The 130,827-nt window shown below is 46.7% G+C and overlaps 1 protein-coding gene and 38 non-coding genes across 39 annotated transcripts in view; 38 read left to right on the top strand and 1 right to left on the bottom strand.

Moving 5' to 3' along the window:
* The first annotated feature begins 350 nt into the window (after positions 1-350).
* On the top strand, positions 351-422 carry trnam-cau (transfer RNA methionine (anticodon CAU)). The gene has a single exon. It is a non-coding gene; the product is annotated as a tRNA-Met (tRNA).
* A 6,657-nt stretch (positions 423-7,079) lies between these two features.
* On the top strand, positions 7,080-7,151 carry trnam-cau (transfer RNA methionine (anticodon CAU)). The gene has a single exon. It is a non-coding gene; the product is annotated as a tRNA-Met (tRNA).
* Positions 7,152-11,581: 4,430 nt separating this feature from the next.
* trnam-cau (transfer RNA methionine (anticodon CAU)) lies at positions 11,582-11,653 on the top strand. The gene has a single exon. It is a non-coding gene; the product is annotated as a tRNA-Met (tRNA).
* Positions 11,654-13,820: 2,167 nt separating this feature from the next.
* On the top strand, positions 13,821-13,892 carry trnam-cau (transfer RNA methionine (anticodon CAU)). Its single transcript has one exon. It is a non-coding gene; the product is annotated as a tRNA-Met (tRNA).
* A 2,157-nt stretch (positions 13,893-16,049) lies between these two features.
* Positions 16,050-16,121, top strand: trnam-cau (transfer RNA methionine (anticodon CAU)). Its single transcript has one exon. It is a non-coding gene; the product is annotated as a tRNA-Met (tRNA).
* A 2,179-nt stretch (positions 16,122-18,300) lies between these two features.
* trnam-cau (transfer RNA methionine (anticodon CAU)) lies at positions 18,301-18,372 on the top strand. Its single transcript has one exon. It is a non-coding gene; the product is annotated as a tRNA-Met (tRNA).
* Positions 18,373-20,551: 2,179 nt separating this feature from the next.
* On the top strand, positions 20,552-20,623 carry trnam-cau (transfer RNA methionine (anticodon CAU)). Its single transcript has one exon. It is a non-coding gene; the product is annotated as a tRNA-Met (tRNA).
* A 2,179-nt stretch (positions 20,624-22,802) lies between these two features.
* Positions 22,803-22,874, top strand: trnam-cau (transfer RNA methionine (anticodon CAU)). The gene has a single exon. It is a non-coding gene; the product is annotated as a tRNA-Met (tRNA).
* Positions 22,875-25,053: 2,179 nt separating this feature from the next.
* Positions 25,054-25,125, top strand: trnam-cau (transfer RNA methionine (anticodon CAU)). Its single transcript has one exon. It is a non-coding gene; the product is annotated as a tRNA-Met (tRNA).
* Positions 25,126-27,304: 2,179 nt separating this feature from the next.
* On the top strand, positions 27,305-27,376 carry trnam-cau (transfer RNA methionine (anticodon CAU)). The gene has a single exon. It is a non-coding gene; the product is annotated as a tRNA-Met (tRNA).
* A 2,179-nt stretch (positions 27,377-29,555) lies between these two features.
* On the top strand, positions 29,556-29,627 carry trnam-cau (transfer RNA methionine (anticodon CAU)). The gene has a single exon. It is a non-coding gene; the product is annotated as a tRNA-Met (tRNA).
* Positions 29,628-31,806: 2,179 nt separating this feature from the next.
* Positions 31,807-31,878, top strand: trnam-cau (transfer RNA methionine (anticodon CAU)). The gene has a single exon. It is a non-coding gene; the product is annotated as a tRNA-Met (tRNA).
* Positions 31,879-36,296: 4,418 nt separating this feature from the next.
* Positions 36,297-36,368, top strand: trnam-cau (transfer RNA methionine (anticodon CAU)). The gene has a single exon. It is a non-coding gene; the product is annotated as a tRNA-Met (tRNA).
* A 2,179-nt stretch (positions 36,369-38,547) lies between these two features.
* Positions 38,548-38,619, top strand: trnam-cau (transfer RNA methionine (anticodon CAU)). The gene has a single exon. It is a non-coding gene; the product is annotated as a tRNA-Met (tRNA).
* A 4,430-nt stretch (positions 38,620-43,049) lies between these two features.
* Positions 43,050-43,121, top strand: trnam-cau (transfer RNA methionine (anticodon CAU)). Its single transcript has one exon. It is a non-coding gene; the product is annotated as a tRNA-Met (tRNA).
* Positions 43,122-45,288: 2,167 nt separating this feature from the next.
* Positions 45,289-45,360, top strand: trnam-cau (transfer RNA methionine (anticodon CAU)). The gene has a single exon. It is a non-coding gene; the product is annotated as a tRNA-Met (tRNA).
* Positions 45,361-47,517: 2,157 nt separating this feature from the next.
* On the top strand, positions 47,518-47,589 carry trnam-cau (transfer RNA methionine (anticodon CAU)). The gene has a single exon. It is a non-coding gene; the product is annotated as a tRNA-Met (tRNA).
* Positions 47,590-49,756: 2,167 nt separating this feature from the next.
* trnam-cau (transfer RNA methionine (anticodon CAU)) lies at positions 49,757-49,828 on the top strand. Its single transcript has one exon. It is a non-coding gene; the product is annotated as a tRNA-Met (tRNA).
* Positions 49,829-54,258: 4,430 nt separating this feature from the next.
* On the top strand, positions 54,259-54,330 carry trnam-cau (transfer RNA methionine (anticodon CAU)). The gene has a single exon. It is a non-coding gene; the product is annotated as a tRNA-Met (tRNA).
* A 2,167-nt stretch (positions 54,331-56,497) lies between these two features.
* trnam-cau (transfer RNA methionine (anticodon CAU)) lies at positions 56,498-56,569 on the top strand. The gene has a single exon. It is a non-coding gene; the product is annotated as a tRNA-Met (tRNA).
* Positions 56,570-58,726: 2,157 nt separating this feature from the next.
* Positions 58,727-58,798, top strand: trnam-cau (transfer RNA methionine (anticodon CAU)). Its single transcript has one exon. It is a non-coding gene; the product is annotated as a tRNA-Met (tRNA).
* A 2,179-nt stretch (positions 58,799-60,977) lies between these two features.
* trnam-cau (transfer RNA methionine (anticodon CAU)) lies at positions 60,978-61,049 on the top strand. Its single transcript has one exon. It is a non-coding gene; the product is annotated as a tRNA-Met (tRNA).
* Positions 61,050-65,479: 4,430 nt separating this feature from the next.
* On the top strand, positions 65,480-65,551 carry trnam-cau (transfer RNA methionine (anticodon CAU)). Its single transcript has one exon. It is a non-coding gene; the product is annotated as a tRNA-Met (tRNA).
* A 2,179-nt stretch (positions 65,552-67,730) lies between these two features.
* On the top strand, positions 67,731-67,802 carry trnam-cau (transfer RNA methionine (anticodon CAU)). The gene has a single exon. It is a non-coding gene; the product is annotated as a tRNA-Met (tRNA).
* A 4,418-nt stretch (positions 67,803-72,220) lies between these two features.
* On the top strand, positions 72,221-72,292 carry trnam-cau (transfer RNA methionine (anticodon CAU)). The gene has a single exon. It is a non-coding gene; the product is annotated as a tRNA-Met (tRNA).
* A 2,179-nt stretch (positions 72,293-74,471) lies between these two features.
* On the top strand, positions 74,472-74,543 carry trnam-cau (transfer RNA methionine (anticodon CAU)). The gene has a single exon. It is a non-coding gene; the product is annotated as a tRNA-Met (tRNA).
* A 2,179-nt stretch (positions 74,544-76,722) lies between these two features.
* trnat-cgu (transfer RNA threonine (anticodon CGU)) lies at positions 76,723-76,794 on the top strand. The gene has a single exon. It is a non-coding gene; the product is annotated as a tRNA-Thr (tRNA).
* A 2,179-nt stretch (positions 76,795-78,973) lies between these two features.
* trnam-cau (transfer RNA methionine (anticodon CAU)) lies at positions 78,974-79,045 on the top strand. The gene has a single exon. It is a non-coding gene; the product is annotated as a tRNA-Met (tRNA).
* Positions 79,046-83,475: 4,430 nt separating this feature from the next.
* Positions 83,476-83,547, top strand: trnam-cau (transfer RNA methionine (anticodon CAU)). Its single transcript has one exon. It is a non-coding gene; the product is annotated as a tRNA-Met (tRNA).
* Positions 83,548-85,726: 2,179 nt separating this feature from the next.
* Positions 85,727-85,798, top strand: trnam-cau (transfer RNA methionine (anticodon CAU)). Its single transcript has one exon. It is a non-coding gene; the product is annotated as a tRNA-Met (tRNA).
* Positions 85,799-90,228: 4,430 nt separating this feature from the next.
* Positions 90,229-90,300, top strand: trnam-cau (transfer RNA methionine (anticodon CAU)). Its single transcript has one exon. It is a non-coding gene; the product is annotated as a tRNA-Met (tRNA).
* A 6,681-nt stretch (positions 90,301-96,981) lies between these two features.
* Positions 96,982-97,053, top strand: trnat-agu (transfer RNA threonine (anticodon AGU)). Its single transcript has one exon. It is a non-coding gene; the product is annotated as a tRNA-Thr (tRNA).
* A 2,179-nt stretch (positions 97,054-99,232) lies between these two features.
* trnam-cau (transfer RNA methionine (anticodon CAU)) lies at positions 99,233-99,304 on the top strand. Its single transcript has one exon. It is a non-coding gene; the product is annotated as a tRNA-Met (tRNA).
* A 6,681-nt stretch (positions 99,305-105,985) lies between these two features.
* On the top strand, positions 105,986-106,057 carry trnat-cgu (transfer RNA threonine (anticodon CGU)). The gene has a single exon. It is a non-coding gene; the product is annotated as a tRNA-Met (tRNA).
* Positions 106,058-108,236: 2,179 nt separating this feature from the next.
* Positions 108,237-108,308, top strand: trnat-cgu (transfer RNA threonine (anticodon CGU)). The gene has a single exon. It is a non-coding gene; the product is annotated as a tRNA-Thr (tRNA).
* Positions 108,309-110,487: 2,179 nt separating this feature from the next.
* Positions 110,488-110,559, top strand: trnam-cau (transfer RNA methionine (anticodon CAU)). The gene has a single exon. It is a non-coding gene; the product is annotated as a tRNA-Met (tRNA).
* A 4,430-nt stretch (positions 110,560-114,989) lies between these two features.
* trnat-cgu (transfer RNA threonine (anticodon CGU)) lies at positions 114,990-115,061 on the top strand. The gene has a single exon. It is a non-coding gene; the product is annotated as a tRNA-Thr (tRNA).
* Positions 115,062-119,493: 4,432 nt separating this feature from the next.
* Positions 119,494-119,565, top strand: trnam-cau (transfer RNA methionine (anticodon CAU)). Its single transcript has one exon. It is a non-coding gene; the product is annotated as a tRNA-Met (tRNA).
* Positions 119,566-128,568: 9,003 nt separating this feature from the next.
* Positions 128,569-130,827, bottom strand: part of LOC113587085 (PDZ domain-containing protein 4) — a 25,076-nt gene continuing 22,817 nt past the window's right edge. The window contains exon 7 of the mRNA XM_035522667.2: positions 128,569-130,827. This exon is cut by the window's right edge and continues 301 nt beyond it. Coding sequence (XP_035378560.2) covers positions 129,530-130,827 — 1,298 coding nt within the window. The 3' untranslated portion in view covers positions 128,569-129,529.

Below are 130,827 nucleotides of genomic sequence, written 5' to 3' on the forward strand. Positions count from 1 at the left end.
CCACCACCATGTGACTGTAAATTTGTCAATTGGAATTGTACATCGTGTATATACACTGTAGATTGTGTATATATAACTATTACACATACATTGTTATATACTCTTTGTATATATATATATTTCCTTATCCACCCTTGTTTCTTTCCTCAGTTTGGACAGAGCACTCACAAAAACATTTCACTGCGAGTTATACCGTGTATGATAATGTACTTGACAAATAAACCGAACTTGAACTTGAACTTGAAGCCTAACTCTTACAGATTGGTCAACGTTATCCAGAATTGAATTTAGGACACAATAGTGCACCATATGCGATATCCTAAGGGATAGAGCAGATGCAAGATTCGTGTAGCAGAGTGGCGCAGCGGAAGCGTGCTGGGCCCATAACCCAGAGGTCGATGGATCGAAACCATTCTCTGCTAAAGGACCTTGTCTTATAATGTGCTGTATCACCTTAAAACATTTGCTGAGTGCAGTTGTCGGTACTTTTACTGTTTTTAAAGAAAATGTTTCCACAGATGTAGGGGTTCTTGCTTCAGTGAAGCAAAACCCAACATCAGCTAAACATCCACACAAAGCTTTGTTTCTCCAAAAAACCCCAAAAAATAAAACAATGTCCAGCGAATAAGTACTCCAAAAAGAATAGATGTGACCAAAATGCAAACACGTAGCTTTTGAAACATCACGGCATCTTTGGCAGGTTATGCTGAATGTTTATGTGTGGCCATGCCTTCTTGTACAGGAGGTCTGCTCCGTGCTTACAGTGATTCAGCCGTTTTGCCGACTTCTGTTTTGACTTAACTCTTACCTTGGTCTAGCACGGTTTCCTTTTGTTCTGCCATCGCATCTTGACTGCAGCCAATGACTGCTCGCATATTAGATTTCTAAGTTCTTGAACCTTTGGTGCTTAAGTAAGGTGTTTTCCATCAGCATGGGTGCAGGTCAGAATCTCTGGATCGACTGTTTCAAGCAAGAAGCATTCCCAGGCTAAACTCCTGGAGTGTGTGGGAGTAGGATCTTTTCCCATCGTTGCATTTATCTTTGCATTTATTTTCCATCTTCCACTAGATTTTGGGACTGTCAAGACACTGAACATGCTAGCAGCGCTAATGCTAACAGCGCTAGCGCTAACAACGCTAATGGTGCTGTCGGTGCAGGCAACGGCGCATGCGCAGAGCCCACCATAGAACAGTGCCCTCTCATCATCACGGAGAGTGACGCGACGAGAGAGTTTAAAAGAGTGAATAGCAGGAAGGCGGCGGGATCAGACGGTATCTGCGGGAAAGTCCTCAAAGACTGCGCAGACCAGCTTGCCCCAGTATTCTCCGACAGCTTCAATTTCTCCCTGACGCTCGGTATCGTCCCATCCAGCATTAAGCGATCCACCATCGGCGCCGTCCCAAAGAAACCTCCACCCTCCGGCCTCGATGACTACCGCCCTGTTGCCCTCACATCAGTCGTGATGAAGTGCTTTGATAAGCTAGTCAGAGACTTCATCACCTCTTCATTGCCGGCCTCCATGGACCCACTGCAGTTTGCATACCGCCACAAACGCTCCACTGATGACGCAATTGCGCATCTGCTCCACACCACACTGACCCACCCGGACAAAAGGAGGGGTAATTATGTTAAAACGTTGTTTGTCGATTACAGTTCAGCATTTAACACTATCATCCCCTCCAAACTCACTACTAAGTTGGAGGATCTAGGACTGCATACATCCCTGTGCGACTGGCTTTCCATCTTCCTAACAGACAGACCACAAGCAGTACGGGTGGGCAACTGTGTCTCATCCATCCTCACCCTCAGCATTGCAGCTCCTCAGGGTTGTGTCCTAAGCCCCCTGCTCTACTCACTGTAAACCTACGACTGCGCAACCACTTCCAGCTGCACCACCATTGTCAAGTTTGCTCACGATACCGTCGTCATGGGCCTAATCTTGGAAAACGATGAGAGGGCCTACCTGGAGGAGATTAAACACCGGGAAAACTGGTGCCAGGGAAACAATCTCCTCCTAAATGTCAGCAAGACAAAGCAGCTGATTGTGGACTGCAGCAAGAAGCAGGAGCGGCACTACCAACCTGTGAGGATCAATGGAACTACGGTGGAGAGAGTAGACAGGTCTTCTCTCTGTTGAAGTCAGGGAAGCGCTTTCGCTCCCTGAAGACCAATACAGAGAGACTGACGAGGGGCTTCTTCCCACAGGCCATTCGGGCCGTGAATCAGGGCAACTGATAATCTGTGGGGACCACCACCACCATGTGACTGTAAATTTGTCAATTGGAATTGTACATCGTGTATATACACTGTAGATTGTGTATATATAACTATTACACATACATTGTTATATACTCTTTGTATATATATATATTTCCTTATCCACCCTTGTTTCTTTCCTCAGTTTGGACAGAGCACTCACAAAAACATTTCACTGCGAGTTATACCGTGTATGATAATGTACTTGACAAATAAACCGAACTTGAACTTGAACTTGAAGCCTAACTCTTACAGATTGGTCAACGTTATCCAGAATTGAATTTAGGACACAATAGTGCACCATATGCGATATCCTAAGGGATAGAGCAGATGCAAGATTCGTGTAGCAGAGTGGCGCAGCGGAAGGGTGCTGGGCCCATAACCCAGAGGTCGATGGATCGAAACCATTCTCTGCTAAAGGACCTTGTCTTATAATGTGCTGTATCACCTTAAAACATTTGCTGAGTGCAGTTGTCGGTACTTTTACTGTTTTTAAAGAAAATGTTTCCACAGATGTAGGGGTTCTTGCTTCAGTGAAGCAAAACCCAACATCAGCTAAACATCCACACAAAGCTTTGTTTCTCCAAAAAACCCCAAAAAATAAAACAATGTCCAGCGAATAAGTACTCCAAAAAGAATAGATGTGACCAAAATGCAAACACGTAGCTTTTGAAACATCACGGCATCTTTGGCAGGTTATGCTGAATGTTTATGTGTGGCCATGCCTTCTTGTACAGGAGGTCTGCTCCGTGCTTACAGTGATTCAGCCGTTTTGCCGACTTCTGTTTTGACTTAACTCTTACCTTGGTCTAGCACGGTTTCCTTTTGTTCTGCCATCGCATCTTGACTGCAGCCAATGACTGCTCGCATATTAGATTTCTAAGTTCTTGAACCTTTGGTGCTTAAGTAAGGTGTTTTCCATCAGCATGGGTGCAGGTCAGAATCTCTGGATCGACTGTTTCAAGCAAGAAGCATTCCCAGGCTAAACTCCTGGAGTGTGTGGGAGTAGGATCTTTTCCCATCTTTGCATTTATTTTCCATCTTCCACTAGATTTTGGGACTGTCAAGACACTGAACATGCTAGCAGCGCTAATGCTAACAGCGCTAGCGCTAACAACGCTAATGGTGCTGTCGGTGCAGGCAACGGCGCATGCGCAGAGCCCACCATAGAACAGTGCCCTCTCATCATCACGGAGAGTGACGCGACGAGAGAGTTTAAAAGAGTGAATAGCAGGAAGGCGGCGGGATCAGACGGTATCTGCGGGAAAGTCCTCAAAGACTGCGCAGACCAGCTTGCCCCAGTATTCTCCGACAGCTTCAATTTCTCCCTGACGCTCGGTATCGTCCCATCCAGCATTAAGCGATCCACCATCGGCGCCGTCCCAAAGAAACCTCCACCCTCCGGCCTCGATGACTACCGCCCTGTTGCCCTCACATCAGTCGTGATGAAGTGCTTTGATAAGCTAGTCAGAGACTTCATCACCTCTTCATTGCCGGCCTCCATGGACCCACTGCAGTTTGCATACCGCCACAAACGCTCCACTGATGACGCAATTGCGCATCTGCTCCACACCACACTGACCCACCCGGACAAAAGGAGGGGTAATTATGTTAAAACGTTGTTTGTCGATTACAGTTCAGCATTTAACACTATCATCCCCTCCAAACTCACTACTAAGTTGGAGGATCTAGGACTGCATACATCCCTGTGCGACTGGCTTTCCATCTTCCTAACAGACAGACCACAATCAGTACGGGTGGGCAACTGTGTCTCATCCATCCTCACCCTCAGCATTGCAGCTCCTCAGGGTTGTGTCCTAAGCCCCCTGCTCTACTCACTGTAAACCTACGACTGCGCAACCACTTCCAGCTGCACCACCATTGTCAAGTTTGCTCACGATACCGTCGTCATGGGCCTAATCTTGGAAAACGATGAGAGGGCCTACCTGGAGGAGATTAAACACCGGGAAAACTGGTGCCAGGGAAACAATCTCCTCCTAAATGTCAGCAAGACAAAGCAGCTGATTGTGGACTGCAGCAAGAAGCAGGAGCGGCACTACCAACCTGTGAGGATCAATGGAACTACGGTGGAGAGAGTAGACAGGTCTTCTCTCTGTTGAAGTCAGGGAAGCGCTTTCGCTCCCTGAAGACCAATACAGAGAGACTGACGAGGGGCTTCTTCCCACAGGCCATTCGGGCCGTGAATCAGGGCAACTGATAATCTGTGGGGACCACCACCACCATGTGACTGTAAATTTGTCAATTGGAATTGTACATCGTGTATATACACTGTAGATTGTGTATATATACCTATTACACATACATTGTTATATACTCTTTGTATATATATATATTTCCTTATCCACCCTTGTTTCTTTCCTCAGTTTGGACAGAGCACTCACAAAAACATTTCACTGCGAGTTATACCGTGTATGATAATGTACTTGACAAATAAACCGAACTTGAACTTGAACTTGAAGCCTAACTCTTACAGATTGGTCAACGTTATCCAGAATTGAATTTAGGACACAATAGTGCACCATATGCGATATCCTAAGGGATAGAGCAGATGCAAGATTCGTGTAGCAGAGTGGAGCAGCGGAAGTGTGCTGGGCCCATAACCCAGAGGTCGATGGATCGAAACCATTCTCTGCTAAAGGACCTTGTCTTATAATGTGCTGTATCACCTTAAAACATTTGCTGAGTGCAGTTGTCGGTAGTTTTACTGTTTTTAAAGAAAATGTTTGCACAGATGTAGGGGTTCTTGCTTCAGTGAAGCAAAACCCAACATCAGCTAAACATCCACACAAAGCTTTGTTTCTCCAAAAAACCCCAAAAAATAAAACAATGTCCAGTGAATAAGTACTCCAAAAAGAATAGATGTGACCAAAATGCAAACACGTAGCTTTTGAAAGATCACGGCATCTTTGGCAGGTTATGCTGAATGTTTATGTGTGGCCATGCCTTCTTGTACAGGAGGTCTGCTCCGTGCTTACAGTGATTCAGCCGTTTTGCCGACTTCTGTTTTGACTTAACTCTTACCTTGGTCTAGCACGGTTTCCTTTTGTTCTGCCATCGCATCTTGACTGCAGCCAATGACTGCTCGCATATTAGATTTCTAAGTTCTTGAACCTTTGGTGCTTAAGTAAGGTGTTTTCCATCAGCATGGGTGCAGGTCAGAATCTCTGGATCGACTGTTTCAAGCAAGAAGCATTCCCAGGCTAAACTCCTGGAGTGTGTGGGAGTAGGATCTTTTCCCATCTTTGCATTTATTTTCCATCTTCCACTAGATTTTGGGACTGTCAAGACACTGAACATGCTAGCAGCGCTAATGCTAACAGCGCTAGCGCTAACAACGCTAATGGTGCTGTCGGTGCAGGCAACGGCGCATGCGCAGAGCCCACCATAGAACAATGCCCTCTCATCATCACGGAGAGTGACGCGACGAGAGAGTTTAAAAGAGTGAATAGCAGGAAGGCGGCGGGATCAGACGGTATCTGCGGGAAAGTCCTCAAAGACTGCGCAGACCAGCTTGCCCCAGTATTCTCCGACAGCTTCAATTTCTCCCTGACGCTCGGTATCGTCCCATCCAGCATTAAGCGATCCACCATCGGCGCCGTCCCAAAGAAACCTCCACCCTCCGGCCTCGATGACTACCGCCCTGTTGCCCTCACATCAGTCGTGATGAAGTGCTTTGATAAGCTAGTCAGAGACTTCATCACCTCTTCATTGCCGGCCTCCATGGACCCACTGCAGTTTGCATACCGCCACAAACGCTCCACTGATGACGCAATTGCGCATCTGCTCCACACCACACTGACCCACCCGGACAAAAGGAGGGGTAATTATGTTAAAACGTTGTTTGTCGATTACAGTTCAGCATTTAACACTATCATCCCCTCCAAACTCACTACTAAGTTGGAGGATCTAGGACTGCATACATCCCTGTGCGACTGGCTTTCCATCTTCCTAACAGACAGACCACAATCAGTACGGGTGGGCAACTGTGTCTCATCCATCCTCACCCTCAGCATTGCAGCTCCTCAGGGTTGTGTCCTAAGCCCCCTGCTCTACTCACTGTAAACCTACGACTGCGCAACCACTTCCAGCTGCACCACCATTGTCAAGTTTGCTCACGATACCGTCGTCATGGGCCTAATCTTGGAAAACGATGAGAGGGCCTACCTGGAGGAGATTAAACACCGGGAAAACTGGTGCCAGGGAAACAATCTCCTCCTAAATGTCAGCAAGACAAAGCAGCTGATTGTGGACTGCAGCAAGAAGCAGGAGCGGCACTACCAACCTGTGAGGATCAATGGAACTACGGTGGAGAGAGTAGACAGGTCTTCTCTCTGTTGAAGTCAGGGAAGCGCTTTCGCTCCCTGAAGACCAATACAGAGAGACTGACGAGGGGCTTCTTCCCACAGGCCATTCGGGCCGTGAATCAGGGCAACTGATAATCTGTGGGGACCACCACCACCATGTGACTGTAAATTTGTCAATTGGAATTGTACATCGTGTATATACACTGTAGATTGTGTATATATACCTATTACACATACATTGTTATATACTCTTTGTATATATATATATTTCCTTATCCACCCTTGTTTCTTTCCTCAGTTTGGACAGAGCACTCACAAAAACATTTCACTGCGAGTTATACCGTGTATGATAATGTACTTGACAAATAAACCGAACTTGAACTTGAACTTGAAGCCTAACTCTTACAGATTGGTCAACGTTATCCAGAATTGAATTTAGGACACAATAGTGCACCATATGCGATATCCTAAGGGATAGAGCAGATGCAAGATTCGTGTAGCAGAGTGGCGCAGCGGAAGCGTGCTGGGCCCATAACCCAGAGGTCGATGGATCGAAACCATTCTCTGCTAAAGGACCTTGTCTTATAATGTGCTGTATCACCTTAAAACATTTGCTGAGTGCAGTTGTCGGTACTTTTACTGTTTTTAAAGAAAATGTTTCCACAGATGTAGGGGTTCTTGCTTCAGTGAAGCAAAACCCAACATCAGCTAAACATCCACACAAAGCTTTGTTTCTCCAAAAAACCCCAAAAAATAAAACAATGTCCAGCGAATAAGTACTCCAAAAAGAATAGATGTGACCAAAATGCAAACACGTAGCTTTTGAAACATCACGGCATCTTTGGCAGGTTATGCTGAATGTTTATGTGTGGCCATGCCTTCTTGTACAGGAGGTCTGCTCCGTGCTTACAGTGATTCAGCCGTTTTGCCGACTTCTGTTTTGACTTAACTCTTACCTTGGTCTAGCACGGTTTCCTTTTGTTCTGCCATCGCATCTTGACTGCAGCCAATGACTGCTCGCATATTAGATTTCTAAGTTCTTGAACCTTTGGTGCTTAAGTAAGGTGTTTTCCATCAGCATGGGTGCAGGTCAGAATCTCTGGATCGACTGTTTCAAGCAAGAAGCATTCCCAGGCTAAACTCCTGGAGTGTGTGGGAGTAGGATCTTTTCCCATCGTTGCATTTATCTTTGCATTTATTTTCCATCTTCCACTAGATTTTGGGACTGTCAAGACACTGAACATGCTAGCAGCGCTAATGCTAACAGCGCTAGCGCTAACAACGCTAATGGTGCTGTCGGTGCAGGCAACGGCGCATGCGCAGAGCCCACCATAGAACAGTGCCCTCTCATCATCACGGAGAGTGACGCGACGAGAGAGTTTAAAAGAGTGAATAGCAGGAAGGCGGCGGGATCAGACGGTATCTGCGGGAAAGTCCTCAAAGACTGCGCAGACCAGCTTGCCCCAGTATTCTCCGAAAGCTTCAATTTCTCCCTGACGCTCGGTATCGTCCCATCCAGCATTAAGCGATCCACCATCGGCGCCGTCCCAAAGAAACCTCCACCCTCCGGCCTCGATGACTACCGCCCTGTTGCCCTCACATCAGTCGTGATGAAGTGCTTTGATAAGCTAGTCAGAGACTTCATCACCTCTTCATTGCCGGCCTCCATGGACCCACTGCAGTTTGCATACCGCCACAAACGCTCCACTGATGACGCAATTGCGCATCTGCTCCATACCACACTGACCCACCCGGACAAAAGGAGGGGTAATTATGTTAAAACGTTGTTTGTCGATTACAGTTCAGCATTTAACACTATCATCCCCTCCAAACTCACTACTAAGTTGGAGGATCTAGGACTGCATACATCCCTGTGCGACTGGCTTTCCATCTTCCTAACAGACAGACCACAATCAGTACGGGTGGGCAACTGTGTCTCATCCATCCTCACCCTCAGCATTGCAGCTCCTCAGGGTTGTGTCCTAAGCCCCCTGCTCTACTCACTGTAAACCTACGACTGCGCAACCACTTCCAGCTGCACCACCATTGTCAAGTTTGATCACGATACCGTCGTCATGGGCCTAATCTTGGAAAACGATGAGAGGGCCTACCTGGAGGAGATTAAACACCGGGAAAACTGGTGCCAGGGAAACAATCTCCTCCTAAATGTCAGCAAGACAAAGCAGCTGATTGTGGACTGCAGCAAGAAGCAGGAGCGGCACTACCAACCTGTGAGGATCAATGGAACTACGGTGGAGAGAGTAGACAGGTCTTCTCTCTGTTGAAGTCAGGGAAGCGCTTTCGCTCCCTGAAGACCAATACAGAGAGACTGACGAGGGGCTTCTTCCCACAGGCCATTCGGGCCGTGACTCAGGGCAACTGATAATCTGTGGGGACCACCACCACCATGTGACTGTAAATTTGTCAATTGGAATTGTACATCGTGTATATACACTGTAGATTGTGTATATATAACTATTACACATACATTGTTATATACTCTTTGTATATATATATATTTCCTTATCCACCCTTGTTTCTTTCCTCAGTTTGGACAGAGCACTCACAAAAACATTTCACTGCGAGTTATATCGTGTATGATAATGTACTTGACAAATAAACCGAACTTGAACTTGAACTTGAAGCCTAACTCTTACAGATTGGTCAACGTTATCCAGAATTGAATTTAGGACACAATAGTGCACCATATGCGATATCCTAAGGGATAGAGCAGATGCAAGATTCATGTAGCAGAGTGGCGCAGCGGAAGCGTGCTGGGCCCATAACCCAGAGGTCGATGGATCGAAACCATTCTATGCTAAAGGACCTTGTCTTATAATGTGCTGTATCACCTTAAAACATTTGCTGAGTGCAGTTGTCGGTACTTTTACTGTTTTTAAAGAAAATGTTTCCACAGATGTAGGGGTTCTTGCTTCAGTGAAGCAAAACCCAACATCAGCTAAACATCCACACAAAGCTTTGTTTCTCCAAAAAACCCCAAAAAATAAAACAATGTCCAGCGAATAAGTACTCCAAAAAGAATAGATGTGACCAAAATGCAAACACGTAGCTTTTGAAACATCACGGCTTCTTTGGCAGGTTATGCTGAATGTTTATGTGTGGCCATCCCTTCTTGTACAGGAGGTCTGCTCCGTGCTTACAGTGATTCAGCCGTTTTGCCGACTTCTGTTTTGACTTAACTCTTACCTTGGTCTAGCACGGTTTCCTTTTGTTCTGCCATCGCATCTTGACTGCAGCCAATGACTGCTCGCATATTAGATTTCTAAGTTCTTGAACCTTTGGTGCTTAAGTAAGGTGTTTTCCATCAGCATGGGTGCAGGTCAGAATCTCTGGATCGACTGTTTCAAGCAAGAAGCATTCCCAGGCTAAACTCCTGGAGTGTGTGGGAGTAGGATCTTTTCCCATCGTTGCATTTATCTTTGCATTTATTTTCCATCTTCCACTAGATTTTGGGACTGTCAAGACACTGAACATGCTAGCAGCGCTAATGCTAACAGCGCTAGCGCTAACAACGCTAATGGTGCTGTCGGTGCAGGCAACGGCGCATGCGCAGAGCCCACCATAGAACAGTGCCCTCTCATCATCACGGAGAGTGACGCGACGAGAGAGTTTAAAAGAGTGAATAGCAGGAAGGCGGCGGGATCAGACGGTATCTGCGGGAAAGTCCTCAAAGACTGCGCAGACCAGCTTGCCCCAGTATTCTCCGACAGCTTCAATTTCTCCCTGACGCTCGGTATCGTCCCATCCAGCATTAAGCGATCCACCATCGGCGCCGTCCCAAAGAAACCTCCACCCTCCGGCCTCGATGACTACCGCCCTGTTGCCCTCACATCAGTCGTGATGAAGTGCTTTGATAAGCTAGTCAGAGACTTCATCACCTCTTCATTGCCGGCCTCCATGGACCCACTGCAGTTTGCATACCGCCACAAACGCTCCACTGATGACGCAATTGCGCATCTGCTCCACACCACACTGACCCACCCGGACAAAAGGAGGGGTAATTATGTTAAAACGTTGTTTGTCGATTACAGTTCAGCATTTAACACTATCATCCCCTCCAAACTCACTACTAAGTTGGAGGATCTAGGACTGCATACATGCCTGTGCGACTGGCTTTCCATCTTCCTAACAGACAGACCACAATCAGTACGGGTGGGCAACTGTGTCTCATCCATCCTCACCCTCAGCATTGCAGCTCCTCAGGGTTGTGTCCTAAGCCCCCTGCTCTACTCACTGTAAACCTACGACTGCGCAACCACTTCCAGCTGCACCACCATTGTCAAGTTTGCTCACGATACCGTCGTCATGGGCCTAATCTTGGAAAACGATGAGAGGGCCTACCTGGAGGAGATTAAACACCGGGAAAACTGGTGCCAGGGAAACAATCTCCTCCTAAATGTCAGCAAGACAAAGCAGCTGATTGTGGACTGCAGCAAGAAGCAGGAGCGGCACTACCAACCTGTGAGGATCAATGGAACTACGGTGGAGAGAGTAGACAGGTCTTCTCTCTGTTGAAGTCAGGGAAGCGCTTTCGCTCCCTGAAGACCAATACAGAGAGACTGACGAGGGGCTTCTTCCCACAGGCCATTCGGGCCGTGAATCAGGGCAACTGATAATCTGTGGGGACCACCACCACCATGTGACTGTAAATTTGTCAATTGGAATTGTACATCGTGTATATACACTGTAGATTGTGTATATATACCTATTACACATACATTGTTATATACTCTTTGTATATATATATATTTCCTTATCCACCCTTGTTTCTTTCCTCAGTTTGGACAGAGCACTCACAAAAACATTTCACTGCGAGTTATACCGTGTATGATAATGTACTTGACAAATAAACCGAACTTGAACTTGAACTTGAAGCCTAACTCTTACAGATTGGTCAACGTTATCCAGAATTGAATTTAGGACACAATAGTGCACCATATGCGATATCCTAAGGGATAGAGCAGATGCAAGATTCGTGTAGCAGAGTGGCGCAGCGGAAGCGTGCTGGGCCCATAACCCAGAGGTCGATGGATCGATACCATTCTCTGCTAAAGGACCTTGTCTTATAATGTGCTGTATCACCTTAAAACATTTGCTGAGTGCAGTTGTCGGTACTTTTACTGTTTTTAAAGAAAATGTTTCCACAGATGTAGGGGTTCTTGCTTCAGTGAAGCAAAACCCAACATCAGCTAAACATCCACACAAAGCTTTGTTTCTCCAAAAAACCCCAAAAAATAAAACAATGTCCAGCGAATAAGTACTCCAAAAAGAATAGATGTGACCAAAATGCAAACACGTAGCTTTTGAAACATCACGGCATCTTTGGCAGGTTATGCTGAATGTTTATGTGTGGCCATGCCTTCTTGTACAGGAGGTCTGCTCCGTGCTTACAGTGATTCAGCCGTTTTGCCGACTTCTGTTTTGACTTAACTCTTACCTTGGTCTAGCACGGTTTCCTTTTGTTCTGCCATCGCATCTTGACTGCAGCCAATGACTGCTCGCATATTAGATTTCTAAGTTCTTGAACCTTTGGTGCTTAAGTAAGGTGTTTTCCATCAGCATGGGTGCAGGTCAGAATCTCTGGATCGACTGTTTCAAGCAAGAAGCATTCCCAGGCTAAACTCCTGGAGTGTGTGGGAGTAGGATCTTTTCCCATCTTTGCATTTATTTTCCATCTTCCACTAGATTTTGGGACTGTCAAGACACTGAACATGCTAGCAGCGCTAATGCTAACAGCGCTAACGCTAACAACGCTAATGGTGCTGTCGGTGCAGGCAACGGCGCATGCGCAGAGCCCACCATAGAACAGTGCCCTCTCATCATCACGGAGAGTGACGCGACGAGAGAGTTTAAAAGAGTGAATAGCAGGAAGGCGGCGGGATCAGACGGTATCTGCGGGAAAGTCCTCAAAGACTGCGCAGACCAGCTTGCCCCAGTATTCTCCGACAGCTTCAATTTCTCCCTGACGCTCGGTATCGTCCCATCCAGCATTAAGCGATCCACCATCGGCGCCGTCCCAAAGAAACCTCCACCCTCCGGCCTCGATGACTACCGCCCTGTTGCCCTCACATCAGTCGTGATGAAGTGCTTTGATAAGCTAGTCAGAGACTTCATCACCTCTTCATTGCCGGCCTCCATGGACCCACTGCAGTTTGCATACCGCCACAAACGCTCCACTGATGACGCAATTGCGCATCTGCTCCACACCACACTGACCCACCCGGACAAAAGGAGGGGTAATTATGTTAAAACGTTGTTTGTCGATTACAGTTCAGCATTTAACACTATCATCCCCTCCAAACTCACTACTAAGTTGGAGGATCTAGGACTGCATACATCCCTGTGCGACTGGCTTTCCATCTTCCTAACAGACAGACCACAATCAGTACGGGTGGGCAACTGTGTCTCATCCATCCTCACCCTCAGCATTGCAGCTCCTCAGGGTTGTGTCCTAAGCCCCCTGCTCTACTCACTGTAAACCTACGACTGCGCAACCACTTCCAGCTGCACCACCATTGTCAAGTTTGCTCACGATACCGTCGTCATGGGCCTAATCTTGGAAAACGATGAGAGGGCCTACCTGGAGGAGATTAAACACCGGGAAAACTGGTGCCAGGGAAACAATCTCCTCCTAAATGTCAGCAAGACAAAGCAGCTGATTGTGGACTGCAGCAAGAAGCAGGAGCGGCACTACCAACCTGTGAGGATCAATGGAACTACGGTGGAGAGAGTAGACAGGTCTTCTCTCTGTTGAAGTCAGGGAAGCGCTTTCGCTCCCTGAAGACCAATACAGAGAGACTGACGAGGGGCTTCTTCCCACAGGCCATTCGGGCCGTGAATCAGGGCAACTGATAATCTGTGGGGACCACCACCACCATGTGACTGTAAATTTGTCAATTGGAATTGTACATCGTGTATATACACTGTAGATTGTGTATATATACCTATTACACATACATTGTTATATACTCTTTGTATATATATATATTTCCTTATCCACCCTTGTTTCTTTCCTCAGTTTGGACAGAGCACTCACAAAAACATTTCACTGCGAGTTATACCGTGTATGATAATGTACTTGACAAATAAACCGAACTTGAACTTGAACTTGAAGCCTAACTCTTACAGATTGGTCAACGTTATCCAGAATTGAATTTAGGACACAATAGTGCACCATATGCGATATCCTAAGGGATAGAGCAGATGCAAGATTCGTGTAGCAGAGTGGCGCAGCGGAAGCGTGCTGGGCCCATAACCCAGAGGTCGATGGATCGAAACCATTCTCTGCTAAAGGACCTTCTCTTATAATGTGCTGTATCACCTTAAAACATTTGCTGAGTGCAGTTGTCGGTACTTTTACTGTTTTTAAAGAAAATGTTTCCACAGATGTAGGGGTTCTTGCTTCAGTGAAGCAAAACCCAACATCAGCTAAACATCCACACAAAGCTTTGTTTCTCCAAAAAACCCCAAAAAATAAAACAATGTCCAGCGAATAAGTACTCCAAAAAGAATAGATGTGACCAAAATGCAAACACGTAGCTTTTGAAACATCACGGCATCTTTGGCAGGTTATGCTGAATGTTTATGTGTGGCCATGCCTTCTTGTACAGGAGGTCTGCTCCGTGCTTACAGTGATTCAGCCGTTTTGCCGACTTCTGGTTTGACTTAACTCTTACCTTGGTCTAGCACGGTTTCCTTTTGTTCTGCCATCGCATCTTGACTGCAGCCAATGACTGCTCGCATATTAGATTTCTAAGTTCTTGAACCTTTGGTGCTTAAGTAAGGTGTTTTCCATCAGCATGGGTGCAGGTCAGAATCTCTGGATCGACTGTTTCAAGCAAGAAGCATTCCCAGGCTAAACTCCTGGAGTGTGTGGGAGTAGGATCTTTTCCCATCTTTGCATTTATTTTCCATCTTCCACTAGATTTTGGGACTGTCAAGACACTGAACATGCTAGCAGCGCTAATGCTAACAGCGCTAGCGCTAACAACGCTAATGGTGCTGTCGGTGCAGGCAACGGCGCATGCGCAGAGCCCACCATAGAACAGTGCCCTCTCATCATCACGGAGAGTGACGCGACGAGAGAGTTTAAAAGAGTGAATAGCAGGAAGGCGGCGGGATCAGAGGGAAAGTCCTCAAAGACTGCGCAGACCAGCTTGCCCCAGTATTCTCCGACAGCTTCAATTTCTCCCTGACGCTCGGTATCGTCCCATCCAGCATTAAGCGATCCACCATCGGCGCCGTCCCAAAGAAACCTCCACCCTCCGGCCTCGATGACTACCGCCCTGTTGCCCTCACATCAGTCGTGATGAAGTGCTTTGATAAGCTAGTCAGAGACTTCATCACCTCTTCATTGCCGGCCTCCATGGACCCACTGCAGTTTGCATACCGCCACAAACGCTCCACTGATGATGCAATTGCGCATCTGCTCCACACCACACTGACCCACCCGGACAAAAGGAGGGGTAATTATGTTAAAACGTTGTTTGTCGATTACAGTTCAGCATTTAACACTATCATCCCCTCCAAACTCACTACTAAGTTGGAGGATCTAGGACTGCATACATCCCTGTGCGACTGGCTTTCCATCTTCCTAACAGACAGACCACAATCAGTACGGGTGGGCAACTGTGTCTCATCCATCCTCACCCTCAGCATTGCAGCTCCTCAGGGTTGTGTCCTAAGCCCCCTGCTCTACTCACTGTAAACCTACGACTGCGCAACCACTTCCAGCTGCACCACCATTGTCAAGTTTGCTCACGATACCGTTGTCATGGGCCTAATCTTGGAAAACGATGAGAGGGCCTACCTGGAGGAGATTAAACACTGGGAAAACTGGTGCCAGGGAAACAATCTCCTCCTAAATGTCAGCAAGACAAAGCAGCTGATTGTGGACTGCAGCAAGAAGCAGGAGCGGCACTACCAACCTGTGAGGATCAATGGAACTACGGTGGAGAGAGTAGACAGGTCTTCTCTCTGTTGAAGTCAGGGAAGCGCTTTCGCTCCCTGAAGACCAATACAGAGAGACTGACGAGGGGCTTCTTCCCACAGGCCATTCGGGCCGTGACTCAGGGCAACTGATAATCTGTGGGGACCACCACCACCATGTGACTGTAAATTTGTCAATTGGAATTGTACATCGTGTATATACACTGTAGATTGTGTATATATAACTATTACACATACATTGTTATATACTCTTTGTATATATATATATTTCCTTATCCACCCTTGTTTCTTTCCTCAGTTTGGACAGAGCACTCACAAAAACATTTCACTGCGAGTTATACCGTGTATGATAATGTACTTGACAAATAAACCGAACTTGAACTTGAACTTGAAGCCTAACTCTTACAGATTGGTCAACGTTATCCAGAATTGAATTTAGGACACAATAGTGCACCATATGCGATATCCTAAGGGATAGAGCAGATGCAAGATTCGTGTAGCAGAGTGGCGCAGCGGAAGCGTGCTGGGCCCATAACCCAGAGGTCGATGGATCGAAACCATTCTCTGCTAAAGGACCTTGTCTTATAATGTGCTGTATCACCTTAAAACATTTGCTGAGTGCAGTTGTCGGTACTTTTACTGTTTTTAAAGAAAATGTTTCCACAGATGTAGGGGTTCTTGCTTCAGTGAAGCAAAACCCAACATCAGCTAAACATCCACACAAAGCTTTGTTTCTCCAAAAAACCCCAAAAAATAAAACAATGTCCAGCGAATAAGTACTCCAAAAAGAATAGATGTGACCAAAATGCAAACACGTAGCTTTTGAAACATCACGGCATCTTTGGCAGGTTATGCTGAATGTTTATGTGTGGCCATGCCTTCTTGTACAGGAGGTCTGCTCCGTGCTTACAGTGATTCAGCCGTTTTGCCGACTTCTGTTTTGACTTAACTCTTACCTTGGTCTAGCACGGTTTCCTTTTGTTCTGCCATCGCATCTGGACTGCAGCCAATGACTGCTCGCATATTAGATTTCTAAGTTCTTGAACCTTTGGTGCTTAAGTAAGGTGTTTTCCATCAGCATGGGTGCAGGTCAGAATCTCTGGATCGACTGTTTCAAGCAAGAAGCATTCCCAGGCTAAACTCCTGGAGTGTGTGGGAGTAGGATCTTTTCCCATCGTTGCATTTATCTTTGCATTTATTTTCCATCTTCCACTAGATTTTGGGACTGTCAAGACACTGAACATGCTAGCAGCGCTAATGCTAACAGCGCTAGCGCTAACAACGCTAATGGTGCTGTCGGTGCAGGCAACGGCGCATGCGCAGAGCCCACCATAGAACAGTGCCCTCTCATCATCACGGAGAGTGACGCGACGAGAGAGTTTAAAAGAGTGAATAGCAGGAAGGCGGCGGGATCAGACGGTATCTGCGGGAAAGTCCTCAAAGACTGCGCAGACCAGCTTGCCCCAGTATTCTCCGACAGCTTCAATTTCTCCCTGACGCTCGGTATCGTCCCATCCAGCATTAAGCGATCCACCTTCGGCGCCGTCCCAAAGAAACCTCCACCCTCCGGCCTCGATGACTACCGCCCTGTTGCCCTCACATCAGTCGTGATGAAGTGCTTTGATAAGCTAGTCAGAGACTTCATCACCTCTTCATTGCCGGCCTCCATGGACCCACTGCAGTTTGCATACCGCCACAAACGCTCCACTGATGACGCAATTGCGCATCTGCTCCACACCACACTGACCCACCCGGACAAAAGGAGGGGTAATTATGTTAAAACGTTGTTTGTCGATTACAGTTCAGCATTTAACACTATCATCCCCTCCAAACTCACTACTAAGTTGGAGGATCTAGGACTGCATACATCCCTGTGCGACTGGCTTTCCATCTTCCTAACAGACAGACCACAATCAGTACGGGTGGGCAACTGTGTCTCATCCATCCTCACCCTCAGCATTGCAGCTCCTCAGGGTTGTGTCCTAAGCCCCCTGCTCTACTCACTGTAAACCTACGACTGCGCAACCACTTCCAGCTGCACCACCATTGTCAAGTTTGCTCACGATACCGTCGTCATGGGCCTAATCTTGGAAAACGATGAGAGGGCCTACCTGGAGGAGATTAAACACCGGGAAAACTGGTGCCAGGGAAACAATCTCCTCCTAAATGTCAGCAAGACAAAGCAGCTGATTGTGGACTGCAGCAAGAAGCAGGAGCGGCACTACCAACCTGTGAGGATCAATGGAACTACGGTGGAGAGAGTAGACAGGTCTTCTCTCTGTTGAAGTCAGGGAAGCGCTTTCGCTCCCTGAAGACCAATACAGAGAGACTGACGAGGGGCTTCTTCCCACAGGCCATTCGGGCCGTGAATCAGGGCAACTGATAATCTGTGGGGACCACCACCACCATGTGACTGTAAATTTGTCAATTGGAATTGTACATCGTGTATATACACTGTAGATTGTGTATATATAACTATTACACATACATTGTTATATACTCTTTGTATATATATATATTTCCTTATCCACCCTTGTTTCTTTCCTCAGTTTGGACAGAGCACTCACAAAAACATTTCACTGCGAGTTATACCGTGTATGATAATGTACTTGACAAATAAACCGAACTTGAACTTGAACTTGAAGCCTAACTCTTACAGATTGGTCAACGTTATCCAGAATTGAATTTAGGACACAATAGTGCACCATATGCGATATCCTAAGGGATAGAGCAGATGCAAGATTCGTGTAGCAGAGTGGCGCAGCGGAAGCGTGCTGGGCCCATAACCCAGAGGTCGATGGATCGAAACCATTCTCTGCTAAAGGACCTTGTCTTATAATGTGCTGTATCACCTTAAAACATTTGCTGAGTGCAGTTGTCGGTACTTTTACTGTTTTTAAAGAAAATGTTTCCACAGATGTAGGGGTTCTTGCTTCAGTGAAGCAAAACCCAACATCAGCTAAACATCCACACAAAGCTTTGTTTCTCCAAAAAACCCCAAAAAATAAAACAATGTCCAGCGAATAAGTACTCCAAAAAGAATAGATGTGACCAAAATGCAAACACGTAGCTTTTGAAACATCACGGCATCTTTGGCAGGTTATGCTGAATGTTTATGTGTGGCCATGCCTTCTTGTACAGGAGGTCTGCTCCGTGCTTACAGTGATTCAGCCGTTTTGCCGACTTCTGTTTTGACTTAACTCTTACCTTGGTCTAGCACGGTTTCCTTTTGTTCTGCCATCGCATCTTGACTGCAGCCAATGACTGCTCGCATATTAGATTTCTAAGTTCTTGAACCTTTGGTGCTTAAGTAAGGTGTTTTCCATCAGCATGGGTGCAGGTCAGAATCTCTGGATCGACTGTTTCAAGCAAGAAGCATTCCCAGGCTAAACTCCTGGAGTGTGTGGGAGTAGGATCTTTTCCCATCGTTGCATTTATCTTTGCATTTATTTTCCATCTTCCACTAGATTTTGGGACTGTCAAGACACTGAACATGCTAGCAGCGCTAATGCTAACAGCGCTAGCGCTAACAACGCTAATGGTGCTGTCGGTGCAGGCAACGGCGCATGCGCAGAGCCCACCATAGAACAGTGCCCTCTCATCATCACGGAGAGTGACGCGACGAGAGAGTTTAAAAGAGTGAATAGCAGGAAGGCGGCGGGATCAGACGGTATCTGCGGGAAAGTCCTCAAAGACTGCGCAGACCAGCTTGCCCCAGTATTCTCCGACAGCTTCAATTTCTCCCTGACGCTCGGTATCGTCCCATCCAGCATTAAGCGATCCACCATCGGCGCCGTCCCAAAGAAACCTCCACCCTCCGGCCTTGATGACTACCGCCCTGTTGCCCTCACATCAGTCGTGATGAAGTGCTTTGATAAGCTAGTCAGAGACTTCATCACCTCTTCATTGCCGGCCTCCATGGACCCACTGCAGTTTGCATACCGCCACAAACGCTCCACTGATGACGCAATTGCGCATCTGCTCCACACCACACTGACCCACCCGGACAAAAGGAGGGGTAATTATGTTAAAACGTTGTTTGTCGATTACAGTTCAGCATTTAACACTATCATCCCCTCCAAACTCACTACTAAGTTGGAGGATCTAGGACTGCATACATCCCTGTGCGACTGGCTTTCCATCTTCCTAACAGACAGACCACAATCAGTACGGGTGGGCAACTGTGTCTCATCCATCCTCACCCTCAGCATTGCAGCTCCTCAGGGTTGTGTCCTAAGCCCCCTGCTCTACTCACTGTAAACCTACGACTGCGCAACCACTTCCAGCTGCACCACCATTGTCAAGTTTGCTCACGATACCGTCGTCATGGGCCTAATCTTGGAAAACGATGAGAGGGCCTACCTGGAGGAGATTAAACACCGGGAAAACTGGTGCCAGGGAAACAATCTCCTCCTAAATGTCAGCAAGACAAAGCAGCTGATTGTGGACTGCAGCAAGAAGCAGGAGCGGCACTACCAACCTGTGAGGATCAATGGAACTACGGTGGAGAGAGTAGACAGGTCTTCTCTCTGTTGAAGTCAGGGAAGCGCTTTCGCTCCCTGAAGACCAATACAGAGAGACTGACGAGGGGCTTCTTCCCACAGGCCATTCGGGCCGTGAATCAGGGCAACTGATAATCTGTGGGGACCACCACCACCATGTGACTGTAAATTTGTCAATTGGAATTGTACATCGTGTATATACACTGTAGATTGTGTATATATAACTATTACACATACATTGTTATATACTCTTTGTATATATATATATTTCCTTATCCACCCTTGTTTCTTTCCTCAGTTTGGACAGAGCACTCACAAAAACATTTCACTGCGAGTTATACCGTGTATGATAATGTACTTTGCAAATAAACCGAACTTGAACTTGAACTTGAAGCCTAACTCTTACAGATTGGTCAACGTTATCCAGAATTGAATTTAGGACACAATAGTGCACCATATGCGATATCCTAAGGGATAGAGCAGATGCAAGATTCGTGTAGCAGAGTGGCGCAGCGGAAGCGTGCTGGGCCCATAACCCAGAGGTCGATGGATCGAAACCATTCTCTGCTAAAGGACCTTGTCTTATAATGTGCTGTATCACCTTAAAACATTTGCTGAGTGCAGTTGTCGGTACTTTTACTGTTTTTAAAGAAAATGTTTCCACAGATGTAGGGGTTCTTGCTTCAGTGAAGCAAAACCCAACATCAGCTAAACATCCACACAAAGCTTTGTTTCTCCAAAAAACCCCAAAAAATAAAACAATGTCCAGCGAATAAGTACTCCAAAAAGAATAGATGTGACCAAAATGCAAACACGTAGCTTTTGAAACATCACGGCATCTTTGGCAGGTTATGCTGAATGTTTATGTGTGGCCATGCCTTCTTGTACAGGAGGTCTGCTCCGTGCTTACAGTGATTCAGCCGTTTTGCCGACTTCTGTTTTGACTTAACTCTTACCTTGGTCTAGCACGGTTTCCTTTTGTTCTGCCATCGCATCTTGACTGCAGCCAATGACTGCTCGCATATTAGATTTCTAAGTTCTTGAACCTTTGGTGCTTAAGTAAGGTGTTTTCCATCAGCATGGGTGCAGGTCAGAATCTCTGGATCGACTGTTTCAAGCAAGAAGCATTCCCAGGCTAAACTCCTGGAGTGTGTGGGAGTAGGATCTTTTCCCATCGTTGCATTTATCTTTGCATTTATTTTCCATCTTCCACTAGATTTTGGGACTGTCAAGACACTGAACATGCTAGCAGCGCTAATGCTAACAGCGCTAGCGCTAACAACGCTAATGGTGCTGTCGGTGCAGGCAACGGCGCATGCGCAGAGCCCACCATAGAACAGTGCCCTCTCATCATCACGGAGAGTGACGCGACGAGAGAGTTTAAAAGAGTGAATAGCAGGAAGGCGGCGGGATCAGACGGTATCTGCGGGAAAGTCCTCAAAGACTGCGCAGACCAGCTTGCCCCAGTATTCTCCGACAGCTTCAATTTCTCCCTGACGCTCGGTATCGTCCCATCCAGCATTAAGCGATCCACCATCGGCGCCGTCCCAAAGAAACCTCCACCCTCCGGCCTCGATGACTACCGCCCTGTTGCCCTCACATCAGTCGTGATGAAGTGCTTTGATAAGCTAGTCAGAGACTTCATCACCTCTTCATTGCCGGCCTCCATGGACCCACTGCAGTTTGCATACCGCCACAAACGCTCCACTGATGACGCAATTGCGCATCTGCTCCACACCACACTGACCCACCCGGACAAAAGGAGGGGTAATTATGTTAAAACGTTGTTTGTCGATTACAGTTCAGCATTTAACACTATCATCCCCTCCAAACTCACTACTAAGTTGGAGGATCTAGGACTGCATACATCCCTGTGCGACTGGCTTTCCATCTTCCTAACAGACAGACCACAATCAGTACGGGTGGGCAACTGTGTCTCATCCATCCTCACCCTCAGCATTGCAGCTCCTCAGGGTTGTGTCCTAAGCCCCCTGCTCTACTCACTGTAAACCTACGACTGCGCAACCACTTCCAGCTGCACCACCATTGTCAAGTTTGCTCACGATACCGTCGTCATGGGCCTAATCTTGGAAAACGATGAGAGGGCCTACCTGGAGGAGATTAAACACCGGGAAAACTGGTGCCAGGGAAACAATCTCCTCCTAAATGTCAGCAAGACAAAGCAGCTGATTGTGGACTGCAGCAAGAAGCAGGAGCGGCACTACCAACCTGTGAGGATCAATGGAACTACGGTGGAGAGAGTAGACAGGTCTTCTCTCTGTTGAAGTCAGGGAAGCGCTTTCGCTCCCTGAAGACCAATACAGAGAGACTGACGAGGGGCTTCTTCCCACAGGCCATTCGGGCCGTGAATCAGGGCAACTGATAATCTGTGGGGACCACCACCACCATGTGACTGTAAATTTGTCAATTGGAATTGTACATCGTGTATATACACTGTAGATTGTGTATATATAACTATTACACATACATTGTTATATACTCTTTGTATATATATATATTTCCTTATCCACCCTTGTTTCTTTCCTCAGTTTGGACAGAGCACTCACAAAAACATTTCACTGCGAGTTATACCGTGTATGATAATGTACTTTGCAAATAAACCGAACTTGAACTTGAACTTGAAGCCTAACTCTTACAGATTGGTCAACGTTATCCAGAATTGAATTTAGGACACAATAGTGCACCATATGCGATATCCTAAGGGATAGAGCAGATGCAAGATTCGTGTAGCAGAGTGGCGCAGCGGAAGCGTGCTGGGCCCATAACCCAGAGGTCGATGGATCGAAACCATTCTCTGCTAAAGGACCTTGTCTTATAATGTGCTGTATCACCTTAAAACATTTGCTGAGTGCAGTTGTCGGTACTTTTACTGTTTTTAAAGAAAATGTTTCCACAGATGTAGGGGTTCTTGCTTCAGTGAAGCAAAACCCAACATCAGCTAAACATCCACACAAAGCTTTGTTTCTCCAAAAAACCCCAAAAAATAAAACAATGTCCAGCGAATAAGTACTCCAAAAAGAATAGATGTGACCAAAATGCAAACACGTAGCTTTTGAAACATCACGGCATCTTTGGCAGGTTATGCTGAATGTTTATGTGTGGCCATGCCTTCTTGTACAGGAGGTCTGCTCCGTGCTTACAGTGATTCAGCCGTTTTGCCGACTTCTGTTTTGACTTAACTCTTACCTTGGTCTAGCACGGTTTCCTTTTGTTCTGCCATCGCATCTTGACTGCAGCCAATGACTGCTCGCATATTAGATTTCTAAGTTCTTGAACCTTTGGTGCTTAAGTAAGGTGTTTTCCATCAGCATGGGTGCAGGTCAGAATCTCTGGATCGACTGTTTCAAGCAAGAAGCATTCCCAGGCTAAACTCCTGGAGTGTGTGGGAGTAGGATCTTTTCCCATCGTTGCATTTATCTTTGCATTTATTTTCCATCTTCCACTAGATTTTGGGACTGTCAAGACACTGAACATGCTAGCAGCGCTAATGCTAACAGCGCTAGCGCTAACAACGCTAATGGTGCTGTCGGTGCAGGCAACGGCGCATGCGCAGAGCCCACCATAGAACAGTGCCCTCTCATCATCACGGAGAGTGACGCGACGAGAGAGTTTAAAAGAGTGAATAGCAGGAAGGCGGCGGGATCAGACGGTATCTGCGGGAAAGTCCTCAAAGACTGCGCAGACCAGCTTGCCCCAGTATTCTCCGACAGCTTCAATTTCTCCCTGACGCTCGGTATCGTCCCATCCAGCATTAAGCGATCCACCATCGGCGCCGTCCCAAAGAAACCTCCACCCTCCGGCCTCGATGACTACCGCCCTGTTGCCCTCACATCAGTCGTGATGAAGTGCTTTGATAAGCTAGTCAGAGACTTCATCACCTCTTCATTGCCGGCCTCCATGGACCCACTGCAGTTTGCATACCGCCACAAACGCTCCACTGATGACGCAATTGCGCATCTGCTCCACACCACACTGACCCACCCGGACAAAAGGAGGGGTAATTATGTTAAAACGTTGTTTGTCGATTACAGTTCAGCATTTAACACTATCATCCCCTCCAAACTCACTACTAAGTTGGAGGATCTAAGACTGCATACATCCCTGTGCGACTGGCTTTCCATCTTCCTAACAGACAGACCACAATCAGTACGGGTGGGCAACTGTGTCTCATCCATCCTCACCCTCAGCATTGCAGCTCCTCAGGGTTGTGTCCTAAGCCCCCTGCTCTACTCACTGTAAACCTACGACTGCGCAACCACTTCCAGCTGCACCACCATTGTCAAGTTTGCTCACGATACCGTCGTCATGGGCCTAATCTTGGAAAACGATGAGAGGGCCTACCTGGAGGAGATTAAACACCGGGAAAACTGGTGCCAGGGAAACAATCTCCTCCTAAATGTCAGCAAGACAAAGCAGCTGATTGTGGACTGCAGCAAGAAGCAGGAGCGGCACTACCAACCTGTGAGGATCAATGGAACTACGGTGGAGAGAGTAGACAGGTCTTCTCTCTGTTGAAGTCAGGGAAGCGCTTTCGCTCCCTGAAGACCAATACAGAGAGACTGACGAGGGGCTTCTTCCCACAGGCCATTCGGGCCGTGAATCAGGGCAACTGATAATCTGTGGGGACCACCACCACCATGTGACTGTAAATTTGTCAATTGGAATTGTACATCGTGTATATACACTGTAGATTGTGTATATATAACTATTACACATACATTGTTATATACTCTTTGTATATATATATATTTCCTTATCCACCCTTGTTTCTTTCCTCAGTTTGGACAGAGCACTCACAAAAACATTTCACTGCGAGTTATACCGTGTATGATAATGTACTTTGCAAATAAACCGAACTTGAACTTGAACTTGAAGCCTAACTCTTACAGATTGGTCAACGTTATCCAGAATTGAATTTAGGACACAATAGTGCACCATATGCGATATCCTAAGGGATAGAGCAGATGCAAGATTCGTGTAGCAGAGTGGCGCAGCGGAAGCGTGCTGGGCCCATAACCCAGAGGTCGATGGATCGAAACCATTCTCTGCTAAAGGACCTTGTCTTATAATGTGCTGTATCACCTTAAAACATTTGCTGAGTGCAGTTGTCGGTACTTTTACTGTTTTTAAAGAAAATGTTTCCACAGATGTAGGGGTTCTTGCTTCAGTGAAGCAAAACCCAACATCAGCTAAACATCCACACAAAGCTTTGTTTCTCCAAAAAACCCCAAAAAATAAAACAATGTCCAGCGAATAAGTACTCCAAAAAGAATAGATGTGACCAAAATGCAAACACGTAGCTTTTGAAACATCACGGCATCTTTGGCAGGTTATGCTGAATGTTTATGTGTGGCCATGCCTTCTTGTACAGGAGGTCTGCTCCGTGCTTACAGTGATTCAGCCGTTTTGCCGACTTCTGTTTTGACTTAACTCTTACCTTGGTCTAGCACGGTTTCCTTTTGTTCTGCCATCGCATCTTGACTGCAGCCAATGACTGCTCGCATATTAGATTTCTAAGTTCTTGAACCTTTGGTGCTTAAGTAAGGTGTTTTCCATCAGCATGGGTGCAGGTCAGAATCTCTGGATCGACTGTTTCAAGCAAGAAGCATTCCCAGGCTAAACTCCTGGAGTGTGTGGGAGTAGGATCTTTTCCCATCGTTGCATTTATCTTTGCATTTATTTTCCATCTTCCACTAGATTTTGGGACTGTCAAGACACTGAACATGCTAGCAGCGCTAATGCTAACAGCGCTAGCGCTAACAACGCTAATGGTGCTGTCGGTGCAGGCAACGGCGCATGCGCAGAGCCCACCATAGAACAGTGCCCTCTCATCATCACGGAGAGTGACGCGACGAGAGAGTTTAAAAGAGTGAATAGCAGGAAGGCGGCGGGATCAGACGGTATCTGCGGGAAAGTCCTCAAAGACTGCGCAGACCAGCTTGCCCCAGTATTCTCCGACAGCTTCAATTTCTCCCTGACGCTCGGTATCGTCCCATCCAGCATTAAGCGATCCACCATCGGCGCCGTCCCAAAGAAACCTCCACCCTCCGGCCTTGATGACTACCGCCCTGTTGCCCTCACATCAGTCGTGATGAAGTGCTTTGATAAGCTAGTCAGAGACTTCATCACCTCTTCATTGCCGGCCTCCATGGACCCACTGCAGTTTGCATACCGCCACAAACGCTCCACTGATGACGCAATTGCGCATCTGCTCCACACCACACTGACCCACCCGGACAAAAGGAGGGGTAATTATGTTAAAACGTTGTTTGTCGATTACAGTTCAGCATTTAACACTATCATCCCCTCCAAACTCACTACTAAGTTGGAGGATCTAGGACTGCATACATCCCTGTGCGACTGGCTTTCCATCTTCCTAACAGACAGACCACAATCAGTACGGGTGGGCAACTGTGTCTCATCCATCCTCACCCTCAGCATTGCAGCTCCTCAGGGTTGTGTCCTAAGCCCCCTGCTCTACTCACTGTAAACCTACGACTGCGCAACCACTTCCAGCTGCACCACCATTGTCAAGTTTGCTCACGATACCGTCGTCATGGGCCTAATCTTGGAAAACGATGAGAGGGCCTACCTGGAGGAGATTAAACACCGGGAAAACTGGTGCCAGGGAAACAATCTCCTCCTAAATGTCAGCAAGACAAAGCAGCTGATTGTGGACTGCAGCAAGAAGCAGGAGCGGCACTACCAACCTGTGAGGATCAATGGAACTACGGTGGAGAGAGTAGACAGGTCTTCTCTCTGTTGAAGTCAGGGAAGCGCTTTCGCTCCCTGAAGACCAATACAGAGAGACTGACGAGGGGCTTCTTCCCACAGGCCATTCGGGCCGTGAATCAGGGCAACTGATAATCTGTGGGGACCACCACCACCATGTGACTGTAAATTTGTCAATTGGAATTGTACATCGTGTATATACACTGTAGATTGTGTATATATAACTATTACACATACATTGTTATATACTCTTTGTATATATATATATTTCCTTATCCACCCTTGTTTCTTTCCTCAGTTTGGACAGAGCACTCACAAAAACATTTCACTGCGAGTTATACCGTGTATGATAATGTACTTTGCAAATAAACCGAACTTGAACTTGAACTTGAAGCCTAACTCTTACAGATTGGTCAACGTTATCCAGAATTGAATTTAGGACACAATAGTGCACCATATGCGATATCCTAAGGGATAGAGCAGATGCAAGATTCGTGTAGCAGAGTGGCGCAGCGGAAGCGTGCTGGGCCCATAACCCAGAGGTCGATGGATCGAAACCATTCTCTGCTAAAGGACCTTGTCTTATAATGTGCTGTATCACCTTAAAACATTTGCTGAGTGCAGTTGTCGGTACTTTTACTGTTTTTAAAGAAAATGTTTCCACAGATGTAGGGGTTCTTGCTTCAGTGAAGCAAAACCCAACATCAGCTAAACATCCACACAAAGCTTTGTTTCTCCAAAAAACCCCAAAAAATAAAACAATGTCCAGCGAATAAGTACTCCAAAAAGAATAGATGTGACCAAAATGCAAACACGTAGCTTTTGAAACATCACGGCATCTTTGGCAGGTTATGCTGAATGTTTATGTGTGGCCATGCCTTCTTGTACAGGAGGTCTGCTCCGTGCTTACAGTGATTCAGCCGTTTTGCCGACTTCTGTTTTGACTTAACTCTTACCTTGGTCTAGCACGGTTTCCTTTTGTTCTGCCATCGCATCTTGACTGCAGCCAATGACTGCTCGCATATTAGATTTCTAAGTTCTTGAACCTTTGGTGCTTAAGTAAGGTGTTTTCCATCAGCATGGGTGCAGGTCAGAATCTCTGGATCGACTGTTTCAAGCAAGAAGCATTCCCAGGCTAAACTCCTGGAGTGTGTGGGAGTAGGATCTTTTCCCATCGTTGCATTTATCTTTGCATTTATTTTCCATCTTCCACTAGATTTTGGGACTGTCAAGACACTGAACATGCTAGCAGCGCTAATGCTAACAGCGCTAGCGCTAACAACGCTAATGGTGCTGTCGGTGCAGGCAACGGCGCATGCGCAGAGCCCACCATAGAACAGTGCCCTCTCATCATCACGGAGAGTGACGCGACGAGAGAGTTTAAAAGAGTGAATAGCAGGAAGGCGGCGGGATCAGACGGTATCTGCGGGAAAGTCCTCAAAGACTGCGCAGACCAGCTTGCCCCAGTATTCTCCGACAGCTTCAATTTCTCCCTGACGCTCGGTATCGTCCCATCCAGCATTAAGCGATCCACCATCGGCGCCGTCCCAAAGAAACCTCCACCCTCCGGCCTTGATGACTACCGCCCTGTTGCCCTCACATCAGTCGTGATGAAGTGCTTTGATAAGCTAGTCAGAGACTTCATCACCTCTTCATTGCCGGCCTCCATGGACCCACTGCAGTTTGCATACCGCCACAAACGCTCCACTGATGACGCAATTGCGCATCTGCTCCACACCACACTGACCCACCCGGACAAAAGGAGGGGTAATTATGTTAAAACGTTGTTTGTCGATTACAGTTCAGCATTTAACACTATCATCCCCTCCAAACTCACTACTAAGTTGGAGGATCTAGGACTGCATACATCCCTGTGCGACTGGCTTTCCATCTTCCTAACAGACAGACCACAATCAGTACGGGTGGGCAACTGTGTCTCATCCATCCTCACCCTCAGCATTGCAGCTCCTCAGGGTTGTGTCCTAAGCCCCCTGCTCTACTCACTGTAAACCTACGACTGCGCAACCACTTCCAGCTGCACCACCATTGTCAAGTTTGCTCACGATACCGTCGTCATGGGCCTAATCTTGGAAAACGATGAGAGGGCCTACCTGGAGGAGATTAAACACCGGGAAAACTGGTGCCAGGGAAACAATCTCCTCCTAAATGTCAGCAAGACAAAGCAGCTGATTGTGGACTGCAGCAAGAAGCAGGAGCGGCACTACCAACCTGTGAGGATCAATGGAACTACGGTGGAGAGAGTAGACAGGTCTTCTCTCTGTTGAAGTCAGGGAAGCGCTTTCGCTCCCTGAAGACCAATACAGAGAGACTGACGAGGGGCTTCTTCCCACAGGCCATTCGGGCCGTGAATCAGGGCAACTGATAATCTGTGGGGACCACCACCACCATGTGACTGTAAATTTGTCAATTGGAATTGTACATCGTGTATATACACTGTAGATTGTGTATATATAACTATTACACATACATTGTTATATACTCTTTGTATATATATATATTTCCTTATCCACCCTTGTTTCTTTCCTCAGTTTGGACAGAGCACTCACAAAAACATTTCACTGCGAGTTATACCGTGTATGATAATGTACTTTGCAAATAAACCGAACTTGAACTTGAACTTGAAGCCTAACTCTTACAGATTGGTCAACGTTATCCAGAATTGAATTTAGGACACAATAGTGCACCATATGCGATATCCTAAGGGATAGAGCAGATGCAAGATTCGTGTAGCAGAGTGGCGCAGCGGAAGCGTGCTGGGCCCATAACCCAGAGGTCGATGGATCGAAACCATTCTCTGCTAAAGGACCTTGTCTTATAATGTGCTGTATCACCTTAAAACATTTGCTGAGTGCAGTTGTCGGTACTTTTACTGTTTTTAAAGAAAATGTTTCCACAGATGTAGGGGTTCTTGCTTCAGTGAAGCAAAACCCAACATCAGCTAAACATCCACACAAAGCTTTGTTTCTCCAAAAAACCCCAAAAAATAAAACAATGTCCAGCGAATAAGTACTCCAAAAAGAATAGATGTGACCAAAATGCAAACACGTAGCTTTTGAAACATCACGGCATCTTTGGCAGGTTATGCTGAATGTTTATGTGTGGCCATGCCTTCTTGTACAGGAGGTCTGCTCCGTGCTTACAGTGATTCAGCCGTTTTGCCGACTTCTGTTTTGACTTAACTCTTACCTTGGTCTAGCACGGTTTCCTTTTGTTCTGCCATCGCATCTTGACTGCAGCCAATGACTGCTCGCATATTAGATTTCTAAGTTCTTGAACCTTTGGTGCTTAAGTAAGGTGTTTTCCATCAGCATGGGTGCAGGTCAGAATCTCTGGATCGACTGTTTCAAGCAAGAAGCATTCCCAGGCTAAACTCCTGGAGTGTGTGGGAGTAGGATCTTTTCCCATCGTTGCATTTATCTTTGCATTTATTTTCCATCTTCCACTAGATTTTGGGACTGTCAAGACACTGAACATGCTAGCAGCGCTAATGCTAACAGCGCTAGCGCTAACAACGCTAATGGTGCTGTCGGTGCAGGCAACGGCGCATGCGCAGAGCCCACCATAGAACAGTGCCCTCTCATCATCACGGAGAGTGACGCGACGAGAGAGTTTAAAAGAGTGAATAGCAGGAAGGCGGCGGGATCAGACGGTATCTGCGGGAAAGTCCTCAAAGACTGCGCAGACCAGCTTGCCCCAGTATTCTCCGACAGCTTCAATTTCTCCCTGACGCTCGGTATCGTCCCATCCAGCATTAAGCGATCCACCATCGGCGCCGTCCCAAAGAAACCTCCACCCTCCGGCCTCGATGACTACCGCCCTGTTGCCCTCACATCAGTCGTGATGAAGTGCTTTGATAAGCTAGTCAGAGACTTCATCACCTCTTCATTGCCGGCCTCCATGGACCCACTGCAGTTTGCATACCGCCACAAACGCTCCACTGATGACGCAATTGCGCATCTGCTCCACACCACACTGACCCACCCGGACAAAAGGAGGGGTAATTATGTTAAAACGTTGTTTGTCGATTACAGTTCAGCATTTAACACTATCATCCCCTCCAAACTCACTACTAAGTTGGAGGATCTAAGACTGCATACATCCCTGTGCGACTGGCTTTCCATCTTCCTAACAGACAGACCACAATCAGTACGGGTGGGCAACTGTGTCTCATCCATCCTCACCCTCAGCATTGCAGCTCCTCAGGGTTGTGTCCTAAGCCCCCTGCTCTACTCACTGTAAACCTACGACTGCGCAACCACTTCCAGCTGCACCACCATTGTCAAGTTTGCTCACGATACCGTCGTCATGGGCCTAATCTTGGAAAACGATGAGAGGGCCTACCTGGAGGAGATTAAACACCGGGAAAACTGGTGCCAGGGAAACAATCTCCTCCTAAATGTCAGCAAGACAAAGCAGCTGATTGTGGACTGCAGCAAGAAGCAGGAGCGGCACTACCAACCTGTGAGGATCAATGGAACTACGGTGGAGAGAGTAGACAGGTCTTCTCTCTGTTGAAGTCAGGGAAGCGCTTTCGCTCCCTGAAGACCAATACAGAGAGACTGACGAGGGGCTTCTTCCCACAGGCCATTCGGGCCGTGAATCAGGGCAACTGATAATCTGTGGGGACCACCACCACCATGTGACTGTAAATTTGTCAATTGGAATTGTACATCGTGTATATACACTGTAGATTGTGTATATATAACTATTACACATACATTGTTATATACTCTTTGTATATATATATATTTCCTTATCCACCCTTGTTTCTTTCCTCAGTTTGGACAGAGCACTCACAAAAACATTTCACTGCGAGTTATACCGTGTATGATAATGTACTTTGCAAATAAACCGAACTTGAACTTGAACTTGAAGCCTAACTCTTACAGATTGGTCAACGTTATCCAGAATTGAATTTAGGACACAATAGTGCACCATATGCGATATCCTAAGGGATAGAGCAGATGCAAGATTCGTGTAGCAGAGTGGCGCAGCGGAAGCGTGCTGGGCCCATAACCCAGAGGTCGATGGATCGAAACCATTCTCTGCTAAAGGACCTTGTCTTATAATGTGCTGTATCACCTTAAAACATTTGCTGAGTGCAGTTGTCGGTACTTTTACTGTTTTTAAAGAAAATGTTTCCACAGATGTAGGGGTTCTTGCTTCAGTGAAGCAAAACCCAACATCAGCTAAACATCCACACAAAGCTTTGTTTCTCCAAAAAACCCCAAAAAATAAAACAATGTCCAGCGAATAAGTACTCCAAAAAGAATAGATGTGACCAAAATGCAAACACGTAGCTTTTGAAACATCACGGCATCTTTGGCAGGTTATGCTGAATGTTTATGTGTGGCCATGCCTTCTTGTACAGGAGGTCTGCTCCGTGCTTACAGTGATTCAGCCGTTTTGCCGACTTCTGTTTTGACTTAACTCTTACCTTGGTCTAGCACGGTTTCCTTTTGTTCTGCCATCGCATCTTGACTGCAGCCAATGACTGCTCGCATATTAGATTTCTAAGTTCTTGAACCTTTGGTGCTTAAGTAAGGTGTTTTCCATCAGCATGGGTGCAGGTCAGAATCTCTGGATCGACTGTTTCAAGCAAGAAGCATTCCCAGGCTAAACTCCTGGAGTGTGTGGGAGTAGGATCTTTTCCCATCGTTGCATTTATCTTTGCATTTATTTTCCATCTTCCACTAGATTTTGGGACTGTCAAGACACTGAACATGCTAGCAGCGCTAATGCTAACAGCGCTAGCGCTAACAACGCTAATGGTGCTGTCGGTGCAGGCAACGGCGCATGCGCAGAGCCCACCATAGAACAATGCCCTCTCATCATCACGGAGAGTGACGCGACGAGAGAGTTTAAAAGAGTGAATAGCAGGAAGGCGGCGGGATCAGACGGTATCTGCGGGAAAGTCCTCAAAGACTGCGCAGACCAGCTTGCCCCAGTATTCTCCGACAGCTTCAATTTCTCCCTGACGCTCGGTATCGTCCCATCCAGCATTAAGCGATCCACCATCGGCGCCGTCCCAAAGAAACCTCCACCCTCCGGCCTCGATGACTACCGCCCTGTTGCCCTCACATCAGTCGTGATGAAGTGCTTTGATAAGCTAGTCAGAGACTTCATCACCTCTTCATTGCCGGCCTCCATGGACCCACTGCAGTTTGCATACCGCCACAAACGCTCCACTGATGACGCAATTGCGCATCTGCTCCACACCACACTGACCCACCCGGACAAAAGGAGGGGTAATTATGTTAAAACGTTGTTTGTCGATTACAGTTCAGCATTTAACACTATCATCCCCTCCAAACTCACTACTAAGTTGGAGGATCTAGGACTGCATACATCCCTGTGCGACTGGCTTTCCATCTTCCTAACAGACAGACCACAATCAGTACGGGTGGGCAACTGTGTCTCATCCATCCTCACCCTCAGCATTGCAGCTCCTCAGGGTTGTGTCCTAAGCCCCCTGCTCTACTCACTGTAAACCTACGACTGCGCAACCACTTCCAGCTGCACCACCATTGTCAAGTTTGCTCACGATACCGTCGTCATGGGCCTAATCTTGGAAAACGATGAGAGGGCCTACCTGGAGGAGATTAAACACCGGGAAAACTGGTGCCAGGGAAACAATCTCCTCCTAAATGTCAGCAAGACAAAGCAGCTGATTGTGGACTGCAGCAAGAAGCAGGAGCGGCACTACCAACCTGTGAGGATCAATGGAACTACGGTGGAGAGAGTAGACAGGTCTTCTCTCTGTTGAAGTCAGGGAAGCGCTTTCGCTCCCTGAAGACCAATACAGAGAGACTGACGAGGGGCTTCTTCCCACAGGCCATTCGGGCCGTGAATCAGGGCAACTGATAATCTGTGGGGACCACCACCACCATGTGACTGTAAATTTGTCAATTGGAATTGTACATCGTGTATATACACTGTAGATTGTGTATATATACCTATTACACATACATTGTTATATACTCTTTGTATATATATATATTTCCTTATCCACCCTTGTTTCTTTCCTCAGTTTGGACAGAGCACTCACAAAAACATTTCACTGCGAGTTATACCGTGTATGATAATGTACTTGACAAATAAACCGAACTTGAACTTGAACTTGAAGCCTAACTCTTACAGATTGGTCAACGTTATCCAGAATTGAATTTAGGACACAATAGTGCACCATATGCGATATCCTAAGGGATAGAGCAGATGCAAGATTCGTGTAGCAGAGTGGAGCAGCGGAAGTGTGCTGGGCCCATAACCCAGAGGTCGATGGATCGAAACCATTCTCTGCTAAAGGACCTTGTCTTATAATGTGCTGTATCACCTTAAAACATTTGCTGAGTGCAGTTGTCGGTAGTTTTACTGTTTTTAAAGAAAATGTTTCCACAGATGTAGGGGTTCTTGCTTCAGTGAAGCAAAACCCAACATCAGCTAAACATCCACACAAAGCTTTGTTTCTCCAAAAAACCCCAAAAAATAAAACAATGTCCAGTGAATAAGTACTCCAAAAAGAATAGATGTGACCAAAATGCAAACACGTAGCTTTTGAAAGATCACGGCATCTTTGGCAGGTTATGCTGAATGTTTATGTGTGGCCATGCCTTCTTGTACAGGAGGTCTGCTCCGTGCTTACAGTGATTCAGCCGTTTTGCCGACTTCTGTTTTGACTTAACTCTTACCTTGGTCTAGCACGGTTTCCTTTTGTTCTGCCATCGCATCTTGACTGCAGCCAATGACTGCTCGCATATTAGATTTCTAAGTTCTTGAACCTTTGGTGCTTAAGTAAGGTGTTTTCCATCAGCATGGGTGCAGGTCAGAATCTCTGGATCGACTGTTTCAAGCAAGAAGCATTCCCAGGCTAAACTCCTGGAGTGTGTGGGAGTAGGATCTTTTCCCATCTTTGCATTTATTTTCCATCTTCCACTAGATTTTGGGACTGTCAAGACACTGAACATGCTAGCAGCGCTAATGCTAACAGCGCTAGCGCTAACAACGCTAATGGTGCTGTCGGTGCAGGCAACGGCGCATGCGCAGAGCCCACCATAGAACAATGCCCTCTCATCATCACGGAGAGTGACGCGACGAGAGAGTTTAAAAGAGTGAATAGCAGGAAGGCGGCGGGATCAGACGGTATCTGCGGGAAAGTCCTCAAAGACTGCGCAGACCAGCTTGCCCCAGTATTCTCCGACAGCTTCAATTTCTCCCTGACGCTCGGTATCGTCCCATCCAGCATTAAGCGATCCACCATCGGCGCCGTCCCAAAGAAACCTCCACCCTCCGGCCTCGATGACTACCGCCCTGTTGCCCTCACATCAGTCGTGATGAAGTGCTTTGATAAGCTAGTCAGAGACTTCATCACCTCTTCATTGCCGGCCTCCATGGACCCACTGCAGTTTGCATACCGCCACAAACGCTCCACTGATGACGCAATTGCGCATCTGCTCCACACCACACTGACCCACCCGGACAAAAGGAGGGGTAATTATGTTAAAACGTTGTTTGTCGATTACAGTTCAGCATTTAACACTATCATCCCCTCCAAACTCACTACTAAGTTGGAGGATCTAGGACTGCATACATCCCTGTGCGACTGGCTTTCCATCTTCCTAACAGACAGACCACAATCAGTACGGGTGGGCAACTGTGTCTCATCCATCCTCACCCTCAGCATTGCAGCTCCTCAGGGTTGTGTCCTAAGCCCCCTGCTCTACTCACTGTAAACCTACGACTGCGCAACCACTTCCAGCTGCACCACCATTGTCAAGTTTGCTCACGATACCGTCGTCATGGGCCTAATCTTGGAAAACGATGAGAGGGCCTACCTGGAGGAGATTAAACACCGGGAAAACTGGTGCCAGGGAAACAATCTCCTCCTAAATGTCAGCAAGACAAAGCAGCTGATTGTGGACTGCAGCAAGAAGCAGGAGCGGCACTACCAACCTGTGAGGATCAATGGAACTACGGTGGAGAGAGTAGACAGGTCTTCTCTCTGTTGAAGTCAGGGAAGCGCTTTCGCTCCCTGAAGACCAATACAGAGAGACTGACGAGGGGCTTCTTCCCACAGGCCATTCGGGCCGTGAATCAGGGCAACTGATAATCTGTGGGGACCACCACCACCATGTGACTGTAAATTTGTCAATTGGAATTGTACATCGTGTATATACACTGTAGATTGTGTATATATACCTATTACACATACATTGTTATATACTCTTTGTATATATATATATTTCCTTATCCACCCTTGTTTCTTTCCTCAGTTTGGACAGAGCACTCACAAAAACATTTCACTGCGAGTTATACCGTGTATGATAATGTACTTGACAAATAAACCGAACTTGAACTTGAACTTGAAGCCTAACTCTTACAGATTGGTCAACGTTATCCAGAATTGAATTTAGGACACAATAGTGCACCATATGCGATATCCTAAGGGATAGAGCAGATGCAAGATTCGTGTAGCAGAGTGGCGCAGCGGAAGCGTGCTGGGCCCATAACCCAGAGGTCGATGGATCGAAACCATTCTCTGCTAAAGGACCTTGTCTTATAATGTGCTGTATCACCTTAAAACATTTGCTGAGTGCAGTTGTCGGTACTTTTACTGTTTTTAAAGAAAATGTTTCCACAGATGTAGGGGTTCTTGCTTCAGTGAAGCAAAACCCAACATCAGCTAAACATCCACACAAAGCTTTGTTTCTCCAAAAAACCCCAAAAAATAAAACAATGTCCAGCGAATAAGTACTCCAAAAAGAATAGATGTGACCAAAATGCAAACACGTAGCTTTTGAAACATCACGGCATCTTTGGCAGGTTATGCTGAATGTTTATGTGTGGCCATGCCTTCTTGTACAGGAGGTCTGCTCCGTGCTTACAGTGATTCAGCCGTTTTGCCGACTTCTGTTTTGACTTAACTCTTACCTTGGTCTAGCACGGTTTCCTTTTGTTCTGCCATCGCATCTTGACTGCAGCCAATGACTGCTCGCATATTAGATTTCTAAGTTCTTGAACCTTTGGTGCTTAAGTAAGGTGTTTTCCATCAGCATGGGTGCAGGTCAGAATCTCTGGATCGACTGTTTCAAGCAAGAAGCATTCCCAGGCTAAACTCCTGGAGTGTGTGGGAGTAGGATCTTTTCCCATCGTTGCATTTATCTTTGCATTTATTTTCCATCTTCCACTAGATTTTGGGACTGTCAAGACACTGAACATGCTAGCAGCGCTAATGCTAACAGCGCTAGCGCTAACAACGCTAATGGTGCTGTCGGTGCAGGCAACGGCGCATGCGCAGAGCCCACCATAGAACAATGCCCTCTCATCATCACGGAGAGTGACGCGACGAGAGAGTTTAAAAGAGTGAATAGCAGGAAGGCGGCGGGATCAGACGGTATCTGCGGGAAAGTCCTCAAAGACTGCGCAGACCAGCTTGCCCCAGTATTCTCCGACAGCTTCAATTTCTCCCTGACGCTCGGTATCGTCCCATCCAGCATTAAGCGATCCACCATCGGCGCCGTCCCAAAGAAACCTCCACCCTCCGGCCTCGATGACTACCGCCCTGTTGCCCTCACATCAGTCGTGATGAAGTGCTTTGATAAGCTAGTCAGAGACTTCATCACCTCTTCATTGCCGGCCTCCATGGACCCACTGCAGTTTGCATACCGCCACAAACGCTCCACTGATGACGCAATTGCGCATCTGCTCCACACCACACTGACCCACCCGGACAAAAGGAGGGGTAATTATGTTAAAACGTTGTTTGTCGATTACAGTTCAGCATTTAACACTATCATCCCCTCCAAACTCACTACTAAGTTGGAGGATCTAGGACTGCATACATCCCTGTGCGACTGGCTTTCCATCTTCCTAACAGACAGACCACAATCAGTACGGGTGGGCAACTGTGTCTCATCCATCCTCACCCTCAGCATTGCAGCTCCTCAGGGTTGTGTCCTAAGCCCCCTGCTCTACTCACTGTAAACCTACGACTGCGCAACCACTTCCAGCTGCACCACCATTGTCAAGTTTGCTCACGATACCGTCGTCATGGGCCTAATCTTGGAAAACGATGAGAGGGCCTACCTGGAGGAGATTAAACACCGGGAAAACTGGTGCCAGGGAAACAATCTCCTCCTAAATGTCAGCAAGACAAAGCAGCTGATTGTGGACTGCAGCAAGAAGCAGGAGCGGCACTACCAACCTGTGAGGATCAATGGAACTACGGTGGAGAGAGTAGACAGGTCTTCTCTCTGTTGAAGTCAGGGAAGCGCTTTCGCTCCCTGAAGACCAATACAGAGAGACTGACGAGGGGCTTCTTCCCACAGGCCATTCGGGCCGTGAATCAGGGCAACTGATAATCTGTGGGGACCACCACCACCATGTGACTGTAAATTTGTCAATTGGAATTGTACATCGTGTATATACACTGTAGATTGTGTATATATACCTATTACACATACATTGTTATATACTCTTTGTATATATATATATTTCCTTATCCACCCTTGTTTCTTTCCTCAGTTTGGACAGAGCACTCACAAAAACATTTCACTGCGAGTTATACCGTGTATGATAATGTACTTGACAAATAAACCGAACTTGAACTTGAACTTGAAGCCTAACTCTTACAGATTGGTCAACGTTATCCAGAATTGAATTTAGGACACAATAGTGCACCATATGCGATATCCTAAGGGATAGAGCAGATGCAAGATTCGTGTAGCAGAGTGGCGCAGCGGAAGCGTGCTGGGCCCATAACCCAGAGGTCGATGGATCGAAACCATTCTCTGCTAAAGGACCTTGTCTTATAATGTGCTGTATCACCTTAAAACATTTGCTGAGTGCAGTTGTCGGTACTTTTACTGTTTTTAAAGAAAATGTTTCCACAGATGTAGGGGTTCTTGCTTCAGTGAAGCAAAACCCAACATCAGCTAAACATCCACACAAAGCTTTGTTTCTCCAAAAAACCCCAAAAAATAAAACAATGTCCAGCGAATAAGTACTCCAAAAAGAATAGATGTGACCAAAATGCAAACACGTAGCTTTTGAAACATCACGGCATCTTTGGCAGGTTATGCTGAATGTTTATGTGTGGCCATGCCTTCTTGTACAGGAGGTCTGCTCCGTGCTTACAGTGATTCAGCCGTTTTGCCGACTTCTGTTTTGACTTAACTCTTACCTTGGTCTAGCACGGTTTCCTTTTGTTCTGCCATCGCATCTTGACTGCAGCCAATGACTGCTCGCATATTAGATTTCTAAGTTCTTGAACCTTTGGTGCTTAAGTAAGGTGTTTTCCATCAGCATGGGTGCAGGTCAGAATCTCTGGATCGACTGTTTCAAGCAAGAAGCATTCCCAGGCTAAACTCCTGGAGTGTGTGGGAGTAGGATCTTTTCCCATCGTTGCATTTATCTTTGCATTTATTTTCCATCTTCCACTAGATTTTGGGACTGTCAAGACACTGAACATGCTAGCAGCGCTAATGCTAACAGCGCTAGCGCTAACAACGCTAATGGTGCTGTCGGTGCAGGCAACGGCGCATGCGCAGAGCCCACCATAGAACAGTGCCCTCTCATCATCACGGAGAGTGACGCGACGAGAGAGTTTAAAAGAGTGAATAGCAGGAAGGCGGCGGGATCAGACGGTATCTGCGGGAAAGTCCTCAAAGACTGCGCAGACCAGCTTGCCCCAGTATTCTCCGAAAGCTTCAATTTCTCCCTGACGCTCGGTATCGTCCCATCCAGCATTAAGCGATCCACCATCGGCGCCGTCCCAAAGAAACCTCCACCCTCCGGCCTCGATGACTACCGCCCTGTTGCCCTCACATCAGTCGTGATGAAGTGCTTTGATAAGCTAGTCAGAGACTTCATCACCTCTTCATTGCCGGCCTCCATGGACCCACTGCAGTTTGCATACCGCCACAAACGCTCCACTGATGACGCAATTGCGCATCTGCTCCATACCACACTGACCCACCCGGACAAAAGGAGGGGTAATTATGTTAAAACGTTGTTTGTCGATTACAGTTCAGCATTTAACACTATCATCCCCTCCAAACTCACTACTAAGTTGGAGGATCTAGGACTGCATACATCCCTGTGCGACTGGCTTTCCATCTTCCTAACAGACAGACCACAATCAGTACGGGTGGGCAACTGTGTCTCATCCATCCTCACCCTCAGCATTGCAGCTCCTCAGGGTTGTGTCCTAAGCCCCCTGCTCTACTCACTGTAAACCTACGACTGCGCAACCACTTCCAGCTGCACCACCATTGTCAAGTTTGCTCACGATACCGTCGTCATGGGCCTAATCTTGGAAAACGATGAGAGGGCCTACCTGGAGGAGATTAAACACCGGGAAAACTGGTGCCAGGGAAACAATCTCCTCCTAAATGTCAGCAAGACAAAGCAGCTGATTGTGGACTGCAGCAAGAAGCAGGAGCGGCACTACCAACCTGTGAGGATCAATGGAACTACGGTGGAGAGAGTAGACAGGTCTTCTCTCTGTTGAAGTCAGGGAAGCGCTTTCGCTCCCTGAAGACCAATACAGAGAGACTGACGAGGGGCTTCTTCCCACAGGCCATTCGGGCCGTGACTCAGGGCAACTGATAATCTGTGGGGACCACCACCACCATGTGACTGTAAATTTGTCAATTGGAATTGTACATCGTGTATATACACTGTAGATTGTGTATATATAACTATTACACATACATTGTTATATACTCTTTGTATATATATATATTTCCTTATCCACCCTTGTTTCTTTCCTCAGTTTGGACAGAGCACTCACAAAAACATTTCACTGCGAGTTATATCGTGTATGATAATGTACTTGACAAATAAACCGAACTTGAACTTGAACTTGAAGCCTAACTCTTACAGATTGGTCAACGTTATCCAGAATTGAATTTAGGACACAATAGTGCACCATATGCGATATCCTAAGGGATAGAGCAGATGCAAGATTCATGTAGCAGAGTGGCGCAGCGGAAGCGTGCTGGGCCCATAACCCAGAGGTCGATGGATCGAAACCATTCTATGCTAAAGGACCTTGTCTTATAATGTGCTGTATCACCTTAAAACATTTGCTGAGTGCAGTTGTCGGTACTTTTACTGTTTTTAAAGAAAATGTTTCCACAGATGTAGGGGTTCTTGCTTCAGTGAAGCAAAACCCAACATCAGCTAAACATCCACACAAAGCTTTGTTTCTCCAAAAAACCCCAAAAAATAAAACAATGTCCAGCGAATAAGTACTCCAAAAAGAATAGATGTGACCAAAATGCAAACACGTAGCTTTTGAAACATCACGGCTTCTTTGGCAGGTTATGCTGAATGTTTATGTGTGGCCATCCCTTCTTGTACAGGAGGTCTGCTCCGTGCTTACAGTGATTCAGCCGTTTTGCGGACTTCTGTTTTGACTTAACTCTTACCTTGGTCTAGCACGGTTTCCTTTTGTTCTGCCATCGCATCTTGACTGCAGCCAATGACTGCTCGCATATTAGATTTCTAAGTTCTTGAACCTTTGGTGCTTAAGTAAGGTGTTTTCCATCAGCATGGGTGCAGGTCAGAATCTCTGGATCGACTGTTTCAAGCAAGAAGCATTCCCAGGCTAAACTCCTGGAGTGTGTGGGAGTAGGATCTTTTCCCATCGTTGCATTTATCTTTGCATTTATTTTCCATCTTCCACTAGATTTTGGGACTGTCAAGACACTGAACATGCTAGCAGCGCTAATGCTAACAGCGCTAGCGCTAACAACGCTAATGGTGCTGTCGGTGCAGGCAACGGCGCATGCGCAGAGCCCACCATAGAACAGTGCCCTCTCATCATCACGGAGAGTGACGCGACGAGAGAGTTTAAAAGAGTGAATAGCAGGAAGGCGGCGGGATCAGACGGTATCTGCGGGAAAGTCCTCAAAGACTGCGCAGACCAGCTTGCCCCAGTATTCTCCGACAGCTTCAATTTCTCCCTGACGCTCGGTATCGTCCCATCCAGCATTAAGCGATCCACCATCGGCGCCGTCCCAAAGAAACCTCCACCCTCCGGCCTCGATGACTACCGCCCTGTTGCCCTCACATCAGTCGTGATGAAGTGCTTTGATAAGCTAGTCAGAGACTTCATCACCTCTTCATTGCCGGCCTCCATGGACCCACTGCAGTTTGCATACCGCCACAAACGCTCCACTGATGACGCAATTGCGCATCTGCTCCACACCACACTGACCCACCCGGACAAAAGGAGGGGTAATTATGTTAAAACGTTGTTTGTCGATTACAGTTCAGCATTTAACACTATCATCCCCTCCAAACTCACTACTAAGTTGGAGGATCTAGGACTGCATACATGCCTGTGCGACTGGCTTTCCATCTTCCTAACAGACAGACCACAATCAGTACGGGTGGGCAACTGTGTCTCATCCATCCTCACCCTCAGCATTGCAGCTCCTCAGGGTTGTGTCCTAAGCCCCCTGCTCTACTCACTGTAAACCTACGACTGCGCAACCACTTCCAGCTGCACCACCATTGTCAAGTTTGCTCACGATACCGTCGTCATGGGCCTAATCTTGGAAAACGATGAGAGGGCCTACCTGGAGGAGATTAAACACCGGGAAAACTGGTGCCAGGGAAACAATCTCCTCCTAAATGTCAGCAAGACAAAGCAGCTGATTGTGGACTGCAGCAAGAAGCAGGAGCGGCACTACCAACCTGTGAGGATCAATGGAACTACGGTGGAGAGAGTAGACAGGTCTTCTCTCTGTTGAAGTCAGGGAAGCGCTTTCGCTCCCTGAAGACCAATACAGAGAGACTGACGAGGGGCTTCTTCCCACAGGCCATTCGGGCCGTGAATCAGGGCAACTGATAATCTGTGGGGACCACCACCACCATGTGACTGTAAATTTGTCAATTGGAATTGTACATCGTGTATATACACTGTAGATTGTGTATATATACCTATTACACATACATTGTTATATACTCTTTGTATATATATATATTTCCTTATCCACCCTTGTTTCTTTCCTCAGTTTGGACAGAGCACTCACAAAAACATTTCACTGCGAGTTATACCGTGTATGATAATGTACTTGACAAATAAACCGAACTTGAACTTGAACTTGAAGCCTAACTCTTACAGATTGGTCAACGTTATCCAGAATTGAATTTAGGACACAATAGTGCACCATATGCGATATCCTAAGGGATAGAGCAGATGCAAGATTCGTGTAGCAGAGTGGCGCAGCGGAAGCGTGCTGGGCCCATAACCCAGAGGTCGATGGATCGATACCATTCTCTGCTAAAGGACCTTGTCTTATAATGTGCTGTATCACCTTAAAACATTTGCTGAGTGCAGTTGTCGGTACTTTTACTGTTTTTAAAGAAAATGTTTCCACAGATGTAGGGGTTCTTGCTTCAGTGAAGCAAAACCCAACATCAGCTAAACATCCACACAAAGCTTTGTTTCTCCAAAAAACCCCAAAAAATAAAACAATGTCCAGCGAATAAGTACTCCAAAAAGAATAGATGTGACCAAAATGCAAACACGTAGCTTTTGAAACATCACGGCATCTTTGGCAGGTTATGCTGAATGTTTATGTGTGGCCATGCCTTCTTGTACAGGAGGTCTGCTCCGTGCTTACAGTGATTCAGCCGTTTTGCCGACTTCTGTTTTGACTTAACTCTTACCTTGGTCTAGCACGGTTTCCTTTTGTTCTGCCATCGCATCTTGACTGCAGCCAATGACTGCTCGCATATTAGATTTCTAAGTTCTTGAACCTTTGGTGCTTAAGTAAGGTGTTTTCCATCAGCATGGGTGCAGGTCAGAATCTCTGGATCGACTGTTTCAAGCAAGAAGCATTCCCAGGCTAAACTCCTGGAGTGTGTGGGAGTAGGATCTTTTCCCATCTTTGCATTTATTTTCCATCTTCCACTAGATTTTGGGACTGTCAAGACACTGAACATGCTAGCAGCGCTAATGCTAACAGCGCTAGCGCTAACAACGCTAATGGTGCTGTCGGTGCAGGCAACGGCGCATGCGCAGAGCCCACCATAGAACAGTGCCCTCTCATCATCACGGAGAGTGACGCGACGAGAGAGTTTAAAAGAGTGAATAGCAGGAAGGCGGCGGGATCAGACGGTATCTGCGGGAAAGTCCTCAAAGACTGCGCAGACCAGCTTGCCCCAGTATTCTCCGACAGCTTCAATTTCTCCCTGACGCTCGGTATCGTCCCATCCAGCATTAAGCGATCCACCATCGGCGCCGTCCCAAAGAAACCTCCACCCTCCGGCCTCGATGACTACCGCCCTGTTGCCCTCACATCAGTCGTGATGAAGTGCTTTGATAAGCTAGTCAGAGACTTCATCACCTCTTCATTGCCGGCCTCCATGGACCCACTGCAGTTTGCATACCGCCACAAACGCTCCACTGATGACGCAATTGCGCATCTGCTCCACACCACACTGACCCACCCGGACAAAAGGAGGGGTAATTATGTTAAAACGTTGTTTGTCGATTACAGTTCAGCATTTAACACTATCATCCCCTCCAAACTCACTACTAAGTTGGAGGATCTAGGACTGCATACATCCCTGTGCGACTGGCTTTCCATCTTCCTAACAGACAGACCACAATCAGTACGGGTGGGCAACTGTGTCTCATCCATCCTCACCCTCAGCATTGCAGCTCCTCAGGGTTGTGTCCTAAGCCCCCTGCTCTACTCACTGTAAACCTACGACTGCGCAACCACTTCCAGCTGCACCACCATTGTCAAGTTTGCTCACGATACCGTCGTCATGGGCCTAATCTTGGAAAACGATGAGAGGGCCTACCTGGAGGAGATTAAACACCGGGAAAACTGGTGCCAGGGAAACAATCTCCTCCTAAATGTCAGCAAGACAAAGCAGCTGATTGTGGACTGCAGCAAGAAGCAGGAGCGGCACTACCAACCTGTGAGGATCAATGGAACTACGGTGGAGAGAGTAGACAGGTCTTCTCTCTGTTGAAGTCAGGGAAGCGCTTTCGCTCCCTGAAGACCAATACAGAGAGACTGACGAGGGGCTTCTTCCCACAGGCCATTCGGGCCGTGAATCAGGGCAACTGATAATCTGTGGGGACCACCACCACCATGTGACTGTAAATTTGTCAATTGGAATTGTACATCGTGTATATACACTGTAGATTGTGTATATATACCTATTACACATACATTGTTATATACTCTTTGTATATATATATATTTCCTTATCCACCCTTGTTTCTTTCCTCAGTTTGGACAGAGCACTCACAAAAACATTTCACTGCGAGTTATACCGTGTATGATAATGTACTTGACAAATAAACCGAACTTGAACTTGAACTTGAAGCCTAACTCTTACAGATTGGTCAACGTTATCCAGAATTGAATTTAGGACACAATAGTGCACCATATGCGATATCCTAAGGGATAGAGCAGATGCAAGATTCGTGTAGCAGAGTGGCGCAGCGGAAGCGTGCTGGGCCCATAACCCAGAGGTCGATGGATCGAAACCATTCTCTGCTAAAGGACCTTGTCTTATAATGTGCTGTATCACCTTAAAACATTTGCTGAGTGCAGTTGTCGGTACTTTTACTGTTTTTAAAGAAAATGTTTCCACAGATGTAGGGGTTCTTGCTTCAGTGAAGCAAAACCCAACATCAGCTAAACATCCACACAAAGCTTTGTTTCTCCAAAAAACCCCAAAAAATAAAACAATGTCCAGCGAATAAGTACTCCAAAAAGAATAGATGTGACCAAAATGCAAACACGTAGCTTTTGAAACATCACGGCATCTTTGGCAGGTTATGCTGAATGTTTATGTGTGGCCATGCCTTCTTGTACAGGAGGTCTGCTCCGTGCTTACAGTGATTCAGCCGTTTTGCCGACTTCTGGTTTGACTTAACTCTTACCTTGGTCTAGCACGGTTTCCTTTTGTTCTGCCATCGCATCTTGACTGCAGCCAATGACTGCTCGCATATTAGATTTCTAAGTTCTTGAACCTTTGGTGCTTAAGTAAGGTGTTTTCCATCAGCATGGGTGCAGGTCAGAATCTCTGGATCGACTGTTTCAAGCAAGAAGCATTCCCAGGCTAAACTCCTGGAGTGTGTGGGAGTAGGATCTTTTCCCATCTTTGCATTTATTTTCCATCTTCCACTAGATTTTGGGACTGTCAAGACACTGAACATGCTAGCAGCGCTAATGCTAACAGCGCTAGCGCTAACAACGCTAATGGTGCTGTCGGTGCAGGCAACGGCGCATGCGCAGAGCCCACCATAGAACAGTGCCCTCTCATCATCACGGAGAGTGACGCGACGAGAGAGTTTAAAAGAGTGAATAGCAGGAAGGCGGCGGGATCAGAGGGAAAGTCCTCAAAGACTGCGCAGACCAGCTTGCCCCAGTATTCTCCGACAGCTTCAATTTCTCCCTGACGCTCGGTATCGTCCCATCCAGCATTAAGCGATCCACCATCGGCGCCGTCCCAAAGAAACCTCCACCCTCCGGCCTCGATGACTACCGCCCTGTTGCCCTCACATCAGTCGTGATGAAGTGCTTTGATAAGCTAGTCAGAGACTTCATCACCTCTTCATTGCCGGCCTCCATGGACCCACTGCAGTTTGCATACCGCCACAAACGCTCCACTGATGATGCAATTGCGCATCTGCTCCACACCACACTGACCCACCCGGACAAAAGGAGGGGTAATTATGTTAAAACGTTGTTTGTCGATTACAGTTCAGCATTTAACACTATCATCCCCTCCAAACTCACTACTAAGTTGGAGGATCTAGGACTGCATACATCCCTGTGCGACTGGCTTTCCATCTTCCTAACAGACAGACCACAATCAGTACGGGTGGGCAACTGTGTCTCATCCATCCTCACCCTCAGCATTGCAGCTCCTCAGGGTTGTGTCCTAAGCCCCCTGCTCTACTCACTGTAAACCTACGACTGCGCAACCACTTCCAGCTGCACCACCATTGTCAAGTTTGCTCACGATACCGTCGTCATGGGCCTAATCTTGGAAAACGATGAGAGGGCCTACCTGGAGGAGATTAAACACTGGGAAAACTGGTGCCAGGGAAACAATCTCCTCCTAAATGTCAGCAAGACAAAGCAGCTGATTGTGGACTGCAGCAAGAAGCAGGAGCGGCACTACCAACCTGTGAGGATCAATGGAACTACGGTGGAGAGAGTAGACAGGTCTTCTCTCTGTTGAAGTCAGGGAAGCGCTTTCGCTCCCTGAAGACCAATACAGAGAGACTGACGAGGGGCTTCTTCCCACAGGCCATTCGGGCCGTGACTCAGGGCAACTGATAATCTGTGGGGACCACCACCACCATGTGACTGTAAATTTGTCAATTGGAATTGTACATCGTGTATATACACTGTAGATTGTGTATATATAACTATTACACATACATTGTTATATACTCTTTGTATATATATATATTTCCTTATCCACCCTTGTTTCTTTCCTCAGTTTGGACAGAGCACTCACAAAAACATTTCACTGCGAGTTATACCGTGTATGATAATGTACTTGACAAATAAACCGAACTTGAACTTGAACTTGAAGCCTAACTCTTACAGATTGGTCAACGTTATCCAGAATTGAATTTAGGACACAATAGTGCACCATATGCGATATCCTAAGGGATAGAGCAGATGCAAGATTCGTGTAGCAGAGTGGCGCAGCGGAAGCGTGCTGGGCCCATAACCCAGAGGTCGATGGATCGAAACCATTCTCTGCTAAAGGACCTTGTCTTATAATGTGCTGTATCACCTTAAAACATTTGCTGAGTGCAGTTGTCGGTAGTTTTACTGTTTTTAAAGAAAATGTTTCCACAGATGTAGGGGTTCTTGCTTCAGTGAAGCAAAACCCAACATCAGCTAAACATCCACACAAAGCTTTGTTTCTCCAAAAAACCCCAAAAAATAAAACAATGTCCAGTGAATAAGTACTCCAAAAAGAATAGATGTGACCAAAATGCAAACACGTAGCTTTTGAAAGATCACGGCATCTTTGGCAGGTTATGCTGAATGTTTATGTGTGGCCATGCCTTCTTGTACAGGAGGTCTGCTCCGTGCTTACAGTGATTCAGCCGTTTTGCCGACTTCTGTTTTGACTTAACTCTTACCTTGGTCTAGCACGGTTTCCTTTTGTTCTGCCATCGCATCTTGACTGCAGCCAATGACTGCTCGCATATTAGATTTCTAAGTTCTTGAACCTTTGGTGCTTAAGTAAGGTGTTTTCCATCAGCATGGGTGCAGGTCAGAATCTCTGGATCGACTGTTTCAAGCAAGAAGCATTCCCAGGCTAAACTCCTGGAGTGTGTGGGAGTAGGATCTTTTCCCATCTTTGCATTTATTTTCCATCTTCCACTAGATTTTGGGACTGTCAAGACACTGAACATGCTAGCAGCGCTAATGCTAACAGCGCTAGCGCTAACAACGCTAATGGTGCTGTCGGTGCAGGCAACGGCGCATGCGCAGAGCCCACCATAGAACAATGCCCTCTCATCATCACGGAGAGTGACGCGACGAGAGAGTTTAAAAGAGTGAATAGCAGGAAGGCGGCGGGATCAGACGGTATCTGCGGGAAAGTCCTCAAAGACTGCGCAGACCAGCTTGCCCCAGTATTCTCCGACAGCTTCAATTTCTCCCTGACGCTCGGTATCGTCCCATCCAGCATTAAGCGATCCACCATCGGCGCCGTCCCAAAGAAACCTCCACCCTCCGGCCTCGATGACTACCGCCCTGTTGCCCTCACATCAGTCGTGATGAAGTGCTTTGATAAGCTAGTCAGAGACTTCATCACCTCTTCATTGCCGGCCTCCATGGACCCACTGCAGTTTGCATACCGCCACAAACGCTCCACTGATGACGCAATTGCGCATCTGCTCCACACCACACTGACCCACCCGGACAAAAGGAGGGGTAATTATGTTAAAACGTTGTTTGTCGATTACAGTTCAGCATTTAACACTATCATCCCCTCCAAACTCACTACTAAGTTGGAGGATCTAGGACTGCATACATCCCTGTGCGACTGGCTTTCCATCTTCCTAACAGACAGACCACAATCAGTACGGGTGGGCAACTGTGTCTCATCCATCCTCACCCTCAGCATTGCAGCTCCTCAGGGTTGTGTCCTAAGCCCCCTGCTCTACTCACTGTAAACCTACGACTGCGCAACCACTTCCAGCTGCACCACCATTGTCAAGTTTGCTCACGATACCGTCGTCATGGGCCTAATCTTGGAAAACGATGAGAGGGCCTACCTGGAGGAGATTAAACACCGGGAAAACTGGTGCCAGGGAAACAATCTCCTCCTAAATGTCAGCAAGACAAAGCAGCTGATTGTGGACTGCAGCAAGAAGCAGGAGCGGCACTACCAACCTGTGAGGATCAATGGAACTACGGTGGAGAGAGTAGACAGGTCTTCTCTCTGTTGAAGTCAGGGAAGCGCTTTCGCTCCCTGAAGACCAATACAGAGAGACTGACGAGGGGCTTCTTCCCACAGGCCATTCGGGCCGTGAATCAGGGCAACTGATAATCTGTGGGGACCACCACCACCATGTGACTGTAAATTTGTCAATTGGAATTGTACATCGTGTATATACACTGTAGATTGTGTATATATACCTATTACACATACATTGTTATATACTCTTTGTATATATATATATTTCCTTATCCACCCTTGTTTCTTTCCTCAGTTTGGACAGAGCACTCACAAAAACATTTCACTGCGAGTTATACCGTGTATGATAATGTACTTGACAAATAAACCGAACTTGAACTTGAACTTGAAGCCTAACTCTTACAGATTGGTCAACGTTATCCAGAATTGAATTTAGGACACAATAGTGCACCATATGCGATATCCTAAGGGATAGAGCAGATGCAAGATTCGTGTAGCAGAGTGGCGCAGCGGAAGCGTGCTGGGCCCATAACCCAGAGGTCGATGGATCGAAACCATTCTCTGCTAAAGGACCTTGTCTTATAATGTGCTGTATCACCTTAAAACATTTGCTGAGTGCAGTTGTCGGTACTTTTACTGTTTTTAAAGAAAATGTTTCCACAGATGTAGGGGTTCTTGCTTCAGTGAAGCAAAACCCAACATCAGCTAAACATCCACACAAAGCTTTGTTTCTCCAAAAAACCCCAAAAAATAAAACAATGTCCAGCGAATAAGTACTCCAAAAAGAATAGATGTGACCAAAATGCAAACACGTAGCTTTTGAAACATCACGGCATCTTTGGCAGGTTATGCTGAATGTTTATGTGTGGCCATGCCTTCTTGTACAGGAGGTCTGCTCCGTGCTTACAGTGATTCAGCCGTTTTGCCGACTTCTGTTTTGACTTAACTCTTACCTTGGTCTAGCACGGTTTCCTTTTGTTCTGCCATCGCATCTTGACTGCAGCCAATGACTGCTCGCATATTAGATTTCTAAGTTCTTGAACCTTTGGTGCTTAAGTAAGGTGTTTTCCATCAGCATGGGTGCAGGTCAGAATCTCTGGATCGACTGTTTCAAGCAAGAAGCATTCCCAGGCTAAACTCCTGGAGTGTGTGGGAGTAGGATCTTTTCCCATCGTTGCATTTATCTTTGCATTTATTTTCCATCTTCCACTAGATTTTGGGACTGTCAAGACACTGAACATGCTAGCAGCGCTAATGCTAACAGCGCTAGCGCTAACAACGCTAATGGTGCTGTCGGTGCAGGCAACGGCGCATGCGCAGAGCCCACCATAGAACAGTGCCCTCTCATCATCACGGAGAGTGACGCGACGAGAGAGTTTAAAAGAGTGAATAGCAGGAAGGCGGCGGGATCAGACGGTATCTGCGGGAAAGTCCTCAAAGACTGCGCAGACCAGCTTGCCCCAGTATTCTCCGAAAGCTTCAATTTCTCCCTGACGCTCGGTATCGTCCCATCCAGCATTAAGCGATCCACCATCGGCGCCGTCCCAAAGAAACCTCCACCCTCCGGCCTCGATGACTACCGCCCTGTTGCCCTCACATCAGTCGTGATGAAGTGCTTTGATAAGCTAGTCAGAGACTTCATCACCTCTTCATTGCCGGCCTCCATGGACCCACTGCAGTTTGCATACCGCCACAAACGCTCCACTGATGACGCAATTGCGCATCTGCTCCATACCACACTGACCCACCCGGACAAAAGGAGGGGTAATTATGTTAAAACGTTGTTTGTCGATTACAGTTCAGCATTTAACACTATCATCCCCTCCAAACTCACTACTAAGTTGGAGGATCTAGGACTGCATACATCCCTGTGCGACTGGCTTTCCATCTTCCTAACAGACAGACCACAATCAGTACGGGTGGGCAACTGTGTCTCATCCATCCTCACCCTCAGCATTGCAGCTCCTCAGGGTTGTGTCCTAAGCCCCCTGCTCTACTCACTGTAAACCTACGACTGCGCAACCACTTCCAGCTGCACCACCATTGTCAAGTTTGCTCACGATACCGTCGTCATGGGCCTAATCTTGGAAAACGATGAGAGGGCCTACCTGGAGGAGATTAAACACCGGGAAAACTGGTGCCAGGGAAACAATCTCCTCCTAAATGTCAGCAAGACAAAGCAGCTGATTGTGGACTGCAGCAAGAAGCAGGAGCGGCACTACCAACCTGTGAGGATCAATGGAACTACGGTGGAGAGAGTAGACAGGTCTTCTCTCTGTTGAAGTCAGGGAAGCGCTTTCGCTCCCTGAAGACCAATACAGAGAGACTGACGAGGGGCTTCTTCCCACAGGCCATTCGGGCCGTGACTCAGGGCAACTGATAATCTGTGGGGACCACCACCACCATGTGACTGTAAATTTGTCAATTGGAATTGTACATCGTGTATATACACTGTAGATTGTGTATATATAACTATTACACATACATTGTTATATACTCTTTGTATATATATATATTTCCTTATCCACCCTTGTTTCTTTCCTCAGTTTGGACAGAGCACTCACAAAAACATTTCACTGCGAGTTATATCGTGTATGATAATGTACTTGACAAATAAACCGAACTTGAACTTGAACTTGAAGCCTAACTCTTACAGATTGGTCAACGTTATCCAGAATTGAATTTAGGACACAATAGTGCACCATATGCGATATCCTAAGGGATAGAGCAGATGCAAGATTCATGTAGCAGAGTGGCGCAGCGGAAGCGTGCTGGGCCCATAACCCAGAGGTCGATGGATCGAAACCATTCTATGCTAAAGGACCTTGTCTTATAATGTGCTGTATCACCTTAAAACATTTGCTGAGTGCAGTTGTCGGTACTTTTACTGTTTTTAAAGAAAATGTTTCCACAGATGTAGGGGTTCTTGCTTCAGTGAAGCAAAACCCAACATCAGCTAAACATCCACACAAAGCTTTGTTTCTCCAAAAAACCCCAAAAAATAAAACAATGTCCAGCGAATAAGTACTCCAAAAAGAATAGATGTGACCAAAATGCAAACACGTAGCTTTTGAAACATCACGGCTTCTTTGGCAGGTTATGCTGAATGTTTATGTGTGGCCATCCCTTCTTGTACAGGAGGTCTGCTCCGTGCTTACAGTGATTCAGCCGTTTTGCGGACTTCTGTTTTGACTTAACTCTTACCTTGGTCTAGCACGGTTTCCTTTTGTTCTGCCATCGCATCTTGACTGCAGCCAATGACTGCTCGCATATTAGATTTCTAAGTTCTTGAACCTTTGGTGCTTAAGTAAGGTGTTTTCCATCAGCATGGGTGCAGGTCAGAATCTCTGGATCGACTGTTTCAAGCAAGAAGCATTCCCAGGCTAAACTCCTGGAGTGTGTGGGAGTAGGATCTTTTCCCATCGTTGCATTTATCTTTGCATTTATTTTCCATCTTCCACTAGATTTTGGGACTGTCAAGACACTGAACATGCTAGCAGCGCTAATGCTAACAGCGCTAGCGCTAACAACGCTAATGGTGCTGTCGGTGCAGGCAACGGCGCATGCGCAGAGCCCACCATAGAACAGTGCCCTCTCATCATCACGGAGAGTGACGCGACGAGAGAGTTTAAAAGAGTGAATAGCAGGAAGGCGGCGGGATCAGACGGTATCTGCGGGAAAGTCCTCAAAGACTGCGCAGACCAGCTTGCCCCAGTATTCTCCGACAGCTTCAATTTCTCCCTGACGCTCGGTATCGTCCCATCCAGCATTAAGCGATCCACCATCGGCGCCGTCCCAAAGAAACCTCCACCCTCCGGCCTCGATGACTACCGCCCTGTTGCCCTCACATCAGTCGTGATGAAGTGCTTTGATAAGCTAGTCAGAGACTTCATCACCTCTTCATTGCCGGCCTCCATGGACCCACTGCAGTTTGCATACCGCCACAAACGCTCCACTGATGACGCAATTGCGCATCTGCTCCACACCACACTGACCCACCCGGACAAAAGGAGGGGTAATTATGTTAAAACGTTGTTTGTCGATTACAGTTCAGCATTTAACACTATCATCCCCTCCAAACTCACTACTAAGTTGGAGGATCTAGGACTGCATACATGCCTGTGCGACTGGCTTTCCATCTTCCTAACAGACAGACCACAATCAGTACGGGTGGGCAACTGTGTCTCATCCATCCTCACCCTCAGCATTGCAGCTCCTCAGGGTTGTGTCCTAAGCCCCCTGCTCTACTCACTGTAAACCTACGACTGCGCAACCACTTCCAGCTGCACCACCATTGTCAAGTTTGCTCACGATACCGTCGTCATGGGCCTAATCTTGGAAAACGATGAGAGGGCCTACCTGGAGGAGATTAAACACCGGGAAAACTGGTGCCAGGGAAACAATCTCCTCCTAAATGTCAGCAAGACAAAGCAGCTGATTGTGGACTGCAGCAAGAAGCAGGAGCGGCACTACCAACCTGTGAGGATCAATGGAACTACGGTGGAGAGAGTAGACAGGTCTTCTCTCTGTTGAAGTCAGGGAAGCGCTTTCGCTCCCTGAAGACCAATACAGAGAGACTGACGAGGGGCTTCTTCCCACAGGCCATTCGGGCCGTGAATCAGGGCAACTGATAATCTGTGGGGACCACCACCACCATGTGACTGTAAATTTGTCAATTGGAATTGTACATCGTGTATATACACTGTAGATTGTGTATATATACCTATTACACATACATTGTTATATACTCTTTGTATATATATATATTTCCTTATCCACCCTTGTTTCTTTCCTCAGTTTGGACAGAGCACTCACAAAAACATTTCACTGCGAGTTATACCGTGTATGATAATGTACTTGACAAATAAACCGAACTTGAACTTGAACTTGAAGCCTAACTCTTACAGATTGGTCAACGTTATCCAGAATTGAATTTAGGACACAATAGTGCACCATATGCGATATCCTAAGGGATAGAGCAGATGCAAGATTCGTGTAGCAGAGTGGCGCAGCGGAAGCGTGCTGGGCCCATAACCCAGAGGTCGATGGATCGATACCATTCTCTGCTAAAGGACCTTGTCTTATAATGTGCTGTATCACCTTAAAACATTTGCTGAGTGCAGTTGTCGGTACTTTTACTGTTTTTAAAGAAAATGTTTCCACAGATGTAGGGGTTCTTGCTTCAGTGAAGCAAAACCCAACATCAGCTAAACATCCACACAAAGCTTTGTTTCTCCAAAAAACCCCAAAAAATAAAACAATGTCCAGCGAATAAGTACTCCAAAAAGAATAGATGTGACCAAAATGCAAACACGTAGCTTTTGAAACATCACGGCATCTTTGGCAGGTTATGCTGAATGTTTATGTGTGGCCATGCCTTCTTGTACAGGAGGTCTGCTCCGTGCTTACAGTGATTCAGCCGTTTTGCCGACTTCTGTTTTGACTTAACTCTTACCTTGGTCTAGCACGGTTTCCTTTTGTTCTGCCATCGCATCTTGACTGCAGCCAATGACTGCTCGCATATTAGATTTCTAAGTTCTTGAACCTTTGGTGCTTAAGTAAGGTGTTTTCCATCAGCATGGGTGCAGGTCAGAATCTCTGGATCGACTGTTTCAAGCAAGAAGCATTCCCAGGCTAAACTCCTGGAGTGTGTGGGAGTAGGATCTTTTCCCATCTTTGCATTTATTTTCCATCTTCCACTAGATTTTGGGACTGTCAAGACACTGAACATGCTAGCAGCGCTAATGCTAACAGCGCTAGCGCTAACAACGCTAATGGTGCTGTCGGTGCAGGCAACGGCGCATGCGCAGAGCCCACCATAGAACAGTGCCCTCTCATCATCACGGAGAGTGACGCGACGAGAGAGTTTAAAAGAGTGAATAGCAGGAAGGCGGCGGGATCAGACGGTATCTGCGGGAAAGTCCTCAAAGACTGCGCAGACCAGCTTGCCCCAGTATTCTCCGACAGCTTCAATTTCTCCCTGACGCTCGGTATCGTCCCATCCAGCATTAAGCGATCCACCATCGGCGCCGTCCCAAAGAAACCTCCACCCTCCGGCCTCGATGACTACCGCCCTGTTGCCCTCACATCAGTCGTGATGAAGTGCTTTGATAAGCTAGTCAGAGACTTCATCACCTCTTCATTGCCGGCCTCCATGGACCCACTGCAGTTTGCATACCGCCACAAACGCTCCACTGATGACGCAATTGCGCATCTGCTCCACACCACACTGACCCACCCGGACAAAAGGAGGGGTAATTATGTTAAAACGTTGTTTGTCGATTACAGTTCAGCATTTAACACTATCATCCCCTCCAAACTCACTACTAAGTTGGAGGATCTAGGACTGCATACATCCCTGTGCGACTGGCTTTCCATCTTCCTAACAGACAGACCACAATCAGTACGGGTGGGCAACTGTGTCTCATCCATCCTCACCCTCAGCATTGCAGCTCCTCAGGGTTGTGTCCTAAGCCCCCTGCTCTACTCACTGTAAACCTACGACTGCGCAACCACTTCCAGCTGCACCACCATTGTCAAGTTTGCTCACGATACCGTCGTCATGGGCCTAATCTTGGAAAACGATGAGAGGGCCTACCTGGAGGAGATTAAACACCGGGAAAACTGGTGCCAGGGAAACAATCTCCTCCTAAATGTCAGCAAGACAAAGCAGCTGATTGTGGACTGCAGCAAGAAGCAGGAGCGGCACTACCAACCTGTGAGGATCAATGGAACTACGGTGGAGAGAGTAGACAGGTCTTCTCTCTGTTGAAGTCAGGGAAGCGCTTTCGCTCCCTGAAGACCAATACAGAGAGACTGACGAGGGGCTTCTTCCCACAGGCCATTCGGGCCGTGAATCAGGGCAACTGATAATCTGTGGGGACCACCACCACCATGTGACTGTAAATTTGTCAATTGGAATTGTACATCGTGTATATACACTGTAGATTGTGTATATATACCTATTACACATACATTGTTATATACTCTTTGTATATATATATATTTCCTTATCCACCCTTGTTTCTTTCCTCAGTTTGGACAGAGCACTCACAAAAACATTTCACTGCGAGTTATACCGTGTATGATAATGTACTTGACAAATAAACCGAACTTGAACTTGAACTTGAAGCCTAACTCTTACAGATTGGTCAACGTTATCCAGAATTGAATTTAGGACACAATAGTGCACCATATGCGATATCCTAAGGGATAGAGCAGATGCAAGATTCGTGTAGCAGAGTGGCGCAGCGGAAGCGTGCTGGGCCCATAACCCAGAGGTCGATGGATCGAAACCATTCTCTGCTAAAGGACCTTGTCTTATAATGTGCTGTATCACCTTAAAACATTTGCTGAGTGCAGTTGTCGGTACTTTTACTGTTTTTAAAGAAAATGTTTCCACAGATGTAGGGGTTCTTGCTTCAGTGAAGCAAAACCCAACATCAGCTAAACATCCACACAAAGCTTTGTTTCTCCAAAAAACCCCAAAAAATAAAACAATGTCCAGCGAATAAGTACTCCAAAAAGAATAGATGTGACCAAAATGCAAACACGTAGCTTTTGAAACATCACGGCATCTTTGGCAGGTTATGCTGAATGTTTATGTGTGGCCATGCCTTCTTGTACAGGAGGTCTGCTCCGTGCTTACAGTGATTCAGCCGTTTTGCCGACTTCTGGTTTGACTTAACTCTTACCTTGGTCTAGCACGGTTTCCTTTTGTTCTGCCATCGCATCTTGACTGCAGCCAATGACTGCTCGCATATTAGATTTCTAAGTTCTTGAACCTTTGGTGCTTAAGTAAGGTGTTTTCCATCAGCATGGGTGCAGGTCAGAATCTCTGGATCGACTGTTTCAAGCAAGAAGCATTCCCAGGCTAAACTCCTGGAGTGTGTGGGAGTAGGATCTTTTCCCATCTTTGCATTTATTTTCCATCTTCCACTAGATTTTGGGACTGTCAAGACACTGAACATGCTAGCAGCGCTAATGCTAACAGCGCTAGCGCTAACAACGCTAATGGTGCTGTCGGTGCAGGCAACGGCGCATGCGCAGAGCCCACCATAGAACAGTGCCCTCTCATCATCACGGAGAGTGACGCGACGAGAGAGTTTAAAAGAGTGAATAGCAGGAAGGCGGCGGGATCAGAGGGAAAGTCCTCAAAGACTGCGCAGACCAGCTTGCCCCAGTATTCTCCGACAGCTTCAATTTCTCCCTGACGCTCGGTATCGTCCCATCCAGCATTAAGCGATCCACCATCGGCGCCGTCCCAAAGAAACCTCCACCCTCCGGCCTCGATGACTACCGCCCTGTTGCCCTCACATCAGTCGTGATGAAGTGCTTTGATAAGCTAGTCAGAGACTTCATCACCTCTTCATTGCCGGCCTCCATGGACCCACTGCAGTTTGCATACCGCCACAAACGCTCCACTGATGATGCAATTGCGCATCTGCTCCACACCACACTGACCCACCCGGACAAAAGGAGGGGTAATTATGTTAAAACGTTGTTTGTCGATTACAGTTCAGCATTTAACACTATCATCCCCTCCAAACTCACTACTAAGTTGGAGGATCTAGGACTGCATACATCCCTGTGCGACTGGCTTTCCATCTTCCTAACAGACAGACCACAATCAGTACGGGTGGGCAACTGTGTCTCATCCATCCTCACCCTCAGCATTGCAGCTCCTCAGGGTTGTGTCCTAAGCCCCCTGCTCTACTCACTGTAAACCTACGACTGCGCAACCACTTCCAGCTGCACCACCATTGTCAAGTTTGCTCACGATACCGTTGTCATGGGCCTAATCTTGGAAAACGATGAGAGGGCCTACCTGGAGGAGATTAAACACTGGGAAAACTGGTGCCAGGGAAACAATCTCCTCCTAAATGTCAGCAAGACAAAGCAGCTGATTGTGGACTGCAGCAAGAAGCAGGAGCGGCACTACCAACCTGTGAGGATCAATGGAACTACGGTGGAGAGAGTAGACAGGTCTTCTCTCTGTTGAAGTCAGGGAAGCGCTTTCGCTCCCTGAAGACCAATACAGAGAGACTGACGAGGGGCTTCTTCCCACAGGCCATTCGGGCCGTGACTCAGGGCAACTGATAATCTGTGGGGACCACCACCACCATGTGACTGTAAATTTGTCAATTGGAATTGTACATCGTGTATATACACTGTAGATTGTGTATATATAACTATTACACATACATTGTTATATACTCTTTGTATATATATATATTTCCTTATCCACCCTTGTTTCTTTCCTCAGTTTGGACAGAGCACTCACAAAAACATTTCACTGCGAGTTATACCGTGTATGATAATGTACTTGACAAATAAACCGAACTTGAACTTGAACTTGAAGCCTAACTCTTACAGATTGGTCAACGTTATCCAGAATTGAATTTAGGACACAATAGTGCACCATATGCGATATCCTAAGGGATAGAGCAGATGCAAGATTCGTGTAGCAGAGTGGCGCAGCGGAAGCGTGCTGGGCCCATAACCCAGAGGTCGATGGATCGAAACCATTCTCTGCTAAAGGACCTTGTCTTATAATGTGCTGTATCACCTTAAAACATTTGCTGAGTGCAGTTGTCGGTACTTTTACTGTTTTTAAAGAAAATGTTTCCACAGATGTAGGGGTTCTTGCTTCAGTGAAGCAAAACCCAACATCAGCTAAACATCCACACAAAGCTTTGTTTCTCCAAAAAACCCCAAAAAATAAAACAATGTCCAGCGAATAAGTACTCCAAAAAGAATAGATGTGACCAAAATGCAAACACGTAGCTTTTGAAACATCACGGCATCTTTGGCAGGTTATGCTGAATGTTTATGTGTGGCCATGCCTTCTTGTACAGGAGGTCTGCTCCGTGCTTACAGTGATTCAGCCGTTTTGCCGACTTCTGTTTTGACTTAACTCTTACCTTGGTCTAGCACGGTTTCCTTTTGTTCTGCCATCGCATCTTGACTGCAGCCAATGACTGCTCGCATATTAGATTTCTAAGTTCTTGAACCTTTGGTGCTTAAGTAAGGTGTTTTCCATCAGCATGGGTGCAGGTCAGAATCTCTGGATCGACTGTTTCAAGCAAGAAGCATTCCCAGGCTAAACTCCTGGAGTGTGTGGGAGTAGGATCTTTTCCCATCGTTGCATTTATCTTTGCATTTATTTTCCATCTTCCACTAGATTTTGGGACTGTCAAGACACTGAACATGCTAGCAGCGCTAATGCTAACAGCGCTAGCGCTAACAACGCTAATGGTGCTGTCGGTGCAGGCAACGGCGCATGCGCAGAGCCCACCATAGAACAGTGCCCTCTCATCATCACGGAGAGTGACGCGACGAGAGAGTTTAAAAGAGTGAATAGCAGGAAGGCGGCGGGATCAGACGGTATCTGCGGGAAAGTCCTCAAAGACTGCGCAGACCAGCTTGCCCCAGTATTCTCCGACAGCTTCAATTTCTCCCTGACGCTCGGTATCGTCCCATCCAGCATTAAGCGATCCACCTTCGGCGCCGTCCCAAAGAAACCTCCACCCTCCGGCCTCGATGACTACCGCCCTGTTGCCCTCACATCAGTCGTGATGAAGTGCTTTGATAAGCTAGTCAGAGACTTCATCACCTCTTCATTGCCGGCCTCCATGGACCCACTGCAGTTTGCATACCGCCACAAACGCTCCACTGATGACGCAATTGCGCATCTGCTCCACACCACACTGACCCACCCGGACAAAAGGAGGGGTAATTATGTTAAAACGTTGTTTGTCGATTACAGTTCAGCATTTAACACTATCATCCCCTCCAAACTCACTACTAAGTTGGAGGATCTAGGACTGCATACATCCCTGTGCGACTGGCTTTCCATCTTCCTAACAGACAGACCACAATCAGTACGGGTGGGCAACTGTGTCTCATCCATCCTCACCCTCAGCATTGCAGCTCCTCAGGGTTGTGTCCTAAGCCCCCTGCTCTACTCACTGTAAACCTACGACTGCGCAACCACTTCCAGCTGCACCACCATTGTCAAGTTTGCTCACGATACCGTCGTCATGGGCCTAATCTTGGAAAACGATGAGAGGGCCTACCTGGAGGAGATTAAACACCGGGAAAACTGGTGCCAGGGAAACAATCTCCTCCTAAATGTCAGCAAGACAAAGCAGCTGATTGTGGACTGCAGCAAGAAGCAGGAGCGGCACTACCAACCTGTGAGGATCAATGGAACTACGGTGGAGAGAGTAGACAGGTCTTCTCTCTGTTGAAGTCAGGGAAGCGCTTTCGCTCCCTGAAGACCAATACAGAGAGACTGACGAGGGGCTTCTTCCCACAGGCCATTCGGGCCGTGAATCAGGGCAACTGATAATCTGTGGGGACCACCACCACCATGTGACTGTAAATTTGTCAATTGGAATTGTACATCGTGTATATACACTGTAGATTGTGTATATATAACTATTACACATACATTGTTATATACTCTTTGTATATATATATATTTCCTTATCCACCCTTGTTTCTTTCCTCAGTTTGGACAGAGCACTCACAAAAACATTTCACTGCGAGTTATACCGTGTATGATAATGTACTTTGCAAATAAACCGAACTTGAACTTGAACTTGAAGCCTAACTCTTACAGATTGGTCAACGTTATCCAGAATTGAATTTAGGACACAATAGTGCACCATATGCGATATCCTAAGGGATAGAGCAGATGCAAGATTCGTGTAGCAGAGTGGCGCAGCGGAAGCGTGCTGGGCCCATAACCCAGAGGTCGATGGATCGAAACCATTCTCTGCTAAAGGACCTTGTCTTATAATGTGCTGTATCACCTTAAAACATTTGCTGAGTGCAGTTGTCGGTACTTTTACTGTTTTTAAAGAAAATGTTTCCACAGATGTAGGGGTTCTTGCTTCAGTGAAGCAAAACCCAACATCAGCTAAACATCCACACAAAGCTTTGTTTCTCCAAAAAAACCCAAAAAATAAAACAATGTCCAGCGAATAAGTACTCCAAAAAGAATAGATGTGACCAAAATGCAAACACGTAGCTTTTGAAACATCACGGCATCTTTGGCAGGTTATGCTGAATGTTTATGTGTGGCCATGCCTTCTTGTACAGGAGGTCTGCTCCGTGCTTACAGTGATTCAGCCGTTTTGCCGACTTCTGTTTTGACTTAACTCTTACCTTGGTCTAGCACGGTTTCCTTTTGTTCTGCCATCGCATCTTGACTGCAGCCAATGACTGCTCGCATATTAGATTTCTAAGTTCTTGAACCTTTGGTGCTTAAGTAAGGTGTTTTCCATCAGCATGGGTGCAGGTCAGAATCTCTGGATCGACTGTTTCAAGCAAGAAGCATTCCCAGGCTAAACTCCTGGAGTGTGTGGGAGTAGGATCTTTTCCCATCGTTGCATTTATCTTTGCATTTATTTTCCATCTTCCACTAGATTTTGGGACTGTCAAGACACTGAACATGCTAGCAGCGCTAATGCTAACAGCGCTAGCGCTAACAACGCTAATGGTGCTGTCGGTGCAGGCAACGGCGCATGCGCAGAGCCCACCATAGAACAGTGCCCTCTCATCATCACGGAGAGTGACGCGACGAGAGAGTTTAAAAGAGTGAATAGCAGGAAGGCGGCGGGATCAGACGGTATCTGCGGGAAAGTCCTCAAAGACTGCGCAGACCAGCTTGCCCCAGTATTCTCCGACAGCTTCAATTTCTCCCTGACGCTCGGTATCGTCCCATCCAGCATTAAGCGATCCACCATCGGCGCCGTCCCAAAGAAACCTCCACCCTCCGGCCTTGATGACTACCGCCCTGTTGCCCTCACATCAGTCGTGATGAAGTGCTTTGATAAGCTAGTCAGAGACTTCATCACCTCTTCATTGCCGGCCTCCATGGACCCACTGCAGTTTGCATACCGCCACAAACGCTCCACTGATGACGCAATTGCGCATCTGCTCCACACCACACTGACCCACCCGGACAAAAGGAGGGGTAATTATGTTAAAACGTTGTTTGTCGATTACAGTTCAGCATTTAACACTATCATCCCCTCCAAACTCACTACTAAGTTGGAGGATCTAGGACTGCATACATCCCTGTGCGACTGGCTTTCCATCTTCCTAACAGACAGACCACAATCAGTACGGGTGGGCAACTGTGTCTCATCCATCCTCACCCTCAGCATTGCAGCTCCTCAGGGTTGTGTCCTAAGCCCCCTGCTCTACTCACTGTAAACCTACGACTGCGCAACCACTTCCAGCTGCACCACCATTGTCAAGTTTGCTCACGATACCGTCGTCATGGGCCTAATCTTGGAAAACGATGAGAGGGCCTACCTGGAGGAGATTAAACACCGGGAAAACTGGTGCCAGGGAAACAATCTCCTCCTAAATGTCAGCAAGACAAAGCAGCTGATTGTGGACTGCAGCAAGAAGCAGGAGCGGCACTACCAACCTGTGAGGATCAATGGAACTACGGTGGAGAGAGTAGACAGGTCTTCTCTCTGTTGAAGTCAGGGAAGCGCTTTCGCTCCCTGAAGACCAATACAGAGAGACTGACGAGGGGCTTCTTCCCACAGGCCATTCGGGCCGTGAATCAGGGCAACTGATAATCTGTGGGGACCACCACCACCATGTGACTGTAAATTTGTCAATTGGAATTGTACATCGTGTATATACACTGTAGATTGTGTATATATAACTATTACACATACATTGTTATATACTCTTTGTATATATATATATTTCCTTATCCACCCTTGTTTCTTTCCTCAGTTTGGACAGAGCACTCACAAAAACATTTCACTGCGAGTTATACCGTGTATGATAATGTACTTTGCAAATAAACCGAACTTGAACTTGAACTTGAAGCCTAACTCTTACAGATTGGTCAACGTTATCCAGAATTGAATTTAGGACACAATAGTGCACCATATGCGATATCCTAAGGGATAGAGCAGATGCAAGATTCGTGTAGCAGAGTGGTGCAGCGGAAGCGTGCTGGGCCCATAACCCAGAGGTCGATGGATCGAAACCATTCTCTGCTAAAGGACCTTGTCTTATAATGTGCTGTATCACCTTAAAACATTTGCTGAGTGCAGTTGTCGGTACTTTTACTGTTTTTAAAGAAAATGTTTCCACAGATGTAGGGGTTCTTGCTTCAGTGAAGCAAAACCCAACATCAGCTAAACATCCACACAAAGCTTTGTTTCTCCAAAAAACCCCAAAAAATAAAACAATGTCCAGCGAATAAGTACTCCAAAAAGAATAGATGTGACCAAAATGCAAACACGTAGCTTTTGAAACATCACGGCATCTTTGGCAGGTTATGCTGAATGTTTATGTGTGGCCATGCCTTCTTGTACAGGAGGTCTGCTCCGTGCTTACAGTGATTCAGCCGTTTTGCCGACTTCTGTTTTGACTTAACTCTTACCTTGGTCTAGCACGGTTTCCTTTTGTTCTGCCATCGCATCTTGACTGCAGCCAATGACTGCTCGCATATTAGATTTCTAAGTTCTTGAACCTTTGGTGCTTAAGTAAGGTGTTTTCCATCAGCATGGGTGCAGGTCAGAATCTCTGGATCGACTGTTTCAAGCAAGAAGCATTCCCAGGCTAAACTCCTGGAGTGTGTGGGAGTAGGATCTTTTCCCATCGTTGCATTTATCTTTGCATTTATTTTCCATCTTCCACTAGATTTTGGGACTGTCAAGACACTGAACATGCTAGCAGCGCTAATGCTAACAGCGCTAGCGCTAACAACGCTAATGGTGCTGTCGGTGCAGGCAACGGCGCATGCGCAGAGCCCACCATAGAACAGTGCCCTCTCATCATCACGGAGAGTGACGCGACGAGAGAGTTTAAAAGAGTGAATAGCAGGAAGGCGGCGGGATCAGACGGTATCTGCGGGAAAGTCCTCAAAGACTGCGCAGACCAGCTTGCCCCAGTATTCTCCGACAGCTTCAATTTCTCCCTGACGCTCGGTATCGTCCCATCCAGCATTAAGCGATCCACCATCGGCGCCGTCCCAAAGAAACCTCCACCCTCCGGCCTCGATGACTACCGCCCTGTTGCCCTCACATCAGTCGTGATGAAGTGCTTTGATAAGCTAGTCAGAGACTTCATCACCTCTTCATTGCCGGCCTCCATGGACCCACTGCAGTTTGCATACCGCCACAAACGCTCCACTGATGACGCAATTGCGCATCTGCTCCACACCACACTGACCCACCCGGACAAAAGGAGGGGTAATTATGTTAAAACGTTGTTTGTCGATTACAGTTCAGCATTTAACACTATCATCCCCTCCAAACTCACTACTAAGTTGGAGGATCTAGGACTGCATACATCCCTGTGCGACTGGCTTTCCATCTTCCTAACAGACAGACCACAATCAGTACGGGTGGGCAACTGTGTCTCATCCATCCTCACCCTCAGCATTGCAGCTCCTCAGGGTTGTGTCCTAAGCCCCCTGCTCTACTCACTGTAAACCTACGACTGCGCAACCACTTCCAGCTGCACCACCATTGTCAAGTTTGCTCACGATACCGTCGTCATGGGCCTAATCTTGGAAAACGATGAGAGGGCCTACCTGGAGGAGATTAAACACCGGGAAAACTGGTGCCAGGGAAACAATCTCCTCCTAAATGTCAGCAAGACAAAGCAGCTGATTGTGGACTGCAGCAAGAAGCAGGAGCGGCACTACCAACCTGTGAGGATCAATGGAACTACGGTGGAGAGAGTAGACAGGTCTTCTCTCTGTTGAAGTCAGGGAAGCGCTTTCGCTCCCTGAAGACCAATACAGAGAGACTGACGAGGGGCTTCTTCCCACAGGCCATTCGGGCCGTGAATCAGGGCAACTGATAATCTGTGGGGACCACCACCACCATGTGACTGTAAATTTGTCAATTGGAATTGTACATCGTGTATATACACTGTAGATTGTGTATATATAACTATTACACATACATTGTTATATACTCTTTGTATATATATATATTTCCTTATCCACCCTTGTTTCTTTCCTCAGTTTGGACAGAGCACTCACAAAAACATTTCACTGCGAGTTATACCGTGTATGATAATGTACTTTGCAAATAAACCGAACTTGAACTTGAACTTGAAGCCTAACTCTTACAGATTGGTCAACGTTATCCAGAATTGAATTTAGGACACAATAGTGCACCATATGCGATATCCTAAGGGATAGAGCAGATGCAAGATTCGTGTAGCAGAGTGGCGCAGCGGAAGCGTGCTGGGCCCATAACCCAGAGGTCGATGGATCGAAACCATTCTCTGCTAAAGGACCTTGTCTTATAATGTGCTGTATCACCTTAAAACATTTGCTGAGTGCAGTTGTCGGTACTTTTACTGTTTTTAAAGAAAATGTTTCCACAGATGTAGGGGTTCTTGCTTCAGTGAAGCAAAACCCAACATCAGCTAAACATCCACACAAAGCTTTGTTTCTCCAAAAAACCCCAAAAAATAAAACAATGTCCAGCGAATAAGTACTCCAAAAAGAATAGATGTGACCAAAATGCAAACACGTAGCTTTTGAAACATCACGGCATCTTTGGCAGGTTATGCTGAATGTTTATGTGTGGCCATGCCTTCTTGTACAGGAGGTCTGCTCCGTGCTTACAGTGATTCAGCCGTTTTGCCGACTTCTGTTTTGACTTAACTCTTACCTTGGTCTAGCACGGTTTCCTTTTGTTCTGCCATCGCATCTTGACTGCAGCCAATGACTGCTCGCATATTAGATTTCTAAGTTCTTGAACCTTTGGTGCTTAAGTAAGGTGTTTTCCATCAGCATGGGTGCAGGTCAGAATCTCTGGATCGACTGTTTCAAGCAAGAAGCATTCCCAGGCTAAACTCCTGGAGTGTGTGGGAGTAGGATCTTTTCCCATCGTTGCATTTATCTTTGCATTTATTTTCCATCTTCCACTAGATTTTGGGACTGTCAAGACACTGAACATGCTAGCAGCGCTAATGCTAACAGCGCTAGCGCTAACAACGCTAATGGTGCTGTCGGTGCAGGCAACGGCGCATGCGCAGAGCCCACCATAGAACAATGCCCTCTCATCATCACGGAGAGTGACGCGACGAGAGAGTTTAAAAGAGTGAATAGCAGGAAGGCGGCGGGATCAGACGGTATCTGCGGGAAAGTCCTCAAAGACTGCGCAGACCAGCTTGCCCCAGTATTCTCCGACAGCTTCAATTTCTCCCTGACGCTCGGTATCGTCCCATCCAGCATTAAGCGATCCACCATCGGCGCCGTCCCAAAGAAACCTCCACCCTCCGGCCTCGATGACTACCGCCCTGTTGCCCTCACATCAGTCGTGATGAAGTGCTTTGATAAGCTAGTCAGAGACTTCATCACCTCTTCATTGCCGGCCTCCATGGACCCACTGCAGTTTGCATACCGCCACAAACGCTCCACTGATGACGCAATTGCGCATCTGCTCCACACCACACTGACCCACCCGGACAAAAGGAGGGGTAATTATGTTAAAACGTTGTTTGTCGATTACAGTTCAGCATTTAACACTATCATCCCCTCCAAACTCACTACTAAGTTGGAGGATCTAGGACTGCATACATCCCTGTGCGACTGGCTTTCCATCTTCCTAACAGACAGACCACAATCAGTACGGGTGGGCAACTGTGTCTCATCCATCCTCACCCTCAGCATTGCAGCTCCTCAGGGTTGTGTCCTAAGCCCCCTGCTCTACTCACTGTAAACCTACGACTGCGCAACCACTTCCAGCTGCACCACCATTGTCAAGTTTGCTCACGATACCGTCGTCATGGGCCTAATCTTGGAAAACGATGAGAGGGCCTACCTGGAGGAGATTAAACACCGGGAAAACTGGTGCCAGGGAAACAATCTCCTCCTAAATGTCAGCAAGACAAAGCAGCTGATTGTGGACTGCAGCAAGAAGCAGGAGCGGCACTACCAACCTGTGAGGATCAATGGAACTACGGTGGAGAGAGTAGACAGGTCTTCTCTCTGTTGAAGTCAGGGAAGCGCTTTCGCTCCCTGAAGACCAATACAGAGAGACTGACGAGGGGCTTCTTCCCACAGGCCATTCGGGCCGTGAATCAGGGCAACTGATAATCTGTGGGGACCACCACCACCATGTGACTGTAAATTTGTCAATTGGAATTGTACATCGTGTATATACACTGTAGATTGTGTATATATAACTATTACACATACATTGTTATATACTCTTTGTATATATATATATTTCCTTATCCACCCTTGTTTCTTTCCTCAGTTTGGACAGAGCACTCACAAAAACATTTCACTGCGAGTTATACCGTGTATGATAATGTACTTTGCAAATAAACCGAACTTGAACTTGAACTTGAAGCCTAACTCTTACAGATTGGTCAACGTTATCCAGAATTGAATTTAGGACACAATAGTGCACCATATGCGATATCCTAAGGGATAGAGCAGATGCAAGATTCGTGTAGCAGAGTGGCGCAGCGGAAGCGTGCTGGGCCCATAACCCAGAGGTCGATGGATCGAAACCATTCTCTGCTAAAGGACCTTGTCTTATAATGTGCTGTATCACCTTAAAACATTTGCGGAGTGCAGTTGTCGGTACTTTTACTGTTTTTAAAGAAAATGTTTCCACAGATGTAGGGGTTCTTGCTTCAGTGAAGCAAAACCCAACATCAGCTAAACATCCACACAAAGCTTTGTTTCTCCAAAAAACCCCAAAAAATAAAACAATGTCCAGCGAATAAGTACTCCAAAAAGAATAGATGTGACCAAAATGCAAACACGTAGCTTTTGAAACATCACGGCATCTTTGGCAGGTTATGCTGAATGTTTATGTGTGGCCATGCCTTCTTGTACAGGAGGTCTGCTCCGTGCTTACAGTGATTCAGCCGTTTTGCCGACTTCTGTTTTGACTTAACTCTTACCTTGGTCTAGCACGGTTTCCTTTTGTTCTGCCATCGCATCTTGACTGCAGCCAATGACTGCTCGCATATTAGATTTCTAAGTTCTTGAACCTTTGGTGCTTAAGTAAGGTGTTTTCCATCAGCATGGGTGCAGGTCAGAATCTCTGGATCGACTATTTCAAGCAAGAAGCATTCCCAGGCTAAACTCCTGGAGTGTGTGGGAGTAGGATCTTTTCCCATCGTTGCATTTATCTTTGCATTTATTTTCCATCTTCCACTAGATTTTGGGACTGTCAAGACACTGAACATGCTAGCAGCGCTAATGCTAACAGCGCTAGCGCTAACAACGCTAATGGTGCTGTCGGTGCAGGCAACGGCGCATGCGCAGAGCCCACCATAGAACAGTGCCCTCTCATCATCACGGAGAGTGACGCGACGAGAGAGTTTAAAAGAGTGAATAGCAGGAAGGCGGCGGGATCAGACGGTATCTGCGGGAAAGTCCTCAAAGACTGCGCAGACCAGCTTGCCCCAGTATTCTCCGACAGCTTCAATTTCTCCCTGACGCTCGGTATCGTCCCATCCAGCATTAAGCGATCCACCATCGGCGCCGTCCCAAAGAAACCTCCACCCTCCGGCCTCGATGACTACCGCCCTGTTGCCCTCACATCAGTCGTGATGAAGTGCTTTGATAAGCTAGTCAGAGACTTCATCACCTCTTCATTGCCGGCCTCCATGGACCCACTGCAGTTTGCATACCGCCACAAACGCTCCACTGATGACGCAATTGCGCATCTGCTCCACACCACACTGACCCACCCGGACAAAAGGAGGGGTAATTATGTTAAAACGTTGTTTGTCGATTACAGTTCAGCATTTAACACTATCATCCCCTCCAAACTCACTACTAAGTTGGAGGATCTAGGACTGCATACATCCCTGTGCGACTGGCTTTCCATCTTCCTAACAGACAGACCACAATCAGTACGGGTGGGCAACTGTGTCTCATCCATCCTCACCCTCAGCATTGCAGCTCCTCAGGGTTGTGTCCTAAGCCCCCTGCTCTACTCACTGTAAACCTACGACTGCGCAACCACTTCCAGCTGCACCACCATTGTCAAGTTTGCTCACGATACCGTCGTCATGGGCCTAATCTTGGAAAACGATGAGAGGGCCTACCTGGAGGAGATTAAACACCGGGAAAACTGGTGCCAGGGAAACAATCTCCTCCTAAATGTCAGCAAGACAAAGCAGCTGATTGTGGACTGCAGCAAGAAGCAGGAGCGGCACTACCAACCTGTGAGGATCAATGGAACTACGGTGGAGAGAGTAGACAGGTCTTCTCTCTGTTGAAGTCAGGGAAGCGCTTTCGCTCCCTGAAGACCAATACAGAGAGACTGACGAGGGGCTTCTTCCCACAGGCCATTCGGGCCGTGAATCAGGGCAACTGATAATCTGTGGGGACCACCACCACCATGTGACTGTAAATTTGTCAATTGGAATTGTACATCGTGTATATACACTGTAGATTGTGTATATATACCTATTACACATACATTGTTATATACTCTTTGTATATATATATATTTCCTTATCCACCCTTGTTTCTTTCCTCAGATTGGACAGAGCACTCACAAAAACATTTCACTGCGAGTTATACCGTGTATGATAATGTACTTGACAAATAAACCGAACTTGAACTTGAACTTGAAGCCTAACTCTTACAGATTGGTCAACGTTATCCAGAATTGAATTTAGGACACAATAGTGCACCATATGCGATATCCTAAGGGATAGAGCAGATGCAAGATTCGTGTAGCAGAGTGGAGCAGCAGAAGTGTGCTGGGCCCATAACCCAGAGGTCGATGGATCGAAACCATTCTCTGCTAAAGGACCTTGTCTTATAATGTGCTGTATCACCTTAAAACATTTGCTGAGTGCAGTTGTCGGTACTTTTACTGTTTTTAAAGAAAATGTTTGCACAGATGTAGGGGTTCTTGCTTCAGTGAAGCAAAACCCAACATCAGCTAAACATCCACACAAAGCTTTGTTTCTCCAAAAAACCCCAAAAAATAAAACAATGTCCAGTGAATAAGTACTCCAAAAAGAATAGATGTGACCAAAATGCAAACACGTAGCTTTTGAAACATCACGGCATCTTTGGCAGGTTATGCTGAATGTTTATGTGTGGCCATGCCTTCTTGTACAGGAGGTCTGCTCCGTGCTTACAGTGATTCAGCCGTTTTGCCGACTTCTGTTTTGACTTAACTCTTACCTTGGTCTAGCACGGTTTCCTTTTGTTCTGCCATCGCATCTTGACTGCAGCCAATGACTGCTCGCATATTAGATTTCTAAGTTCTTGAACCTTTGGTGCTTAAGTAAGGTGTTTTCCATCAGCATGGGTGCAGGTCAGAATCTCTGGATCGACTGTTTCAAGCAAGAAGCATTCCCAGGCTAAACTCCTGGAGTGTGTGGGAGTAGGATCTTTTCCCATCTTTGCATTTATTTTCCATCTTCCACTAGATTTTGGGACTGTCAAGACACTGAACATGCTAGCAGCGCTAATGCTAACAGCGCTAGCGCTAACAACGCTAATGGTGCTGTCGGTGCAGGCAACGGCGCATGCGCAGAGCCCACCATAGAACAATGCCCTCTCATCATCACGGAGAGTGACGCGACGAGAGAGTTTAAAAGAGTGAATAGCAGGAAGGCGGCGGGATCAGACGGTATCTGCGGGAAAGTCCTCAAAGACTGCGCAGACCAGCTTGCCCCAGTATTCTCCGACAGCTTCAATTTCTCCCTGACGCTCGGTATCGTCCCATCCAGCATTAAGCGATCCACCATCGGCGCCGTCCCAAAGAAACCTCCACCCTCCGGCCTCGATGACTACCGCCCTGTTGCCCTCACATCAGTCGTGATGAAGTGCTTTGATAAGCTAGTCAGAGACTTCATCACCTCTTCATTGCCGGCCTCCATGGACCCACTGCAGTTTGCATACCGCCACAAACGCTCCACTGATGACGCAATTGCGCATCTGCTCCACACCACACTGACCCACCCGGACAAAAGGAGGGGTAATTATGTTAAAACGTTGTTTGTCGATTACAGTTCAGCATTTAACACTATCATCCCCTCCAAACTCACTACTAAGTTGGAGGATCTAGGACTGCATACATCCCTGTGCGACTGGCTTTCCATCTTCCTAACAGACAGACCACAATCAGTACGGGTGGGCAACTGTGTCTCATCCATCCTCACCCTCAGCATTGCAGCTCCTCAGGGTTGTGTCCTAAGCCCCCTGCTCTACTCACTGTAAACCTACGACTGCGCAACCACTTCCAGCTGCACCACCATTGTCAAGTTTGCTCACGATACCGTCGTCATGGGCCTAATCTTGGAAAACGATGAGAGGGCCTACCTGGAGGAGATTAAACACCGGGAAAACTGGTGCCAGGGAAACAATCTCCTCCTAAATGTCAGCAAGACAAAGCAGCTGATTGTGGACTGCAGCAAGAAGCAGGAGCGGCACTACCAACCTGTGAGGATCAATGGAACTACGGTGGAGAGAGTAGACAGGTCTTCTCTCTGTTGAAGTCAGGGAAGCGCTTTCGCTCCCTGAAGACCAATACAGAGAGACTGACGAGGGGCTTCTTCCCACAGGCCATTCGGGCCGTGAATCAGGGCAACTGATAATCTGTGGGGACCACCACCACCATGTGACTGTAAATTTGTCAATTGGAATTGTACATCGTGTATATACACTGTAGATTGTGTATATATAACTATTACACATACATTGTTATATACTCTTTGTATATATATATATTTCCTTATCCACCCTTGTTTCTTTCCTCAGTTTGGACAGAGCACTCACAAAAACATTTCACTGCGAGTTATACCGTGTATGATAATGTACTTTGCAAATAAACCGAACTTGAACTTGAACTTGAAGCCTAACTCTTACAGATTGGTCAACGTTATCCAGAATTGAATTTAGGACACAATAGTGCACCATATGCGATATCCTAAGGGATAGAGCAGATGCAAGATTCGTGTAGCAGAGTGGCGCAGCGGAAGCGTGCTGGGCCCATAACCCAGAGGTCGATGGATCGAAACCATTCTCTGCTAAAGGACCTTGTCTTATAATGTGCTGTATCACCTTAAAACATTTGCGGAGTGCAGTTGTCGGTACTTTTACTGTTTTTAAAGAAAATGTTTCCACAGATGTAGGGGTTCTTGCTTCAGTGAAGCAAAACCCAACATCAGCTAAACATCCACACAAAGCTTTGTTTCTCCAAAAAACCCCAAAAAATAAAACAATGTCCAGCGAATAAGTACTCCAAAAAGAATAGATGTGACCAAAATGCAAACACGTAGCTTTTGAAACATCACGGCATCTTTGGCAGGTTATGCTGAATGTTTATGTGTGGCCATGCCTTCTTGTACAGGAGGTCTGCTCCGTGCTTACAGTGATTCAGCCGTTTTGCCGACTTCTGTTTTGACTTAACTCTTACCTTGGTCTAGCACGGTTTCCTTTTGTTCTGCCATCGCATCTTGACTGCAGCCAATGACTGCTCGCATATTAGATTTCTAAGTTCTTGAACCTTTGGTGCTTAAGTAAGGTGTTTTCCATCAGCATGGGTGCAGGTCAGAATCTCTGGATCGACTGTTTCAAGCAAGAAGCATTCCCAGGCTAAACTCCTGGAGTGTGTGGGAGTAGGATCTTTTCCCATCGTTGCATTTATCTTTGCATTTATTTTCCATCTTCCACTAGATTTTGGGACTGTCAAGACACTGAACATGCTAGCAGCGCTAATGCTAACAGCGCTAGCGCTAACAACGCTAATGGTGCTGTCGGTGCAGGCAACGGCGCATGCGCAGAGCCCACCATAGAACAGTGCCCTCTCATCATCACGGAGAGTGACGCGACGAGAGAGTTTAAAAGAGTGAATAGCAGGAAGGCGGCGGGATCAGACGGTATCTGCGGGAAAGTCCTCAAAGACTGCGCAGACCAGCTTGCCCCAGTATTCTCCGACAGCTTCAATTTCTCCCTGACGCTCGGTATCGTCCCATCCAGCATTAAGCGATCCACCATCGGCGCCGTCCCAAAGAAACCTCCACCCTCCGGCCTCGATGACTACCGCCCTGTTGCCCTCACATCAGTCGTGATGAAGTGCTTTGATAAGCTAGTCAGAGACTTCATCACCTCTTCATTGCCGGCCTCCATGGACCCACTGCAGTTTGCATACCGCCACAAACGCTCCACTGATGACGCAATTGCGCATCTGCTCCACACCACACTGACCCACCCGGACAAAAGGAGGGGTAATTATGTTAAAACGTTGTTTGTCGATTACAGTTCAGCATTTAACACTATCATCCCCTCCAAACTCACTACTAAGTTGGAGGATCTAGGACTGCATACATCCCTGTGCGACTGGCTTTCCATCTTCCTAACAGACAGACCACAATCAGTACAGGTGGGCAACTGTGTCTCATCCATCCTCACCCTCAGCATTGCAGCTCCTCAGGGTTGTGTCCTAAGCCCCCTGCTCTACTCACTGTAAACCTACGACTGCGCAACCACTTCCAGCTGCACCACCATTGTCAAGTTTGCTCACGATACCGTCGTCATGGGCCTAATCTTGGAAAACGATGAGAGGGCCTACCTGGAGGAGATTAAACACCGGGAAAACTGGTGCCAGGGAAACAATCTCCTCCTAAATGTCAGCAAGACAAAGCAGCTGATTGTGGACTGCAGCAAGAAGCAGGAGCGGCACTACCAACCTGTGAGGATCAATGGAACTACGGTGGAGAGAGTAGACAGGTCTTCTCTCTGTTGAAGTCAGGGAAGCGCTTTCGCTCCCTGAAGACCAATACAGAGAGACTGACGAGGGGCTTCTTCCCACAGGCCATTCGGGCCGTGAATCAGGGCAACTGATAATCTGTGGGGACCACCACCACCATGTGACTGTAAATTTGTCAATTGGAATTGTACATCGTGTATATACACTGTAGATTGTGTATATATACCTATTACACATACATTGTTATATACTCTTTGTATATATATATATTTCCTTATCCACCCTTGTTTCTTTCCTCAGTTTGGACAGAGCACTCACAAAAACATTTCACTGCGAGTTATACCGTGTATGATAATGTACTTGACAAATAAACCGAACTTGAACTTGAACTTGAAGCCTAACTCTTACAGATTGGTCAACGTTATCCAGAATTGAATTTAGGACACAATAGTGCACCATATGCGATATCCTAAGGGATAGAGCAGATGCAAGATTCGTGTAGCAGAGTGGCGCAGCGGAAGCGTGCTGGGCCCATAACCCAGAGGTCGATGGATCGAAACCATTCTCTGCTAAAGGACCTTGTCTTATAATGTGCTGTATCACCTTAAAACATTTGCTGAGTGCAGTTGTCGGTACTTTTACTGTTTTTAAAGAAAATGTTTCCACAGATGTAGGGGTTCTTGCTTCAGTGAAGCAAAACCCAACATCAGCTAAACATCCACACAAAGCTTTGTTTCTCCAAAAAACCCCAAAAAATAAAACAATGTACAGCGAATAAGTACTCCAAAAAGAATAGATGTGACCAAAATGCAAACACGTAGCTTTTGAAACATCACGGCATCTTTGGCAGGTTATGCTGAATGTTTATGTGTGGCCATGCCTTCTTGTACAGGAGGTCTGCTCCGTGCTTACAGTGATTCAGCCGTTTTGCCGACTTCTGTTTTGACTTAACTCTTACCTTGGTCTAGCACGGTTTCCTTTTGTTCTGCCATCGCATCTTGACTGCAGCCAATGACTGCTCGCATATTAGATTTCTAAGTTCTTGAACCTTTGTTGCTTAAGTAAGGTGTTTTCCATCAGCATGGGTGCAGGTCAGAATCTCTGGATCGACTGTTTCAAGCAAGAAGCATTCCCAGGCTAAACTCCTGGAGTGTGTGGGAGTAGGATCTTTTCCCATCGTTGCATTTATCTTTGCATTTATTTTCCATCTTCCACTAGATTTTGGGACTGTCAAGACACTGAACATGCTAGCAGCGCTAATGCTAACAGCGCTAGCGCTAACAACGCTAATGGTGCTGTCGGTGCAGGCAACGGCGCATGCGCAGAGCCCACCATAGAACAGTGCCCTCTCATCATCACGGAGAGTGACGCGACGAGAGAGTTTAAAAGAGTGAATAGCAGGAAGGCGGCGGGATCAGACGGTATCTGCGGGAAAGTCCTCAAAGACTGCGCAGACCAGCTTGCCCCAGTATTCTCCGACAGCTTCAATTTCTCCCTGACGCTCGGTATCGTCCCATCCAGCATTAAGCGATCCACCATCGGCGCCGTCCCAAAGAAACCTCCACCCTCCGGCCTCGATGACTACCGCCCTGTTGCCCTCACATCAGTCGTGATGAAGTGCTTTGATAAGCTAGTCAGAGACTTCATCACCTCTTCATTGCCGGCCTCCATGGACCCACTGCAGTTTGCATACCGCCACAAACGCTCCACTGATGACGCAATTGCGCATCTGCTCCACACCACACTGACCCACCCGGACAAAAGGAGGGGTAATTATGTTAAAACGTTGTTTGTCGATTACAGTTCAGCATTTAACACTATCATCCCCTCCAAACTCACTACTAAGTTGGAGGATCTAGGACTGCATACATCCCTGTGCGACTGGCTTTCCATCTTCCTAACAGACAGACCACAATCAGTACGGGTGGGCAACTGTGTCTCATCCATCCTCACCCTCAGCATTGCAGCTCCTCAGGGTTGTGTCCTAAGCCCCCTGCTCTACTCACTGTAAACCTACGACTGCGCAACCACTTCCAGCTGCACCACCATTGTCAAGTTTGCTCACGATACCGTTGTCATGGGCCTAATCTTGGAAAACGATGAGAGGGCCTACCTGGAGGAGATTAAACACCGGGAAAACTGGTGCCAGGGAAACAATCTCCTCCTAAATGTCAGCAAGACAAAGCAGCTGATTGTGGACTGCAGCAAGAAGCAGGAGCGGCACTACCAACCTGTGAGGATCAATGGAACTACGGTGGAGAGAGTAGACAGGTCTTCTCTCTGTTGAAGTCAGGGAAGCGCTTTCGCTCCCTGAAGACCAATACAGAGAGACTGACGAGGGGCTTCTTCCCACAGGCCATTCGGGCCGTGACTCAGGGCAACTGATAATCTGTGGGGACCACCACCACCATGTGACTGTAAATTTGTCAATTGCAATTGTACATCATGTATATACACTGTAGATTGTGTATATATACCTATTACACATACATTGTTATATACTCTTTGTATATATATATTTTTCCTTATCCACCCTTGTTTCTTTCCTCAGTTTGGACAGAGCACTCACAAAAACATTTCACTGCGAGTTATATCGTGTATGATAATGTACTTGACAAATAAACCGAACTTGAACTTGAACTTGAAGCCTAACTCTTACAGATTGGTCAACGTTATCCAGAATTGAATTTAGGACACAATAGTGCACCATATGCGATATCCTAAGGGATAGAGCAGATGCAAGATTCGTGTAGCAGAGTGGCGCAGCGGAAGCGTGCTGGGCCCGTAACCCAGAGGTCGATGGATCGAAACCATTCTCTGCTAAAGGACCTTGTCTTATAATGTGCTGTATCACCTTAAAACATTTGCTGAGTGCAGTTGTCGGTACTTTTACTGTTTTTAAAGAAAATGTTTCCACAGATGTAGGGGTTCTTGCTTCAGTGAAGCAAAACCCAACATCAGCTAAACATCCACACAAAGCTTTGTTTCTCCAAAAAACCCCAAAAAATAAAACAATGTCCAGCGAATAAGTACTCCAAAAAGAATAGATGTGACCAAAATGCAAACACGTAGCTTTTGAAACATCACGGCATCTTTGGCAGGTTATGCTGAATGTTTATGTGTGGCCATGCCTTCTTGTACAGGAGGTCTGCTCCGTGCTTACAGTGATTCAGCCGTTTTGCCGACTTCTGTTTTGACTTAACTCTTACCTTGGTCTAGCACGGTTTCCTTTTGTTCTGCCATCGCATCTTGACTGCAGCCAATGACTGCTCGCATATTAGATTTCTAAGTTCTTGAACCTTTGGTGCTTAAGTAAGGTGTTTTCCATCAGCATGGGTGCAGGTCAGAATCTCTGGATCGACTGTTTCAAGCAAGAAGCATTCCCAGGCTAAACTCCTGGAGTGTGTGGGAGTAGGATCTTTTCCCATCGTTGCATTTATCTTTGCATTTATTTTCCATCTTCCACTAGATTTTGGGACTGTCAAGACACTGAACATGCTAGCAGCGCTAATGCTAACAGCGCTAGCGCTAACAACGCTAATGGTGCTGTCGGTGCAGGCAACGGCGCATGCGCAGAGCCCACCATAGAACAGTGCCCTCTCATCATCACGGAGAGTGACGCGACGAGAGAGTTTAAAAGAGTGAATAGCAGGAAGGCGGCGGGATCAGACGGTATCTGCGGGAAAGTCCTCAAAGACTGCGCAGACCAGCTTGCCCCAGTATTTTCCGACAGCTTCAATTTCTCCCTGACGCTCGGTATCGTCCCATCCAGCATTAAGCGATCCACCATCGGCGCCGTCCCAAAGAAACCTCCACCCTCCGGCCTTGATGACTACCGCCCTGTTGCCCTCACATCAGTCGTGATGAAGTGCTTTGATAAGCTAGTCAGAGACTTCATCACCTCTTCATTGCCGGCCTCCATGGACCCACTGCAGTTTGCATACCGCCACAAACGCTCCACTGATGACGCAATTGCGCATCTGCTCCACACCACACTGACCCACCCGGACAAAAGGAGGGGTAATTATGTTAAAACGTTGTTTGTCGATTACAGTTCAGCATTTAACACTATCATCCCCTCCAAACTCACTACTAAGTTGGAGGATCTAGGACTGCATACATCCCTGTGCGACTGGCTTTCCATCTTCCTAACAGACAGACCACAATCAGTACGGGTGGGCAACTGTGTCTCATCCATCCTCACCCTCAGCATTGCAGCTCCTCAGGGTTGTGTCCTAAGCCCCCTGCTCTACTCACTGTAAACCTACGACTGCGCAACCACTTCCAGCTGCACCACCATTGTCAAGTTTGCTCACGATACCGTCGTCATGGGCCTAATCTTGGAAAACGATGAGAGGGCCTACCTGGAGGAGATTAAACACCGGGAAAACTGGTGCCAGGGAAACAATCTCCTCCTAAATGTCAGCAAGACAAAGCAGCTGATTGTGGACTGCAGCAAGAAGCAGGAGCGGCACTACCAACCTGTGAGGATCAATGGAACTACGGTGGAGAGAGTAGACAGGTCTTCTCTCTGTTGAAGTCAGGGAAGCGCTTTCGCTCCCTGAAGACCAATACAGAGAGACTGACGAGGGGCTTCTTCCCACAGGCCATTCGGGCCGTGAATCAGGGCAACTGATAATCTGTGGGGACCACCACCACCATGTGACTGTAAATTTGTCAATTGGAATTGTACATCGTGTATATACACTGTAGATTGTGTATATATAACTATTACACATACATTGTTATATACTCTTTGTATATATATATATTTCCTTATCCACCCTTGTTTCTTTCCTCAGTTTGGACAGAGCACTCACAAAAACATTTCACTGCGAGTTATACCGTGTATGATAATGTACTTTGCAAATAAACCGAACTTGAACTTGAACTTGAAGCCTAACTCTTACAGATTGGTCAACGTTATCCAGAATTGAATTTAGGACACAATAGTGCACCATATGCGATATCCTAAGGGATAGAGCAGATGCAAGATTCGTGTAGCAGAGTGGCGCAGCGGAAGCGTGCTGGGCCCATAACCCAGAGGTCGATGGATCGAAACCATTCTCTGCTAAAGGACCTTGTCTTATAATGTGCTGTATCACCTTAAAACATTTGCTGAGTGCAGTTGTCGGTACTTTTACTGTTTTTAAAGAAAATGTTTCCACAGATGTAGGGGTTCTTGCTTCAGTGAAGCAAAACCCAACATCAGCTAAACATCCACACAAAGCTTTGTTTCTCCAAAAAACCCCAAAAAATAAAACAATGTCCAGCGAATAAGTACTCCAAAAAGAATAGATGTGACCAAAATGCAAACACGTAGCTTTTGAAACATCACGGCATCTTTGGCAGGTTATGCTGAATGTTTATGTGTGGCCATGCCTTCTTGTACAGGAGGTCTGCTCCGTGCTTACAGTGATTCAGCCGTTTTGCCGACTTCTGTTTTGACTTAACTCTTACCTTGGTCTAGCACGGTTTCCTTTTGTTCTGCCATCGCATCTTGACTGCAGCCAATGACTGCTCGCATATTAGATTTCTAAGTTCTTGAACCTTTGGTGCTTAAGTAAGGTGTTTTCCATCAGCATGGGTGCAGGTCAGAATCTCTGGATCGACTGTTTCAAGCAAGAAGCATTCCCAGGCTAAACTCCTGGAGTGTGTGGGAGTAGGATCTTTTCCCATCGTTGCATTTATCTTTGCATTTATTTTCCATCTTCCACTAGATTTTGGGACTGTCAAGACACTGAACATGCTAGCAGCGCTAATGCTAACAGCGCTAGCGCTAACAACGCTAATGGTGCTGTCGGTGCAGGCAACGGCGCATGCGCAGAGCCCACCATAGAACAGTGCCCTCTCATCATCACGGAGAGTGACGCGACGAGAGAGTTTAAAAGAGTGAATAGCAGGAAGGCGGCGGGATCAGACGGTATCTGCGGGAAAGTCCTCAAAGACTGCGCAGACCAGCTTGCCCCAGTATTCTCTGACAGCTTCAATTTCTCCCTGACGCTCGGTATCGTCCCATCCAGCATTAAGCGATCCACCATCGGCGCCGTCCCAAAGAAACCTCCACCCTCCGGCCTCGATGACTACCGCCCTGTTGCCCTCACATCAGTCGTGATGAAGTGCTTTGATAAGCTAGTCAGAGACTTCATCACCTCTTCATTGCCGGCCTCCATGGACCCACTGCAGTTTGCATACCGCCACAAACGCTCCACTGATGACGCAATTACGCATCTGCTCCACACCACACTGACCCACCCGGACAAAAGGAGGGGTAATTATGTTAAAACGTTGTTTGTCGATTACAGTTCAGCATTTAACACTATCATCCCCTCCAAACTCACTACTAAGTTGGAGGATCTAGGACTGCATACATACCTGTGCGACTGGCTTTCCATCTTCCTAACAGACAGACCACAATCAGTACGGGTGGGCAACTGTGTCTCATCCATCCTCACCCTCAGCATTGCAGCTCCTCAGGGTTGTGTCCTAAGCCCCCTGCTCTACTCACTGTAAACCTACGACTGCGCAACCACTTCCAGCTGCACCACCATTGTCAAGTTTGCTCACGATACCGTCGTCATGGGCCTAATCTTGGAAAACGATGAGAGGGCCTACCTGGAGGAGATTAAACACCGGGAAAACTGGTGCCAGGGAAACAATCTCCTCCTAAATGTCAGCAAGACAAAGCAGCTGATTGTGGACTGCAGCAAGAAGCAGGAGCGGCACTACCAACCTGTGAGGATCAATGGAACTACGGTGGAGAGAGTAGACAGGTCTTCTCTCTGTTGAAGTCAGGGAAGCGCTTTCGCTCCCTGAAGACCAATACAGAGAGACTGACGAGGGGCTTCTTCCCACAGGCCATTCGGGCCGTGAATCAGGGCAACTGATAATCTGTGGGGACCACCACCACCATGTGACTGTAAATTTGTCAATTGGAATTGTACATCGTGTATATACACTGTAGATTGTGTATATATACCTATTACACATACATTGTTATATACTCTTTGTATATATATATATTTCCTTATCCACCCTTGTTTCTTTCCTCAGTTTGGACAGAGCACTCACAAAAACATTTCACTGCGAGTTATACCGTGTATGATAATGTACTTGACAAATAAACCGAACTTGAACTTGAACTTGAAGCCTAACTCTTACAGATTGGTCAACGTTATCCAGAATTGAATTTAGGACACAATAGTGCACCATATGCGATATCCTAAGGGATAGAGCAGATGCAAGATTCGTGTAGCAGAGTGGCGCAGCGGAAGTGTGCTGGGCCCATAACCCAGAGGTCGATGGATCGAAACCATTCTCTGCTAAAGGACCTTGTCTTATAATGTGCTGTATCACCTTAAAACATTTGCTGAGTGCAGTTGTCGGTACTTTTACTGTTTTTAAAGAAAATGTTTCCACAGATGTAGGGGTTCTTGCTTCAGTGAAGCAAAACCCAACATCAGCTAAACATCCACACAAAGCTTTGTTTCTCCAAAAAAACCCAAAAAATAAAACAATGTCCAGCGAATAAGTACTCCAAAAAGAATAGATGTGACCAAAATGCAAACACGTAGCTTTTGAAACATCACGGCATCTTTGGCAGGTTATGCTGAATGTTTATGTGTGGCCATGCCTTCTTGTACAGGAGGTCTGCTCCGTGCTTACAGTGATTCAGCCGTTTTGCCGACTTCTGTTTTGACTTAACTCTTACCTTGGTCTAGCACGGTTTCCTTTTGTTCTGCCATCGCATCTTGACTGCAGCCAATGACTGCTCGCATATTAGATTTCTAAGTTCTTGAACCTTTGGTGCTTAAGTAAGGTGTTTTCCATCAGCATGGGTGCAGGTCAGAATCTCTGGATTGACTGTTTCAAGCAAGAAGCATTCCCAGGCTAAACTCCTGGAGTGTGTGGGAGTAGGATCTTTTCCCATCGTTGCATTTATCTTTGCATTTATTTTCCATCTTCCACTAGATTTTGGGACTGTCAAGACACTGAACATGCTAGCAGCGCTAATGCTAACAGCGCTAGCGCTAACAACGCTAATGGTGCTGTCGGTGCAGGCAACGGCGCATGCGCAGAGCCCACCATAGAACAGTGCCCTCTCATCATCACGGAGAGTGACGCGACGAGAGAGTTTAAAAGAGTGAATAGCAGGAAGGCGGCGGGATCAGACGGTATCTGCGGGAAAGTCCTCAAAGACTGCGCAGACCAGCTTGCCCCAGTATTCTCCGACAGCTTCAATTTCTCCCTGACGCTCGGTATCGTCCCATCCAGCATTAAGCGATCCACCATCGGCGCCGTCCCAAAGAAACCTCCACCCTCCGGCCTCGATGACTACCGCCCTGTTGCCCTCACATCAGTCGTGATGAAGTGCTTTGATAAGCTAGTCAGAGACTTCATCACCTCTTCATTGCCGGCCTCCATGGACCCACTGCAGTTTGCATACCGCCACAAACGCTCCACTGATGACGCAATTGCGCATCTGCTCCACACCACACTGACCCACCCGGACAAAAGGAGGGGTAATTATGTTAAAACGTTGTTTGTCGATTACAGTTCAGCATTTAACACTATCATCCCCTCCAAACTCACTACTAAGTTGGAGGATCTAGGACTGCATACATCCCTGTGCGACTGGCTTTCCATCTTCCTAACAGACAGACCACAATCAGTACGGGTGGGCAACTGTGTCTCATCCATCCTCACCCTCAGCATTGCAGCTCCTCAGGGTTGTGTCCTAAGCCCCCTGCTCTACTCACTGTAAACCTACGACTGCGCAACCACTTCCAGCTGCACCACCATTGTCAAGTTTGCTCACGATACCGTCGTCATGGGCCTAATCTTGGAAAACGATGAGAGGGCCTACCTGGAGGAGATTAAACACCGGGAAAACTGGTGCCAGGGAAACAATCTCCTCCTAAATGTCAGCAAGACAAAGCAGCTGATTGTGGACTGCAGCAAGAAGCAGGAGCGGCACTACCAACCTGTGAGGATCAATGGAACTACGGTGGAGAGAGTAGACAGGTCTTCTCTCTGTTGAAGTCAGGGAAGCGCTTTCGCTCCCTGAAGACCAATACAGAGAGACTGACGAGGGGCTTCTTCCCACAGGCCATTCGGGCCGTGAATCAGGGCAACTGATAATCTGTGGGGACCACCACCACCATGTGACTGTAAATTTGTCAATTGGAATTGTACATCGTGTATATACACTGTAGATTGTGTATATATAACTATTACACATACATTGTTATATACTCTTTGTATATATATATATTTCCTTATCCACCCTTGTTTCTTTCCTCAGTTTGGACAGAGCACTCACAAAAACATTTCACTGCGAGTTATACCGTGTATGATAATGTACTTTGCAAATAAACCGAACTTGAACTTGAACTTGAAGCCTAACTCTTACAGATTGGTCAACGTTATCCAGAATTGAATTTAGGACACAATAGTGCACCATATGTGATATCCTAAGGGATAGAGCAGATGCAAGATTCGTGTAGCAGAGTGGCGCAGCGGAAGCGTGCTGGGCCCATAACCCAGAGGTCGATGGATCGAAACCATTCTCTGCTAAAGGACCTTGTCTTATAATGTTCTGTATCACCTTAAAACATTTGCTGAGTGCAGTTGTCGGTACTTTTACTGTTTTTAAAGAAAATGTTTCCACAGATGTAGGGGTTCTTGCTTCAGTGAAGCAAAACCCAACATCAGCTAAACATCCACACAAAGCTTTGTTTCTCCAAAAAACCCCAAAAAATAAAACAATGTCCAGCGAATAAGTACTCCAAAAAGAATAGATGTGACCAAAATGCAAACACGTAGCTTTTGAAACATCACGGCATCTTTGGCAGGTTATGCTGAATGTTTATGTGTGGCCATGCCTTCTTGTACAGGAGGTCTGCTCCGTGCTTACAGTGATTCAGCCGTTTTGCCGACTTCTGTTTTGACTTAACGCTTACCTTGGTCTAGCACGGTTTCCTTTTGTTCTGCCATCGCATCTTGACTGCAGCCAATGACTGCTCGCATATTAGATTTCTAAGTTCTTGAACCTTTGGTGCTTAAGTAAGGTGTTTTCCATCAGCATGGGTGCAGGTCAGAATCTCTGGATCGACTGTTTCAAGCAAGAAGCATTCCCAGGCTAAACTCCTGGAGTGTGTGGGAGTAGGATCTTTTCCCATCGTTGCATTTATCTTTGCATTTATTTTCCATCTTCCACTAGATTTTGGGACTGTCAAGACACTGAACATGCTAGCAGCGCTAATGCTAACAGCGCTAGCGCTAACAACGCTAATGGTGCTGTCGGTGCAGGCAACGGCGCATGCGCAGAGCCCACCATAGAACAGTGCCCTCTCATCATCACGGAGAGTGACGCGACGAGAGAGTTTAAAAGAGTGAATAGCAGGAAGGCGGCGGGATCAGACGGTATCTGCGGGAAAGTCCTCAAAGACTGCGCAGACCAGCTTGCCCCAGTATTCTCCGACAGCTTCAATTTCTCCCTGACGCTCGGTATCGTCCCATCCAGCATTAAGCGATCCACCATCGGCGCCGTCCCAAAGAAACCTCCACCCTCCGGCCTCGATGACTACCGCCCTGTTGCCCTCACATCAGTCGTGATGAAGTGCTTTGATAAGCTAGTCAGAGACTTCATCACCTCTTCATTGCCGGCCTCCATGGACCCACTGCAGTTTGCATACCGCCACAAACGCTCCACTGATGACGCAATTGCGCATCTGCTCCACACCACACTGACCCACCCGGACAAAAGGAGGGGTAATTATGTTAAAACGTTGTTTGTCGATTACAGTTCAGCATTTAACACTATCATCCCCTCCAAACTCACTACTAAGTTGGAGGATCTAGGACTGCATACATCCCTGTGCGACTGGCTTTCCATCTTCCTAACAGACAGACCACAATCAGTACGGGTGGGCAACTGTGTCTCATCCATCCTCACCCTCAGCATTGCAGCTCCTCAGGGTTGTGTCCTAAGCCCCCTGCTCTACTCACTGTAAACCTACGACTGCGCAACCACTTCCAGCTGCACCACCATTGTCAAGTTTGCTCACGATACCGTCGTCATGGGCCTAATCTTGGAAAACGATGAGAGGGCCTACCTGGAGGAGATTAAACACCGGGAAAACTGGTGCCAGGGAAACAATCTCCTCCTAAATGTCAGCAAGACAAAGCAGCTGATTGTGGACTGCAGCAAGAAGCAGGAGCGGCACTACCAACCTGTGAGGATCAATGGAACTACGGTGGAGAGAGTAGACAGGTCTTCTCTCTGTTGAAGTCAGGGAAGCGCTTTCGCTCCCTGAAGACCAATACAGAGAGACTGACGAGGGGCTTCTTCCCACAGGCCATTCGGGCCGTGAATCAGGGCAACTGATAATCTGTGGGGACCACCACCACCATGTGACTGTAAATTTGTCAATTGGAATTGTACATCGTGTATATACACTGTAGATTGTGTATATATAACTATTACACATACATTGTTATATACTCTTTGTATATATATATATTTCCTTATCCACCCTTGTTTCTTTCCTCAGTTTGGACAGAGCACTCACAAAAACATTTCACTGCGAGTTATACCGTGTATGATAATGTACTTTGCAAATAAACCGAACTTGAACTTGAACTTGAAGCCTAACTCTTACAGATTGGTCAACGTTATCCAGAATTGAATTTAGGACACAATAGTGCACCATATGTGATATCCTAAGGGATAGAGCAGATGCAAGATTCGTGTAGCAGAGTGGCGCAGCGGAAGCGTGCTGGGCCCATAACCCAGAGGTCGATGGATCGAAACCATTCTCTGCTAAAGGACCTTGTCTTATAATGTTCTGTATCACCTTAAAACATTTGCTGAGTGCAGTTGTCGGTACTTTTACTGTTTTTAAAGAAAATGTTTCCACAGATGTAGGGGTTCTTGCTTCAGTGAAGCAAAACCCAACATCAGCTAAACATCCACACAAAGCTTTGTTTCTCCAAAAAACCCCAAAAAATAAAACAATGTCCAGCGAATAAGTACTCCAAAAAGAATAGATGTGACCAAAATGCAAACACGTAGCTTTTGAAACATCACGGCATCTTTGGCAGGTTATGCTGAATGTTTATGTGTGGCCATGCCTTCTTGTACAGGAGGTCTGCTCCGTGCTTACAGTGATTCAGCCGTTTTGCCGACTTCTGTTTTGACTTAACGCTTACCTTGGTCTAGCACGGTTTCCTTTTGTTCTGCCATCGCATCTTGACTGCAGCCAATGACTGCTCGCATATTAGATTTCTAAGTTCTTGAACCTTTGGTGCTTAAGTAAGGTGTTTTCCATCAGCATGGGTGCAGGTCAGAATCTCTGGATCGACTGTTTCAAGCAAGAAGCATTCCCAGGCTAAACTCCTGGAGTGTGTGGGAGTAGGATCTTTTCCCATCGTTGCATTTATCTTTGCATTTATTTTCCATCTTCCACTAGATTTTGGGACTGTCAAGACACTGAACATGCTAGCAGCGCTAATGCTAACAGCGCTAGCGCTAACAACGCTAATGGTGCTGTCGGTGCAGGCAACGGCGCATGCGCAGAGCCCACCATAGAACAGTGCCCTCTCATCATCACGGAGAGTGACGCGACGAGAGAGTTTAAAAGAGTGAATAGCAGGAAGGCGGCGGGATCAGACGGTATCTGCGGGAAAGTCCTCAAAGACTGCGCAGACCAGCTTGCCCCAGTATTCTCCGACAGCTTCAATTTCTCCCTGACGCTCGGTATCGTCCCATCCAGCATTAAGCGATCCACCATCGGCGCCGTCCCAAAGAAACCTCCACCCTCCGGCCTCGATGACTACCGCCCTGTTGCCCTCACATCAGTCGTGATGAAGTGCTTTGATAAGCTAGTCAGAGACTTCATCACCTCTTCATTGCCGGCCTCCATGGACCCACTGCAGTTTGCATACCGCCACAAACGCTCCACTGATGACGCAATTGCGCATCTGCTCCACACCACACTGACCCACCCGGACAAAAGGAGGGGTAATTATGTTAAAACGTTGTTTGTCGATTACAGTTCAGCATTTAACACTATCATCCCCTCCAAACTCACTACTAAGTTGGAGGATCTAGGACTGCATACATCCCTGTGCGACTGGCTTTCCATCTTCCTAACAGACAGACCACAATCAGTACGGGTGGGCAACTGTGTCTCATCCATCCTCACCCTCAGCATTGCAGCTCCTCAGGGTTGTGTCCTAAGCCCCCTGCTCTACTCACTGTAAACCTACGACTGCGCAACCACTTCCAGCTGCACCACCATTGTCAAGTTTGCTCACGATACCGTCGTCATGGGCCTAATCTTGGAAAACGATGAGAGGGCCTACCTGGAGGAGATTAAACACCTGGAAAACTGGTGCCAGGGAAACAATCTCCTCCTAAATGTCAGCAAGACAAAGCAGCTGATTGTGGACTGCAGCAAGAAGCAGGAGCGGCACTACCAACCTGTGAGGATCAATGGAACTACGGTGGAGAGAGTAGACAGGTCTTCTCTCTGTTGAAGTCAGGGAAGCGCTTTCGCTCCCTGAAGACCAATACAGAGAGACTGACGAGGGGCTTCTTCCCACAGGCCATTCGGGCCGTGAATCAGGGCAACTGATAATCTGTGGGGACCACCACCACCATGTGACTGTAAATTTGTCAATTGCAATTGTACATCGTGTATATACACTGTAGATTGTGTATATATACCTATTACACATACATTGTTATATACTCTTTGTATATATATATTTTTCCTTATCCACCCTTGTTTCTTTCCTCAGTTTGGACAGAGCACTCACAAAAACATTTCACTGCGAGTTATACCGTGTATGATAATGTACTTGACAAATAAACCGAACTTGAACTTGAACTTGAAGCCTAACTCTTACAGATTGGTCAACGTTATCCAGAATTGAATTTAGGACACAATAGTGCACCATATGCGATATCCTAAGGGATAGAGCAGATGCAAGGCTCGTGTAGCAGAGTGGCGCAGCGGAAGTGTGCTGGGCCCATAACCCAGAGGTCGATGGATCGAAACCATTCTCTGCTAAAGGACCTTGTCTTGTAATGTGCTGTATCACCTTAAAACATTTGCTGAGTGCAGTTGTCGGTACTTTTACTGTTTTTAAAGAAAATGTTTCCACAGATGTAGGGGTTCTTGCTTCAGTGAAGCAAAACCCAACATCAGCTAAACATCCACACAAAGCTTTGTTTCTCCAAAAAACCCCAAAAAATAAAACAATGTCCAGCGAATAAGTACTCCAAAAAGAATAGATGTGACCAAAATGCAAACACGTAGCTTTTGAAACATCACGGCATCTTTGGCAGGTTATGCTGAATGTTTATGTGTGGCCATGCCTTCTTGTACAGGAGGTCTGCTCCGTGCTTACAGTGATTCAGCCGTTTTGCCGACTTCTGTTTTGACTTAACTCTTACCTTGGTCTAGCACGGTTTCCTTTTGTTCTGCCATCGCATCTTGACTGCAGCCAATGACTGCTCGCATATTAGATTTCTAAGTTCTTGAACCTTTGGTGCTTAAGTAAGGTGTTTTCCATCAGCATGGGTGCAGGTCAGAATCTCTGGATCGACTGTTTCAAGCAAGAAGCATTCCCAGGCTAAACTCCTGGAGTGTGTGGGAGTAGGATCTTTTCCCATCGTTGCATTTATCTTTGCATTTATTTTCCATCTTCCACTAGATTTTGGGACTGTCAAGACACTGAACATGCTAGCAGCGCTAATGCTAACAGCGCTAGCGCTAACAACGCTAATGGTGCTGTCGGTGCAGGCAACGGCGCATGCGCAGAGCCCACCATAGAACAGTGCCCTCTCATCATCACGGAGAGTGACGCGACGAGAGAGTTTAAAAGAGTGAATAGCAGGAAGGCGGCGGGATCAGACGGTATCTGCGGGAAAGTCCTCAAAGACTGCGCAGACCAGCTTGCCCCAGTATTCTCCGACAGCTTCAATTTCTCCCTGACGCTCGGTATCGTCCCATCCAGCATTAAGCGATCCACCATCGGCGCCGTCCCAAAGAAACCTCCACCCTCCGGCCTCGATGACTACCGCCCTGTTGCCCTCACATCAGTCGTGATGAAGTGCTTTGATAAGCTAGTCAGAGACTTCATCACCTCTTCATTGCCGGCCTCCATGGACCCACTGCAGTTTGCATACCGCCACAAACGCTCCACTGATGACGCAATTGCGCATCTGCTCCACACCACACTGACCCACCCGGACAAAAGGAGGGGTAATTATGTTAAAACGTTGTTTGTCGATTACAGTTCAGCATTTAACACTATCATCCCCTCCAAACTCACTACTAAGTTGGAGGATCTAGGACTGCATACATCCCTGTGCGACTGGCTTTCCATCTTCCTAACAGACAGACCACAATCAGTACGGGTGGGCAACTGTGTCTCATCCATCCTCACCCTCAGCATTGCAGCTCCTCAGGGTTGTGTCCTAAGCCCCCTGCTCTACTCACTGTAAACCTACGACTGCGCAACCACTTCCAGCTGCACCACCATTGTCAAGTTTGCTCACGATACCGTCGTCATGGGCCTAATCTTGGAAAACGATGAGAGGGCCTACCTGGAGGAGATTAAACACCGGGAAAACTGGTGCCAGGGAAACAATCTCCTCCTAAATGTCAGCAAGACAAAGCAGCTGATTGTGGACTGCAGCAAGAAGCAGGAGCGGCACTACCAACCTGTGAGGATCAATGGAACTACGGTGGAGAGAGTAGACAGGTCTTCTCTCTGTTGAAGTCAGGGAAGCGCTTTCGCTCCCTGAAGACCAATACAGAGAGACTGACGAGGGGCTTCTTCCCACAGGCCATTCGGGCCGTGAATCAGGGCAACTGATAATCTGTGGGGACCACCACCACCATGTGACTGTAAATTTGTCAATCGGAATTGTACATCGTGTATATACACTGTAGATTGTGTATATATAACTATTACACATACATTGTTATATACTCTTTGTATATATATATATTTCCTTATCCACCCTTGTTTCTTTCCTCAGTTTGGACAGAGCACTCACAAAAACATTTCACTGCGAGTTATACCGTGTATGATAATGTACTTGACAAATAAACCGAACTTGAACTTGAACTTGAAGCCTAACTCTTACAGATTGGTCAACGTTATCCAGAATTGAATTTAGGACACAATAGTGCACCATATGCGATATCCTAAGGGATAGAGCAGATGCAAGATTCGTGTAGCAGAGTGGCGCAGCGGAAGCGTGCTGGGCCCATAACCCAGAGGTCGATGGATCGAAACCATTCTCTGCTAAAGGACCTTGTCTTATAATGTGCTGTATCACCTTAAAACATTTGCTGAGTGCAGTTGTCGGTACTTTTACTGTTTTTAAAGAAAATGTTTCCACAGATGTAGGGGTTCTTGCTTCAGTGAAGCAAAACCCAACATCAGCTAAACATCCACACAAAGCTTTGTTTCTCCAAAAAACCCCAAAAAATAAAACAATGTCCAGCGAATAAGTACTCCAAAAAGAATAGATGTGACCAAAATGCAAACACGTAGCTTTTGAAACATCACGGCATCTTTGGCAGGTTATGCTGAATGTTTATGTGTGGCCATGCCTTCTTGTACAGGAGGTCTGCTCCGTGCTTACAGTGATTCAGCCGTTTTGCCGACTTCTGTTTTGACTTAACTCTTACCTTGGTCTAGCACGGTTTCCTTTTGTTCTGCCATCGCATCTTGACTGCAGCCAATGACTGCTCGCATATTAGATTTCTAAGTTCTTGAACCTTTGGTGCTTAAGTAAGGTGTTTTCCATCAGCATGGGTGCAGGTCAGAATCTCTGGATCGACTGTTTCAAGCAAGAAGCATTCCCAGGCTAAACTCCTGGAGTGTGTGGGAGTAGGATCTTTTCCCATCGTTGCATTTATCTTTGCATTTATTTTCCATCTTCCACTAGATTTTGGGACTGTCAAGACACTGAACATGCTAGCAGCGCTAATGCTAACAGCGCTAGCGCTAACAACGCTAATGGTGCTGTCGGTGCAGGCAACGGCGCATGCGCAGAGCCCACCATAGAACAGTGCCCTCTCATCATCACGGAGAGTGACGCGACGAGAGAGTTTAAAAGAGTGAATAGCAGGAAGGCGGCGGGATCAGACGGTATCTGCGGGAAAGTCCTCAAAGACTGCGCAGACCAGCTTGCCCCAGTATTCACCGACAGCTTCAATTTCTCCCTGACGCTCGGTATCGTCCCATCCAGCATTAAGCGATCCACCATCGGCGCCGTCCCAAAGAAACCTCCACCCTCCGGCCTCGATGACTACCGCCCTGTTGCCCTCACATCAGTCGTGATGAAGTGCTTTGATAAGCTAGTCAGAGACTTCATCACCTCTTCATTGCCGGCCTCCATGGACCCACTGCAGTTTGCATACCGCCACAAACGCTCCACTGATGACGCAATTGCGCATCTGCTCCACACCACACTGACCCACCCGGACAAAAGGAGGGGTAATTATGTTAAAACGTTGTTTGTCGATTACAGTTCAGCATTTAACACTATCATCCCCTCCAAACTCACTACTAAGTTGGAGGATCTAGGACTGCATACATCCCTGTGCGACTGGCTTTCCATCTTCCTAACAGACAGACCACAATCAGTACGGGTGGGCAACTGTGTCTCATCCATCCTCACCCTCAGCATTGCAGCTCCTCAGGGTTGTGTCCTAAGCCCCCTGCTCTACTCACTGTAAACCTACGACTGCGCAACCACTTCCAGCTGCACCACCATTGTCAAGTTTGCTCACGATACCGTCGTCATGGGCCTAATCTCGGAAAACGATGAGAGGGCCTACCTGGAGGAGATTAAACACCGGGAAAACTGGTGCCAGGGAAACAATCTCCTCCTAAATGTCAGCAAGACAAAGCAGCTGATTGTGGACTGCAGCAAGAAGCAGGAGCGGCACTACCAACCTGTGAGGATCAATGGAACTACGGTGGAGAGAGTAGACAGGTCTTCTCTCTGTTGAAGTCAGGGAAGCGCTTTCGCTCCCTGAAGACCAATACAGAGAGACTGACGAGGGGCTTCTTCCCACAGGCCATTCGGGCCGTGAATCAGGGCAACTGATAATCTGTGGGGACCACCACTACCATGTGACTGTAAATTTGTCAATCGGAATTGTACATCGTGTATATACACTGTAGATTGTGTATATATACCTATTACACATACATTGTTATATACTCTTTGTATATATATATATTTCCTTATCCACCCTTGTTTCTTTCCTCAGTTTGGACAGAGCACTCACAAAAACATTTCACTGCGAGTTATACCGTGTATAATAATGTACTTGACAAATAAACCGAACTTGAACTTGAACTTGAAGCCTAACTCTTACAGATTGGTCAACGTTATCCAGAATTGAATTTAGGACACAATAGTGCACCATATGCGATATCCTAAGGGATAGAGCAGATGCAAGGTTCGTGTAGCAGAGTGGCGCAGCGGAATCGTGCTGGGCCCGTAACCCAGAGGTCGATGGATCGAAACCATTCTCTGCTAAAGGACCTTGTCTTATAATGTGCTGTATCACCTTAAAACATTTGCTGAGTGCAGTTGTCGGTACTTTTACTGTTTTTAAAGAAAATGTTTCCACAGATGTAGGGGTTCTTGCTTCAGTGAAGCAAAACCCAACATCAGCTAAACATCCACACAAAGCTTTGTTTCTCCAAAAAAACCCAAAAAATAAAACAATGTCCAGCGAATAAGTACTCCAAAAAGAATAGATGTGACCAAAATGCAAACACGTAGCTTTTGAAACATCACGCCAGCTTTGGCAGGTTATGCTGAATGTTTATGTGTGGCCATGCCTTCTTGTACAGGAGGTCTGCTCCGTGCTTACAGTGATTCAGCCGTTTTGCCGACTTCTGTTTTGACTTAACTCTTACCTTGGTCTAGCACGGTTTCCTTTTGTTCTGCCATCGCATCTTGACTGCAGCCAATGACTGCTCGCATATTAGATTTCTAAGTTCTTGAACCTTTGGTGCTTAAGTAAGGTGTTTTCCATCAGCATGGGTGCAGGTCAGAATCTCTGGATCGACTGTTTCAAGCAAGAAGCATTCCCAGGCTAAACTCCTGGAGTGTGTGGGAGTAGGATCTTTTCCCATCGTTGCATTTATCTTTGCATTTATTTTCCATCTTCCACTAGATTTTGGGACTGTCAAGACACTGAACATGCTAGCAGCGCTAATGCTAACAGCGCTAGCGCTAACAACGCTAATGGTGCTGTCGGTGCAGGCAACGGCGCATGCGCAGAGCCCACCATAGAACAGTGCCCTCTCATCATCACGGAGAGTGACGCGACGAGAGAGTTTAAAAGAGTGAATAGCAGGAAGGCGGCGGGATCAGACGGTATCTGCGGGAAAGTCCTCAAAGACTGCGCAGACCAGCTTGCCCCAGTATTCACCGACAGCTTCAATTTCTCCCTGACGCTCGGTATCGTCCCATCCAGCATTAAGCGATCCACCATCGGCGCCGTCCCAAAGAAACCTCCACCCTCCGGCCTCGATGACTACCGCCCTGTTGCCCTCACATCAGTCGTGATGAAGTGCTTTGATAAGCTAGTCAGAGACTTCATCACCTCTTCATTGCCGGCCTCCATGGACCCACTGCAGTTTGCATACCGCCACAAACGCTCCACTGATGACGCAATTGCGCATCTGCTCCACACCACACTGACCCACCCGGACAAAAGGAGGGGTAATTATGTTAAAACGTTGTTTGTCGATTACAGTTCAGCATTTAACACTATCATCCCCTCCAAACTCACTACTAAGTTGGAGGATCTAGGACTGCATACATCCCTGTGCGACTGGCTTTCCATCTTCCTAACAGACAGACCACAATCAGTACGGGTGGGCAACTGTGTCTCATCCATCCTCACCCTCAGCATTGCAGCTCCTCAGGGTTGTGTCCTAAGCCCCCTGCTCTACTCACTGTAAACCTACGACTGCGCAACCACTTCCAGCTGCACCACCATTGTCAAGTTTGCTCACGATACCGTCGTCATGGGCCTAATCTCGGAAAACGATGAGAGGGCCTACCTGGAGGAGATTAAACACCGGGAAAACTGGTGCCAGGGAAACAATCTCCTCCTAAATGTCAGCAAGACAAAGCAGCTGATTGTGGACTGCAGCAAGAAGCAGGAGCGGCACTACCAACCTGTGAGGATCAATGGAACTACGGTGGAGAGAGTAGACAGGTCTTCTCTCTGTTGAAGTCAGGGAAGCGCTTTCGCTCCCTGAAGACCAATACAGAGAGACTGACGAGGGGCTTCTTCCCACAGGCCATTCGGGCCGTGAATCAGGGCAACTGATAATCTGTGGGGACCACCACTACCATGTGACTGTAAATTTGTCAATCGGAATTGTACATCGTGTATATACACTGTAGATTGTGTATATATACCTATTACACATACATTGTTATATACTCTTTGTATATATATATATTTCCTTATCCACCCTTGTTTCTTTCCTCAGTTTGGACAGAGCACTCACAAAAACATTTCACTGCGAGTTATACCGTGTATGATAATGTACTTGACAAATAAACCGAACTTGAACTTGAACTTGAAGCCTAACTCTTACAGATTGGTCAACGTTATCCAGAATTGAATTTAGGACACAATAGTGCACCATATGCGATATCCTAAGGGATAGAGCAGATGCAAGGTTCGTGTAGCAGAGTGGCGCAGCGGAATCGTGCTGGGCCCGTAACCCAGAGGTCGATGGATCGAAACCATTCTCTGCTAAAGGACCTTGTCTTATAATGTGCTGTATCACCTTAAAACATTTGCTGAGTGCAGTTGTCGGTACTTTTACTGTTTTTAAAGAAAATGTTTCCACAGATGTAGGGGTTCTTGCTTCAGTGAAGCAAAACCCAACATCAGCTAAACATCCACACAAAGCTTTGTTTCTCCAAAAAAACCCAAAAAATAAAACAATGTCCAGCGAATAAGTACTCCAAAAAGAATAGATGTGACCAAAATGCAAACACGTAGCTTTTGAAACATCACGCCAGCTTTGGCAGGTTATGCTGAATGTTTATGTGTGGCCATGCCTTCTTGTACAGGAGGTCTGCTCCGTGCTTACAGTGATTCAGCCGTTTTGCCGACTTCTGTTTTGACTTAACTCTTACCTTGGTCTAGCACGGTTTCCTTTTGTTCTGCCATCGCATCTTGACTGCAGCCAATGACTGCTCGCATATTAGATTTCTAAGTTCTTGAACCTTTGGTGCTTAAGTAAGGTGTTTTCCATCAGCATGGGTGCAGGTCAGAATCTCTGGATCGACTGTTTCAAGCAAGAAGCATTCCCAGGCTAAACTCCTGGAGTGTGTGGGAGTAGGATCTTTTCCCATCGTTGCATTTATCTTTGCATTTATTTTCCATCTTCCACTAGATTTTGGGACTGTCAAGACACTGAACATGCTAGCAGCGCTAATGCTAACAGCGCTAGCGCTAACAACGCTAATGGTGCTGTCGGTGCAGGCAACGGCGCATGCGCAGAGCCCACCATAGAACAGTGCCCTCTCATCATCACGGAGAGTGACGCGACGAGAGAGTTTAAAAGAGTGAATAGCAGGAAGGCGGCGGGATCAGACGGTATCTGCGGGAAAGTCCTCAAAGACTGCGCAGACCAGCTTGCCCCAGTATTCACCGACAGCTTCAATTTCTCCCTGACGCTCGGTATCGTCCCATCCAGCATTAAGCGATCCACCATCGGCGCCGTCCCAAAGAAACCTCCACCCTCCGGCCTCGATGACTACCGCCCTGTTGCCCTCACATCAGTCGTGATGAAGTGCTTTGATAAGCTAGTCAGAGACTTCATCACCTCTTCATTGCCGGCCTCCATGGACCCACTGCAGTTTGCATACCGCCACAAACGCTCCACTGATGACGCAATTGCGCATCTGCTCCACACCACACTGACCCACCCGGACAAAAGGAGGGGTAATTATGTTAAAACGTTGTTTGTCGATTACAGTTCAGCATTTAACACTATCATCCCCTCCAAACTCACTACTAAGTTGGAGGATCTAGGACTGCATACATCCCTGTGCGACTGGCTTTCCATCTTCCTAACAGACAGACCACAATCAGTACGGGTGGGCAACTGTGTCTCATCCATCCTCACCCTCAGCATTGCAGCTCCTCAGGGTTGTGTCCTAAGCCCCCTGCTCTACTCACTGTAAACCTACGACTGCGCAACCACTTCCAGCTGCACCACCATTGTCAAGTTTGCTCACGATACCGTCGTCATGGGCCTAATCTCGGAAAACGATGAGAGGGCCTACCTGGAGGAGATTAAACACCGGGAAAACTGGTGCCAGGGAAACAATCTCCTCCTAAATGTCAGCAAGACAAAGCAGCTGATTGTGGACTGCAGCAAGAAGCAGGAGCGGCACTACCAACCTGTGAGGATCAATGGAACTACGGTGGAGAGAGTAGACAGGTCTTCTCTCTGTTGAAGTCAGGGAAGCGCTTTCGCTCCCTGAAGACCAATACAGAGAGACTGAAGAGGGGCTTCTTCCCACAGGCCATTCGGGCCGTGAATCAGGGCAACTGATAATCTGTGGGGACCACCACCACCATGTGACTGTAAATTTGTCAATCGGAATTGTACATCGTGTATATACACTGTAGATTGTGTATATATACCTATTACACATACATTGTTATATACTCTTTGTATATATATATATTTCCTTATCCACCCTTGTTTCTTTCCTCAGTTTGGACAGAGCACTCACAAAAACATTTCACTGCGAGTTATACCGTGTATGATAATGTACTTGACAAATAAACCGAACTTGAACTTGAACTTGAAGCCTAACTCTTACAGATTGGTCAACGTTATCCAGAATTGAATTTAGGACACAATAGTGCACCATATGCGATATCCTAAGGGATAGAGCAGATGCAAGATTCGTGTAGCAGAGTGGCGCAGCGGAAGCGTGCTGGGCCAGTAACCCAGAGGTCGATGGATCGAAACCATTCTCTGCTAAAGGACCTTGTCTTATAATGTGCTGTATCACCTTAAAACATTTGCTGAGTGCAGTTGTCGGTACTTTTACTGTTTTTAAAGAAAATGTTTCCACAGATGTAGGGGTTCTTGCTTCAGTGAAGCAAAACCCAACATCAGCTAAACATCCACACAAAGCTTTGTTTCTCCAAAAAACCCCAAAAAATAAAACAATGTCCAGCGAATAAGTACTCCAAAAAGAATAGATGTGACCAAAATGCAAACACGTAGCTTTTGAAACATCACGGCATCTTTGGCAGGTTATGCTGAATGTTTATGTGTGGCCATGCCTTCTTGTACAGGAGGTCTGCTCCGTGCTTACAGTGATTCAGCCGTTTTGCCGACTTCTGTTTTGACTTAACTCTTACCTTGGTCTAGCACGGTTTCCTTTTGTTCTGCCATCGCATCTTGACTGCAGCCAATGACTGCTCGCATATTAGATTTCTAAGTTCTTGAACCTTTGGTGCTTAAGTAAGGTGTTTTCCATCAGCATGGGTGCAGGTCAGAATCTCTGGATCGACTGTTTCAAGCAAGAAGCATTCCCAGGCTAAACTCCTGGAGTGTGTGGGAGTAGGATCTTTTCCCATCGTTGCATTTATCTTTGCATTTATTTTCCATCTTCCACTAGATTTTGGGACTGTCAAGACACTGAACATGCTAGCAGCGCTAATGCTAACAGCGCTAGCGCTAACAACGCTAATGGTGCTGTCGGTGCAGGCAACGGCGCATGCGCAGAGCCCACCATAGAACAGTGCCCTCTCATCATCACGGAGAGTGACGCGACGAGAGAGTTTAAAAGAGTGAATAGCAGGAAGGCGGCGGGATCAGACGGTATCTGCGGGAAAGTCCTCAAAGACTGCGCAGACCAGCTTGCCCCAGTATTCTCTGACAGCTTCAATTTCTCCCTGACGCTCGGTATCGTCCCATCCAGCATTAAGCGATCCACCATCGGCGCCGTCCCAAAGAAACCTCCACCCTCCGGCCTCGATGACTACCGCCCTGTTGCCCTCACATCAGTCGTGATGAAGTGCTTTGATAAGCTAGTCAGAGACTTCATCACCTCTTCATTGCCGGCCTCCATGGACCCACTGCAGTTTGCATACCGCCACAAACGCTCCACTGATGACGCAATTGCGCATCTGCTCCACACCACACTGACCCACCCGGACAAAAGGAGGGGTAATTATGTTAAAACGTTGTTTGTCGATTACAGTTCAGCATTTAACACTATTATCCCCTCCAAACTCACTACTAAGTTGGAGGATCTAGGACTGCATACATCCCTGTGCGACTGGCTTTCCATCTTCCTAACAGACAGACCACAATCAGTACGGGTGGGCAACTGTGTCTCATCCATCCTCACCCTCAGCATTGCAGCTCCTCAGGGTTGTGTCCTAAGCCCCCTGCTCTACTCACTGTAAACCTACGACTGCGCAACCACTTCCAGCTGCACCACCATTGTCAAGTTTGCTCACGATACCGTCGTCATGGGCCTAATCTTGGAAAACGATGAGAGGGCCTACCTGGAGGAGATTAAACACCGGGAAAACTGGTGCCAGGGAAACAATCTCCTCCTAAATGTCAGCAAGACAAAGCAGCTGATTGTGGACTGCAGCAAGAAGCAGGAGCGGCACTACCAACCTGTGAGGATCAATGGAACTACGGTGGAGAGAGTAGACAGGTCTTCTCTCTGTTGAAGTCAGGGAAGCGCTTTCGCTCCCTGAAGACCAATACAGAGAGACTGACGAGGGGCTTCTTCCCACAGGCCATTCGGGCCGTGAATCAGGGCAACTGATAATCTGTGGGGACCACCACCACCATGTGACTGTAAATTTGTCAATCGGAATTGTACATCGTGTATATACACTGTAGATTGTGTATATATAACTATTACACATACATTGTTATATACTCTTTGTATATATATATATTTCCTTATCCACCCTTGTTTCTTTCCTCAGTTTGGACAGAGCACTCACAAAAACATTTCACTGCGAGTTATACCGTGTATGATAATGTACTTGACAAATAAACCGAACTTGAACTTGAACTTGAAGCCTAACTCTTACAGATTGGTCAACGTTATCCAGAATTGAATTTAGGACACAATAGTGCACCATATGCGATATCCTAAGGGATAGAGCAGATGCAAGATTCGTGTAGCAGAGTGGCGCAGCGGAAGCGTGCTGGGCCCATAACCCAGAGGTCGATGGATCGAAACCATTCTCTGCTAAAGGACCTTGTCTTATAATGTGCTGTATCACCTTAAAACATTTGCTGAGTGCAGTTGTCGGTACTTTTACTGTTTTTAAAGAAAATGTTTCCACAGATGTAGGGGTTCTTGCTTCAGTGAAGCAAAACCCAACATCAGCTAAACATCCACACAAAGCTTTGTTTCTCCAAAAAACCCCAAAAAATAAAACAATGTCCAGCGAATAAGTACTCCAAAAAGAATAGATGTGACCAAAATGCAAACACGTAGCTTTTGAAACATCACGGCATCTTTGGCAGGTTATGCTGAATGTTTATGTGTGGCCATGCCTTCTTGTACAGGAGGTCTGCTCCGTGCTTACAGTGATTCAGCCGTTTTGCCGACTTCTGTTTTGACTTAACTCTTACCTTGGTCTAGCACGGTTTCCTTTTGTTCTGCCATCGCATCTTGACTGCAGCCAATGACTGCTCGCATATTAGATTTCTAAGTTCTTGAACCTTTGGTGCTTAAGTAAGGTGTTTTCCATCAGCATGGGTGCAGGTCAGAATCTCTGGATCGACTGTTTCAAGCAAGAAGCATTCCCAGGCTAAACTCCTGGAGTGTGTGGGAGTAGGATCTTTTCCCATCGTTGCATTTATCTTTGCATTTATTTTCCATCTTCCACTAGATTTTGGGACTGTCAAGACACTGAACATGCTAGCAGCGCTAATGCTAACAGCGCTAGCGCTAACAACGCTAATGGTGCTGTCGGTGCAGGCAACGGCGCATGCGCAGAGCCCACCATAGAACAGTGCCCTCTCATCATCACGGAGAGTGACGCGACGAGAGAGTTTAAAAGAGTGAATAGCAGGAAGGCGGCGGGATCAGACGGTATCTGCGGGAAAGTCCTCAAAGACTGCGCAGACCAGCTTGCCCCAGTATTCACCGACAGCTTCAATTTCTCCCTGACGCTCGGTATCGTCCCATCCAGCATTAAGCGATCCACCATCGGCGCCGTCCCAAAGAAACCTCCACCCTCCGGCCTCGATGACTACCGCCCTGTTGCCCTCACATCAGTCGTGATGAAGTGCTTTGATAAGCTAGTCAGAGACTTCATCACCTCTTCATTGCCGGCCTCCATGGACCCACTGCAGTTTGCATACCGCCACAAACGCTCCACTGATGACGCAATTGCGCATCTGCTCCACACCACACTGACCCACCCGGACAAAAGGAGGGGTAATTATGTTAAAACGTTGTTTGTCGATTACAGTTCAGCATTTAACACTATCATCCCCTCCAAACTCACTACTAAGTTGGAGGATCTAGGACTGTATACATCCCTGTGCGACTGGCTTTCCATCTTCCTAACAGACAGACCACAATCAGTACGGGTGGGCAACTGTGTCTCATCCATCCTCACCCTCAGCATTGCAGCTCCTCAGGGTTGTGTCCTAAGCCCCCTGCTCTACTCACTGTAAACCTACGACTGCGCAACCACTTCCAGCTGCACCACCATTGTCAAGTTTGCTCACGATACCGTCGTCATGGGCCTAATCTTGGAAAACGATGAGAGGGCCTACCTGGAGGAGATTAAACACCGGGAAAACTGGTGCCAGGGAAACAATCTCCTCCTAAATGTCAGCAAGACAAAGCAGCTGATTGTGGACTGCAGCAAGAAGCAGGAGCGGCACTACCAACCTGTGAGGATCAATGGAACTACGGTGGAGAGAGTAGACAGGTCTTCTCTCTGTTGAAGTCAGGGAAGCGCTTTCGCTCCCTGAAGACCAATACAGAGAGACTGACGAGGGGCTTCTTCCCACAGGCCATTCGGGCCGTGAATCAGGGCAACTGATAATCTGTGGGGACCACCACCACCATGTGACTGTAAATTTGTCAATTGCAATTGTACATCATGTATATACACTGTAGATTGTGTATATATACCTATTACACATACATTGTTATATACTCTTTGTATATATATATTTTTCCTTATCCACCCTTGTTTCTTTCCTCAGTTTGGACAGAGCACTCACAAAAACATTTCACTGCGAGTTATATCGTGTATGATAATGTACTTGACAAATAAACCGAACTTGAACTTGAACTTGAAGCCTAACTCTTACAGATTGGTCAACGTTATCCAGAATTGAATTTAGGACACAATAGTGCACCATATGCGATATCCTAAGGGATAGAGCAGATGCAAAGCTCGTGTAGCAGAGTGGCGCAGCGGAATCGTGCTGGGCCCATAACCCAGAGGTCGATGGATCGAAACCATTCTCTGCTAAAGGACCTTGTCTTATAATGTGCTGTATCACCTTAAAACATTTGCTGAGTGCAGTTGTCAGTACTTTTACTGTTTTTAAAGAAAATGTTTCCACAGATGTAGGGGTTCTTGCTTCAGTGAAGCAAAACCCAACATCAGCTAAACATCCACACAAAGCTTTGTTTCTCCAAAAAACCCCAAAAAATAAAACAATGTCCAGCGAATAAGTACTCCAAAAAGAATAGATGTGACCAAAATGCAAACACGTAGCTTTTGAAACATCACGGCATCTTTGGCAGGTTATGCTGAATGTTTATGTGTGGCCATGCCTTCTTGTACAGGAGGTCTGCTCCGTGCTTACAGTGATTCAGCCGTTTTGCCGACTTCTGTTTTGACTTAACTCTTACCTTGGTCTAGCACGGTTTCCTTTTGTTCTGCCATCGCATCTTGACTGCAGCCAATGACTGCTCGCATATTAGATTTCTAAGTTCTTGAACCTTTGGTGCTTAAGTAAGGTGTTTTCCATCAGCATGGGTGCAGGTCAGAATCTCTGGATCGACTGTTTCAAGCAAGAAGCATTCCCAGGCTAAACTCCTGGAGTGTGTGGGAGTAGGATCTTTTCCCATCGTTGCATTTATCTTTGCATTTATTTTCCATCTTCCACTAGATTTTGGGACTGTCAAGACACTGAACATGCTAGCAGCGCTAATGCTAACAGCGCTAGCGCTAACAACGCTAATGGTGCTGTCGGTGCAGGCAACGGCGCATGCGCAGAGCCCACCATAGAACAGTGCCCTCTCATCATCACGGAGAGTGACGCGACGAGAGAGTTTAAAAGAGTGAATAGCAGGAAGGCGGCGGGATCAGACGGTATCTGCGGGAAAGTCCTCAAAGACTGCGCAGACCAGCTTGCCCCAGTATTCTCCGACAGCTTCAATTTCTCCCTGACGCTCGGTATCGTCCCATCCAGCATTAAGCGATCCACCATCGGCGCCGTCCCAAAGAAACCTCCACCCTCCGGCCTCGATGACTACCGCCCTGTTGCCCTCACATCAGTCGTGATGAAGTGCTTTGATAAGCTAGTCAGAGACTTCATCACCTCTTCATTGCCGGCCTCCATGGACCCACTGCAGTTTGCATACCGCCACAAACGCTCCACTGATGACGCAATTGCGCATCTGCTCCACACCACACTGACCCACCCGGACAAAAGGAGGGGTAATTATGTTAAAACGTTGTTTGTCGATTACAGTTCAGCATTTAACACTATCATCCCCTCCAAACTCACTACTAAGTTGGAGGATCTAGGACTGCATACATCCCTGTGCGACTGGCTTTCCATCTTCCTAACAGACAGACCACAATCAGTACGGGTGGGCAACTGTGTCTCATCCATCCTCACCCTCAGCATTGCAGCTCCTCAGGGTTGTGTCCTAAGCCCCCTGCTCTACTCACTGTAAACCTACGACTGCGCAACCACTTCCAGCTGCACCACCATTGTCAAGTTTGCTCACGATACCGTCGTCATGGGCCTAATCTCGGAAAACGATGAGAGGGCCTACCTGGAGGAGATTAAACACCGGGAAAACTGGTGCCAGGGAAACAATCTCCTCCTAAATGTCAGCAAGACAAAGCAGCTGATTGTGGACTGCAGCAAGAAGCAGGAGCGGCACTACCAACCTGTGAGGATCAATGGAACTACGGTGGAGAGAGTAGACAGGTCTTCTCTCTGTTGAAGTCAGGGAAGCGCTTTCGCTCCCTGAAGACCAATACAGAGAGACTGAAGAGGGGCTTCTTCCCACAGGCCATTCGGGCCGTGAATCAGGGCAACTGATAATCTGTGGGGACCACCACCACCATGTGACTGTAAATTTGTCAATCGGAATTGTACATCGTGTATATACACTGTAGATTGTGTATATATACCTATTACACATACATTGTTATATACTCTTTGTATATATATATATTTCCTTATCCACCCTTGTTTCTTTCCTCAGTTTGGACAGAGCACTCACAAAAACATTTCACTGCGAGTTATACCGTGTATGATAATGTACTTGACAAATAAACCGAACTTGAACTTGAACTTGAAGCCTAACTCTTACAGATTGGTCAACGTTATCCAGAATTGAATTTAGGACACAATAGTGCACCATATGCGATATCCTAAGGGATAGAGCAGATGCAAGATTCGTGTAGCAGAGTGGCGCAGCGGAAGCGTGCTGGGCCCGTAACCCAGAGGTAGATGGATCGAAACCATTCTCTGCTAAAGGACCTTGTCTTATAATGTGCTGTATCACCTTAAAACATTTGCTGAGTGCAGTTGTCAGTACTTTTACTGTTTTTAAAGAAAATGTTTCCACAGATGTAGGGGTTCTTGCTTCAGTGAAGCAAAACCCAACATCAGCTAAACATCCACACAAAGCTTTGTTTCTCCAAAAAACCCCAAAAAATAAAACAATGTCCAGCGAATAAGTACTCCAAAAAGAATAGATGTGACCAAAATGCAAACACGTAGCTTTTGAAACATCACGGCATCTTTGGCAGGTTATGCTGAATGTTTATGTGTGGCCATGCCTTCTTGTACAGGAGGTCTGCTCCGTGCTTACAGTGATTCAGCCGTTTTGCCGACTTCTGTTTTGACTTAACTCTTACCTTGGTCTAGCACGGTTTCCTTTTGTTCTGCCATCGCATCTTGACTGCAGCCAATGACTGCTCGCATATTAGATTTCTAAGTTCTTGAACCTTTGGTGCTTAAGTAAGGTGTTTTCCATCAGCATGGGTGCAGGTCAGAATCTCTGGATCGACTGTTTCAAGCAAGAAGCATTCCCAGGCTAAACTCCTGGAGTGTGTGGGAGTAGGATCTTTTCCCATCGTTGCATTTATCTTTGCATTTATTTTCCATCTTCCACTAGATTTTGGGACTGTCAAGACACTGAACATGCTAGCAGCGCTAATGCTAACAGCGCTAGCGCTAACAACGCTAATGGTGCTGTCGGTGCAGGCAACGGCGCATGCGCAGAGCCCACCATAGAACAGTGCCCTCTCATCATCACGGAGAGTGACGCGACGAGAGAGTTTAAAAGAGTGAATAGCAGGAAGGCGGCGGGATCAGACGGTATCTGCGGGAAAGTCCTCAAAGACTGCGCAGACCAGCTTGCCCCAGTATTCTCCGACAGCTTCAATTTCTCCCTGACGCTCGGTATCGTCCCATCCAGCATTAAGCGATCCACCATCGGCGCCGTCCCAAAGAAACCTCCACCCTCCGGCCTCGATGACTACCGCCCTGTTGCCCTCACATCAGTCGTGATGAAGTGCTTTGATAAGCTAGTCAGAGACTTCATCACCTCTTCATTGCCGGCCTCCATGGACCCACTGCAGTTTGCATACCGCCACAAACGCTCCACTGATGACGCAATTGCGCATCTGCTCCACACCACACTGACCCACCCGGACAAAAGGAGGGGTAATTATGTTAAAACGTTGTTTGTCGATTACAGTTCAGCATTTAACACTATCATCCCCTCCAAACTCACTACTAAGTTGGAGGATCTAGGACTGCATACATCCCTGTGCGACTGGCTTTCCATCTTCCTAACAGACAGACCACAATCAGTACGGGTGGGCAACTGTGTCTCATCCATCCTCACCCTCAGCATTGCAGCTCCTCAGGGTTGTGTCCTAAGCCCCCTGCTCTACTCACTGTAAACCTACGACTGCGCAACCACTTCCAGCTGCACCACCATTGTCAAGTTTGCTCACGATACCGTCGTCATGGGCCTAATCTTGGAAAACGATGAGAGGGCCTACCTGGAGGAGATTAAACACCGGGAAAACTGGTGCCAGGGAAACAATCTCCTCCTAAATGTCACCAAGACAAAGCAGCTGATTGTGGACTGCAGCAAGAAGCAGGAGCGGCACTACCAACCTGTGAGGATCAATGGAACTACGGTGGAGAGAGTAGACAGGTCTTCTCTCTGTTGAAGTCAGGGAAGCGCTTTCGCTCCCTGAAGACCAATACAGAGAGACTGACGAGGGGCTTCTTCCCACAGGCCATTCGGGCCGTGAATCAGGGCAACTGATAATCTGTGGGGACCACCACCACCATGTGACTGTAAATTTGTCAATCGGAATTGTACATCGTGTATATACACTGTAGATTGTGTATATATAACTATTACACATACATTGTTATATACTCTTTGTATATATATATATTTCCTTATCCACCCTTGTTTCTTTCCTCAGTTTGGACAGAGCACTCACAAAAACATTTCACTGCGAGTTATACCGTGTATGATAATGTACTTGACAAATAAACCGAACTTGAACTTGAACTTGAAGCCTAACTCTTACAGATTGGTCAACGTTATCCAGAATTGAATTTAGGACACAATAGTGCACCATATGCGATATCCTAAGGGATAGAGCAGATGCAAGATTCGTGTAGCAGAGTGGCGCAGCGGAAGCGTGCTGGGCCCATAACCCAGAGGTCGATGGATCGAAACCATTCTCTGCTAAAGGACCTTGTCTTATAATGTGCTGTATCACCTTAAAACATTTGCTGAGTGCAGTTGTCGGTACTTTTACTGTTTTTAAAGAAAATGTTTCCACAGATGTAGGGGTTCTTGCTTCAGTGAAGCAAAACCCAACATCAGCTAAACATCCACACAAAGCTTTGTTTCTCCAAAAAACCCCAAAAAATAAAACAATGTCCAGCGAATAAGTACTCCAAAAAGAATAGATGTGACCAAAATGCAAACACGTAGCTTTTGAAACATCACGGCATCTTTGGCAGGTTATGCTGAATGTTTATGTGTGGCCATGCCTTCTTGTACAGGAGGTCTGCTCCGTGCTTACAGTGATTCAGCCGTTTTGCCGACTTCTGTTTTGACTTAACTCTTACCTTGGTCTAGCACGGTTTCCTTTTGTTCTGCCATCGCATCTTGACTGCAGCCAATGACTGCTCGCATATTAGATTTCTAAGTTCTTGAACCTTTGGTGCTTAAGTAAGGTGTTTTCCATCAGCATGGGTGCAGGTCAGAATCTCTGGATCGACTGTTTCAAGCAAGAAGCATTCCCAGGCTAAACTCCTGGAGTGTGTGGGAGTAGGATCTTTTCCCATCGTTGCATTTATCTTTGCATTTATTTTCCATCTTCCACTAGATTTTGGGACTGTCAAGACACTGAACATGCTAGCAGCGCTAATGCTAACAGCGCTAGCGCTAACAACGCTAATGGTGCTGTCGGTGCAGGCAACGGCGCATGCGCAGAGCCCACCATAGAACAGTGCCCTCTCATCATCACGGAGAGTGACGCGACGAGAGAGTTTAAAAGAGTGAATAGCAGGAAGGCGGCGGGATCAGACGGTATCTGCGGGAAAGTCCTCAAAGACTGCGCAGACCAGCTTGCCCCAGTATTCACCGACAGCTTCAATTTCTCCCTGACGCTCGGTATCGTCCCATCCAGCATTAAGCGATCCACCATCGGCGCCGTCCCAAAGAAACCTCCACCCTCCGGCCTCGATGACTACCGCCCTGTTGCCCTCACATCAGTCGTGATGAAGTGCTTTGATAAGCTAGTCAGAGACTTCATCACCTCTTCATTGCCGGCCTCCATGGACCCACTGCAGTTTGCATACCGCCACAAACGCTCCACTGATGACGCAATTGCGCATCTGCTCCACACCACACTGACCCACCCGGACAAAAGGAGGGGTAATTATGTTAAAACGTTGTTTGTCGATTACAGTTCAGCATTTAACACTATCATCCCCTCCAAACTCACTACTAAGTTGGAGGATCTAGGACTGCATACATCCCTGTGCGACTGGCTTTCCATCTTCCTAACAGACAGACCACAATCAGTACGGGTGGGCAACTGTGTCTCATCCATCCTCACCCTCAGCATTGCAGCTCCTCAGGGTTGTGTCCTAAGCCCCCTGCTCTACTCACTGTAAACCTACGACTGCGCAACCACTTCCAGCTGCACCACCATTGTCAAGTTTGCTCACGATACCGTCGTCATGGGCCTAATCTCGGAAAACGATGAGAGGGCCTACCTGGAGGAGATTAAACACCGGGAAAACTGGTGCCAGGGAAACAATCTCCTCCTAAATGTCAGCAAGACAAAGCAGCTGATTGTGGACTGCAGCAAGAAGCAGGAGCGGCACTACCAACCTGTGAGGATCAATGGAACTACGGTGGAGAGAGTAGACAGGTCTTCTCTCTGTTGAAGTCAGGGAAGCGCTTTCGCTCCCTGAAGACCAATACAGAGAGACTGAAGAGGGGCTTCTTCCCACAGGCCATTCGGGCCGTGAATCAGGGCAACTGATAATCTGTGGGGACCACCACCACCATGTGACTGTAAATTTGTCAATCGGAATTGTACATCGTGTATATACACTGTAGATTGTGTATATATACCTATTACACATACATTGTTATATACTCTTTGTATATATATATATTTCCTTATCCACCCTTGTTTCTTTCCTCAGTTTGGACAGAGCACTCACAAAAACATTTCACTGCGAGTTATACCGTGTATGATAATGTACTTGACAAATAAACCGAACTTGAACTTGAACTTGAAGCCTAACTCTTACAGATTGGTCAACGTTATCCAGAATTGAATTTAGGACACAATAGTGCACCATATGCGATATCCTAAGGGATAGAGCAGATGCAAGATTCGTGTAGCAGAGTGGCGCAGCGGAAGCGTGCTGGGCCCGTAACCCAGAGGTCGATGGATCGAAACCATTCTCTGCTAAAGGACCTTGTCTTATAATGTGCTGTATCACCTTAAAACATTTGCTGAGTGCAGTTGTCAGTACTTTTACTGTTTTTAAAGAAAATGTTTCCACAGATGTAGGGGTTCTTGCTTCAGTGAAGCAAAACCCAACATCAGCTAAACATCCACACAAAGCTTTGTTTCTCCAAAAAACCCCAAAAAATAAAACAATGTCCAGCGAATAAGTACTCCAAAAAGAATAGATGTGACCAAAATGCAAACACGTAGCTTTTGAAACATCACGGCATCTTTGGCAGGTTATGCTGAATGTTTATGTGTGGCCATGCCTTCTTGTACAGGAGGTCTGCTCCGTGCTTACAGTGATTCAGCCGTTTTGCCGACTTCTGTTTTGACTTAACGCTTACCTTGGTCTAGCACGGTTTCCTTTTGTTCTGCCATCGCATCTTGACTGCAGCCAATGACTGCTCGCATATTAGATTTCTAAGTTCTTGAACCTTTGGTGCTTAAGTAAGGTGTTTTCCATCAGCATGGGTGCAGGTCAGAATCTCTGGATCGACTGTTTCAAGCAAGAAGCATTCCCAGGCTAAACTCCTGGAGTGTGTGGGAGTAGGATCTTTTCCCATCGTTGCATTTATCTTTGCATTTATTTTCCATCTTCCACTAGATTTTGGGACTGTCAAGACACTGAACATGCTAGCAGCGCTAATGCTAACAGCGCTAGCGCTAACAACGCTAATGGTGCTGTCGGTGCAGGCAACGGCGCATGCGCAGAGCCCACCATAGAACAGTGCCCTCTCATCATCACGGAGAGTGACGCGACGAGAGAGTTTAAAAGAGTGAATAGCAGGAAGGCGGCGGGATCAGACGGTATCTGCGGGAAAGTCCTCAAAGACTGCGCAGACCAGCTTGCCCCAGTATTCTCCGACAGCTTCAATTTCTCCCTGACGCTCGGTATCGTCCCATCCAGCATTAAGCGATCCACCATCGGCGCCGTCCCAAAGAAACCTCCACCCTCCGGCCTCGATGACTACCGCCCTGTTGCCCTCACATCAGTCGTGATGAAGTGCTTTGATAAGCTAGTCAGAGACTTCATCACCTCTTCATTGCCGGCCTCCATGGACCCACTGCAGTTTGCATACCGCCACAAACGCTCCACTGATGACGCAATTGCGCATCTGCTCCACACCACACTGACCCACCCGGACAAAAGGAGGGGTAATTATGTTAAAACGTTGTTTGTCGATTACAGTTCAGCATTTAACACTATCATCCCCTCCAAACTCACTACTAAGTTGGAGGATCTAGGACTGCATACATCCCTGTGCGACTGGCTTTCCATCTTCCTAACAGACAGACCACAATCAGTACGGGTGGGCAACTGTGTCTCATCCATCCTCACCCTCAGCATTGCAGCTCCTCAGGGTTGTGTCCTAAGCCCCCTGCTCTACTCACTGTAAACCTACGACTGCGCAACCACTTCCAGCTGCACCACCATTGTCAAGTTTGCTCACGATACCGTCGTCATGGGCCTAATCTTGGAAAACGATGAGAGGGCCTACCTGGAGGAGATTAAACACCGGGAAAACTGGTGCCAGGGAAACAATCTCCTCCTAAATGTCAGCAAGACAAAGCAGCTGATTGTGGACTGCAGCAAGAAGCAGGAGCGGCACTACCAACCTGTGAGGATCAATGGAACTACGGTGGAGAGAGTAGACAGGTCTTCTCTCTGTTGAAGTCAGGGAAGCGCTTTCGCTCCCTGAAGACCAATACAGAGAGACTGACGAGGGGCTTCTTCCCACAGGCCATTCGGGCCGTGAATCAGGGCAACTGATAATCTGTGGGGACCACCACCACCATGTGACTGTAAATTTGTCAATCGGAATTGTACATCGTGTATATACACTGTAGATTGTGTATATATAACTATTACACATACATTGTTATATACTCTTTGTATATATATATATTTCCTTATCCACCCTTGTTTCTTTCCTCAGTTTGGACAGAGCACTCACAAAAACATTTCACTGCGAGTTATACCGTGTATGATAATGTACTTGACAAATAAACCGAACTTGAACTTGAACTTGAAGCCTAACTCTTACAGATTGGTCAACGTTATCCAGAATTGAATTTAGGACACAATAGTGCACCATATGCGATATCCTAAGGGATAGAGCAGATGCAAGATTCGTGTAGCAGAGTGGCGCAGCGGAAGCGTGCTGGGCCCATAACCCAGAGGTCGATGGATCGAAACCATTCTCTGCTAAAGGACCTTGTCTTATAATGTGCTGTATCACCTTAAAACATTTGCTGAGTGCAGTTGTCGGTACTTTTACTGTTTTTAAAGAAAATGTTTCCACAGATGTAGGGGTTCTTGCTTCAGTGAAGCAAAACCCAACATCAGCTAAACATCCACACAAAGCTTTGTTTCTCCAAAAAACCCCAAAAAATAAAACAATGTCCAGCGAATAAGTACTCCAAAAAGAATAGATGTGACCAAAATGCAAACACGTAGCTTTTGAAACATCACGGCATCTTTGGCAGGTTATGCTGAATGTTTATGTGTGGCCATGCCTTCTTGTACAGGAGGTCTGCTCCGTGCTTACAGTGATTCAGCCGTTTTGCCGACTTCTGTTTTGACTTAACTCTTACCTTGGTCTAGCACGGTTTCCTTTTGTTCTGCCATCGCATCTTGACTGCAGCCAATGACTGCTCGCATATTAGATTTCTAAGTTCTTGAACCTTTGGTGCTTAAGTAAGGTGTTTTCCATCAGCATGGGTGCAGGTCAGAATCTCTGGATCGACTGTTTCAAGCAAGAAGCATTCCCAGGCTAAACTCCTGGAGTGTGTGGGAGTAGGATCTTTTCCCATCGTTGCATTTATCTTTGCATTTATTTTCCATCTTCCACTAGATTTTGGGACTGTCAAGACACTGAACATGCTAGCAGCGCTAATGCTAACAGCGCTAGCGCTAACAACGCTAATGGTGCTGTCGGTGCAGGCAACGGCGCATGCGCAGAGCCCACCATAGAACAGTGCCCTCTCATCATCACGGAGAGTGACGCGACGAGAGAGTTTAAAAGAGTGAATAGCAGGAAGGCGGCGGGATCAGACGGTATCTGCGGGAAAGTCCTCAAAGACTGCGCAGACCAGCTTGCCCCAGTATTCACCGACAGCTTCAATTTCTCCCTGACGCTCGGTATCGTCCCATCCAGCATTAAGCGATCCACCATCGGCGCCGTCCCAAAGAAACCTCCACCCTCCGGCCTCGATGACTACCGCCCTGTTGCCCTCACATCAGTCGTGATGAAGTGCTTTGATAAGCTAGTCAGAGACTTCATCACCTCTTCATTGCCGGCCTCCATGGACCCACTGCAGTTTGCATACCGCCACAAACGCTCCACTGATGACGCAATTGCGCATCTGCTCCACACCACACTGACCCACCCGGACAAAAGGAGGGGTAATTATGTTAAAACGTTGTTTGTCGATTACAGTTCAGCATTTAACACTATCATCCCCTCCAAACTCACTACTAAGTTGGAGGATCTAGGACTGCATACATCCCTGTGCGACTGGCTTTCCATCTTCCTAACAGACAGACCACAATCAGTACGGGTGGGCAACTGTGTCTCATCCATCCTCACCCTCAGCATTGCAGCTCCTCAGGGTTGTGTCCTAAGCCCCCTGCTCTACTCACTGTAAACCTACGACTGCGCAACCACTTCCAGCTGCACCACCATTGTCAAGTTTGCTCACGATACCGTCGTCATGGGCCTAATCTCGGAAAACGATGAGAGGGCCTACCTGGAGGAGATTAAACACCGGGAAAACTGGTGCCAGGGAAACAATCTCCTCCTAAATGTCAGCAAGACAAAGCAGCTGATTGTGGACTGCAGCAAGAAGCAGGAGCGGCACTACCAACCTGTGAGGATCAATGGAACTACGGTGGAGAGAGTAGACAGGTCTTCTCTCTGTTGAAGTCAGGGAAGCGCTTTCGCTCCCTGAAGACCAATACAGAGAGACTGACGAGGGGCTTCTTCCCACAGGCCATTCGGGCCGTGAATCAGGGCAACTGATAATCTGTGGGGACCACCACCACCATGTGACTGTAAATTTGTCAATCGGAATTGTACATCGTGTATATACACTGTAGATTGTGTATATATACCTATTACACATACATTGTTATATACTCTTTGTATATATATATATTTCCTTATCCACCCTTGTTTCTTTCCTCAGTTTGGACAGAGCACTCACAAAAACATTTCACTGCGAGTTATACCGTGTATGATAATGTACTTGACAAATAAACCGAACTTGAACTTGAACTTGAAGCCTAACTCTTACAGATTGGTCAACGTTATCCAGAATTGAATTTAGGACACAATAGTGCACCATATGCGATATCCTAAGGGATAGAGCAGATGCAAGGTTCGTGTAGCAGAGTGGCGCAGCGGAATCGTGCTGGGCCCGTAACCCAGAGGTCGATGGATCGAAACCATTCTCTGCTAAAGGACCTTGTCTTATAATGTGCTGTATCACCTTAAAACATTTGCTGAGTGCAGTTGTCGGTACTTTTACTGTTTTTAAAGAAAATGTTTCCACAGATGTAGGGGTTCTTGCTTCAGTGAAGCAAAACCCAACATCAGCTAAACATCCACACAAAGCTTTGTTTCTCCAAAAAAACCCAAAAAATAAAACAATGTCCAGCGAATAAGTACTCCAAAAAGAATAGATGTGACCAAAATGCAAACACGTAGCTTTTGAAACATCACGCCAGCTTTGGCAGGTTATGCTGAATGTTTATGTGTGGCCATGCCTTCTTGTACAGGAGGTCTGCTCCGTGCTTACAGTGATTCAGCCGTTTTGCCGACTTCTGTTTTGACTTAACTCTTACCTTGGTCTAGCACGGTTTCCTTTTGTTCTGCCATCGCATCTTGACTGCAGCCAATGACTGCTCGCATATTAGATTTCTAAGTTCTTGAACCTTTGGTGCTTAAGTAAGGTGTTTTCCATCAGCATGGGTGCAGGTCAGAATCTCTGGATCGACTGTTTCAAGCAAGAAGCATTCCCAGGCTAAACTCCTGGAGTGTGTGGGAGTAGGATCTTTTCCCATCGTTGCATTTATCTTTGCATTTATTTTCCATCTTCCACTAGATTTTGGGACTGTCAAGACACTGAACATGCTAGCAGCGCTAATGCTAACAGCGCTAGCGCTAACAACGCTAATGGTGCTGTCGGTGCAGGCAACGGCGCATGCGCAGAGCCCACCATAGAACAGTGCCCTCTCATCATCACGGAGAGTGACGCGACGAGAGAGTTTAAAAGAGTGAATAGCAGGAAGGCGGCGGGATCAGACGGTATCTGCGGGAAAGTCCTCAAAGACTGCGCAGACCAGCTTGCCCCAGTATTCACCGACAGCTTCAATTTCTCCCTGACGCTCGGTATCGTCCCATCCAGCATTAAGCGATCCACCATCGGCGCCGTCCCAAAGAAACCTCCACCCTCCGGCCTCGATGACTACCGCCCTGTTGCCCTCACATCAGTCGTGATGAAGTGCTTTGATAAGCTAGTCAGAGACTTCATCACCTCTTCATTGCCGGCCTCCATGGACCCACTGCAGTTTGCATACCGCCACAAACGCTCCACTGATGACGCAATTGCGCATCTGCTCCACACCACACTGACCCACCCGGACAAAAGGAGGGGTAATTATGTTAAAACGTTGTTTGTCGATTACAGTTCAGCATTTAACACTATCATCCCCTCCAAACTCACTACTAAGTTGGAGGATCTAGGACTGCATACATCCCTGTGCGACTGGCTTTCCATCTTCCTAACAGACAGACCACAATCAGTACGGGTGGGCAACTGTGTCTCATCCATCCTCACCCTCAGCATTGCAGCTCCTCAGGGTTGTGTCCTAAGCCCCCTGCTCTACTCACTGTAAACCTACGACTGCGCAACCACTTCCAGCTGCACCACCATTGTCAAGTTTGCTCACGATACCGTCGTCATGGGCCTAATCTCGGAAAACGATGAGAGGGCCTACCTGGAGGAGATTAAACACCGGGAAAACTGGTGCCAGGGAAACAATCTCCTCCTAAATGTCAGCAAGACAAAGCAGCTGATTGTGGACTGCAGCAAGAAGCAGGAGCGGCACTACCAACCTGTGAGGATCAATGGAACTACGGTGGAGAGAGTAGACAGGTCTTCTCTCTGTTGAAGTCAGGGAAGCGCTTTCGCTCCCTGAAGACCAATACAGAGAGACTGAAGAGGGGCTTCTTCCCACAGGCCATTCGGGCCGTGAATCAGGGCAACTGATAATCTGTGGGGACCACCACCACCATGTGACTGTAAATTTGTCAATCGGAATTGTACATCGTGTATATACACTGTAGATTGTGTATATATACCTATTACACATACATTGTTATATACTCTTTGTATATATATATATTTCCTTATCCACCCTTGTTTCTTTCCTCAGTTTGGACAGAGCACTCACAAAAACATTTCACTGCGAGTTATACCGTGTATGATAATGTACTTGACAAATAAACCGAACTTGAACTTGAACTTGAAGCCTAACTCTTACAGATTGGTCAACGTTATCCAGAATTGAATTTAGGACACAATAGTGCACCATATGCGATATCCTAAGGGATAGAGCAGATGCAAGATTCGTGTAGCAGAGTGGCGCAGCGGAAGCGTGCTGGGCCCGTAACCCAGAGGTCGATGGATCGAAACCATTCTCTGCTAAAGGACCTTGTCTTATAATGTGCTGTATCACCTTAAAACATTTGCTGAGTGCAGTTGTCAGTACTTTTACTGTTTTTAAAGAAAATGTTTCCACAGATGTAGGGGTTCTTGCTTCAGTGAAGCAAAACCCAACATCAGCTAAACATCCACACAAAGCTTTGTTTCTCCAAAAAACCCCAAAAAATAAAACAATGTCCAGCGAATAAGTACTCCAAAAAGAATAGATGTGACCAAAATGCAAACACGTAGCTTTTGAAACATCACGGCATCTTTGGCAGGTTATGCTGAATGTTTATGTGTGGCCATGCCTTCTTGTACAGGAGGTCTGCTCCGTGCTTACAGTGATTCAGCCGTTTTGCCGACTTCTGTTTTGACTTAACTCTTACCTTGGTCTAGCACGGTTTCCTTTTGTTCTGCCATCGCATCTTGACTGCAGCCAATGACTGCTCGCATATTAGATTTCTAAGTTCTTGAACCTTTGGTGCTTAAGTAAGGTGTTTTCCATCAGCATGGGTGCAGGTCAGAATCTCTGGATTGACTGTTTCAAGCAAGAAGCATTCCCAGGCTAAACTCCTGGAGTGTGTGGGAGTAGGATCTTTTCCCATCGTTGCATTTATCTTTGCATTTATTTTCCATCTTCCACTAGATTTTGGGACTGTCAAGACACTGAACATGCTAGCAGCGCTAATGCTAACAGCGCTAGCGCTAACAACGCTAATGGTGCTGTCGGTGCAGGCAACGGCGCATGCGCAGAGCCCACCATAGAACAGTGCCCTCTCATCATCACGGAGAGTGACGCGACGAGAGAGTTTAAAAGAGTGAATAGCAGGAAGGCGGCGGGATCAGACGGTATCTGCGGGAAAGTCCTCAAAGACTGCGCAGACCAGCTTGCCCCAGTATTCACCGACAGCTTCAATTTCTCCCTGACGCTCGGTATCGTCCCATCCAGCATTAAGCGATCCACCATCGGCGCCGTCCCAAAGAAACCTCCACCCTCCGGCCTCGATGACTACCGCCCTGTTGCCCTCACATCAGTCGTGATGAAGTGCTTTGATAAGCTAGTCAGAGACTTCATCACCTCTTCATTGCCGGCCTCCATGGACCCACTGCAGTTTGCATACCGCCACAAACGCTCCACTGATGACGCAATTGCGCATCTGCTCCACACCACACTGACCCACCCGGACAAAAGGAGGGGTAATTATGTTAAAACGTTGTTTGTCGATTACAGTTCAGCATTTAACACTATCATCCCCTCCAAACTCACTACTAAGTTGGAGGATCTAGGACTGCATACATCCCTGTGCGACTGGCTTTCCATCTTCCTAACAGACAGACCACAATCAGTACGGGTGGGCAACTGTGTCTCATCCATCCTCACCCTCAGCATTGCAGCTCCTCAGGGTTGTGTCCTAAGCCCCCTGCTCTACTCACTGTAAACCTACGACTGCGCAACCACTTCCAGCTGCACCACCATTGTCAAGTTTGCTCACGATACCGTCGTCATGGGCCTAATCTTGGAAAACGATGAGAGGGCCTACCTGGAGGAGATTAAACACCGGGAAAACTGGTGCCAGGGAAACAATCTCCTCCTAAATGTCAGCAAGACAAAGCAGCTGATTGTGGACTGCAGCAAGAAGCAGGAGCGGCACTACCAACCTGTGAGGATCAATGGAACTACGGTGGAGAGAGTAGACAGGTCTTCTCTCTGTTGAAGTCAGGGAAGCGCTTTCGCTCCCTGAAGACCAATACAGAGAGACTGACGAGGGGCTTCTTCCCACAGGCCATTCGGGCCGTGAATCAGGGCAACTGATAATCTGTGGGGACCACCACCACCATGTGACTGTAAATTTGTCAATTGCAATTGTACATCATGTATATACACTGTAGATTGTGTATATATACCTATTACACATACATTGTTATATACTCTTTGTATATATATATTTTTCCTTATCCACCCTTGTTTCTTTCCTCAGTTTGGACAGAGCACTCACAAAAACATTTCACTGCGAGTTATATCGTGTATGATAATGTACTTGACAAATAAACCGAACTTGAACTTGAACTTGAAGCCTAACTCTTACAGATTGGTCAACGTTATCCAGAATTGAATTTAGGACACAATAGTGCACCATATGCGATATCCTAAGGGATAGAGCAGACACAAGATTCGTGTAGCAGAGTGGCGCAGCGGAAGCATGCTGGGCCCATAACCCAAAGGTCGATGGATGAAAACCATTCTCTGCTAAAGGACCTTGTCTTATAATGTGCTCTATCACCTTAAAACATTTGTTGAGTGCAGTTGTTGGTACTTTTACTGTTTTTAAAGAAAATGTTTCCACAGATGTAGGTGTTCTTGCTTCACTGAAGCAAAACCCAACATCAGCTAAACATCCACACAAAGCTTTGGTTCTCCAAAAAAAAACAAAAAATAAAACAATGTCCAGCGAATAAGTACTCCAAAAAGAATAGATGTGACCAAAATGCAAACACGTAGCTTTTGAAACATCACGGCATCTTTGGCAGGTTATGCTGAATGTTTATGTGTGGCCATGCCTTCTTGTACAGGAGGTCTGCTCCGTGCTTACAGTGATTCAGCCGTTTTGCCGACTTCTGTTTTGACTTAACTCTTACCTTGGTCTAGCACGGTTTCCTTTTGTTCTGCCATCGCATCTTGACTGCAGCCAATGACTGCTCGCATATTAGATTTCTAAGTTCTTGAACCTTTGGTGCTTAAGTAAGGTGTTTTCCATCAGCATGGGTGCAGGTCAGAATCTCTGGATCGACTGTTTCAAGCAAGAAGCATTCCCAGGCTAAACTCCTGGAGTGTGTGGGAGTAGGATCTTTTCCCATCGTTGCATTTATCTTTGCATTTATTTTCCATCTTCCACTAGATTTTGGGACTGTCAAGACACTGAACATGCTAGCAGCGCTAATGCTAACAGCGCTAGCGCTAACAACGCTAATGGTGCTGTCGGTGCAGGCAACGGCGCATGCGCAGAGCCCACCATAGAACAGTGCCCTCTCATCATCACGGAGAGTGACGCGACGAGAGAGTTTAAAAGAGTGAATAGCAGGAAGGCGGCGGGATCAGACGGTATCTGCGGGAAAGTCCTCAAAGACTGCGCAGACCAGCTTGCCCCAGTATTCTCCGACAGCTTCAATTTCTCCCTGACGCTCGGTATCGTCCCATCCAGCATTAAGCGATCCACCATCGGCGCCGTCCCAAAGAAACCTCCACCCTCCGGCCTCGATGACTACCGCCCTGTTGCCCTCACATCAGTCGTGATGAAGTGCTTTGATAAGCTAGTCAGAGACTTCATCACCTCTTCATTGCCGGCCTCCATGGACCCACTGCAGTTTGCATACCGCCACAAACGCTCCACTGATGACGCAATTGCGCATCTGCTCCACACCACACTGACCCACCCGGACAAAAGGAGGGGTAATTATGTTAAAACGTTGTTTGTCGATTACAGTTCAGCATTTAACACTATCATCCCCTCCAAACTCACTACTAAGTTGGAGGATCTAGGACTGCATACATCCCTGTGCGACTGGCTTTCCATCTTCCTAACAGACAGACCACAATCAGTACGGGTGGGCAACTGTGTCTCATCCATCCTCACCCTCAGCATTGCAGCTCCTCAGGGTTGTGTCCTAAGCCCCCTGCTCTACTCACTGTAAACCTACGACTGCGCAACCACTTCCAGCTGCACCACCATTGTCAAGTTTGCTCACTATACCGTCGTCATGGGCCTAATCTCGGAAAACGATGAGAGGGCCTACCTGGAGGAGATTAAACACCGGGAAAACTGGTGCCAGGGAAACAATCTCCTCCTAAATGTCAGCAAGACAAAGCAGCTGATTGTGGACTGCAGCAAGAAGCAGGAGCGGCACTACCAACCTGTGAGGATCAATGGAACTACGGTGGAGAGAGTAGACAGGTCTTCTCTCTGTTGAAGTCAGGGAAGCGCTTTCGCTCCCTGAAGACCAATACAGAGAGACTGAAGAGGGGCTTCTTCCCACAGGCCATTCGGGCCGTGAATCAGGGCAACTGATAATCTGTGGGGACCACCACCACCATGTGACTGTAAATTTGTCAATCGGAATTGTACATCGTGTATATACACTGTAGATTGTGTATATATACCTATTACACATACATTGTTATATACTCTTTGTATATATATATATATTTCCTTATCCACCCTTGTTTCTTTCCTCAGTTTGGACAGAGCACTCACAAAAACATTTCACTGCGAGTTATACCGTGTATGATAATGTACTTGACAAATAAACCGAACTTGAACTTGAACTTGAAGCCTAACTCTTACAGATTGGTCAACGTTATCCAGAATTGAATTTAGGACACAATAGTGCACCATATGCGATATCCTAAGGGATAGAGCAGATACAAGATTCGTGTAGCAGAGTGGCGCAGCGGAAGCGTGCTGGGCCCATAACCCAGAGGTCGATGGATCGAAACCATTCTCTGCTAAAGGACCTTGTCTTATAATGTGCTGTATCACCTTAAAACATTTGCTGAGTGCAGTTGTCAGTACTTTTACTGTTTTTAAAGAAAATGTTTCCACAGATGTAGGGGTTCTTGCTTCAGTGAAGCAAAACCCAACATCAGCTAAACATCCACACAAAGCTTTGTTTCTCCAAAAAAACCCAAAAAATAAAACAATGTCCAGCGAATAAGTACTCCAAAAAGAATAGATGTGACCAAAATGCAAACACGTAGCTTTTGAAACATCACGGCATCTTTGGCAGGTTATGCTGAATGTTTATGTGTGGCCATGCGTGCTTCTACAGGAAGTCTGCTCCGTGCTTACAGTGATTCAGCCGTTTTGCCGACTTCTGTTTTGACTTAACTCTTACCTTGGTCTAGCACGGTTTCCTTTTGTTCTGCCATCGCATCTTGACTGCAGCCAATGACTGCTCGCATATTAGATTTCTAAGTTCTTGAACCTTTGGTGCTTAAGTAAGGTGTTTTCCATCAGCATGGGTGCAGGTCAGAATCTCTGGATTCACTATTTCAAGCAAGAAGCATTCCCAGGCTAAACTCCTGGAGTGTGTGGGAGTAGGATCTTTTCCCATCGTTGCATTTATCTTTGCATTTATTTTCCATCTTCCACTAGATTTTGGGACTGTCAAGACACTGAATATGCTAGCAGCGCTAATGCTAACAGCGCTAGCGCTATCAACACTAATGGTGCTGTCGGTGCAGGCAACGGCGCATGCGCAGAGCCCACCATAGAACAGTGCCCTCTCATCATCACGGAGAGTGACGCGACGAGAGAGTTTAAAAGAGTGAATAGCAGGAAGGCGGCGGGATCAGACCGTATCTGCGGGAGAGTCCTCAAAGACTGCGCAGACCAGCTAGCCCTGGTATTCACCGACATCTTCAATTTCTCCCTGACGCTCGGTATCGTCCCATCCAGCTTTAAGCTATCCACCATCGGCCCCGTCCCAAAGAAACCTCCACCCTCGATGAGTACCGCCCTGTTGCCCTCACATCAGTCGTGATGAAGTGCTTTGAAAAGCTAGTCAGAGACTTCATCACCTCTTCATTGCCGGCCTCCATGGACCCACTGCAGTTTGCATACCGCCACAACCGCTCCAGTGATGACGCAATTGTGCATCTGCTCCACATCACACTGACCCACCTGGACAAAAGGAGGGGTAATTATGTTAAAACGTTGTTTGTCGATTACAGTTCAGCATTTAACACTATCATCCCCTCCAAACTCACTACTAAGTTGGAGGATCTAGGACTGCATACATCCCTGTGCGACTGGTTGTCCAACTTCCTAACAGACAGACCACAATCAGTACGGGTGGGCAACTGTGTCTCATCCATCCTCACCCTCAGCATTGCAGCTCCTCAGGGTTGTGTCCTAAGCCCCCTGCTCTACTCACTGTAAACCTACGACTGCGCAGCCACTTCCAGCTCCACCATCATTGTCAAGTTTGCTGATGATACCGTCGTCATGGGCCTAATTTCGGAAAACGATGAGAGGGCCTACCTGGAGGAGATTAAACACCGGGAAAACTGGTGCCAGGGAAATAATCTCCTCCTAAATGTCAGCAAGACAAAGCAGCTGATTGTGGACTGCAGCAAGAAGCAGGAGCGGCACTACCAACCTGTGAGGATCAATGGAACTAGAGTAGACAGTTTCAGGTACCTTGGAGTTCACATCTCGCAGGACCTGTCCTGGTCCCGCCACACCAACTCCCTGGCAAAGAAGGCTCGTCAGCGTCTTTTCCATCTCAGACGCCTAAGAGACTTCAGACTGCCCTCCAAGGTACTGCAGAACATCTGCACCTGCACTATCGGGAACATCCTCACGGGGAACATCACAGTCTGGTTTGGGAACAGCACCAAGCAGGACAGACAAGCACTCCAGAGGGTGCTGCGTTCAGCAGATCGCATCACTCATACGGAACCTCCTGACCTGCAGACCATCTATTACAAGCGGTGCCAGACCAAGGCCAGGAGGATTGTGAAGGACTCCACCCATCCCAACAATAGGGTCTTCTCTCTGTTGAAGTCAGGGAAGCGCTTTCGCTCCCTGAGGACCAATACAGAGAGACTGACGAGGGGCTTCTTCCCACAGGCCATTCGGGCCGTGAATCAGGGCAACTGAAACTGTGGGGACCACCACCACCATGTGACTGTAAATTTGTCAATTGGAATTGTACATCGTGTATATACACTGTAGATTGTGTATATATACCTATTACACATACATTGTTATATACTCTTTGTATATATATATATTTCCTTATGCACCCTTGTTTCTTTCCTCAGTTTGGACAAAGCACTCACAAAAACAAAAAAAGACATACAAAACACAGCTGTGTGAGAGCTAATGCTCTAAAGCGAAAGCTCTAAAGTGGTAGACTGGCTCTGCTCCTTATATCTAAACTTCACATCCTGGAAGGGATGTCCTATCATCCTGTTTACCCATTTCCTGCTCCTTATCCCGCTATACACTTCTGCACATATCAGGATGCTCTGTTCCACCAGGACAGACACAGTTTGCTAGTTCCTCTTTATCAGCATTAGTCGCACGACACATGCAAGATCACGACGCAGCTGATTCAGCAGTCGTTTTGTTCACACAATATACAAAGACAGAATGTGCAGACTAAACTATTCATATAGGATTACATAGAGAAAGGATTAACATGATTATATATGAATCACATGATAATACATGATCGAATAATAATTTCCATCACACTAGAAACAGACCTCCAGGCCCAAGAGGTCACACAGTTGTGCCCAGCAAAGTAGTGCTGGGCCTGGGCACACTTCACACAGTTTGACTCTTTAATCAAAATTAGAAACAGACCTCCAAGCCCAAGAGGTCACACATTCATGTCCAGAAAAGTAGCGCTGGGCTTTGGCACACTTCACGCAGTTTGCCCCTTTAAATAAAACTAGAAACAGACTTCCTGGCCCAAGCAGTCACACAGTCATGCCCAGCAAAGTAGCTCTGGGCCTGGGCACACTTCACGCAGTTTGACCCTTTTTGGCAGATTTCACCACGTTATTACGAACGTGGATACGTTATCTTATAATTATAAGCAGTGTGATAGGTGAAGCTAAGTGAAGCACATGTGCAGAATTTCTAACAATAGCCTGTTTTGTATAGCCTGGCTAACTGACCAATCAGTGAAATTAAATGTGGTTGCTGAGCCTGTTGCAGCTGGGTCAATTTAATTTGATTTCATTGTGTTTAATTTTAAACTCAGCTGCGTGCCATGAGACACAAGTTTATCTGAGCATTTTTTGTTTTAATGCCGGCTTAACCTAGCCATGTTTTACAGTTATCTTGAAATAATTAAGGTTCATCGCTAGAGGGTGCTGTTCATCTTTTTTTTTCTTTTTCTTTTTTGTATTATTGATCAGGAAAAAACTATAAAATAGATGAAGTGGACGTTTTCTATGTATCATATGGAATTTGAGTAGATGAGTGAATGTTACTATGTAAATGTATAAGAATTTGTGCATAAGATTATTATGAGATTATTTATAATCAAACGACTACACTGTACAACCACATCTTCCCTTTATTTACATATTATACAGATATTTACAGATATTTATATTTTACTTACAGAGCAGCTCCTCATTGGCTTGGCTCAGAAGCTTCTTTTCAATGTCCTCTTTCTCCAGGTACTCCTGCAGGTTAGGCATCTCCTCCGCCAACCGCCTGAGGGCAGAAGAGACGTGGTGTGAAGCGTAGCCTGCTGTTAAAGGCTACAGATATAGTACATTTGTGAGGCTAACAGCGCTTATTATATGAAGCCTTATAGAGGTCATATGGAATGATCTCATTCGATCAACCCTAATGTAACCCTTACAAACTTTCATGAACTCATTTGAATAACACTACCATAGCCCTTAAGAACTTTCCTAAAATGTTTTAAGATGTTCTGAACAGATTATCTCTTAAAGGTTAAATCCCTTGCAGGTCTTAGTCCTGCTCATCCCACATGCTGATGTGTGAGTGAAACAGTGCATAGGTGTAGAGACCTGGACTTGGCGAGATGCAGGCCTATCCTCTCAGTCTGGTGCTATTCTGTTACTAGAGGACCTGAACACGCTTCTCCAACAGCACGTTCTTCTGGGCCTGATGACAACGTGCACACACATGCACACGCACACACACGGGCACACGTACAGACATACAGATACTGTTTAATTTCTTCACATCTGTAGATACACTAGCATAAGTTGATATATACGTTTATGAGTTTGATTATGAGCTGATTTCAACTTGACAGGTACAGAGTATATAGTATACATAGAGAGTGCATAGTTTTACCAAATTGAGTGCTACAGATTCTTGTGATGAAAGGTGACAAACCCAGCAATATGAAGAAAACAAGTACTGGGTTAGTCCCTTAAAGGTTTAAAGGAGTCTCCCTTAAAGGTCTTAGTCCTGAATGTGTACTGACGTTATAAGTGAAAGGTGGAGGTACTGGTGGATGTGTACTGACACTATAAGGGATCTCTACCTGCAGTGACAGTCTGAGCTTCTCAAGTTCTTCCTCCAGAGATTTCTTCTCCTGTTCACAGGCTATTTTCATATCTGCCAGAGCAAGTATCATTACTGCTGGATATATATATATATATACACACACACAACACAGATTGTATATACTACATAATTACTACTGGATATATAAAATATAATATATATAGTACTATACATATATTAGTATCACTTTTATTGAAGCCTAAAGGCTAACATTCATTATTAGTTATGTTAGTATTATTGCATTTCTATAGTACTTACTCTTGATGGACCTGTTATGCTCCTCCTCCTCCTGCTGTTTCTGCAGGAGCTCTGTCTCCTCCTGCTGCTTGTGTTTCAGCATCTCCTGAAGAACCTGCAGCTCCTTCTGCTTCTGCAACCTCAACTCCTTCAGCTGCTCCAACAAACTGTTCTCCAACTCCTCCTTCTCACACCGCAAACACTCCAATCGGGCCACAGGCCCCACTAGTGACACAGAACCACACACACACACACACACACACAGAGAGAGAGAGAGAGAGAGAGACAAACAGAAAGACACACAGACATATGAAATTAGAAAGCCATATAGTGTAGAAATAGATTGATATTATTCAGGGACCTCATTTATAAAACTTTGTGGATTCCAAAGTGAAAGTGTGTGTATTCTGCACAAATAACAGGAAATGGTATATACCCCCCAAAAACTTAGATTTCTAAAGCCTCGAGTATGAAATTAAAGTGAAATTAAATGTGGTTGCTGAGCCTGTTGCAGCTGGGTCAATTTAATTTGATTCCTACGAAATGTTATGTTGATAAATTTTAAGAATATTTAATGCCGTAATGTCTGTAGGATCTGTGGAGGGGCTGTCATGTGTATGTAGTTTATGGGGATATTCTGTCATGAACTATTAATACTAGCACAGTTATGTAAATTTTGTAAAAATCCTATCTCCAAGTTGTGCTTCTCTTTTTTCTATATGTAGTTGTGTTCTTTATACTGTTTATAAGATAGTCTGCATATTTCTAAATGAAAAGAAAACGAAGTGCTCAAGTGAAATTAGTGTGATAAAGTTCCCACCTATTATGTCTTAAAGACAATTATCACCTATCCACCTAACCCTAACTCTAATCCCCAAATACCAATATGCTTTTGTGTTCAAGATGTTTTATTTCCCTCTTTTTCCTTTTTGTTTACTATATTGAATTGGTTCTCAGGTAAATGCCTGACTCAAAGCCTTAGACTGAGACAAAGATCCATGAATATGCATGAACAGATCTGCTGAGCCTTTTCTTCTTGTGCTGCCCTGAGATCAGTAGTTAGAAACTGATTTCAGCAGTCAGTTCAAATTGACAAGAAGTAACTTCAAGTCTACAATCTCTCATGAGAAGAATAGCATCTTATATTTTATTTTAATTTTCTCTTCACTATTCTGTCAATTTAAAATAATCTTTTGTCATTGGTAGAATTGGGATTAGTTCTGTTTGGGTGACAGTAATTAGTTTTAATAGAGCCAGCTGCAAACCTAGGTTTAAAGTAGTCTGAGGAGATGCTCAGATGGCTATACACCTGTGTGCTTCTTGGGACATCAACCTCAGGGACTTTAGCAAGGTATAGGTGCAGTCCAAACAAATCAGAGCAGCCTGTCTTGGAACAACTTGGGCAAGGAAGTAGGGTTGCTGGCAGCATAGAGGAAAGTTTGGGAGTACGTGTGTCAGTCAAGAATTTTTCACGCCGAAGCTCTAACCGATTTTTTCGTAAGATTTGTCTTTTGCAGTGGGGGGTGTTCTGTCACGTTCACCCATCCTGGGTGTCCCAGTTCCCACAGCAACGCCAGTAAGTTTTTGCTTCCTGGTTTTGTGGCTCTGTCCTCTGTCCACACATGCTCCTCAGCAAAGGTTAATCTAGCCTTTTGGTCAAGCGGCTTGGTCAATGCAGCGTGGGCTTTCAGTCCAAATGCTTTAATCATCAAGACACTGTATGACGAAACAGATCCTTACCCTGTTCAGTGCTGAACTAGAGAGCAATTCCAGCTGCAGTGTTGAACCGATTACCCATGGAGATTCTCTGCATTATCTTGTCCTCTCTTACATTTGTCTTTCGTGGGTGACGAGCCTTCTTGGGGGACTTGAATGAGTTTGTGATGTTGTAAAGGTGCAATATTTTAGAAATCACAGACTTGCAATGACCAACTTCTCTTGCTATGGCTGATAGTCACCCCTTTGGCCTTCATCTGGACAACCTGCTACCGGAGGGTTTCAGTCACTTTGGAACGGCTCACCACCTTGCAAAGTCAGCGAAAACTGGAAAGTTAGGCTGCCAGTTAAATAGGGTTTGTCAGATAATTAAGGAAATTAGCACCAGGTGCCAGATTAACACCAATAACTTGCAGGTATCTGAAAGTGTTCTCCAAATTTGATCCGTGTCCTTTTTCAATTATCTCATTTAGGTTTTTTATACTGTGCTTTAGAATGTATACAACTCATGAAATAAGCTTAAAATACTGCTCTTTTACTCCTGTTAGGAGGACTACACAGTGGCCTTGACATTTAGGTAATTGTGTGTTGTTCTCTAGTTTTGATCGGAAGTGTATACACACATGTTCTGGAAGTCCTCCAACTAAGAGTATAACAGAATGAATGACAATAATAAACACTTTGTATGGAGACAGTGAGATGTAAAAACCACAGATAGGGTAATAAATCAAACTTTTACCACATGTGAGCTGGATAGTGTCTGCTGAAACATGGCCTACTACAAAGGTCATGTTGGCTAATTTGAAAGAGAATGATATGGTTTGGGTTTAATGTGGTAATGCATATGTTTTAATGTGGTGATGTCTGTTTTAATGTCTTACTAGCTGTGCATAATGTTGTAATGTCTAGAGAGCAGACTGCTGGTCATTGTTTCCTCTGGCAAAGCTGAATTTAGGACAGTCCTTAAGTACAGGTGTTCTGTATCCTGGTTATCCTATTCAACCCAGGAAAATGGTCATTTCTAGCACAAGCAAGAGTGATAGCCACCATTAGATATACAGAACATGCCGATAATTGTCAGATGGGTTTGTGTTATGTACTATGATAGAAACGCCTGCAGTCAACCGCAGCCTCCAGCACAGCTCCTCGTTGGTTTGGCTCACATGCTTCTCCTTTCTCTCTTTCTCCAGGTACTCCTGCAGGTTATCGTTCTCCTCCGCCAACCGCCTGAGGGCAGAAGAGACGTGGTGTGATGCGTAGCCTGTTGTTAAAGGCTACAGATATAGTACATCTGCAAAGCTAACAGATTTTATGATATGAAGGCTTATAGAGGTCATTTGAAATGATCTCATTTCATCAACCCTAATGAACTTTAATGAACTCATTTAAATTACATTAATGTAGCCCTTAAGAACTTTCCTAGAATCATTTAGGATGTTCTGAACAGATAATCCCTTAAAGGTTAAATCCCTTAAAGGTCTTAGTCCTGCTCATCCCACATGCTGATGTGTGAGTGAAACAGTGCAGAGGTGTAGAGACCTGGACTTGGTGAGATGCAGGCCTATCCTTGAAAATTTATTCACTTTCTTATTATTATTAAAAATTATTAGCACTATCAATGACCAGGTTCTGTGATTTTTTTTACACCCCCTGTATTTCACTGTCACATGGAATAGAGGGTGTGTGTATGATGTTAACGATCTTAGCCCATGGGTGCTGTGATATCAGTTACACTGGCCTGAACACATTCAGTTTAAAATCCTCCTCCTTACATTCAAAGCTCAGGATTCTGATGCTGAACTCCTACACCCATACACTCAGTCTTCTGATACTGAACTCCTACACCTGTACTGCTCCACCCATACCCTTCAGTCTTCTGATGCTGAACTCCTACACCCGTACTGCCCCACCCATACACTTCAGTCTTCTGATACTGAACTCCTACACCCGTACTGCTCCACCCGTACACTCAGTCTTCTGATGCTGAACTCCTACACCCGTACTGCCCCACCCATACACTCAGGATTCTGATGCTGAACTCCTACACCCATACTGCTCCACGCATACACTTAGTCTTCTGATGCAGGTCTCCTTTCCATCCTCAGGTTCAGGTTGGTGTCTGTAGAAGGCAGATCCTTTAGTGTCATGCCACCAAAATTATGGAACACGACCTCAATCTCTCTGTCTCTGCTCTTAACTTTCCTCAACTTCAAAGACACCTCCCATGGTTCGATGTGTTTGTTATTGTTATTATTATTATTATTATTATTATTATTATTATTATTATTATTATTATTAATGATGATGTGCAGATCGTTTAGATTGTTTGATTATGCCTTACCTGTTCCTACTCTGTGGAGATCTTCTTATACGTCGCACTGATCCTCTCGACCCAAACAGCTTCGTTTTGTGTTCTTCACTCGGGTAATATTTATTCAGGTGTGATGGAGAACATTGTAGAACAACACAGCCAGTGTTTTAAAGAAAGCATGTATTTATGAGAAAACATTTATTCAAAAACACCTACAATACCTGTTAATACACAAATTCACACCGAATATTAGTTTTCTAGTCTAGTAACAGCGATCTACAACAGAAGACATGTCTACAGGTTCACAGTAGATATTTGGTTCAGACCAAAACATGCAAACTTTTTACATGGAAAAAAAACCCCACATGACGTTTGTGCATTTGAAGAAAATCATTCAGAAATTTCAGAGTTTATAGCTTGACTTTTTAAGATGGTTAATTACTTAAATTACACAAGTTTCAGGAAGTATTCATGTTTTTGTTGTTTGTTTGTTTGTAAATATTGTTTGTGGTCTTGTCCTCCTTTTTGGAGATAGTCATTACCACATTGCCTCATTCTCTAGTATGCCTGGCAGGATTGGCTTCACACTGCATTATGTGGCCCCTCCCATTTCGGATATGAACATTTCTAAAGGTTATTTTGGGAACGCAGCAGAAACCTCGTGTCTCTTTCCCGACTTGGATTGAAGCTCATTTCACACACGTCAAGCTTATGGACACTTTTGTGCTATTCCTAAGCAAATCCCAGGTTCCATTGTGTCCAAGATCGTTTACCACTTCCTGATTCATCTAAAGAACGGCCATTAGGTGGCACCAGAAATATTGTGCTTTATTTTATTTTATTTTTTTTAAAGGCTCTGTGTACAGATATATACTTAAGAGTCCCTGTGGTTAAAGCCTCCACTTTAAGTGTTAAAAGTTGAAATTAGCATCACGACAAGTGATTGTGTCGACGGACATCAAAGCTGATGTGTAAGATTATGAATAATGGACATTTCAACTTTCAGCTTCTGTGGTGTTTTCCTTTTTTTTGCTATTTTATTCAAATCTGACTCCCTGCCTCCTCAGCCATCATCTACCTTGGCAGCAAAACGTCATGCTGTGCAGCTCTAAGCGGTCACACGGACCACCTCGGGCCCGTCAGACGGTGGTCACAGACAGCAGAGGGTTGTACACTTTCCTCCCGTCAGCCGAGCGTGTCCCATGAGCCAGAAGCTCCTGGATGGTGATCCAGTTGTCCAGGATGCGTTGGTTTCGTTTCTTCATGCTCTTCCTCTGGCTGAGCTCCAGGATGGAAGCGTCCTGGTCCCGCTCGCGCTCACGCAGGACATCCAGGCGGCCCCGCAGCATGACCTCGCGGCGGCGCCGGTGCTCACGGGCACGCAGCAGCTGCTGTTTGCGCTCCTCTCTGCTCCAGTAGCGGCCCATCTTCATCTCACTGGCCGCGTCGTCGTCCGTGGTGGTCCCGCCGCGCTCTTCGCTGATCTTCATGGCGCGGGCCTTCAGGAGGCGGTCCCGCACGGGACGCTTGGTTACGTAGCGCGAGCCATCTCCACGGACCTTCACCTTCCACTCCGCGTGGGGGAAGGGGAACAGGGGCGGAGTCAGGGCTCCGGGGGACGCTGCAGAGGCCCCCAGGCCATCTGTCCCGTCTGCTGGGGTCTCGTCTCGGAGAGGCGGGCAGCTGTAGTGGCACGGCAGCAGCTCAGGGCAGCGACGGTGGGCTGGGGACCGGCCAGGGTCAGCGATCCCGCAACCTTCAGCTCCTCCGGCAGGGGGCGCCCCGTTTTGCCGCGGGCTCCTCCGCGCACTGTCCGAACCCCTCCGCCCGCCCGCGTGGATCTTGCCAGCCAAGCCCGGGCTCTTCCCATCGTCCGCCTCCTTGCTGTTCCACCCTGGGGCTGGGGCGCGAGGCGCGTTGACCCTGCTCCAACGTCGGGAGGGGGAGGGGTGGCGTTCCATAACGAGCGGCGTGCTCCGGCAACTTTCGCCCCCCGTGTTGTAGGCACTGGTGCTCTCCTTATCCGAGCGCTCCCTCTCCGGAGTCTCATTGATGTCGGACAGCTCGCGGTGGAGGGGTGCGGCTGTGGCTCCGCCCTCCTGCCGGTCGTCCTTCTCCGGAGGGCGGACCTTCAGGCAGCGCTCACGAAGCTGCTGCATCTTCTGGGCACGGAGGATGCTGCGCCACTTGAACTCAAGGTGGCACAGCTCCTCCTCCATCAGCTGCACCTCTTCTGCAAAGGACGTGACTCTGCCCCGCCCCACTTCCTCTGCCGCACCGCCCAATAGGAGCAGGGCATTTCCGTTCCTCTCGTAGAGGCGCTGGATCTCCACGAGTGCCTGGTAGCGGTCCAGCTCCTCCTGTGTGAGCACTGTGGCGGGCGTATCTCCTAACCCCACCCCCTTGGGCCCTGGCAGCGAATCCGTGCTGAAGGTGA

The sequence above is a fragment of the Electrophorus electricus genome, chromosome 24, assembly GCF_041902795.1.
Source record: "Electrophorus electricus isolate QZ-2024a chromosome 24, ASM4190279v1, whole genome shotgun sequence".
Lineage (NCBI taxonomy): Eukaryota > Metazoa > Chordata > Actinopteri > Gymnotiformes > Gymnotidae > Electrophorus > Electrophorus electricus.